Genomic DNA, 105,585 nt, shown 5'->3' with positions numbered 1-105,585 from the left:
TGTGGTAGATCATTGAAACAGATTAAGAATTTGGAAAGAAAGAAAGAAAGTGAAGAAAAAATGCCCGCCAGGTGGGATCCGAACCCACGACCTCCAGAATACCGGTCTGGTGCGATATATATATATATATATGAGGGGCTCATTGAGGAAAAAGGCAAAAAAGGCCGGCGGTCTACAACGCCAAAGGATGCATGAGAGGCATAGGCGAATGGTTAGGCTTTTTTGTTTACTATGGTTTGTGAAGGAAACATTTTTATAATTTACCTAAGAAAGAAAGAAATGAAGAAAAACAAGCGTCCAGAGTGGGGACCGAACCCACGGCTTTCGATTTGATCTCGACTGCCTCACCAATTCGGCTATCTGGGTGACTGTGTTTTCCCTCACTTTCTGGAGTATGTATATTTGCTACAACTGCATCTGATGCAAGATGGTGGTAACCAGCGCCACTCTCACAACACGGGGAGAAGGGCACCTTCTTTCCAACTCGAACGCCTGTCATGAGCGGTTAACTGGCGGGAAATCCTCTTATGTCAGAGTGGCGCTGGTCACCACCCAAAAGCGTCAAATGCAGTTGTAGTTAATATAAATGCCCTAGAAAGTGAGGGAAAACACAGTCGCCCAGATAGCCGCATTGGTAAGGCATTGGAGATAAAATTGAAAGGCGTGGGTTCAGTCCTCAAAATGGACGCTTGTTTTTCTTCATTTCTGTCTTTCTCAGGGATATTTAAAAATTATTACCTTCACAAACCACAGTAAACAAAAAAGCCTACCCAACCATTCCCCTATGCCTCCTTTGCCTTTGGCGACGTAGACTTGCGGACTTTCTTTGTATTTATATATATATATATATATATATATATATATATATATATATATATATATATATATATATATATATATATATATATATCAGTGTGTCGAACCGAAAAAAATACCGGTTCGGTTACGGTTCGGGTTCAGGTGAAATCATTTCGTTCCGGTTCAGTTCCGGTTCGACAAAATCACGTACCGAACCGGTTCGTGAACCGGTTCAGGAGCTTGAACCGGTTCGCGAACCGGTTCGATTAGTTGAATTATGACTGAAATTAAAAAAAATCATTTATAAGTTTAAAACGACAGTCAAATAAAAAAACAAACAAAAATTCAAAATGCGGTTGTTCCCCAAGGTCAGTGGCGCAATTGCAAAGCAAAGTTTAAACAATTACGAGATATTAGAAAAACAGATGAAGTGACGGCGATTTACCACCTACTTTCCCGCCCAGAGTTTATGTTGTCCTAGCGACTATTCATAAAGCCACCACGAAGAGGTATGACGGTGGGATATATTTTCTGCCCTTTCCTTTTTTGTTGAAATCGCAATCGTCGCTATGGAATCGCCCATCACGATAACCTTGAAGCCTTAAATTTAGGCCTGCATAAACCATTGGCGTACATTTTTAATATTTGTAACAAAACTATAAAATCATACCACAGGCACATAAATACTACCAATGAATTAGATTATTTGATCACCCTGAATAATTTGTTAGCTGTCACCGTATCGAATGTGTTAGCCACACTTTTGCTAAAAGTAAGCTTCAGTTAACGCTCTGTCACTGCATTATTGCTCTGACCACTGCAATTCCTTTGGCGGTAGCTATACCGGATGAGTGCATTACAATCAGTATGTCATCGTACCGCCTGACCCCCTGCCGTCGTTCCGTGTGCTACATCGCGGAATATTATAAGAGATTATGCTGTTACAAAATGAAAGGGAAATTTGACGCGTGGAGCATATGAGATGGGGCTTTTTTTGGCTAGACGCTTTTTAATTCGTCCACAGCAGTACTCCCCTCCGGAACGAGTAGCAGTAGAAGTAATGTAGCGAGTTGTGCAGTCACTACAAGTGCACCTTCGAAAAAAAAGCAGATCTTAAAGAGACAAAACTGCATCAGCAGCACGGTTTAGCCACTGAGCAGCTTCTGCGGTCACACTTGTCAAGTATTAACAATTTGCAGGTGTCGGACCTTTTAAACAAATTATGAAACGCAAAAAGTTTGCACAGATCGGGTGTGGGCTTTCGCTGTTGCACAGTGGAGCACTCCTGCAGCCTGATTGCTCCAATAAAGTCGCAGCTAAGGAAGGGCAAAGTCGTTTTTTATCCCCTGCAAGCTGCCGAGAATGACATTTCATTTGGTCAGCTTGCACTACGCTCGCGCTTCCAGCAGCAACAGACCGTTGCTGCATTGTTGGTCGTTCATTTCCCCTGTTGTTACATAGAGCGTGATAGTGTTGAATTGTCTGGAGGGGAAAGTGCGCGAGCGGGTACGAAGTTGATGGTACGTGAAAGAAAAAAAAAGGCCTGAATTGCATTGACTGTGCAATATCAACCGCGGAGGGTCGAACCGTTTCGGCATAAACCGGTAACCGTTATTTCTTTTTTCGGTTTAGTTCCGGTTCGGGTTCAGCCTGCTCAAAAAATAACGGTTTGGGTTCGGGTTCAGTTCCGCCAAAAATACTGGTTCAGTTCCGGTTTTCGGTTCGGTTCGGTTCCGGTTCGACACCCTGATATATATATATATATATATGTGTGTGTGTGTGTGTGTGTGTGTGTGTGTGTGTGTGTATATAGCAAATCAGAATGGGAAATGAGGGGCTCGTTGAAAATAAGACAGAAATAAGAGAAGGGGCGGATCTGGTAGGTAATCGCAACTGATAAAGAATTTGGAAAGAAAGAAAGAAAGTGGAGAAAAAATGCCCGCCACATGGGATCCGAACTCACGACCTCCAGAGATCGTGGGTTCCGGAGGTCGTGGGTTCGGATCCCACCTGGAGGGCATTTTTTCTCCACTTTCTTTCTTTCCAAATTCTTTATCTGTTTCAATGACCTACCACATCCGCCCCTTTGCTTACTGAGGTTTTCTTCACTGCCAAATGTTACTTCTGTATTATATATATATATATATATATATATATATATATATATATATATATATATATGACAGAATTAAGAATTGGCAGTAAAGAAGACCTCGGAAAGCAAAGGGGAGGATGTAATAGCTTAAGATAAAGAATTTGGAAAAAAAAGGGGAGAAAAAATGCTCGCCAGGTGGGATCCGAACCCACGACCTCCAGAATACCGGTCTGGTGCGATAACCACTACATTACCGGCGGGCCTACTTTAGCCTCCACTTTCTGGGGTATTTATATTTAGGTGTTTTTGTTTCCTGCGGTTGGGGGTGGTAGCCAGCGCCACTAGGACCACTCGGGTTGAAGGGGACCTTCTTTTTAACCCCCGGGCCGCGACTCGAGCGTCTACGACATGTCGAGAGTGGTCGACCAGCGTTGAACCCCCTTAAGTCCCTATGGCACCAAGACTGCCAGAACAGAGGCCCTCGCTATGCATGTAACAAATCAGAATGGGAAATGAGGGGCTCGTTGAAAATAAGACAGAAATAAGAATTGGCAGTGAAGAAGACCTCGGAAAGCAAAGGGGAGAATGTAGTAGCTCAAGATAAAGAATTTGGAAAATAAGAAAGTGGAGAAAAAAGCGAGGGCGAGAGCGAGAACCCCTCATTTCTAAACCATCTTATGGTGCGAAAGCTTAGCGAGGGCCTCGGTTCTGGCAGCCTTGATGCCAAGGTAGCATAAGAGGGTTTCTCGCCAGTTACCCGCTTATGACAGGCTGTAGACGTTGGAGTCACGCCACGGGGAATGAAAAGGAGGTCCCCTTCTCCCCGTGTAGTCTGAGCGGTGCTGGCTACCACCCTCAAGCGTCGGATACAGCTGTAGTAAACATAAATACCGCAGAAAGTGAATGAGAACACAGTCGCCCAGATAGCCGAATTGGTAAGGCATTCCAGATCTAATCGAAAGGCGTGGGTTCGGTCCCCACTCTGGGTGCCTGTTTTAAGTGCGAAGCACTTCTTAGTCGGGCCTACTCCTGCTTCCACCGCCGTCCTCCGTCCGCAGCCTAGCAACGGAGCTAGCTACCGTGCCTAGCAACGGCGCCGGATTTCCGACCCGTGAGGGCGCTCGCATAGTGCCTCCTCTCCCCCCTCGCCTACTCTCCTAAAGCCCCTTTACAACTCTCCAGCTCGCAACCCCCTCTCTCGGCGCGCCAGCCAGGCCACTCCACTATATAAAAAAGAAAAACAGCTTCCGACGCCAGGTTTCGATCCGAGGACTTTGCGACCGCAGCGCGACGGTCTACCGACTAAACCACGGACGCGACGCTGATGTGAGTGTTAGTAACGCGCCTTATATCTTTAACGCATTCAAACTACGTCGTCAGCGGCGTGCGTTGGCGACTCAACGGCGTTATAGCGGCTTGATAACTGCGTGGTGTACAAGTGATACTACAAACCCGCTAGTTCTGCATTCTCTCACGTGACTGCGCCTCCTCTCCCTTCACTCCGGTCGGCGCTTCGCAGCTGCGGTGCGCTGCGGTGCGGTGCGCTCCTCCTCTCGAACATACACGTTAATTCACCGAGATTTCCGCAGAGGGACGAACGAGGCGTGTTAAGCCGAACGTGATCACGAGGGGGTGTTAATGTAACTAACGGGCAAAATGCCACCAAACTTCAACAAACTCCCCCTCATAGCATCACCACGTGCTTCGCACTTCCTCATACTCCCCTTCGGGGAAATGCGGGGGAATTTTTTTCTTTCTTTCTCACGTAATTAATAAAAAAATATTATTCTAACGTCACTAACGGTAACAAATAGTCTAAACATTCCCCTATGCCTTCTTTGGCGTTGTAGACTGCCGGCATTTCTTTCTGTATTTCCAAACGAGCCCCTCATTTCCAAACCATATTATCGTGCGAAAGCTTAGCGAGGGCCTCGGTTCTGGCAGCCTTGATGCCAAGGTAGCATAAGAGGGTTTCTCACCAGTTACCCGCTTATGTTAGGCTGTAGACGTTGGAGTCACGCCCCGGGGGTTGAAAAGGAGGTCCCCTTCTCCCCGTGTAGTCTGAGCGGTGCTGGCTACCACACTCAAGCGTCGGTTACAGTTGTAGTAAACATAAATACCCCAGAAAGTGAAGGAGAACACAGTCGCCCAGATAGCCGAATTGGTAAGGCATTCGAGATCTAATCGAAAGGTGTGGGTTCGGTCCCCACTCAGGGCGCGTGTTTTTCTTTCGTTCTTTCTCACGTAATTAATGCAAAAAAAATAATAATGTAACGTCACTAACGGTAAAAAATAGTCTAAACATTCCCTCATGCCTTCTTTGTCGTTGTAGACTGCCGGCATTTCTTTCTTATATATATATATATATATATATATATATATATATATATATATATATATATATATATATATATATATATATATATATATATATATATATATATATAAGGTAAAGTAGAGAGAGAGACAAACAAGAAAGACGTAGAAAATAAAAATAAGTTTACTGACGTTTCAGGGAGAGGACTCCCTTTCTTGAGAGTGAGTCCTCGCCCTGAAACGTCAGTAAACTTATTTTTATTTTTTACGTCTTTCTCGTTTGTCTCTGTCCCTACTAACCTTATTTGTTTCGCGCTCTGTGTGAGTTTTTATCTTTTCAGGCTATATATATATATATATATATATATATATATATATATATATATATATATATATATATATATATACATATATATATATATATATATATATATATATATACATATATATATATATATATATATATATTTATATAATAAGGGTTGGTAGTCAAAAAAACCTCTGAAAGCAAAGAGGAGGTTGTGGTGGGTCATAGAAAGAGATGAAGAATTTTTTGAGTCGAAAAGAAATATATATTTATATATATATATATATATATATATATATATATATATATATATATATATATATATATATATATATATATATATATATATATATATAGGGGAAGGGGTGGGGAAAGTAGTAGGGAAACAGCCCCACTGGTAGCGTAGTGGTTATCGCACCAGCCCGGTATTCTGGAGGTCGTGGGTTCGCATCCCACCCGGCGGGATTTTTCACCACTTTCTTTCTGACTCAAAAAATTCTTCACCTCTTTCTATGCCCTAACGCATTCCCCCCTTTGCTTTCCGAGGTTTTCTTGACTGCAAACCCTTATATTCTGTCTTAATTCACTGAGCCCCTCATCTCCCATTTCTGATTCGCTATATATATATATATATATATTGCCGCGAACCATACATTGGGTTTGTTTATTTGTGTTTTGCTTTTACCGCCCGGCTGCGCCGGTCTGCGTTATCTCTGCGCCAAGGGAAGCGCGTGTTACATTCTTTCTTTTTGTGCCGCATGTGTTATCTGTTGTGATAGGGAGAGCATTCCGATCTAACGTGAACAGCCCAGAATAATCTTCTTGGATCTACTATGTTCTCGATGCGAATCGACGTTTCGAGAACCACGCGCGCCGAAAGATAAAAAGCCTGCAGTGCGGACGCCGGGGCATTCGATTCGACGACACTCGCCTGTGCAAGTCACTTTGTTGACCGCTGCTTCGCCGCCTCTGTATTCTTTTGAGTTGTTAGGGGAGCACAAGTTCGCTCCAATAAACGTGTTTCTCATTCAACACAACTGCATCGTCCTTGTCTTCGTGACAATATATATATATATATATATATATATATATAATGGGAGAATAATGGGAGAGGCCTTTGCCCTGCAGTGGGCGTAGATAGGCTGGTGATGATGATGATGATATATATATATATATATATATATATACATGGGCATATCTTATATACATATATACATGGGCATATCTTGTTTTGACCCCTCTTTCACCCCCGTTGCCACAAGGGAGAGGAAAATTACCTGGTTATGTTTTATTTATTTATTTTTTTCGCTCTTTGTATACCAATGTACACTCTTTCCTGTCGAAACTGCCTGTCCTACTGCTTTTGGGCGCGACCCCCACCAACAGAAGCCACGTGTCTCTTGTTTCAATGACCTTACTTGGATTCCTAAAACGGGTGTGAATGGGCAGATGTTCGCCCTTTGTGTGCATATCTTCTTTGGAACGTCTTCGTTCCGCGTGACTAATCTTTTTGCCCATGTCAAACACGGGCATGGGCCTATCTTGTTTTGACCCCTCTTTCACCCCCGTTGCCACGGGGAAGGAAAATTACCTTGTTATTTATTATTATTTTTTTATTTTTTAATTATGTATTATTTTTTTCTCTGTGTTTGGTTCTTCTCTCTCTCTTTTTTTCCAAGTTCGTACCGCGTGACTGTGTGTTCTTATTATCCTTGTTGTAATTAATTTTCCCGCTCTCTCTTCATTCTTTTGCTACCCACCAACCATGAATCCATTTGTACAAACTCTCCCTCCTCTTACCTTGCCCTCGCGCTTGCAACATTTTCTGTATATATAGCTCTGAAACGAACTTATTTTGTACTCTGAAGAAAGGGAGTCCTCTCCCTGAAACGTCAGTAAACTTATTTTTATTTTCTAAGTCTTTCTCGTTTGTCTCTGTCTCTACTAACCTTATTTTTTTCGCGCTCTGTGTGAGTTTTTATCTTTTCAGTCTATCTTTAACCATGAGCGCTGCCAGGACAACGAAGAAATACGTCATCCGGAAGTTCCCGCAGACTGCCCCGTCTAGTGTTGTGATAGGCGACTCTCAGACTAAGTATCTTTTTGAACATTTTGACCCGCTCTGTGTTGGAACCCCTGCTTTTGTTCGCAACCCGGCGCATGCATTTCTGACGCACGCTTACTCATTGACTCTATACCTGCTTGCTCTAACACAGTTTTTCTGCATGTCGGTACGAATGACCTGACCTCTTCTTCTGCTGAACGCGCTTTTTGTGACTATCGCTCGCTGACTGACCTGATCCTTCAATCTCGGCCTAACGTCTCCACCATCTATGCCAGCTTGATTCTTCCGCGCTCTGCTAACCGCCGCCGTGACTACCGCATCTCCCGCTTTGCCATTGGCTGCAATGAAAAAGCACGACGCTTTAACTCTCTCCTGCGTGAATTCTGCCGCCACTCTCGCTGCGTGCGCTTCATTGACCACGGCTTCCAGCACCTTCCCGCCCGCCGAGTCCTTGCTGCGGATGGCCTGCACCCCAGCTTCTAGGGTGTGGCTGTGCTTGCTAGCCACATCCGCGAGCTTTGCTTCACGCAAAAGCGCTGCAACCCTCCCGGGTGGCGCGAGGTCGCATGCACCGCCACCCAAGCTCGCGCAGGGGCCTCATACGACCATGACTTCCCACCGCTGCCTCTGCTCCCCTCCAGCCAAACCTCCTCCACGATGTCCCCGGACACACGGTCTAACCGGCCAGCCCCGTGTGCCGCCGTGACCACCGTGGCCACGGACCTTCAGCTGAGCGCCAGGGACCCACACCCAGAGTCCCCGGACGTCCGCCGCAGCCTGCAACCCGTACGTGCTCCTGCGACCACGGCCTCGGAGCACCGACGCATCGCCTGCAGCCCAACTCCGAGAGTGCGCCGCGCCAAGAGCCTGCCGCGCCCGCCCTCGGGAACTACAACGCCCACCGGAGCCTCAACAACCACCGAGCCACTGCGAAACGCCAGCAGCGGATCCGCACTGCTATCGGACGCCCCAAAGCCAGCCTACAACCTCCGCAAGAAAGTGTCTTCTGCGCCGACAAAGTGACTAAGCTCCAAAAAACCCGGTAATGCAGCTTCCTACCCAGTATCAAAACAATTCTTAAAATTAAGAAAGATTACTGAAAAACGCATACGTTCCCAAATGCACGTTTCCGCACTTTCACAGTATTTGTCTGCAGAGGTAGCTCCCATGGGTTTGAGGGTTAGACTGAGACCTGCAACTGCCGAACTGTCCCCTTCCAACAAAAAAAAGTGGCAACAAGTACTAGACAACGCATCCTTGCAATTAACGCAGATAATTCTAGATCACTACGAGACTATGTCCCATTCCCTCCGCCAGGAAAAGGAAATTCTTAGTAAGGATCTAAGCGAAAGAGAATCAGGCCTTATACGCAGCTACGAATCCAAAAAGGCATCCGCTATATCCGAAACAAAAGTCCGTAAATTTTCCCGAGATAATATCCCTAGCAATGACAACATCCGCAAGAATAAAGTTAGCCCCATTACTAATGGCTGTCCATTATCTGGGAATGCACATGAAAATCGCCCCTTAAACGCGCCAAATACTAACCATTCACAAGCTCTCATTAGTGCCAGTACTAGCGAGTCTGCCAACGCAAACCCAAATTTTTATTCCCCTTCTGTAACCTCTCCCCAGGCTACTGAAACTAACAAAAATCTCACCGGAAATGTGATGAACCTCTCTAGTATTACCCTGTCACCAGATCAGATGAGCGCCTTGTCAAAAGGTCTGAATTTTTGCCCGGCAACTGGCGGTTTCAACGAATTTCAACTTTTTAAGGGCTTAGACAACTTCGCCAGAAATATGAGACTGAGAGAGTACTTCCATGACCGTCCTCCAACCGACGAAGCCCGAACCGCATTACCTAGCCATAAGCACTGGACCCCTCCCACGCAGCGTGATACATGCCTTGACATGTATATTAAAGCCGTTCATCGCGATGTACGAGCAGCATACCAAAAGCAAATTCCTTTCCGCTGTAACATCACCAACAAGGAAAAGAAAGCCCTGGAGGAACTCGCAGGTTGCCCCGAAATAGTAATCAAACCGGCCGATAAAGGAGGCGCCATCGTGATCATTGACAAAGCTGACTATGTCAACGAGGCTCATAGACAACTATCAGAATCTGCGTTCTACAAAGTACTCCCTAGCGATCCCACTAATGATTATAAGCTAATTGTAAAAGAAAAACTCACTGAACTTGTTCAAAATCAGGAAATAACTGAAACAACTGCTCGTTCTCTTATCCCCTTAAGCCCAGTAGCCGGTAAATTCTACCTTCTTCCTAAGATTCATAAAAAAACAACCCAGGTCGCCCCATTGTCTCTGGCATTGGTACTGTCACCGAGAACCTCTCGCGGTATGTCGACTCTCTCATTCGCGACATTCCCCCCAGCTTTCCATCCTTCATTAAGGATACAAATGATTTTCTCTCAGATATCATGAAGATGGAAATTCCCAACAACTGTTTACTTGTTACCCTAGATGTCGTGTCGCTGTACACTAACATTCCGCATGCCGATGGGATCACCGCTGTATCATGTGCGTATGAGGGGTCGGCGGGTGACAAACCCATCGATTCTCTCACCCTTGAAACTTTCCTTCACCTTATCCTTGAACTTAACAATTTTGAGTTTGATGGTGTCAATTACGTGCAAGTCAGCGGAACATCAATGGGAACCAAAATCGGGCCCAACTATGCGAACATCTTTATGGGATGTCTAGAGACAAACTTCCTCGCAACCCAAAGTTTGAAGCCATTGTACTACAAAAGGTATATAGATGATATATTCATGATTTGGCAGCACGGTGAAATGGAACTTCTTGCGTTTATTGAGGCTTTTAACCTTCGCATCCTACCATCTCCCTCTCTCATTCCTACTCCACGCACAGCATAAATTTCCTGGATGTTACTGTCACAGTTTCTCAGGGCAGACTTCAGACTAATCTCTACAGGAAACCTACGGACACGCGCCAGTATTTGCACTTCCACAGCAGCCATGTCAGGCACTGCAAGACTGCAATACCTTACAGCCAATCTCACCGTTTTAGGCGAATCTGCACAAGCCAGGCGGATTTCGATTCTAACTGCAGAGAACTTAAAACCGCACTCTTAAATCAAAAATACCCAGAGCAGGTGATCGATGACGCGATTACACGAGCTAACCAGTTGAACCGCACCGAAATTATCCGAAAAAAAGCTCCAAAACCCAATCAACAAACCAACCTCGTTTTGACCCATTCGGCCTCTTCTCCGAAAGTTGCTTCCATACTAAGGAAACATCACAATATCCTCGCTGAAAGTGAACGCCTAAAGAGAATATTCCCCGAGCCACCACGTGTTGTTTATAGACGCAGCAAAAATTTGGGTGATGTTCTCACTAAATCCAGCATCAGCCGACCACAGACTACTGGTTGCATGCCCTGTAACAAACCACGGTGTAAGGTATGCCCACAAATGACCACCACACAGCGCGCCGCCAGCACAGCTTCAAACTATTATGTTAATGTAAAAGGGAACTTTAACTGTGATTCCGCCAACGTCGTATACCTGCTGGAATGCACCCTCTGCGGCAAACAATACATTGGCCAGACTGAAACACCCTTTCGTTTGAGGTTTAACAATCACCGCTCCCATGCAAAAACCTGCCCTTCTTTGCCTCTATCAAAGCATGTTAACACTCCTGGTCATTCTTTTGAACAACTGAAGGCCACAATTCTTGAATCTAGTTTTAAAACGCATCACGATCGCGAGGTTCGTGAGTCTTACCTTATCTATAAGTTCAAATCAGCGTCGTTTGGCATAAATGAAAGTTATGGGAAATTAACCTGTCTTTCCTCCAATTAAAATTTCGGCTGCATTTCTCAGGCTAGTGTTATGCCTGTTCATTTCGTTCCCTCAATACTATTCTCCCAATAGTTGGCGAGCTCTCGTAGTTGGGTATAGTTTCGTGCTAGCACGACGTTTTTTAGCACAATGGCTTCACTGAAGCAAATTTGATGAACAAGTCTGGACATTGTGTTCTGGGTAGAAGGCTGCAGTACCATTTTTAGCTTTGATATTCTCACCTTGCAATTAATTTGTGAACGCGAGCGTGTGTGATTGTTTTCGTGTCCTCTTTCTTTTTTGTATTGTTGTTTTCTAATATTCGTTGCTGACCGCCTCGGCATTCCCTGAACTGGCACCATGCGCCGGGAGGATGACTACCACTTGCTGCCGCGTCATGCGCGTGCACCTGCCTGTTTTTTTTTGTTTTTTTTTTTTCATGACTTGTTTGACCTGGTCTGTTTTCCCCTATCAATGTACACTCATTTCGAGTCGAAATTACCTATCCTACTGCTTTTGGGCGCGACCCCCGCCTCCCACCAACAGAAGCCACGTGTCTCACGTTTCAATTACCTTACCAGGATTCTTAGAACGGGTGTGTATGGGCAGATGTTCATCCTTTGTGTGCATTTGCATATCTTCGTTTTCTTGTTCCGCGTGACTAATCTTTTTGCCCATGTCAAACACCTGCATGGGCATATCTTGTTTTGACCCCTCTTTCACCCCCGTTGCCACAAGGGAGAGGAAAATTACCTGGTTATGTTTTATTTATTTTTTTTTTCGCTCTTTGTATACCAATGTACACTCTTTCCTGTCGAAACTGCCTGTCCTACTGCTTTTGGGCGCGACCCCCACCAACAGAAGCCACGTGTCTCTTGTTTCAATGACCTTACTTGGATTCCTAAAACGGGTGTGAATGGGCAGATGTTCGCCCTTTGTGTGCATATCTTCTTTGGAACGTCTTCGTTCCGCTTGACTAATCTTTTTGCCCATGTCAAACACGGGCATGGGCCTATCTTGTTTTGACCCCTCTTTCACCCCCGTTGCCACGGGGGAGGAAAATTACCTTGTTATTTATTATTATTTTTTTATTTTTTAATTATGTATTATTTTTTCTCTGTGTTTGGTTCTTCTCTCTCTCTTTTTTTCCAAGTTCGTACCGCGTGACTGTGTGTTCTTATTATCCTTGTTGTAATTAATTTTCCCGCTCTCTCTTCATTCTTTTGCTACCCACCAACCATGAATCCATTTGTACAAACTCTCCCTCCTCTTACCTTGCCCTCGCGCTTGCAACATTTTCTGTATATATAGCTCTGAAACGAACTTATTTTGTACTCTGAAGAAAGGGAGTCCTCTCCCTGAAACGTCAGTAAACTTATTTTTATTTTCTAAGTCTTTCTCGTTTGTCTCTGTCTCTACTAACCTTATATATATATATATATATATATATATATATATATATATATATATATATATATATATATATATATATATATATATCTATATATATATATATATATATATATCTATATATATATATATATATATATATATATATATATATATATACACCTTCAAAAAGGAGTGCCCGACTGACTGACTGAGTCAAAACTGCTAGATTTGGAGACTTGAAATTTCGCGAGTTTATTTGCGTCATTGAGTAGTTGCTCACTAATGCGGGTTTTTTAGAAATTGCATTCCTAACCGCGGAAAACGGCGGGACTGTGGTTTCGCGATTTCGTGATTTTCTCGTTCACGCATTCACATATCTAAGCGCTTTTTGCTGATATTTGTAGCCATTAAAAATATCTAAGAAGTAGTTTTTGGATTTCGCCCTAACCTACACTAGCCAGGTGATTTCCCATTCCAGAAATAAAATTGTGTTCCTAAACATTCTCAAATAAATCTTTCACCGATTCAGTTATCCAACTGGTTTTTTTTGCTAGCATATGTTAGTCATAGAAATGCACCGAACCATTTTTAGCGATTTTGCCCTCCGACGCGACTACAACGGCCAAATTGTTTTTTTACAAATGACACTGCTGACGATCCAAAAAGACCTAACGGGTTATGTACACGTTTAGCCAAACTGCTCTTTCAAACAGTTACAGATTTCAAGGGCACATTCTCATTACGGCCTTGGAGGTCAATATTTCTGAAAATTTTAAAAATTCCACCGTGGGGAGAGTGAAAAGCACTAAAATAGTTTTTCAGATATTAATTTTTGTACTGCCAGCCATTTGAGATATCTAACTGGCTTTTGTTCAGATATGCAACTTACTCAGGCATCTAAACGCTGTTCAACAGCAATTTTCGATGACACCTTTCAAATAAAGGCAAGCGGAATTTCGGGAAAACACTATGTTCTACGCATTCTTAAATAACCACACCACCAGTTGACATCTCCCATTACTTTTTTCTTGAAAATGCTGCCCATTTAATTGCCCAAAAACCAATTTCAGGATTTTGTCCTCACGTGCGGATAAGAAGCCCAGCGAGATTTTTTAATTTGCATCCCTTTGGAGGTAAAATTCAGTTGAGTTTTCCCGCGTTCGCTTAGCGGTCGCCATCTGTTGACACCTTCGGCAACTACGCGTATCCTGTAGTAGCCGGTGTCATATATCATAAATGTAAAAGAAAGATGTAAAAGTAAAAAGCGCAAAGGTTAGCCCTCGGCATCGTTTGGGACTTCCTGCAACCCCGCGCCTCCCGTAGGGAGCCCATCCTAGTTATGATAAAACTGTACCGATGAGCATCCTTCATATTTAATGAGATAGCACTTCTTACGAGGTTGAATACCCCTCACCCAGCCGGCCTCAATCGTGTGTCGCCTACGCAATCTCCTGCCGAATTCAAGTTATGTTTACAACTGGGCACTCTTTCTCATATCATATTAAGAGTCAGGCAAACCAAGCTCCTCCTTCTTCCATCCACTTTTCCCACCCTTGAGCTTTGGGAGAACCTGGTGACTAACAGCGATCTGGACGTCCAGACAATACTTCCTCCAGAGTGTTGGCTGTCCGCTCATCCCATGGCCTTCTGAAATTGGGAGCCACTCCCACTTCGCCGGCTCAATAAAACTTTTTTTCACTCACGGACTCACTCGCTCGAGCTCACCATCTTGGTGCAATTTGTTTAGCGAGAGTTGGAGAAAAACACGAGTGCCAGTCGTTTCACATTACCACGACGCGCCGGCAGTTGGAGCCCATGTACTGACTGCAGGCAGGCGCTCCCGAGTGTGTACCACTTGCCAATGAATTAGCCTAATATGACAACTAACAAATAAACGAACAAAAAAAGCCCATCGCTGTTCTTAAAATAAGGCCCACCCGGGCCCCGCCGGGTACTACATATATATATATATAAGGTTAGTAGAGGCAGAGATACACGAGAAGGACATTAAAAATAAAAATAAAAGTTTACTGACGTGTCAGGGAGAGGACTCCCTTTCTTCAGAGTACCAAAGGGAGTCCTCTCCCTTAAACGTCAGTAAACTTTTATTTTTAGTTTTAATGTCCTCCTCGTGTGTCTCTGTCTATACTAACCTTATGTTTTCGCGCTCTGTGTGAGTTTTTGATTCCAGACTATATATATATATATATATATATATATATATATATATATATATATCCCTATGCCTCCTTTGGCATTGTAGACTGCCGACCTATCTTTCTGTATTTCGTCAACGAGCCCCTCATTTCCTTACTATATATATATATATATATATATATATATATATATATATATATATATATATATATATATATGATTTGGAAATGAGGGGCTCGTTAAGAAATACCGAAAGAAATGCCGGCAGTCTACAACGCCAAAGGAGGCGTAGGGGAATGGTTAGACTATTTTTTGACCGTTAGTTAAGATATATTTTTTTTATTATTATTTACGTAGAAAGAAAGAAAGAAAGCCACGCACCCAGACTGGGGACTGAACCCACGCTTTTCGATTAGATCTCGAATGCCTTACCAATTCGGCTATCTGGGCGACTGTGTTCTCCTTCACTTTCTGGGTATTTATATTTACTACAACTGTATCTGACGCTTGAGGGTGGTAGCCAGCGCCACTACGACTATACGGGAAGAAGGGGACCTTCTTTTCGAACCCCGGGGCGGGACTCGAACATCTACAGCCTGTCATGAGCGGGTAACTGGCGGGAAACCCTCTTATGCTACCTTGACATCAAGGCTGCCAGAACCGACGCCCTCGCTAAGCTTTCGCAGGATAATATGATGTGGAAATGAGGGGCTCGTTAGGAAATGCAGAAAGAAATTCCTGCAGTCTACAACGCCAAAGAAGGCATAGGGGAATGGTTAAACTATTTCGTTGACCGTTAGTGAAGATATATATTTTTTTATTATTATTTACGTAGAAAGAAAGAAAAACACGCGCCCAGAGTGGGGACCGAACCCACGCCTTTCGATCATATCTCGAATGCCTTACCAATTCGGCTATCTGGGCGACTGTGTTCTCCTTCACTTTCTGGGGTATTTATATTTACTACAACTGTATCTGACGCTTGAGGGTGGTAGCCAGTGCCACTTTCTTTCTTTCTACGTAAATAATAATAAAAAAATATATCTTCACTAATGGTCAAAAAATAATCTAACCATTCCCCTATGCCTCCTTTGGCGTTTTAGACTGCCGGCATTTCTTTCTGTATATATATATTTATTTATAGAAATAATACTTCGGAGAAGGTAGCGGGCTCAGACCTCTGCCAACGTTTCGACAAGGAGACTTGTCTTTTTCTATATATATATATATATATATATACAAAAGTGTGATATACAGCAAGAACAAATAATGTGTACTTACGTAGCGGCAACGGGACTTGCCTTCAGAATACAGTTACATGATATATATATATATATATATATATATATATATATATATATATATATATATATATATTTTTTTTTTTTTACGGTGACGCTCAGGCGTTGAGGGGTGACCTGAGGGTTTATTTAAAAAAAACCTGGGTGAGAACCGTCGCTGATCGTCGTGTCCGAGCTCTGGATACGCGAAAAGCACCTCGTTCTTCTCTTTGTTGCCCCGGCGTTTTCGCCGGCGGGATTGGCCTGTGACATAGTCAATGCCATCTTCTGTGCACAACACTCAACAAGTTATGTAGCGTTACATTTCCCCCCTCCGCAGACGAAACCCGCCGGGTGAGTCACGCAGCACCACGAGGGTGATAAGTCTTTAGCCGGGCGACGTGCACAAGTTGGGTCTTGATGGACCGGTGACCATGTGTTGTGAGGCGCGAAATGACGTAGGTCACGTCGCTTACACGGTCGAGAATAACGAATGGGACAGTGTAACGCGACAAAAACTTGCTACACAGTCCGCGTTTCCTAAAGGGAGTCCATAACCACACCAAATCACCTTTACAGAATGATACACTGCGGTGGCGAACGTCGTATCTCTGTTTAGACCGGGACTGTGATGCAAGGGTGCGCAGGCGAGCTAATTGGCGGGACTCTTCGGCCAGGCACAGAGTCTTGGCAACTGACTCCTCGTCGTGCAACGAGAATGGCAGGATAGTGTCCAGAGGAGTGCGAGGATTGCGTGCGTAGACGAGGTAGAAGGGACTTCTAGCCGGTTGTTTCGTGCTTGGCCGTGTTGTACGCGTAAGTTATGAAAGGCAATACTTCATCCCAGTTTTTGTGGTCTGATGCCACGTACATTGAAATCATGTTGAGAAGTGTTCGATTTGTGCGTTCAACAAGTCCGTTTGTCTGCGGATGATATGGTGTAGCATGGCGAAACTGTGAGGTGCAAAGGCGAAGTAGCTCCTCTACAACATCCGCAATAAATTGGCTGCCACGATCACTAATAGGCACGCGCGGAGCGCCATGCCCCAGAATCATAAAATTTAGCAGGAACATAGAAACCGAGGCTGCTGAAGCTGTTGGTACAGCCGCAGTTTCTGCGTAACGCGTCAGGTGGTCAACGCAGACGATAACCCAGCGGTTTCCAGCTGGCGTCCGTGGTAGTGGGCCAACGAAATCAATCCCGACTTTCTCAAATGGAGCTGTGGGTGGATTCACTGGATGGAGGAGGCCGGGCGGTGTTGTTGCAGGACACTTGTAGCGCTGACACTCCACACAACTGGCGACGTATTTTTCAGTCGTCCGCCGCATGTTGGGCCAGTAAAAGCGTTCTTGTACGCGGTGTAATGTGCGAGCGGAGCCAAGGTGCCCAGACGTCATGTCATCATGCATAGCACGAAGCACGCAAGGGCGCAGCCGCTCGGGTACAACGAGAAGGAACCGCGCTCCAGTCGCATTGTAGTTTGCTTTGTAGAGAAGACCATCCCGAAGAGAAACGCGGTTGGTAGGGGTGCAGTCACGAGCAGTGGCGAAGAAGGACGCTAGCTTGGGGTCACCTTCCTGTTATCGCCGGAAGGTTTCTATGTCAGGAAATGTCTCAACGACTGCTGCAAGATAGTCGTCGAAATTGTCAGCGTCGCAGGCAGTAGATGAAACTGGGAGCCGGGAAAAACAGTCAGCGTCGGTGTGTCGGCGGCCGCTTTTGTAAGAAACAACAAAATCATATTCTTGGAGTCTGAGGGCCAAGCGGGCGAGCCGTCCAGATGGATCACGTAGTCCAACGAGCCAACATAAGGAGTGGTGGTCCGTAACAATTGTAAAAGGTCGTTCATGAATGTAAGGGCGAAACTTATGCACAGCAAAGATGACAGCCAAACATTCTTGTTCAGCCACTGTATAATTTTGCTCAGGTTTGCTGAGCGTACGGCTGACGTAGGCAATCACGTGCTCAGTGCCGTGAAGTCTCTGCACAAGGACTGCTCCGATTCCGATGCCGCTGGCGTCCGTATGCACTTCTGTAGGAGCAGCCGGATCTAAATGGCGTAGTATTTGCCCCGACGTGAGAAGAAATTTCAGTTGAGAAAAAGAGGCTTCGCACTCAGATGTCCAGTAGAAAGGAGCATTTTTGCGTAACAGAGAAGACAGAGGAGAAGCGAGCTCTGCAAAGTTTGGTACAAACCGACGAAAGTAGGAGCATAGCCCCAGGAAACTTCGTAGGTCGCGCACAGACTTTGGCTGCCTAAACTGACTCACGGCTTCAATCTTTTGTGCATCAGGTCTAACGCCATCTTTGTCGACTAGATGCCCCAACACTAAGTTCTGGCGCTCGCCGAAGCGGCATTTTTTTTTAATTTAGCACAAGGCCGGCTTTTTCCAAGCAGTTCAGGACCATGTCAAGGCTGGTGTTGTGCTCTTCAAAAGTGCGTCCAAAAATTACTACGTCGTCGAGGTAGCACAGACAAATCTCCCACTTTAAACCGCGCACAATTGTGTCCATGAACCTTTCAAATGTAGCTGGGGCGTTACAAAGGCCAAACGGCATGACGTTAAACTCAAATAGCCCGTCAGGAGTCACAGAAGCCGTCTTCTCTTTGTGGGCCGGATCCATCGGAATTTGCCAGTAACCAGATCTTAAGTCAACTGACGAAAATTAGGAGGCGGAGTGCAGACAGTCAATGACATAATCTATGCGAGGAAGAGGGTACACGTGCTTTCTTTGTAATTGCGTTCAGGCGTCTGTAGTCAACACAGAATCGCCAGGAACCATCCTTCTTCTTCACCAGGATTACCGGCGCTGCCAAAGGGCTAGCTGATTCCTGTACCACTCCCTTCTGTAGCATCTCGTTGACCTGGTCTGCGATGACCTTCCTCTCGCCAGGAGAAACCCGACACGGTTTTAAATGCAGAGCATTTCAGTAACTCACGATGCCACCCGCGTTGACGTCCGTAGTCCGCATCGCTCCCCCTACACTATATAAAAAAATAACACTTACCGGCGCCAGGTTTCGATCCCACGACTCTGCGGGCGGAACGCAAGGTACACGGCGCTGTACCCACTGCGCCACAAAGCCGACACAGAGTGGAAGTTTACGAACGCGCCTTATATCCTTGACTCATTCAACCGTCGGCCACAGGTGCGCCCTCTCCCCCGCGTCCTTCTCCCCTTCTCTCCGCTCGCAACACCCTCTCTCGCCGCGGTTCGGGCGCACAACAGGTGGGGACGTGCGCAACACCCTCTCTCGCCGCGTTGGGTTCGCGCTAAGCAACAGTCGGTTCGCGCGCAAGAACAGGTGGGGGGGCTCGCATCGCGCTCTCTCGCCGCGGTAGGTTCGCGCTTAAAGCGCTGGACACATGTACGACTGGTACACGCGATTCGCATGCGACTGATCGTTGCGATTGATCGTTAGGACCTGTTTTGGCGTCGATCGCTGGTCGGAGGAGGCTCACGACGTGCGTCTGGAAAGCCAGATGCAGTCGTGCCATCGTTGCAATCGTCGTGAGGCCACAGCCAATGAGAGCCCGCTGAGCCCCAACCTCCCGCAACCGGCGTGCGTTGCTCTGGTCGGCTCGGTGTTGGGAACTTTAGGCTTAGCATCCTGGCGGATATTTGATCGCCGCTATCTGTGTAACTGCGAATGACAATCCGTAACACAACTTTTCACCACACTATCATCCCTTTTCTCGCATAAGCTACTTCTTTTTAGCGATCAGATTGATTCAGAAGAGCAGCGACAAGCGCGGTTGCTACCGTGGTCTGCGCCGGTTCGAGCCGCTGAGTGTGCCGAGCTGGCAGGCGCGACCGGCGTGTGCGCGGACTGTTTCCGAAGGCAGAAAACACTTCGCGATTGCCTGCTTTATCCATTTCTTGCGAACAAACGCGCGGAATCTACAAATTCAGCTCAGCGATCGTCGTAGTTGAACATCTGCGTAGCCTGTTTCGATGCTTCCGCGCAGGTATTGCCATCTCTCGACCGGTCGGCGCACCGCCCGCCGCGCGTCGCGACGGCCGGTCAGCGTAGGCTTGCATCGCGGCAGTTATCTGATCGCCGCTTTTAAAAGAAGCCATGATAACAATCCCTAGCACAATTTTTCACCACACTAGCACCTACTTTCTCGCATGTGGAACTTCATTTTAACGATCAGATTGATTCAGAAGAGCAGCGACAAGCGGTTGCTACAACGTTGGTTGCTACCGTGGTCTGCGCCGGTTCGAGCCGCTGAGTGTCCGAGCTGGCAGGCGCGGCTGGCGTGTGCGCGAACTGTTTCCGAAGGCAGGAAACGCTTCACGATTGCCTGCTTTATCCATTTTTTGCGATTAAACGCGCGGAATCTACAAATTCAGCTCAGCGATAGTCGTAGTTGACCATGGAGCAAAAACGGTGGGCGGAGCGACGCCGACGACGCATCGCATGCGCGCATCGGGTCATGTGTCTCAAATTCACGCGTACGACTAGTTGTGGTGACAGTCGTAACTATCAGTCGCATGCGAATCGCGTGTACAAATCGTACATGTGTCCAGCGCTTAAACCACATATGTCGTTCGCGCGCGCGCTCTGGTCGCTAACATCTGTGGCGTGATCGTGACGTCAACATCACGCGTTCGTGTGTTGGGGCGATTTCGGCGCTATAACACTCTCTCGCGAGGGGCATTTAATTGGATTCGATTAGATTGGCTTGGATTGGCTTGGCTTGGATTGGATTGGATTGGTTTGAATTTGGATTGGATTGGATTAAATCGGATTGTGTTGGATTGTGTTGCGTCATAGCCGCGGCACGTTGCGTCATAGCCGCTCCACGTTGCGTCATAGCCGCGGCAGGGTGTTCACGGCACGTTTCACCATCGACTTCATCGACAATGTCTACGCTGGAAGACAACAATTACAACAACAACAACCAATACGTAATCCATACGACTTGCAGGCGCGCCCCCCGCGGAAATGATCTGCATTTGATCGTGCCCCTCGCGAGGGGGATGTTTGTTGTAACCTTTTTGCCGGAGCGGGCGGGCGGTTCCGGTGCCTATGCTGTGGCGAGTGCGAGAAGGCGGGATTTCGGTCTTGCTGCCGGGGCTGGTGGAAAAGTCAAACACTGTCGCATGCCTTGAAAGGACATGGGCTAACGCCTCCCTCTCGGCAGAAGAAAGACCTTTGTTTATCATCTTTATCGTTAGACGGAGGTGTGTGTGATTTTTCAAGCGTAGGTGGCAGCTTGTAAACCGACCGCAGCATTCAGTTGTGAAGCTGAGTACAGGTTTCGGGCACCCTCCTGTCTTGCGTCCTTCAGCCACGCAGGAATTGGTTTTTCAAAAACCATTTACCAACTAGCCAGCAACCATTGCAATTCTTGTAAAGCAATGCTTCTCCACGACAAGCAATAACATTCTACTATCATGCGGTATTTATTCTATCAACGATTCCCGATTACTGTAGTAAGAGCATTTCTGTGAAATTAAACACGTTTGAGCCGTAGGTAATGAAGATACGGGAGCGTCGTCCGTCACAATTTCTGTTTTGAGGTAAATCTTCGAAGACACCCTCCAACTTTGTATTTCGCTTGTGCACGACGTCGGTGCCGTTTCGTCATCAACTGCCAAAGGCCAGCGCCGCAGCATTCCTAGACCGGTTGCACACACCGGCTTTGTGGGAGCATTTAGCGGCAATATACTCCTGGATTCGCGAAACTGCATGCAGGCATGAAAAAATTGCATGAAGCAACGAACTTTCACTTCCAGCTTGACTTCCAGCTTGGCGCATTTAGCGTCGTCTGCTATTTGTAAATACTGAGCATGGGCGTAAATAACACACATGGCATGCCTCGTAAACGTCACATCCACACTCAAGATTTACCGATCTGAAAAATGCACGTGGGGTTACGTTCGCTTTGCCAGCCGCACCACAGAAAAACGACAGAAAGCCATGCACAACAACGCTGCGCTGACCGCCACCGGCTTCCACTGACGAGCGGTTCGCCACGGGCGGCGCTGTTCGCTGAAACGACGGTGGTGCCATACAACGGCCGCCCGGTCCCTATATGTGTGCTCGTTTGGCAGTAAGCAATGACATAGTTACCTCTGCTTGCGCATTTCCTCTAGAAACGCAATAATCAGCGGCCGTTGCGGGTTAATGCGCTGGTTTAATTCCACGAAACATCTTCGCCCTGGTCACCGCTTGAGTGTTTGCTTCCACACATTGCACTTTTCTCATTGTTGAGTGCAGTCGTCTGCCGTTTCGGGAACGCCGAAGGGTGCTTTTTGAAGGTGGCGTGGTGATTATTTAAAGGATGAAAGTTTATTACGCGAAACGGGTAAGAAACGACAAGATTTGTGCATATGCGTGCTTATAGAAAGAAGAAACAAACAAAAACATTTACACTGCACACGACCCGTGCGCTATCGCCCATACATTACCGGACACGTATTTTACACCCGCAAGCGCCTGTGTGATCGTGTCCTTCCCGTACCTTTTCTAAAATAAATACCATTTTTGGACAGTCGTTGTTTAAACTAAGGAGGAGGAATAAACATTTATTCAACTGTATCGAGTTGCTAATCTTACGTGTTATTTAAAATACGTTTCTATGGATGCGGAAGAGTATTTAGGGGGGATTTTTCGGTAAAATTAAGCAGTTGTGAGTTTGCGTCTGTCATGTGGCCTTTCGTGTGTCATTTTCATATATATCATTTTCAAATCCGACATGAATCACCTTGTCCAGAAACGTGTCTCACTCAGCATAACCAAATGCCTAATTTGGTCACGTCTTAACCTCTTAAGGTGGACCTAAGTTTAAAGGAAGAGGAGAAAACGCGTAATATAATGCACATTGTTGCCAACATGTGTGAGGGGTGTGTGCCATGACTCGCTGTTTTTTTTTTTTCTCACAATGCTTGCTTTCAATACAATTTTGAAAAAGGCGAGCCACAATTCCTGGACAATGCCGGACCAAATGGGGGTTAATCAGTTTTGAAAATACGTACTGCTTTTTCACCGCTACAGAACACGGCGCCTAGTGTAGTTTCGATTGTATGTAATACTTATAACCATACTTTGGCTTTTCGCGTTACATGCGTTCACTTCTCGCTGCTCTTGCAACGTCCGCAGGACCCCCCCCCCCCCCTTCCCGAAAAAAAAAAACTAAATGCACAGAATTTCATTTTTTAACCAATCCTCAAGAATTAAATGCCAAGACAAAGGCGATATTCAGTTTACAAAACAAAGTAGTTACCGGGAACCCGTTGCGCTGATTCGCAACGAGAAATAAAAAGGAAATGTTTTACTACATCTGCAACAGCGCAACTTCATTTATTGCCATCTTTAGGGTTCGTAAGCGACCTTATACACAAGAATGCAAACACATCTCGCTGTTGCAGGCACCTGTTAGATATTAAAAGGAACGCAAATGGTCAACAGAGCAGCCGTAACAGAAAATTTGTGCTCACTGTGAGGTCCCAGAAGCTTGGTCTGCACACTGTAAGCAGCTGCTTGTCACTTTGCGAAAACCTAGCTAAACATGAGATGTTGATTGTACTGCGTGCGCTGACAATTCAACTCGCAAGTTCACTTGCGACAAAAGCCGTAAATAATTGATCCGACACCGTTATTCATCAAACCTTCCTTCAGAGTCATTAAAATTTCATTTAAAAGGCCCGTTAGAGCGGGTATATTTATATCTCTGCACTGATCAAAATTCAGTTATTTTGTGTTGCCTTTTGAACACACAAAAAATTTCGTAAGCTCTTCGAAAGAATTTCGGGGCAGTTAAGTAGTGTTATTATTTTAGGGCATCCCACAAATGCAAGAATGCGTCATGCTACCCGTGAAAGCGGTTGAGATTGCCGTTGTAAACTGAGTTTCAGAGATCGAGGCTTCCTCATTTGTTTCTATTTATGCTCTTATTGAAGGCTCAAAGCCATAGTCTGGAAAGATCGAGCTTGCTACGAGCCACAGCGTACAAGTTCATTGTCACAATTACGGCCATTCTGAGATTCCCGATAAGTAATTGCTTTTTTGGCGTAGTAATGAAAACTGACTGCCGCTTCCATGCTATACATTGAACGTTGAGGAACCGAACTACAGCATACCACTCTTGTTTGCACCTTTCGTGCGCACATACGGCGGGAAAAAGGCACGAAGCTCGCCCACAGTGTGCATTCTTACGGGCCGCTCAGCGGAGCATCCACACTAGCAGCGCGACGCTGTCGCCACCTACATGTCGAGCTCGCGGCGAATAGTGGAGATCAGCTCGCTACGTGCCTGGCCAGGTAGCGGAGCGGCACAACTTCGGGAAGTCTTGCGGCCACTCACCCAGCCGCCCGCGAGTCACGGAAGTATCGTATACCTTCCTCAAACTGCGGGTGCTCACCACCGTGAAACTCTCAGGGGGAATTTCGTTCGGTGGGATAACTTCAGCGAGAGACATTGAGCGTGTAGCAGATACGAATCCGAGAGATAAAAAAACGCGCCTGCAGCAGTACCAGCTGCAAAGCGCTCGAGGCCGACCACAATACAAGCGGTTAGCAGCCTCCGGCGACCGCGTCACCCGCTCACACAGAGCACGACTCACACAGAGCCAGTTAAAATCATATTTACATATTAACAACACGGATCGTCCTGATCACCGGTCACATGCTCGTCTCTGCTGGATGCATTACCGGCCGATAATGGGTCTGCTCGGTATGCGATATCGCCCGGGAATTGCAACGTTTGCACGCTTAATGAATTCCCTTCGGGGCTCGCACGAACTGGCCGACGTTCAGCCCGTGGCTACGGGGCCAGTCGGGTGCACGGCGCGTTAGGAGCATTCAAGCGGCCACGGGGGCTCGCGACAGGCGTCCGCCACCACGTGGTGCTACCGCTCCCGTTGCGCACGGCGACGTTTTCACGGGCGCAGCTTATATGGCCAGCACGCGTGGTTCGCGTATCCGCTTAAGCCAGCTGAATGCCACGTGGTCCGTCTCCACTACGAACGAACTTTGGTTGACGGAACGGTCGAACTCGTTCAGAACGTGTGGCCCGATCTCTAAGTAGTCCGTAGTATTACGCGGCGAGGGGGCCGCCGTGCTTTGGAAACACGAGATCGTAAGGCAAGCCACGCCTGGGAAACGAGGAGTGCTCCCCAGTGGACCTAGCTGCGGGCTTAGCGTACTAAATCACACGCGCGCCGGGCAAGATCGACAACAAAGGGTCGTACAATGCCCGCGGGGGGATGTGCTACGCTGTCCCGGCCGTGTCGTGGGAGCGAAAGGTGCTCCCACGACACGCCTTGGCGTCCACGCGTGCTATGCGCGATAGGCGCTCGCACGTGGTAGGACGAATGCGCGTTATCATCATCAGAGCGGGAGGCTCCTTCTCGACGAGGCGCAGGGGGCTCCTTAGCGAGAGGCAAACTTGGCCACAAGGGCCGTTTGGCGTCTGCACGTGGAGATACTTTGGCCGCAGGCTAACGCCGTCCGAGCAAAAGATGTTCTCGTTTCCGACGTAGCGAGCGTATGGCTCTGCTCCAGGTTCAAATCGTACGTCAAGTTCGCAGGCTCGGGAGCGCCGCTACGTTGCGTACAGAACACCAGAGATGCTGCGCGGGTCGGGCGATAAGTGCCTCGGTTCGCGGGCAGCGGTGAGCGGCGTGAGCACGTTACGACGAAGCGTCGTGCTCCCAAAAGCCAATTGCTGGCGCGGGTTGGGCGATAAGTGCCGCGGTTCGCGGGCAGCGGCGGATGGCCCGAGCACGTTGCTAAAAACAGCGTGGTGCTCAAAAGCCTAACCGCTCACCTTACAGTAAATCGCACAGGGACTAAGGCCAGGGGCCTGTTCCGTCGCGCAGTGTCGATACCGTGTTGGGCGCCAATGTGGGCATAATGGGCCTAGCTACGGGATAACAAACGACCCCGGCTAGCTTCGTTAGAGACGTCGAGCGCCAAAGTGGGCTCGTTGGTCCCCTGCGGGCTAAGTGGGGTTCAGGGTGTTCCCCCTTCGCCCGGAAATGACCCATCCAAAATGCCCCAGAGAGGTTCGCGGCGTCCACAAGGGAGACGCCGCGACGGGTTCGACTCACCGACACAGGCGACGACAGGCTCCAAAGGGCCAGGACGAACCATGGGGTTTATTGGCCGAGTCGTACAGTGCATAATAACGCCAAGACCGGGTTAAGAACTACACTGTACCGACACGCGTCCTACGGCGTCGCCCAAACAGGCGACCATGGCTGAGGTTGCACGCGGGCCGCTCTCAAGGTGACCAGAGGCCTACCCTACGCGTCCGATCAGGGCCTAAACAGCGCCCGACCGGCCGGCGCGGCGGGGGACGCTCTCTCCGGCCATCAACAGATCGAGGTCGTGACGTCACAGCCAAAAGTCATGTGATAAAGACATTTTCGTCACTTCCTGAGCCGTGGGCTTTTTTGTTGTTTTTACTTTTATCGCGTAGCACCAAAAAGCTATGCACTGCGGTAAGGTGTTTTTTATCACACACAATGCCAAAGGCATTGTGTGTGCTCTACGGTCGCTTCGCCGTTTGTTTGTTTTTTTATTATTGTTATTGCGTCGTTTTGCCCCTGGGAATTTGTTCTGTGCCCGAGTTGGTTTCTTTCAACGTAGATGATACCCGCGTGATATGTTGGAAGTGTATCGTCGAAGTCTCCCTCGGGGTCGTGTTCTGCTTCTTTGAGCCAGCTCACGAATGAAGCCGTCACCTTGAGCCCTCGCAGGTGAAACGGCGACAACACGACGACACCGATCTTTTCCCTGAAGAATCTAGGACGAAGTGTGACACCACTAGTTGTGCGCGCCCATATCCTACAAGTATACAAGTCACGTTGCCGTCAGCAACAACATGCAGCAAAAGAGTTCACCAAGCGAGGATATGCCGTGCTGTGATGCAGCGAATTCAGTGATGTGGAAATGATTGTGTGCATTGGGGTGCCAAGCTGGACGTACCACATTCGGCTTGTTATTTCGGCGACAGGTAAATGCGCAAATGAGACGTGGTCGAGTTCACTGTGTTCTGGTATATCTACGAATTCCACGGTGACAGAGAGAGAGAAAACCTTTAATGAAAGCTGAAGCTGAAGAGGTCAGTCCCACTAACGGACAATTTGTTTTATGGTAAAGGCGATATTAGCCAAGCCAATTGCACTTAGCTTGCTATCGCCCTTGATGTCTGCGCTCTTGGTGGCTGAGTGCGATGCTTGCACGGGCAGCAATTTTTGCAGGCAGCTGTATGATGCGGGCTTCCAAATACAAGTGCCTCACATACTATTTTACATTGCCTAACTGGTGAAAAGAGCAAACTTTAAATCGTAAATCAGTGGGAAGCTGAAGGCATGTAAAGTTTGATAACTGCACCTCGCAGGCAGCCAGACTTTCTTATATGCACCTCCTGCAGCTGTAACTGCCCTACCTGGCCTAATTGCACCTAATGACGGTACAGGACGAGAATATTAACAGATAAGCCATTTGCAGTGTCGTGGTATTTTTCTTTTTTCAACGTTTATTGAAATGTAGAAAAAACACCCAGGGGTCTCTTGCTAGTGCATCAGACCCCCTTAGGGGTAGCGATAAGTTAAGGTTCACGGCGGGTACGGGTGGGAAATAGCAAGGGAAAAATAGTGGGTCGGGATATGAAATGCGGGAGAGTGTCCCACACTGCCTTCGCTAAATTACGTAGGTAGGATGGACGCAGGGGATCATTTAACGAATTCGGTCATAAGTTAGCGGGAAGGGTGTCTAGGAGAACCTGTCTTTCAGTTTGAAATAGAGGGCATGTCCGAATAATGTGTTCAGTGGTGTCCGAAATTTCACACGGGATACACATGCCTTGATTAGGTGACGAATGAAAAAACTGTTGTCATTTTGCAGGGGAAAGGTTGGTAACTGTCATTAGCTGTCTGAGGCGGACTTGTTGAGAGTGAGAATACGACTTCGGAATGAGAGTGTGGTTGACCAGGGAGGTGAGAAAGTCTCCGTTGTTGTTTGGTGGCGGTCCGATGCTCGTCAGGGTCATAATCGCAGTCCGAAGGCGTCCAGCTGGCTTGGGGCACGGTTCATTTCCGGGGATTCCGGCATGGCCAGGCACCCACGTGATGGTGACGTCGATGTTCTGTTGATGAAGGATGCTCTTGAGTTCTTGGATCTTCTTAACTCGTAGGCTGTATGATAGTTGATGGCGACATTCCAGGAAAGCTTCCCGACTATCTATGTGAATGTGTATGAGTTTGTACATGGAAAAAGATGATATGTAATGAACAATGTGACGAAGTGAGAGGATGATACTTTCTAGTTCTGCCCCTTTAATGGTGGTATCTGGTGGCAAGGAATGAATGCTATTGAAGTTAAATGCCGGTATATGCCACGCCGAAGTTGTGCTGGATTCTGTTTTAGATGCGTCAGTGTAGATGCTGAGTGTATTAGGGTGGCAAGACCGTTTCTGGTGTTGTTTTGCAGATTTCCGCCTGTTTTGTGGTTGGGGATCACGTTTAGGATCCGTAATGATAGGGTGGTCCATGGTTCTGATGTGTTGGCTACGTCTGGCAGCTGCGAGGTATTGTGGCCAGTGGCTTCAAGTCCTCCAGGACTGCCGTGATCGTATAGCGGTCAGTACCTTGCGTTGTGTCATGGTATTTTATTGTCTCTCTGTTTCTTTAGTGCAGGAACACACCCAGCTCAGCATCGTCACAAACTTTATAAATGAGAGCAAAGCGAAGTTCATCCAGCTGTGAGTGGTCATAGCGCTGTACTCTTATTTTTATGGCAAGCCTTCCCTGACCAAAACACCTTTTCCCATGGCGTTGTACACCCATGAATACTATTTCTGAGACCCACTTTGGGTTGCCCATAGAAGCAGCCATTCCACTGAGAGAAGGACGAGTCATTTATGCGAGCCTTCCCCATCGAGGTGTCAACAGTCACCTGCACTCATGCTATTGTCACTCCAATTGCCTTTGAACTCTCAACTGTGCATTGTGCTGTCAAAACTGCAAATGCTCAACGCAGGAACACACGTGTACACTAGCTCAATCAGCGCAGTAAAGCACTAGACAGGACGATGCTTCGAGTCTTCCAGCATATTCATGGTCACTATTCAATATTTCCATCCGGTGATTGCAAAGACACAGCCTGAATGTTTCTAACCACTTTGCCTACCACATTTTCCCCTCGCCATACCAGACTCTTTGCCAAATTACTGCCTTCAGGTCCTTCTGCTTTCTTAAGACTCAAAAATCTCTGCCCCCAAAGTTGCCGATGCATCTGCTCCTTTCTTTGCACTGTTTCCGAGAGGAAGTTTCTCTCCAAAGGCATCTAGTTGGAGTGGCCCTCACACTTTTTCGACCTGGACACATGTAATACTCTGTCCACTGAAATCCACATACATGAGTCACTAAGTCATAAATTTTCATTATGTCTTTGCACATTGATAGCAGGTATAGGTTCTAAAGAGTGGACTCTGGTGGTATGTTTTGGGGCAACACGTTACGTAAAATGGACTCGGCAAGCCTAAAAAGGCATTTTTAGGGCAACAAAAAGCCAATATAGGCACGAATCTAAAAATAAGCCCTTATAGGCACAATCAACAATTGATTAAATTTCAATTCCTGTAGTTTGTGCTTATTTGTTGAATAAACTTTACAGGGACTCCAGGAAAATTTTGTATATCAGGGCATGAGCTGTGTCACAAATGTTATGTGCCTGTGCATGACTGTTTTGTGTGCTGGAATTTGCTTTTTTTACTGATGTGCACATGGTTTTTCTATGTACAGGATTGTACTTTAGCAGTAATACTTTGTTGCACTTGTTCCTGTCATCCTCCTCTGCCTCGTGCCAAAATTTTGCCTGTATATTAGAGCACTGCACGGGCCTGATTTTAAGGCCCGACCCGAGCCCGCTTTGTGAATCCCGGGCCCGTCTTCTCAATCCCAGGCCTGGCCCCGTCATCGCAAGCCCTTGCCCAGCCCGGGCACGGTCCTTTTTGTGTGTGTGTGTGTGTGTGTGTGTGTGTGTGTGTGTGTGTGTGTGTGTGTGTGTGTGTGTGTGTGTGTGTGTGTGTGTGTGTGTGTGTGTGTGTGTGTGTGTGTGTGTGTGTGTGTGTGTGTGTGTGTGTGTGTGTGTGTGCCTAGGGAGGGCCCGCGTGTGTGTGACCAGGCCAGGTCTTAGACGTTGAAGAATATTTGTTTATTATATTTGGTAGAGTGTCTGCGTAGCGGAAAATCAGACAGAGCATCTAGTCTGTACAAGCACGCCCTGAATTGTAACGCAAAAAATAAGATTTTAAAAGTACACGTAGTTTAGCTCACACCGTCTGCAGTTCACGCCACATGGGCGTAATAATAGCTCGTATTCTTACACGAGAGACACCATCACCTTTGATGACCAGACTCTTGGCAACTTCATGTGGTTGTTTCGGTCACAAGTTGGTATTAATGAAATTTCTTGCTCTCCATTTGAATCCACGAGTATGTGCGTGCGTTGAAATATTTTCCCTGGAGTGGTTGTTAAGCGGTGGCGCTTCTCTAGCACGCGAGTTTGATTTCCAGCCACGGCAGCCGCATTTAGATTGTTCGACATCTAAAACACGTATAGACATAGGTGCACAGCTACAGGGTGGCTTAATTCCTTCCCCGCTAGGGCATTCCTTGTAACCGTATCTTTGATATGCTATACACCAAAATATAAAATCTTGATGCAGTACATGAAATGTCATTAAAGCTAGAGTATAGTGACTATCAGCCCTAGCAAAACACGTTTTTAAAACAATGTGTACAACTAACATCAAGAAGCGCGTAAAAGTATATTAAGAATATTCAATTTTATGCTCTTTTCTACACTTCATGTCGGAACTATTAACGACCGGGCCTATGAATTCAAGCCCGAGCCTGGCCTGTGGCGTCGAGCCTGAGCCCGGCCCGTGCAGTGCTCTACTGTATATATGCGAATGTATCTTACCAATAAATCCTAGTTGGAAATAGCACTTGTTCATGTCATCCTTCTTTGACTCTCATCCAAATTTTGCACTTTACACGTGTGAGTTCGCCCAAAAGTTTACATCGGTCAGTTACATGAGAGATCCAGAACACCACGCACTAAAAGTCTGCATGGCTTCACCTAATAATTAGGCTGTAAGCTTCAAGTGATACCAATTAGCCATCCAGAGTTAACATCTATGGAGAAAAAGTGAGTAGTATAATGCACAAAAGAAATTGGAAAAGATACGAGGCTGTTTGGGCACAACTTTTTATTGCAATCGAATATTCTGAAAAAAAAAAAAGACTCAGTGTTGGGTGCAACAGGGCCTCGGAACACATTGGCTTTAATGTTTGTTTCAGTGAAGTTTTTTCTGAGCCGACATCACAAGCACAGAGTTAGGTAACAGCACTGTATCTATATCAAAACTATCATGCATAGAGGTGTGGCTTCTATACTCAATAAAGTGCAAAGGCTTTATTAGAAGAGAAACAAAAACTGCATGCAGTGCCCTTAAAGCAAGTAAATATTTTCATTCAGTGACTTGCTTCACCTAATGGGAATGCACTGTCCCCTTATAACTGGTGAAGGTGGTTCAAAAACAATTCAACACACCCACTGAAAGGAAAGTGCTGGTGATCCCTTTTACATTCCTGTGTTTGAGGTGTTTGCAGCATATTGTGGCAAATTTTAATTTTTGTTCCCAGTGCAAATTACAAAAGGCACAAATTGCGGCTCGTTGAATGTTATGTGGTGCTTTTGAATGGACTGCGTATTAAGGGTGGGCGATTGATCGACCAAACTTTCCGATATATGCTTTAGTTGCGATTAATTTTTTAATCGGTTGAAGTCATGTGAGCAAACCGAAACAGGAGTGCCGCATTGAAATTGTGTGCATGTTGAGAACCATATTTGTGTTCAAATAACCCACCTGACGTTGCAACAGAAAACAATGCAAGTATGCTCAGAGATGACAGCGATTAAAACTGATAGGGCGGAGAAGCATTTTATTATTATTATTGTATGGATATCATTAAAATATTATTTTTGGTCATTTTTCTTTTAAAACCAATGCTACCAATTAATTGATTAAGATTAAAGCTAGCCAGTTAATCGGATTAAAACTTTTAACCAAAGCCCAGCCCTACTACGTATGCAACCTACACCTTTGCTTTATTCAAAAGGTCAGACAGTGCACATCATTACTACAATATTGTTGTGTGAGGAACAACACTACCACCACACAGGAATTAGAATACGCATAGATAAATTCCACAAACAGGCAGCCAGAATGCAAAGGAAGCCAAGTAAACCAGGGGAGGGCATCCACTTATTAAACAGCCATCGGTTCAGTTCTTGTGCAAGATGGATGAAGCCTGCCACTTGTCCGAGTTGCTGCTGCTGCTTCCTTTTTTTTCTGCCATGCTATAGGCACTCGGCATGAAATGAAATCATATTTGCTACCACTGAACAAATGCGGTCTTAAGTAGGAACAAAATGCCTGAACTAAAAGCCTGCAACCCTCCTAGTTTTATTTCTTATAGGATTTTTTGTAGAGACCAGCAACACCAGCGGTGCGAGAATATGAAATTCTGCTTTTGAATCTGTTTTATTGGAATAGCTTTTAATAGAAACAAATATTTTCAAGTTAAAGTGCCCTCCTAAAGCACCATTTTCTTCAAAACGCGTTTTTGGTTGAGTTGGTCTACGATATTGACAAAATAAATAAAAAATATGAGCGCTACACGAACAGCGCACGAAAAGAACGGACGACAAATACACCAGCTGCTTGCCTTTCTCGTCGGTTGTTCTTGTAGAGCTCATATTTTTACAGCTCCTTCTTCCTGTTTGTTCAAACCTCCTCTTAAGAGGTTTGAACATTCGTAAAGCAATTTCAATCTTTGCGAAAGGCGAGAACGGCCAAAGGCATAAGCTTCGTCCAATGCCACACCATGCTCAAGAAAAGTGCAAGTTCTGGTGTAATTCGCAGCTACATCCTCTTTTGAAAGAACTTGATGGCTATGATATAATTCCCCCTTTTCAGGAATGAGTATACGCACAAGTGGCGTAGATGAAATTTGCACCCGCCGCGGTGGCTCAGTGGCTAAGGAGTTTCGCTGCTCAGTACGAGGTCGCGGGTTCGATTCCCGACCGCGGCGGCCGCTTTTCTGATGGAGGCGAAAAGCAAAAACGTCCGTGGGTTCGAGATTTTGGCCCACGTTACAGATCCCCAGGTGGTCAAAATAATCCGGAGCCCTCCACTACAGCGCGCCTCATCGCCTGCGTTGCGTCGGCGCGTTAAACCCTACAATCGATCAATCAGATGAAATTCGCAAGGCACCAGGCGAACTTTCTAACAGTTTGCTCTGCTTTTGGGCAGCTCCGCCACCGTAGAGTGTGCATTTAACGGAATAATTTTATGGCATACGATGCATGAATGGAGGAATGTTTTGTAGGATGCAGACGCCAAACACAATCCATGTACTGGCTATTTGGGTGCATTGGTTGGACACAACAGAAAAAAACTACATAGCTGCAATGACAGATATGCAAGACGTGACCCACTCAGCACTCGCGTGTGTGGTAAATTGCTTGCTCATGCCCTTTCCTTATCGCCAATGCAGACATTCAGTTCAAGTGCTAGGCATGAATGCTAGTACAGCAATCTTCACGGAAGAGAGTGATTTAAAATGAAGCCCTCATAATCCCCAACCAAGTACTGAAAAGCATGAAGTCAACATTAAAACATTTTTCGTTCGTCCGCAGTGTCCACAATGTCTTTGGCACCTCAGTGCACCTAGCCTAGCTAGGACTTCGTGCTGTGGAAAGCAAAGATTGGCTCACTTCCGCACGTGCCTGTTCGTTTAGACCAACAAAAATTAAAGCACGCAGTTGCAAGCAAGCATCAGCAAAGACCACGGCCGTAGCCATAATTTTTTTTCAGAAGGGGTTATGGGCTATCGGAAGGCAGGAGTTTTGCCCAAGGGAACACGAATTTTCGCTTAAGCGCTGCCCGGAAAACTTTCGGAGGAGGAGGTTCGAACCCACAACCCCCCCCCTCTCGCAACGTTACTGGCAAAGACTGTACCACGGAGCAAGATATCTTGCTCCGTGGACTGTACCCAAGGTCTGATGAATCTATCACACACGAATGCTCGAGTTCACCGCCCTGCCGCGACACTTTTTTTTTGTTTTGTTTTGGTGCAGTACGATATCGGTCATCCAAACTTTTTATGGGCCTGGGCCTGGTACTGGTACTACAACGGAGTTATGGTGGAGTCAGTGACTGCCGAACAGGCAACCAACCAACAGCTCGACGCAACACTTGACAATCGTGTAAGCACTGTCCACAGCGGCTACGTTGACAGGAACTCGGGCATCAAACAAAACGCCAAAGCGAACAATAGTGATAAAAAAACACCTCACCGCAGTGCATAGCTTCTCGGTGCTGTGCGCAGTAACGTTGATGCGCAGTGCCTTCCTGATAAAAGTAAAAACAACAAAAAAAAGGTCCACGGCCCAGGAAGTGACGAAAATGTCTTTATCACTGACTTTTGGCTGTGTCGTCACGACCTCGATCTGTTGATGGCCGGAGAGAGCGTCCCGCGCGGCGGGGAGGAGACGAGCCAGCCGGGGACAAGGAGCGCCCCGGTATCCGACTCCCATCTCCTCCATTCCCCCATCTCCCCTATCCATGGGGCCAGAGCCGGAGCAAGAGCCAAGAGCGAGAGAGCCAAGAGGGAGCGCGAAGCGCACGCGCCGCGCTTATACCATAGAGTTTCATACTAATATATACTAGAGGGAAATCTGGCGCTGCATTCGCGTGCCGCCGTAAGCGGCGCCATTGCAGCTAGCGACGTTCCTCGCCTCCTTGGCTTGGTTAGCCACACGGCTTCTTTTTCGTCTTGAAGCCAAAAGGGGTAACATTCTTTTTTTGTTCATCTTGCATGAAGCTTCTAAATAATCCCTGACAAATAAATCTCTCTGGAGCTTTAATTTTACAATAAAAAAACAAATTCGGTTAATCTTCTGCAGTAATATTGTTGCATTTTTGCAGCCAAAGCCAACTTTTCAGCCTGTTCGTGAGCCATGCCAAGGACAAGTGGAACGTGCCTGCCCGGTACATGACGGCACGCTCGCTGAAGTGCGCCTCCCCTAGACAGTGGCGCCAGATTTCCCTCTAGTGTATATTAGTATGAAACTCTATGGCTTATACGTCTCGAGCTTTGCGATCGCTGCGCCGCCTGCCGCCGCTTCGCCGCGGAGTTGACGGGATTAGCGCTGCGCGGCCCATAGGGGCTCGTGCAGTGTTTTGGTTCTCTTTCGCTTCTTTCTGCCCTTCCAAGCGCTAAAAAATTTGTTATGGTTACGTCTGTAAGTAAACAGTACGTTTAGGTCACTTCAAAAGCCGCTGCGTCGTGGTAGGGTGCTCAAACACCAACAATAGCTATCCGGGAACGCGGCCTGCGTCCTTCTCGGCCGCTGATACGGGCGTCGGCGATGGCAGCAGCATACCACCGCTGCATACCACCGCGGCGACGGCAGCAGCATACCTCCGAATACGTCCGGCACAAGTGAATTTTATTGTCGCCTCGTTTAAACCCGATACTGGCATAGTGAGAGGTGTACGTGTTTTGTTTTGTAGCGCGGACAACGAATGCGGCCTCATTCCGAATATATGCGTCGTAGAAAAATATATTTCGGGGATGCGATTACCCAATACCTGATAATAACGTGTGCCCTTTATAAGAATATAAGCCACGCGAAAATGTTAAGTATATTCCAAGGCTCTGCGTCGTGAAAGGTGTGCACTCATGCCTTATAGCAAGGACCAAGAAAAGTGAATTAAACCCCTGAAAAATTAATGTTCTGCAAGTCCGGAAGAAACAAGATAGCTCGCACAGAAATGAAAAAAAAAAACTCAGTGCAGCTTCTGAAATGCTGTAGAGACGTTCGTATAAACTTAAGCCGGGTAGGACTTACGAGACCAACTAGTGTGCAAAATGCACTGCTATTTCGCGAGACATGGGGAGGGGGAGGGGGACGCTTACGTCACTTACGTATTGTTGTTACGATTGCGGAGCGAAATCAAGGAAAGAACGTTTTAGTAATCACACACACAAGCTACTCGTTCATGTCACTCTAGTTTTTAGACTTCAACTAACAGCGGATCCCTCGGAGAACGCATTTTTTGAGGTATACAAGTTCAAAACTGATAAAAGGTGTCGTTAGAAAAGTGGGATATCTGATAAGGCCTTCTGATTTCCGTTTGTGCTAGATTCTGCAGGCTCCCTGCGTCATATGACTATGCTTCGAAAAAACGTTTAGTCGCGAATGGGCATTACTGTAGAAGCCCTTCTCCGGCCTGCTCGCGGAGGATATATGTAACATATATGAATGTTTGCGGGCGCTCAGCTCACGACAAGACGCCCCACCATTATTTTTTTTGTCGTGTGCTAATCCCGGGTATAATTTTGGATTATCCATCGTACTTAATTCGTAGAAAATTTCATAAAATTTATGTCCAGGGTAGTGATAAATATCTTAGGTATGATATTGGCAAGCATAACTGGCGTGCTGTCAGGTATGAGCGCTCCACTAGGTTATATAAGCGTACAAAACTGATTTACATCGTAATGTATAGCCATGGCATGACCATCTGGGGAAATTATGCTCACGGAGACACTGTTAGTAAATTTCAGGGCAGTGGAATCACAATCATCTCCATATGCATATCCCTGTTTCGCGACGCCGACCTGTGACGCACACCTGGTGCTTGTACAGGCCGAATGTACCAGACTAAGATCGCGTCACACACACACTCTCGTAAACACACCACATTTGCGAACAGAGTGACTGCTCCACATAAATTTGTATTTCCAACGCCTACAAACGGTAAATCCCCGTCGTGAACGGGCCCAGAAAGCAACGGTGACAGTGGGGAGCGGGCCGGCGACTCCCGCGGCTGCTTTCGAAACGGGCCGCTAGGGGGATTTCAGTGGCGCCCCTACTAAGGTCCCTGCCCCTACAGGCCGCGCTCGAGGCGTATAAGGAGCGGGGGAGAGGAGGCCGGAGGCCGGGCAAGGAGGAGCGGCAACGGCCAACACCACCTAGACTGACACGTGAAAGTCTAGGTGGTGTTGCAACGGCGCGGTAGGCGCCCGTCGGCGCGTCGGCCCGCGGGGTGACGTCACGAGCGCGGGGAAGCGCGCTCGTTCAAAGGCCCCCACACGCGGGCCACGGAACAGGGGATCTAGCGGACCCCCACAAAGAAGAGCCAGGGCACAAACCCTTGAAAGGCTGTACTGTCACTCAAAAACAACAGTATTCACAGACGCAGCGGACTACGCACGCGCAAATACCACCCCCACTGATCGTATTACTAGTGTCACCCTTCGCCAGGCTACCATCCTCGAAGCGGAAGAAGCGGCGCTCGCATTAGCAATAACCCAGACCAAACACTCGCAAGCGGCGTGTCGGAAGTACATAGCCGGAAGGATTTCCACAAAAGCCCTACGCATCCTAGTCCAAAACCCTCCTGAAAGAACAGTCAAAATCATTTGGACGCCTGCCCACTCATCCCTTCGCGGCAATGCAGCGGCTCACGCCCACGCCCGAGATCTTGCTCGCCGGGCACCGCAAGAGAACGATGAGAAAACCAGACACTCACTTATTACATACAACGACATCACCCAACACTACATGCTCACACGACGCACCTTCCCGCCACGGGCAGAAAAATCAACAAAAGAGCAACAAGTCACCCTCCGTATACTTCAAACAAACACATTTCCACATCCAACACGGCTACACGCCATTCACCCCACAATATATTACCCCCTGTGGCCGCCCAGCACTGCGGCAGCCCAGCAACGCTCTTCCTATATGGTTTGGACATGCCCTTCAAACACAGACCTTGCACCAATTCCCAGTCCTACATACGAGCAGTGGGAGAGTGAACTTGCCAGCTCGGACCCAAATAAGCAGCCTTGGCTCACTGAAAGGGCGAAGACGGCAGGCCGCATCAACGGAGTCCTGGACTGAGGACCCCGCCCATTTACAAGCTCGATCTACCTGTTCAATAAAGTTTTATCCTCCTTCGCCTCCGCCGCTCCCTTGGTTCTTTTGGCTGCGCAGGTGTTTTTGCCGTCGAGGCTTTCGCGCTGATTGCCTCTGAGTAGTTCTTGCCCGGCGGCGACCCCTTCCCTTGTTTCACGACAGCGTTAGGCCCCTCTCCATGACCAGCGCTGTCATGTCGGCCCTCTGCCTGGTGCTCGGCGGCCCTGGCCTCCCCTTGTCTTCCCGCCTCGGCGCCAGGCACACTCGGTGCGCTTGCCGCGCCATTGCTTTCCGGAATGGCATCCCTCGGCACACACACGCTTTCTACCTGGGCTAGCTTCCCTTCCAGCACCTTCCGCTGTTGCCTTTCGTCTTTCAGCTCCTCCACTAACCCGTCAACCTGTACCTTCAGTTGCTCCTTCTCCTGCTCTAGCCGGTTGAGGCGCGACTTCATTACACACATTAAGTCCTGCCCTTCCGCATCCTCAGCTGTCTCGCACCTTGTATCCTCGAGTGGATACTCCCGCTTGCACCTCATGCACGCAACGCCCGGCTTCTTCCTCGCCGGCATGTTTCGGAGCTAACTGACTGCCGTCCACAAAGTTAGTACTGCCGCTTTCTCCCGCACGTGATACGCTAGAAAAAAAGGACAAACACGGTGCGATGCTTGCCTACAGCATCTTCCTTTGTTGGTGCACTGTCAAAAAGGTGCTTAAACTCACTACTAACTAAACATTGCTTCTATTTGCTCTACAGCATTACTTTTCTAGGAGAAAAACAAAACAAAGACTTATCGCATTCGCTGTCTGGGCCGTCGTCGCTGCGCTGGGAACACACGTCCGTCGTCCGCCGCGTCCGTTTCTTGCGTCCGTTTCTAGCCGTCACCGATATGTGGCGCCCTCGCCGAACGTAGCGGCGGCAACTGACAACTCCGCTGTCACGCAACTGCCCATTGGCGGCCCGTGAATGGGCAGGCCGGACCTAGTTTCCATCGAGCGGCCGTGGTTGAACCATGTTGAGCTACCGATAGCACTGTTATGACGGGGCTGCGGACCCGGCGCACCCAAGCACGGACCTTGGCGCTAATTATCGCGTTCGTCGGTATCGGCTCGCGCCACGTTTCACTCCGCATTGAATACAGGGGATCATCAACCCTGCGTCAACCGTGCCCCTTCAACTCTGAGTGACTTCAGCGGAAACGAGCAGACGTGTCCGGGCACGCGACTTCCTGAGTCATCCCCGCCCGGGCGACTCTGATGAAACATCAGAGCCATCTTCCGGAGAGCGGATCATGAAATCTATATTAGGCGAGCATCGTGAGTCAAGCCCCCCAGGTGCGCCTCGTACTGAGAAAAAGGGTCTTCTCGCGACGGCGCGCCATCGCCTCCTCTCCCTCGTGGTCACGTGGACAAGAAACAAGAACGGCTTCGCGTGACGTTGGTGCTGCTGTGCGTGAGGTTGTCGGCCTGTGATTGGACCAGGCATTTAGGAGTTGAATTCCCTAGGAAGACTCTAGGCACTTTTTCTTGAACAAAAAGGCGGTGTTGCGACTCTAGCCGCAGAGTGTTGCTGTTAGGGTTGCTTCTGTTGCTGTTGATGGTACAGCATCCATACTAATAGTGATCATGTAAATGCGTGTATAAATTTTTTCTCCTTCGTCAGAAAACATCGGTCTCTTGATCAACGTCTCCGGTCACCAGTCAGGCTACCAAGATGGATTGCCGAACCCCTAATGTCACAACAACTGGTGGAAGCACTGGGATTAGGCTACCCAAACCACAACAGCACCAAGACTGCCGCAACAGAGGCACTCGCTATACATGTAGGGAATCAATATGCGGAAAGAGGGGTCCGTCGAATTAAGACTGCAGAAATAAAGGTTCGCGGGGAAGAATGCCTCGGAAAGCAAAGGAGAGAATGCGGTAGGCCATTGAAATTGATGAAGAGTTTTCAAAGACAGAAAGAAAGGGGAGAAAAAATACCCGCAGGGTTGGATCCGAACCCACGTCCACCAGAATACGCGTCTGGTGCGATGGCCACTACGCTAGCGGCAGGGCTGTTTCCCCTCGACTTCCTCGGTTATTTATGTCAAGTTTTTGGTGTCCTGCGCTTGGGGGTGGTAGCCAGCGCCACTCGGACTATTCGAGGTGAAGGTGACCTTCTTTTGAACCCTCGGGCCGTGGCTCGAGCGTCTACGACATGCCGAGTGCGGTCGACCAGCGTTGAACCCTCACAAGCTAGCTATGGCACCAATATTGCCAGAACAGAGGCCCTCGCTATGCATGTAGGGAATCAGAATGGGAAATTAGGGGTCGTTGCTTTACGACAGAGATAAGGGTTGGCTAAAGAATACCTCGGAAAGCAACGGGGAGAAATCGGTGGGTCATTGAAATAGATGAAAAGTTTGGAAAGACAGGAAGAAAGTGGATTCAGATTCCACACGCGGGTATTTTTTCTCCACTTTATTTCTAATTCTGTAATGGTTTTGTTGGCGAAAGTGCATTTCTTTGTGTTTATCTGCAGTCCCGCATTTGGAAGACAACTGAGTACTTCATACCGACTGCGTAGTGTTCGTGAAATGTAGTTGAGAAAACAACAACTGATTTTTTTGGTAATGTCCTCGCTTCGTGTTTTCCGTTAATAGCTATCTCTGAAACTTGTTTGTGCCCTGATATGCTGTCCAGTGAATATTTTCTTCAAAATTACTATGTATATCATAAGGATCGTGCCTTAAAGAAGCCATGAAGAGAAAACACAAGTTTGGTTCATTCCAAAGATTGCCTCGTTAGAACCATACTGACACCACTTTTAACGTAAACTTCGCTCAAATAAGCTACATAGTTAGGAAAAAAGGGAATGGCCATGCGACCCGCCACTAGCTCATTTCCCGCAACAGAACCTATGATGTCATACATGACAGGTCTGCGATTGGCGGAGGCCGGCAAAAGCAAACGCAAATTAGGCAGAGCTTATAAGCTTCCCGAACGAGCTATTTGAGCTTAAATTTAGGACACTTCTTTTGAAAGCCCTAAGAATGGTGGGACAAACAGTGGAAGTTACGAAAGCACGCGGTAGCATAGTACTACCGATGCGTATGCTGCTGTTGGTACTGCGCGCACTATGCTTGGTTTAGCTGCACAGGACTGCGGGGCTTTGGGGTTGTTTCAGACCACACCTGCCGATTGACGCATGCGACGATGTCTTACGTGACCGTATTTGTCGAGCGAGCATTATGTTTCACAAAACGATTGTCTCCATGAACAAAACAAGCCAGGTACAAATACGTTCACAAACAAACCAAAGGCAGAAAACGGCTTGCCGCGGTGTGGTAGCGCCATCTTTGTTCTCTAACATTAAACAAAGCCCTGTGATGTCATTACAAACAACAAAAACGCACGGTTTAGAGGAAAAATCAAAATTTTAACTTAAATTAATTAATTTCTCAGTGAATAAAGCATCGTTTGCATTCGGACAAGAGCTGGGGGCACTATAAAAAACGAAATCATTGGAATAACACAAACTTGTGTTTTGTCTTCATGGCTCCTTTAACGGGATTCAAACAAAAAACATCCCCCTCGCGAGGGGCACGGTCAAATGCAGAGCATTTTCGGGGGGCGCACATACCTGATTTTATATGGTTCGCAATAAATTGACAGCGAGAGCGAACGCCGAGAACCGCCCCATCACGGCACGACCGCGCCACGACCACGTCACGACTACGTCACGATCACGCCACAACTGTTGTTGCTCCCGCGCCAAACTACGACGCATGCGCGCCCCACCTGTTGCTGAACGCGATCCGAGCCCGCAGAGAACACGCGAGGAGCAGCGGAGAGCAGGCGAGGAGGAGTGGGGGAGAGGGCGCACCTGGAACGGCTGTTGCGGACGCCGAGGCACGCCAACGCCGGGTGACATCGTAAGTTAAAGAAATGCTCTGCATTTAAAAGGGGGCGGAGCTGTCAGGGCGCAGTTTCCACTTCTCGGTGGATTCCCGACGACACGTCGGCCGACCGGTCGAGCGACGGGTTTCGCCTGCGTCTTCGGTCGGCACGAAAGTCACACTACACGGACTTTTTATCGGCTGACGTGTTTGTGCCGCCGTCGGCGTAGTGTGACAACGCGGTCTGCCAACTCAGCAGCCGGCCGATGAGTCGGCGACCCGTCGTCGTTGCCGTCGTGTCGTCGTCAGTGTTGTGTCGGCCTGGTGTGACCGCGCCTTTACAGCCGCGTTTTTTGCGCTGCAATCTTCCAGCTCCCGCGTTTTCGCTCACCGGTCTTTTTAGTATCGTCCCAGCGTTCAGATGACATGAACCTGATCTGGGAGTGAGTCCTCAGTGGAATGCGCGTGTGGTATACCATAACGAAGGACAGTTATTTCATGTCATTTATTACGTCCTTCAATCCGGAGGGAATGACATAAATAGGGGGGCAACAAATACTCCGTGAGAGTGTGCAGTTTGATGCAAATTTCATGTACAGTAATATCATCGCATTTTCAGCTCAAATTATCTAGAGAGAACCGGCGCAAATAACAGAGTTAAGATATTTTGGGGGGCGGGGGGGGTGGAGGGGGGAGAGGTGGTCACGTATAATTTTAAATACAGAAATTACAAAACTTTTATTACTTTAATTATTGTGTGCGATCGTGTGCTTAGAAAACCTTGTGTGCTTTGCAATATATATCTCCCTGTGAGTGTGCGTGTGCCTGAACGAGGCTTCGGGGCCATTAGCACCACCCATGTTGTTCTGTCACATCCAGACGAAAATTTAAATGTGTCCTGGCATTTCTGGTCACAGTTCTGTCCGCCTGTTGAGGTTCAATTCTGCCGGTTGTGCGACTACAATTCAAATTCCTTTCCATGTCCCCCTCCCAAAAACTTAATAAGAAAAAAATTGGCGCAGCTTGCACTAGTGCAAGACTGGGGAACCACAGAGCTGGCGATCCCTCTCCCTTCGTCGAAGACACGGCTGTTGCATTTCACATGGATTTCCGAACTTGCCGCTGAAAGTTCTCCATGGCTGGCAGGCCCAAATAATTTTGTCCGCACGCTCTCAGTTCATTCTCAGTTCACTAGAACCGGCGGCAACCGGCTTCGCGAGCTCGGCGTCTGTAGCGCGAGCTTTTCTGTGTTTCCCACTTGAGGTGCGAACGACGTGAACTGGCGATAAGAAGAGCACACGAGAGATCACGCCACGAACGCTGGGCAGGGTATTTCTAAGGTCAAGCTGGGCGACACCGGGTGCTTCTCACGAGGCGCACGCTTGTGTGCGCTCGGTCATTTCTCTTGAGATTTTTTTTGCTAACGGCACCGAACCAAGCTCAAGCTTATACAGCCCTCCTGTTAAAATGTAAATAACAGCGCCCGCGCCAGCAAAACTATGGCATGTTTTCAACCAATTAGATATAATGAACCGGGGCAAGTGCCCAAAATTTAAATTTAAGACAAAAGCCAGTTAGTAGAATAGTAAATAAAACCACCAAAAATAAATGGTTATCTCAACACCAGAAGCACTCATGAGCACAACACTGTAGTATAAAAGACGTCGTCAACTCAAACACCCACATCTTCTAGTGGCAGTATCCGTAATTAAGAATTCACGCACAGTCTGTCTCCACTGCACAGTCCTCCTCCACAGAAGAACACCACAAAAAACAATGTCACCGCACAGGTCTAAGGATGAGAAATGGAGGCCGGCGTCGTCACATGGGAACTACCGCGCGCACAGCACCCGAGATTACACTAGAAGAGGCCGCAAATTAGCACCTATGATCACAGGGACAGGCATTACACCTCCAACGAAACTCATCTCTTCGGAAATGTGTTGTTTGGGGGTGGGAGGGGTTGGGGGGGGGGGGGGGGGTGACATGGCAGTTCTTGTCCAAGTTCTCTGACCCGTTGCGGTTCAATTCTTCCGGTTGCCTGGCTCCACCTAGCAGCATTTCGGGGGGACTCACTGTGCCCTCTGGAGGCGGGTCGGTCCGAGATCGATGCTGAGCCGCAGTCGGGGCCGGCCGCCGCAGCTGGGAAGAGCTGTTGGCGGTGCCGGTTGCCGCCGAATCCCAGCCCTGTTGCACTGATGCCTGCCAGCGCCACGTGCTGGGAGGAGACTTCGCAGTGGGCCATGGAGGCACGCTCCAAGGTCACGCTGCCGCCGGCTGGACCGAAGCGGAAGAGTTCGCTGGCCAGCGTGCTACGCGACGCGGAGCTCCAACTCCAGCACAGGTGATAATCGTCCTCCTCGGACTGCTGAAACTTGGAATACACGCTACGTGACATGCATTCCAGTGCGAACGATTCTACTGTGCGAGATATCATTCGGTAAAACAGAAAGCGCCACCTTCATTGCATAGCCTTAGATCCCTCAGGTTCCACTGTCGGCAGTGGTGACTTCTTTGTGGGTGGGTGCAAAAGCGAAAAGGCTCAGGTGGGCGAAAGATAAAAAAGATAAAGATCCCTGGATAATTTAGTCACACCATCGCCAGCGCCGCGCATCTATGCCCAAGCGGTTGGGATTGCCGAGCTTGCACTTTTTCCTCATTATTCGCCCAAACAGGCTACAAACTACCCAAGAAGTACAGCAGCCTTATCAAAGGTCTATGCGTTTACGAGATGGGTTTTACGCTTACAAGCCCAGGTGTTGTCCGGTTTAGCCCAGTAAGCACTGCTTTTTTCTTCTTTCCCACTTTTTGTCGATTGGATCACAGTAAATGATTCCAAGCAAACGCTAGTTTCGTTACGGCTCGTTATATCCTCATTTCACAAATTAGCCGCATTTTGGTTAGAGGAGTTTGTGCTCCGAACGTATTTGGGCTCCTCGCTAAGCGAGGAGAGGGGCCTAAACGTCTAAAAAACAGTCAACAAAGTGACGTGTATAGGCAAGTGTCAAAACATCGAATCCTGTGGTGTCTTGGGGATTCCAGTCTTTTCCAAAGACATCCAATCTGGTCAAAAATATTGTGGATCGAACAGGAATGGTCTAGGCGAGTGAGGGATAGTCTGCACTCTTTACTATCAAACGAGACAGCTAGGCGTGGCGTAAAGCCAAAATAACGAAAGGATGTCCTGCTTTCAGCGTAGGATAAAATAAGCCTAATTAGGCACTGGCGGAGAAATATAAGCAACCATAAACTTGGTTGTCCTTAGGATATATATACGCGCATCGCATTAACATTCTTTCTGCAATTGCACAAGCTCCTTTTTACCTTAATCCCTCTCGTACTAACGACTCTGGATAGATTATTCATCTCCTCCATCAGCCAAGCCCAAACCATAAATATGACGATGGCGGTGTTATTTTATAGTAATGGTGGTTCATGAATATGATGATTACGATATTAGGACATGAGGTACGCACATTTGTTGCGCTAAATAACCACATACACATACCATTTTACGATAACAAATGTTAGCTTTCATTAAACAGGCAATAATTGCTAATGCCACAAAATTATAGTAGCATTTGGCAAGTCACCTGAATGTGTGTACGCTATGTATGGCAGGGCAAAAGACGTGGATTACGTGCTGGTGTACGAGTGCGACGACGCGAGCCGCCTGTACGAGGACGCCGAGTGGGAGCTGCAGCGGCACCACCGCGAGTTATACGAGAACGCCATGCGCTCGGAAGGGCTGCAGATGGACCAGGAGCACATCGGCGAGTACGTCTTCCTCAAGGTGCACTGTCCCGTGCAGAGGCTGTGTCAGGAAGCAGAGAACGTGCGCCTGGACCTACCGCTGGACGGCGTGAGTCTCCCCGCCCCCACAATGGGATCGCTGTGTTCTGTAAAAGTAGTTTACCGGTTTCCCACTTCATAGATGGCATCTACACAAGTGCTCGCAAATTTTCTACCTAAAAATTGAAAGAAACTTCGTTGGTGCATAATGTTTTTACAATACGAAATCCACTGAAATGACTCAGTATTGTCCCGATGTTGTCTTTTGGTGCTTTTGTCGGGTGGTTTACGAAAGAAAAACAGTTGTAGCTATCACCGACTAGGCTGCGGAATTTTTTGTTGTTTGCAGTTCGGATTTCTTTATTTTGTAGCTCCAAATCTCACATTTATACACACCTGACAGGGGATCATTTTTTTTATTTACAAAATTCCACAAACACGCATAGTAAATGTGGGGTCGGCACAGACATCACCAGCATAAAAGGAGTCCAGTGAAGGTTACTAATCGTACCACGTGCTAATGTTACAACTTGTTGCCTTCGTAGAGATTCAATCACTTTTTAATGGCTTGATCTGTTTTTAGCTTCACTTTCTTTTGCATCTTAACACCACAATGCGACAACGATTGTTTTGCATGTAGGTGGATTCCTATTGCGTAGTTTCTAATAGCACCAGAAAAAAAATTCAGAGGGACACAATTAATACACCTAAGACTTCTTCCGTTCGGAATGCGGAAGAAATATATTTAGGTCTGTCATGATTATCTTATCTACTGCTAAGGCAATTTCTCTGTCATGACCCGTATATATTAAAGCGAAGCTTCAGTGTCCTCACTGATGCAGTTGTACGCCAATACGCGCTGCAGGAAAGTCAACTTTATCTGACAATGACGATGAGTGATCGGGAGTGAAAGTGAGAGAGCAAAAATTAAAGCCGTTCCACTCAATGTCGGAAGTGCAGAGCAGTGATTCGCCATAATGAGCTGTGGCGTCGTTATCCACTCACTCGTACTACCTATCACACTCTTCGTCGCCGTGTCTCATTCCTTTCCTAATGAATTCAACGGATGTTTGTCCAACGCATTTCACATTTCCCGCCTTCGCAGTGCTCGCTCTCCCTGCCTGAAAACAGCGCCATCGGGAGTTTCAGGCTCCCGATGGTGGGTCTTCCCATCGTTCAAGCGAACCATGGGAATACCCACCAAGCGAACGATGGAACAACGGGATGGAACGATGGGAAGGGAACGACGGGAAGAAAGCGGACGATGGAAAAACCCACTAGTGAAAGAAAGCGAAGGAGGAGAGTGTCGCAAGATTGAGAGGGAGGGCGGTTCGCCGTGGCGACGTGAGCCAGCGCTCTCCGAAAGTGTGCGGTGGGGGAGGGGAACGAGCAGTATGCTCTGCCCGCACGAGGCGCTCGACGGCGCGACGCTTGGCGAAAACGTCAGAGGTGCGTGCGCGTGACTATTGTTGAATTCCAATGGCAGATCCGGAGCACTTTCGGGGCAACTTTTCTGCTCTGTCTGGAGCAGACGCGTTCCAATGGCAGATCGGGGGCAACCAAATCCTGTTCCAATGGCAGATCGGGAGCGCCGTCGCAGCTGAGATCGCTCAGTGGAGCAAGAAAAGTTGCTCCCCCGCAATCTGCGGAGTCGGCCGGAACTCCCTTGGGCGCTTACGTTGGCCGCGTGACGTCGCCAACGTCGCCGCCGTCTGCGCTTCCGGCCAGTGCTCGCCTTCTCCGCCTCCTCCAGCCGCGCAGCGCGAGATGAACGCGCCCGCGGGAACCAGACGATTTCGGGGAAGGTGCGACGCAAAGTATGCTGGGGATTTCCTGTTCCCGTCACGGCTCGGCACTTTGAGTGCTGCCTCACTCGGAACGAGTGAGTGCTGCCTCACCGCACTGCTGCTGCGCCCAAATATCGCATAGGGAGTATCGTAATCGCCAGCCAGTTTTTTTGCGCTTGCTGTTGCTCCCGCGCGTGCCGGCGTTGCACCGCCACTTTTATAATGCAGAGCACTTTAGGGGCTCGCCTTCTCGACGTAGCTCGCTCGTTGGACCCAAATAGAGCCACACGGCGTTCCGTCGTAGCGGCGGTCGTCGTGGCGTAACCCAGAGGCTTCGAAAGCCAAGCCGTTTATATTATCATAAGCGTTCGAAACTCGTGAACCGCTGGCGCTTTTCATACATTTCCCCGTTGTTTAGCGCAAAGAAAAGTGCAGGTACATTTGAAGTAAAATATACCTAATCAATCGGCAGTGCCCGCGTTTATATAGTTAGGAACGCTCATTGAGTTGGTTTTTACGATAGTTAGCGAAAAAAAGTGGCAGTGCAACGCCGCCACGTGCGGGAGGAAGAGCAAGCACAAAAAGAACAGAACTCCCGCTGGCGCTGTTTCAGGCAGGGGGCTCGCGAGAACTGCGGAGGCGCGAAATTTGATTTGCATTGGGTGGTAGCAGTGAGCCGATAACGGCTGCACAGACCATTATGGCGAATCACTGCTCTGCACTTCCGGTAGCTTTCACGTTGAGCGGAACAGATTTAATTTGTTTGCTTACAAAACCAACCCATCGAGCGTTCCTAACTAAATACACGCGGATGCTGCCGCCTAATTACGTATATTTTGCCTCAAATGTACCTACAACTTTCTTTGCGCTAAACAGCGGGGGTATGACAATCGCAAGTGGTTAACGAGTTTCGAACTTTTATGACCATATAAACCGCTCGTCTTCCGAAGCCTTTGTGGGACGCCGCGACGACAGCCGCTGCGACGAAACGCCGTGTGGCTCTACTTGGGTCCAGCGAGCGAGCTACGCCGACAAGGCAAGCCCCGGAAGTGCTCTGCACTTAAAACGCTTCCCGTTGCCGTAATCTAACCTGGGTACCGCGCGCTATGAAGCCGGCGTCTATCCGGCTCCATTTCGACGTGGTCGAAGCGGCTATGTCGAAGCGAACGCCAAGTAGCAGGTACCGATTTGCGCCGTACACCGCTAACCCTAACGAGAGGCCTACGGAGTGCACACCCGAGAGCTGCTGTAGGTATTCTATAAAAGTGATGCGTACCTCCAGAATAGCACATACTCGAAGTGTGGGATTGGCGAACCAAAGAATCCGTCACGAGAAAGCTTCCCATTCAACCGTCGTCCTCGTTAGACAGAGAGGTGCATGATTTTGTCTGGCGTGTAATCTCTGCGTCGACGGTTGCGGTAGCGACTGATGGTAGTAATATTATCTGCAGCGAGCCCCCTGCCCTTTTGCTCTACGTGCGGCGATTTTCTGATTCCTTGTATCTTCTTTTGAGGCATGCTTGCGAGGGTGACTGCGTTTCACAGCTACCGCTGAGATATTCGCTTCGATGTTAATCGCCATCGAGGAAGCTCCTCAGCTGAAATGTTCCCAGTGATGCGATTGTGTCTTCTAATTGCCATTATCATGGACCTTCTTTGAATGTGTCCCTCTAACAGCGGAGCTGTTCTAAGGCTGGCCGTGACGATAGTTTCTGCTGGTATCATGTCGCGCTCTCTCTGGGACAGATTCCCCCCCCCCCCCCCCCCCCCGCGAAAAACCGGTTTCGTTTCCGGTGGATAAAAAAAATTTAAAAAAAATGTCCTAGGGCTTCCATATTTTGATATGATGGCTTATATTGCCCCTGAAAATGTCTTCTCAGGAATGCAATTGGGTTGACAGGTGTGGCCGACTTCAAGAGGATCGGTGTAAGCTTGGTGTTTCTAAGCTGGCTTTTCCCACATTGCCCATTGCGCAGTGAAGCATGGCCGCCCAAGGAAGGAGTATGATTACAGAAAACTCCTCTAACTGTTGTTTTGTCGAACGTACTCCGAAACATTATATGAAGATTAGCCGTTAAGAGGACCCTACCATTACGCCGAGTTTCATTTACTTATCATAGTACAGAGTAAAGTTGTAGACGTGACGGGATTACTGTCTGCTGTCAATACAGGCCATCAACGGTGGAGTGTGGTTATGTTAGGTTAGGTATAACGTTATTGATACCTGCAAATCGGCGGTATTTACCCGCCGCGATGTGGGCCTGGCGTCGACCTAGGGTTTGCTGCTACTCTGCAAAGCGCCAACGGATCCCGTTGCCAGGTCGCCAGGTCTGTGTTTTTCGAGCGCACCCCGGGCTGGCTGGACGGCCCAAAGTTGAACGTCCTTGTCGCTACTGCGCACTGATTCTTGGAGTTTTGGCCAATAAGTCCTTGACTTAGGTTCGTCTGGAAACCGGACACACCCCAGAAGATGTGCCACTGGTCTTCCAGACCCACTTTACATACTTCGATAACACCACTCAAATTAAGTCCTCGATGTAACATGTGCAGCGTTGCCGGTGCGAGAATGAATCCGCTTGGGAGCTGCCGTAGTAACACTGCCTCCTCCCGGCTGAGACCCTGGTGTGGGGGGAGGGGGGGTGGCATTACCTGTAGAGCCAAGCGGTAGGCCCTGGTAATCTGGCTGTAGCTTGCTAGGCGGTCTTTGCTCTCGGACCACCATGCACGGACGGTCGGCCTCGGGGGAGCGGAAGGTAAGTGCACGCGCCTCCAAGCGAGCTGTCTCGTTGTCGTTGGACGTAGTTGGACACTCGCCCATGTGCGCCGGGAACCACATGATGCGGACTTCTCTACCTTGCAGCTTGGTCTTGCCGATTATGGCGGCCGCTGGGTGTACACTCGACCCTTGGCGAAGTGGCGCACGGCGGTTCTTGAGTCGCTGAGCACGGAGCGACACTCGGGCTCGGAGATCACCAGAGCGATGGCGATCTCCTCTGCGTCCGTGGCGCCCGTGCACCGCACGCTCGCTGCCGCTATCATGACACCCGTGGTAGCCTTAAAGGGACACTGGAGTGATTTGTAAACATTGCGGGATTAGGAGCGCAAATTGTAGTGCGGAGTCCCTAGGCCCTGTTTCGACCACTCTGAGCGCGTTTACGCGAATTTATTTAGTAGAAAAATCAATTCAAAATGCTGTCCTCCTCTCTGCACCCTCGCCCATTTTCTGTGTCGTTTTCCTGTGACGTTAGGAGGGGAGGAGCTGGCAATTGGCTGCGCTACTGCACGTCTCGCCGACCTTCCACCAGAGTCAGTCAGCCCAGCGTTTCGTCCGCCGGCCACCGACGGGTCGGCGCAATTCATTCGCACAGTTGAAACCAAGCCAGGACACGTTTGTGAATGAAATAATGTGCCTTTCTTTACTTTGTTAGTTTGTACACTGTATCAAGCTCCAAGTCAAGGTCGCATCACACAAGCGCTGCACAAGCGCACATGCGACGCTTCGCTGACTGGTACGCCAATAGGAAAAATTAAGGCCACTTTAAGGCGGGAGAAGAGTCAGCGAAGTCAATATAGGTACTAAGGAAATAAAATCAACTGATACTTTTACGTACAGCGTAAAACTAGGGTGCAAGAAGCACTTTTTTGCGCTGGGCGAACAAGCACAGCGGTCAGCAGCACGACTACGCATCTGCGAACGCTTTTCCGTCTAAGAAATGCAATTGCTAGACGTGAGATATTGTGGAAACTTGGCTGACGCTTACTGCGCGAGCGCAGTACAACAAATAGACGCCTAAGCTGCTTGAAATGCTAAAACTAAAGTGTAAACTGGTTATACATTTTATACCTTATATTTGCACGGTCAGCGGAGCTCGCTCCGTGGCCGAGTGGTCTGGAGCGGTAGGGATGTTCAAGAAAACGTCTGTCAGAAAATCTTAAAGATGTTCTTTTTCCAGTACCGCTGTACAGAACTATGTACCGCATTGGGCTAGGGCAAGATGTACTGTGTCGCGTCAAAAAGATGGCAGTCCCAGCATGTACGAAAACATTCTTTTTTAAGCTTCATTCGGGAACTCTTCTAGTCAAAACATGGATGGCTGAAAAAGTGTTGTTTGTGCCATGGACAACAGTTTGTCTTTTTTGTAAAAAGCCCGAAACAATAGACCACGTTTTCCTAGACTGCTGGGATGCCGTCTTTTCTTGGGATGTCCTTCAGCGTACCCTGAAAAAAGACTTGCCTGTGACACCGCATGGAATCCGTTTCATTCCAGTAGACAAACATGACAGTGTGCCGTACGATCTGATAATGCTTTTGGGCCTACACGCCATCTGGCTGAGTCGTATGGCGGTGCGGCACTCTGATGCTGACGCGAAGACTGTCAGCAAGTACTTTGACAGAATGTCAGTATGCTGAAGGAAGTAATTAATATGCAGTGCCCGGAGCTTACGTGGTTACCCATTTTGTAGAAATTGTCTTCTTTCGATATTAATGATAGTTTTCGCCCACCAAAGTTCGGTGAGCGGGTTTTAAACCGACACTGATGTGTTTTAAACCAGCATCGTAGACATTGACGTCACTGTTTGTTCAATAGGCAATAAAGAAAAAAAATGTTTGCTGCAAGTGTTTTGCAAGTCATGAGTTCGAATCCCTGAGGGTACATTATTTTTTTTTATAAGTTGACTTTTTCGTTTTCAGCCGATGTTTTTATTTCTGAGTTCACCTTTTTTTTGGCTGTACCGTTCACTGCTCCACGAACTAGTTCACAGAACGCGCGCAGGCTGACACTGACGCGCTAGCGAGTTCTCGTTGGCGTGCTGTTGCCATAAGCACCGACGGTTTGCGGGCAGTGGGCACAGGCCAGAATCAACAGACCCTTGGCCTGGTGCGAACACGCTTTTTACGATACGGACATGAGTGAGGCAAGCTCCAAATATGGGGGAAAAGCGCATGGCATTCGAGCGTCTGCGGGGACGCGGAGGGCGTTCATCCACTGCTTAGGCCTCGGTTAGTGATTGCTACGATTCGAAGCCGTCCTGGGAGGCTTATATAATGCATTATATAATGACGATTACTGAGATATCGAAAATGCCTATCCAACGATGCTGTCAGATGTCAAGCATGTTGTTTTACAGAACCGAAACCAAAACTTGTTTGAATGCTAACCTTGGACATCGTCCGATCGCGGTGCCACCTCCTCCCGACGTCACAGCCTTTAGTTGTTGCGGCCGCCGCAAACCGCGCATGGTAGTTTTTCTTCTTTCGCGCTTTGTAAAATAATTACCCACTTGTCAACAGGATAAACGAAGAAAAGTGTGCTAATTTGCGCCAGTCCACGCAGTGCAATCAAAAACGGGAGCTTGACAAATTCACTTCAGTGTCCCTTTAACGGCCACCGCGACGAAACCTTTTCGCTGGTACTCCGCCACGTCGACGTAGCGCGCGTGCTCGTCCTTGGCGTGCTGCTCGACGAGGGTCTTGGCCCGCGCCGCTCGCCGGTCTTTGTTGTATTCCGGGTGGACGTTTTTGGTAATCGGGTCCACTCGTATGCGAGCGCGTGCATCCTCGCCGATGTCGCTCGACTGCCGGTCCGCTGCTCGGGGCTTGTAACCCAGGGTCTTGAGTGTCTGGCGTCCCGTCTTGGTTGCTGAGAGGCGTTCTAGCTGTGCAGTCAGCTGCGCCTCCTCAATCTCTTCGAGGGTGTTGTGCACGCTGAGTTGAAGTAAGCGTGTCGTACTCGTGATCTCCATGAGGCCTAGAGCCGTCTTGCAGGACTTGCGTATTAGCGCGTTGATCTTGCTGCGTTCCGTGACCCGCCAGTTGTGGTAGGCAGCCACGTACCTGATGTGACTTATAACAAAGGACTGGACGAGGCGCATGAGGCTGTCCTCTTCCATGCCTGCTCTACGCGTAGAGACTCGGTGTATGAGGCGGGTTGCTTCCGCTGCCTTGCCTCTGACCTTGGCCCGGGTTTCGCCGTTGCAGCTGTTCCTGCTGATGAGCATACCCAGGACCCGGATTATTGCCACCTCGGGAATTTGCTGCCCCGACGCAGTGACGATCTTGATGCGGTCGCAGTTTCTTTAGGGGATCTTGCCCTTGCGTCTTGGTGATATCACCAGCAGCTCGGACTTACTTGGCGAGCAGACCAAGCCCGTGCCCGTGACGGTGACCGCCGCCCGCAGCTGGTTCTCGATGTAGGCGTCGCTACCGCCGGCAACCCACAGGGTGATGTTGTCGGCGTATATTGTGTGACGGACGTTCGTCTTTGCCAGCGCCTCCGCTACCCCGATCATGACGAGGTTGAAGAGCAGGGGTGAGATGATCGGCCCTTGCGGTGTCCCCGTGCTACCGAGCTTCTCCTTGAGTTGGAGGTCCCCCGCGTGAAGTTCCACCGTTTGATCCATGAGGAAGTCCCTGATGTAATTGTAGCTGGCTTCGCCCATATTTGGTTTGGAGACTTGCGCTAGTATAGCCGAGTGTTTCACTTTATCGAAGGCACTTTGGAGGTCCAGGCCGAGGATTACTCTGTTGTCTTGCGTATTTCCGTTGTCGATAATTTCTTCCTTGAGCTGTAACATGACGTCCTGCATGCTCAGCTTGTGCCGCAAACCGACCATTGAGTCCGAATAAAGGCCTTCTTTCTCGAGGTAGTCCTGCCATCGAGTCGCGATCACGTGCTTCAGCACCTTGCCCACGCATGACGTGAGCGAGATGGGGCGGAGGTTGTTCGTGTCCGGTGGCTTGCCCGGTTTCGGGATCAGGATGGTCTTTGCGCACTTCCACTGGTGGGGTAGCGTTCCCGACCGCCAGCACTCGTTATATTATTGGGTGAAGGCCTCGATCGACGCGTCGTCGATGTTACGTAACATTTTGTTTGTAACGAGGTCTGGCCCCGCTGCTGAGCGAGTGTTGAGCTCGTGCAGTGTGGTCCGAACCTCGGCCACCGTGATGTCCCGGCCGAGCCACGCGTTGCGTGACCCTCTGTAGGGCGGGTGTCTCTCCATGGGGGTAGCGGGTAGATACTTGACCTCTAATATCTTTAGTACTGCGTCCTTGCATTGCTGCTGTACTGACGTGTGCATGAGCTTGGTGATGCGGTCGTGCTGATGGGTCTTGGTTTCATCGAGCAAGTGGCGTATAAGGTTCCATGTGCAGCCGTGGTCTAACTGCCCGTCCGCCTTGTTGTATATCTCGTTTCATTGTTGCCGACACAGGACCTTACAGTGTATTTCAATGGCCCAATTTAGTTCTGCCCATTTCTTGTGTAACTTCCGATTCAGACGTTGCATATTCCAGCGCGCCTGAATGGAACGCTTGGCCTCGATCAGGTGGGCCAGGAGGCTGTCCACGGCTACGACCTCCTCGTCTGTTTCTATCGTCCTGGTTGCCGACTGCACAGATCTGCGGAGCTCGGCGGTCCACTCGCCTATGTCTTTAATAGGTGGGCGTTCCTTGGGCTGGTGCTGACGGAAACCGTCCCAGTCCGTCCACTTGTGTTTCTTGGTGGTACCCCGGAGCTGGCCGGGTATCGTGATTTCCACGATGTAATGGTCGCTTTTCAGATCGACTCCCGTGTTCTTCCACGTGATCTTTCCCAGGGGATCGTTCTTGACAAAAGCAAAGTCTGGTGTCGTATCCCGGGCTGCGGAGTTGCCGATCCTGGCGGGGTTGGCTGGGTCCGTAATGAGAGCGCACTTATTGTCCAGGGCGCTTAGCATCAAGTCTCTTCCCTTGATCAAGTCGCGGCCGTATCCCCACGCCGTGTGCGGCGCGTTGAAGTCCCCGCCGATCACAAGCACACTGCCTTTGGCACGCGTGCTTGCTTTGTGAAACAGCAATCGAAACATCTGTAGTGGGTGCTTGGGGTTACTGTGTATGTTGAGCAGGTATATACTGCCCTTGCGTTGCTTGCTCGGGATAACTTCTGTGAAGGTGTATTGTGCCTTGATTCTTCCTTGCTTGACGTATGTTCCACGAAGGTGAGCCCTTCGCGGATGAGGGTGCACACACCCCGTCCCTCTGCGGGACTGATGTGTGCGTTGTACCCGGAAAGGGAAGGGGTCGTCGTGACCGTTTCTTGAAGAATAATTACGTCCGGTTTCTTGTTGACCACTGCTACGTGCTGTTGCAACACCGCCCTCTTGTTGTCGTAGCTGCGGCAATTCCAGTGCCAGACCGCAAGGTTCGATCATGGCTTTACTGTTGTTGCTGTGTGGTTGACGGCCATGACTGAGCTTCTTTCCCATCGTTAGGCGTTTGGAGATTGGTCGGATTCGTATTTCTCGTGTATAGCCTTTCGCGAATTGGGCCGCCTCTGCGGGCGGTCACCGCTTTAACCTTTAGCCTCAGTTCTTTGACACTGTTGTCTATCTTATTTGCGATTGTTCCTACCTTGGTGGACAGTTGCTCGCCCTGTCTCTCGATGGTGTTGATCTGGTTGGTCAGTTTTTCAATCATTGCTTTGAGGTATTGGAATGGTTTTTCCCAGTCCGGTTCGTTTGCTTGTTTCGGTTGTTCGGTGGTTGGAGCCTCTGTTTCCATTTCAACTGTTCCGGGTGGGTCCGGTTGGATCTCCTTCCTGGCCACCTTGCGATAAGTGCAATGGTTAGATGTTTTTTGAGTGCTTCTATTCTAGTTAGGAGTTCGCTAATCTGTCGATTTTGCTTGGCTATTAATGCCTTGAGCTGTGCGCATTCGTCGCAATCTTTCTCCCCTGTTTTCTTTGCGGGAGGGGGTGGAGGTGATATTGGGAGGAGTGGGAAGTCCCTGCTGCTGCCGAGAGCGATTGGAGACTCCTCTTCCCAGCCTACCTGTTTGGTGGCAGTGGTCTTCGGTGGCTCCCTGGTTGCGGACCTCGGTCTTCTCGACCTAGACCTCGAGCGTCTGCGTGCTCCGGCCTTTCCTTCCGGTGTCGGTGCTCTCGAGCTCGGGCGTCGCAATGAGCAGCTGCGCTGCCTCCTACCCTCTCGAGAATGGGAGCGGCGTCGCGCGTCCGTCGCCCTCTCGCGGCTTGGCGGTCTTCCAGAACTTTCCGTCTGGTCGTCGTCAGTTCATTGGCGCTGCCACTACCGTTTGCGCACAACGTACGGCGTTTTGAAGCGAGCGCGGCACTTCTTGTCACCAGTTGGATGTTCACCTCCGCACACTTTGCATTTGGGCTTACACTCGTTCTCATGTCCTTCGGGTGGGTTGGGTGTTCCGCACCCTTTGCAGATACGGTCCGCTGGATTTGGGCACATGTCCCTTCGGTGTCCCAGCCTTCCGCACTCATAGCACACGACGACTTGCTTTCTGTAGAGCGAGCACTTGGTTAAAAGTGCGCCGTATCTCACGAAGTTGGGGACTTTGTTACTGGCAAACGCGATCACCACAGTCTTCATGTTGCTTATGCGGTTTGTGTGCACTGCCGTGGGGTTGATTTCGTTGACCACATTTGCGTTTATGTCGCTGATGGTGTCTTCGAGAGGTATGCCACGTATTACCCTTTTCACCATTCCGTGTGGGGCCGACTCGTACGCACTGATCTCGTAAGCCTTTCTCGGATGGCGACCTTCTTGATGTTCACATACTTATCGGCATTGCCTCTGTTCGGCGTGCTGACGACGACGATATTTTGTTGATAGTTCGGGCAGATGGCATCGCGTGCTCCTTCGTCTCTCGTGATATCCGCCGCTTTATATACGGCGCGGCCGACTTCGATATGTCCAGTCTTGGAGATATCGAGGCCCCCGCGGGGTCTCAGCACGATCTTGGTGGGTTCGCGTGGTAGCGCTGGCATGCGGGGGTTTATAATTACCTTTTCTGTAGCTCACCCTTGTCGGGTGACTCCGTTGGACTTCGGTTGTTAGGCGGTGACGCTAGGGCCTTGCTTCCGTGGCTGTGCCTTGTGCTCACCGGCGATGCGTCATCCGAGCGACTTGGTGACCTGGTCGGGGTCGATATCTGCCCCCTCCACTTTTACTTGCATCTTGGCTGACGGGGCGCTGTCCCGGCTCGACTAGGCCACCGTTTTTAGGTCCCGGTGTTGTCGCTGGGCCGGCGGCTTCGGCTTGTCAAGCCTAATTGCCGGCGGAGCTGTAAGGCTTAGCTACCGCTTGGGCCGGGGTAGTAGAAAAACTTGTCTAGAGTCCCGAAAAATGTTTCCTACCTCGGAAGTAGGTATCCAAGTTGTCCTGGGCCTTCCACGAAGCACTTGAGGAAATAATTTCCGGGGCAGAAGGTAAATTTCCGTCGCGATCACCGAAAATCTGCGGAGCCGATGTGGAACACATTCTCCCCGCTCTGCAGCTCGCAACGCCCCCCTTGAGTGTGGTTACAGAAAACGGCTGTAAGAGTTGGCTTGCCGGAACTATCCGGAAACAAATTATATGACAATTAGCCGCTAAGACGACTTTACCATTACGCACCACAGCTTCGCTGGTCATTCTTATTCACAGAGTGGAACGGCACTGAAGTTTTAAGTACGGAGCACTTTAAGGGCCAGAGATATCGCCTGTCCAATGTCGTTGAGAGTCACTGAAGTCAAGTGACGCATACCCACTTAGACGGAATGACCAAGAAGGGTTTCTTTTAGTCATTAAATCTTATTAAGTAAGACCAAATAATGAAGCAGAAGAAATTGTTTTGTCAGTAAGTTGAAGATAGAGAAGAAAAGAAACAGGAGTGGGAACAAAATAAGAGTCAACATGATCCCTATAGTTATAGCACGACAGACGAGCCGTCTCTACAACGAATGAGTTGACGACGTGTCATACATACCTATTATGGCGGCCAGCTTCTTTTTGCCCCTGAAAAACAAAAGCACTGGAAGAGACAATGGCAGTCCTAGGCATCGCCTTCTCCGATGGTTGCTGTTGTTCCTCAATTGGAGGCGCATACCCACGTGGGAGACTGGCCAGAAATCGGGCAATTTGAGAGGTTATTGCGCCCGAATCGATTGAAACAGATAAACATAACCAATACAGAGGAAAAGGAAACATAAACAGAGAAAAAGAAAAGCAACACACACAAAGATAAGCAGGACACAGAAAAAGGGATGAGAACCACCTAAAAACAAATGCAAAACACACAAAAAAACAGATTATTAACACGAGGTACTCCCAATAATAACGCAAGGGAAGCACTGGTCAATCCCTGCTCCGCACTTCCGAGATCTTTCACGTTGAGTGGAAGTGCATCAATTTTTTTCTTCCGTATGTAACTATTACTGAAGGCTTGCAAAACCGTCGTTGTAAGCCCTAGTGTGCGCTATTAGCGTAAACATGCTTTGCAACTTTTTTCCAAATAGCATCCTCAAGGGGTCTGAAAGTCTCTAGCACGGGGATTACAGGCGTCCTATACCGTCGCCGTGATCCTCTTCCTTTTGCGTCACTTTCTTTTCTTGCCGTTTTCTTCTTCAGCCTTAGCCCTTTATACACGATATTTGCGTTAAAATGCTTTGCTACTCCTGTAATTATCCCATAAAATTACTCCTGTAAGCCTCAGGACATAGCATCTCTAACTCACGTTCCTAAGTCGAGGACTGCAACGCATTCACAAGGTCCACCTTTAAGTAGCTAGAGCCAAGGATCGGTTGTGGTGTAGATATGCGTGCTAGACTCGCAAACCCAACTTCACCCACTTTCTTTCGCTTTCCTTTTATTAGTGCGCAAACATTTACTAGTGCGAAAGCATTGTATTTTATTAGTGAAATAAAATAAATTATGCATTTCATTGCATAATGAAAATGCAAGTAACAGCTATAGCTTACGGACGTGTTCTTAGACTGGCGTGTCAGCGATAACCACACCAATTACAGAAGGACCAGTCACCAATGAAGTCAAGAGAAAGCTAAAACCCATACTGGTAGGGATGGTAATACTTGTACGGACAGGGCATCACCGCTTCACATGCGACGATGACTGCTCAGGCCCGCGAGCAGGCCCTAACGCAGCCTAACTGCGGGTCATTATATCGGGACCGGCCGATCAGAATCCGCACGAGCGAGTATACGCAAACTACGCTTAATGTTCCAAAATTATGGTAGAGAGAGAGAAGGAGAGAGACCTTTTTAATAGGCATGCGAGGTCACCCAGGCTATAGCCGCCTGACTTGCTACGCCAGAAGGGGGTGAAGGTGATATGAAAACATGAAAACATCGCTCACGTGCACAGAACTGCTCAAACACCCAGACACACACGAAAAGCACATACACACACACACACACACACACACACACACACACACACACACACACACACACACACACATCACTCACGTACACATAACTACTCAAACACAGAGACACACACGAAAAGTACACACACACACATTCAGTGAAACAGTAGAGTTTACAGCTCACTGTGAAGTCCAGTGTGCCGGAGGAACGTTAAGAGTGCCGTTGTTGCGTGACATGCCACTGCTGCTGTGAGCCACGGCCCCAGAAGATCCCGCGAAGAGATCTCGGTGGACACTGGCAGGCCCAGAGGAAGGTTAGCGTTGATACGTTCAAGTTCTTATCAAGGTCATGCGTAGAGAATGTGCAGACGCAGACGAAGACTTAGATGGGCCATGAAAACAAAATATGCAAATTTAGATTTAAATTTAGATACCAATTTTAACGCAGACCTCAAGCAATTAATCTGCATAATAAGAAAAACAAATGAAGCACTGACCACCCACCAGCCAGCCCTCATCATGTCACAGGGATTTCTTGGTACCATCGGCGGCCGCCGACCAAAGCCACCAACAATAAACACAACTGTGCGATTGTGGTGGTGCCTCTAGTTTTGTTTGATCGTACCACTTAACACTAATTTAGAGCTAATAAACGAGCTGATGGTTGTGTTTTTAATATGTCCCCTTTTACGTCCCTACTGTACGGTCGCGCGAGAAATTTGAAATACTTTGTTGCTTATATTCTTTTTTTTTACTTTAGTGAGAAAAACATCCTTTGGCGCCGGAATAGCGTTGAGCGTTTTACCAAAGGCCAGTTCCTTCAAGTAAGTCAAGGTGGTACTTTCTCGTCACGACCCCCTTGAAGGGGCCATGACGAACAAATACAACTTAGTTTAATTTGGAAGAACTAGTCTTTGTTAACTCACTTGGAATCGCTCCAGGCACAAGAGAAGTTTTCTTGTTACCCTAAAAGACACAAGAAATACTCAAAAAACTTTCAAATTTTATCCATCAGTGACACAATATGGGCACGGGTGAAAAAATATGGGCTAGCCCTAAAAACATAGTTATCAGTGTGTTAACTGCACATTAGCATTCAGGGGATACGATCAAACAGAACTAGACGCCCCAGCACAATTGTCCAGTCGTGTTTCTTGGTGGTGGCTTCGGTCGGCGGTCGCCTATAGCACAAACAAAATTCTATGACGTCATAGCGAAAACGCCGGAAAGTGGCTAGGGTGTCACCACTGCATAATAAATTTGGTTTGAAGTTTTTTTTATATAATTTCTATTATCGTTATTACGCAAGGAGCCTTTTTAATGAACCAAACTTATATGTTGTCTTCATAGCTCCTTTAAAGCCACGACGCCGAACCACGCGCTACAAACCGAAGTCAAACACCTCCGGAGGTGGTTTTTATACAAAGTTTAGAGCAGGTGCAGCACACCCCACACACGTTAGCCGAATGGCTAACGGTAATGCCCACAATGCAAGCACAGATACGATGTACACACCGTCAACTGCCACCATAAATCATAAATAAGAATTTTTTTGCCTCGTGAATAAAATACAGGTACAAAAAATTGATGAAAACTCATCTGGGTCCTTTGCCGACATGGCTAGTAATAGATCCATAACATATTATTCACAAAAACAATCCAAATAAAATTATTACAGCAATTAAATACAACGCGACCGTAAATAATACATTGTGTTGACATGGTGAAGTATGCTGCAACCCGTTGTTCCAACTGCTTTACCCCTTGGCATCGGCAACGACCCTCCGATTTGGTCCTGTATCAACCCATAGCTCAAGCAGAATACAAACCTGGGCTAGTGGGTACATTAGGAAAACGAAAACATCGCATAAGATTTATTTTATTTATTTATTTATTTTCTATACTGCCAGTCTCATAGGAGACCAAAGCAGGAGGGCATCAGTTCTTCGATAAAGAATACACCGTTTACAGTTTCACATTTTTACAGCGGCATTGTTGTCAGACAGCGTCTAAGAGGATACAGAGGCTGGAGGCAGAAATGCCTTAATGAGCCTCGAGGCCTGTACAAAATTCAATGGGTACATTTTGAAAAATGGCGTTAATTACATACAACCACTGAACAGTGGATACATACTTACAGACGGCATATAAGACAGTAGACAGTACAACACCAGTTGCACGCAAACACAAGAGCACCGGAAATAATGCACCACAAAAATCATAGACTTTGGTAACGTAGAACCAGTTGTTGCAACCGGAAAAATAAATTCGTTTACACACACGTGCACGGGAACATTTATACACCAAAAATAACCGCCTGGAAAACGGTAATACGGCTCATCAAAAGAGAAAAAGATAAGAAACTGGAAAGTTATTTACAGAACATGTCTTCAATTTTTGAGGTGAACTCTGACAATGATTGCATGCTGGTAATCGAGTAATCTAAACTATTCCATTTTCTTATTGACAGGGGAAAAATGAATGCTTGAAGCAATCGTTGTTAAAAGTGTATTCGGTAATGGTGTACGCATGTTTGTGTCTTAGTTATCTGGATTCTGCTAGGGAGATGTATTTTGATGCGTCGATGCGAATGCGGTTATGAGGGCTTGCCTAAATCTGGAATACGGCGCAGGAGCAACTGAAGTGTGGAAAGGAGAACAATGATACTACACTGGTGAGGAAAGAAAGTTCACTCAATATTCAGCAGGTGCCACGCCTGCACAGTGAGTTCGTTGAATGCCTATTAGGTGGTAGCATACTAGACAGACACGGTCGCCAGCCGTGCCCGCAACTGACGCCATGACACCAAAGCGCTTTCCACCGGAAGATAAAAATCTATACATTTCCGGTAATTCACGTTCCCAAGCAACACTTCGGCGACGAGGCGCACCGGAGTGGAAGGCTCCGAAATTTTTTCGATCACCTGGAGATGCTTAACGTCCGCCTAAATCCCGACACGGGCGTTTCAGTTTTCTTCTGCCATCAAGAAAATGGCTGGCGCAGCCGGGAATACAACCTGCGTCCTTGGGCTGAGTAGCGTAATACCTTACCCACTGTGTCACCCCGGCATGTTTTCACACCGAAACTGTTGCCGGCACCAATTTTGGGGTCACCTAACTAAAGCAAGGGAAAAGGATTAACGCCAGTTTCTCAGAAATCAAGGAAGGCGTTGCTTTGTATGATGTTCTTAACACACTACATGTTACGTTCCCTGACTCGCATACCATTCTTTCAGGTGAGTTTAATTTCCCTGACATCGATTCAAACTTGCCTTCTGCGTTCCCGGGCTCCAGTAATTCTGAAACCACCTCTTTTTTAACGCTTGCTTAGAGTTTAACCTCAGCCAGATGGTAAATAGCCCAACCCTTATCACGGCTACTAATTACACCATATTAGACTTAGTGCTTACAACTCACCTGATCTCATACAATCCGTGTCAGTTGTGCCAGGTGTCAGCGATCACTCTGCCGTTCACTCTGTGGTATCGAACATAGCCTCCAAAAACAATTACTACAAAACTAATGAGGGACTACGGAAGAGGTGACTACAAGTAAATTAATACCGAAATTGAGTTTTTCTTACAGGACACTCTTTCTACCTTTCATTAACGCTCAGTAAACAAAAATTGGCTACGTTTCAAAGTTAAAATTGCAGAAGTCACTGACCGCTCCATACCGTTCCGTAAAATAAACGACAATACTCAGTCTGCCTCGTTCACACCTCATTTAAGACGACTGCGCAACAAGAAAAAGCGTATCTTTCGGGAGGCCAAGCAGTCAACTAACACCGAAAGATGGGAAGCATATCGCCCAGCTGCAGATGGGTACGCACGCGCAGTCTCACTTGTCAAGCAGTCATACTTTTAGCAGACGTTGCCTTCTCTTTTATTAAGCAATCCTCGTAGATTTTGGCCAGTAATCAGTAGAGATAACAACAAACATATTGATCTAATTTCTCAGTGATTCCCTTATTCCACGCGAAAACTGTTGTTTGGCTCTTTGCCTGTTCACAACTACGATACAATGAAACCGGTGAGCATTGATTGGGTGGGAATAAGGAAATTAATTTGAAACATTAAATATTCCTTTTCTCCCGTTGATGATGGAATTAACCCCAGGTTTTTAAAACACCCTGAAATTCTCGCGTTAATTATATTGACTAGAATATTCTTCCAGTCTTTAGAAGCCTGTGTTCAACCCATCGACTGGAAACTGGGGAAGGTAGTTCCGCTTCACAAGTCTGGGAGCACCAGCGACCCGCACAATTACAGGCCCATTTCGCTAACCAGTGTACCATGCAAACTTTTGTAACACGTCATTCACGGCAGCATAGTCACTTTTCTTGGAAACAATTCTTTTTTTACCAACCTCAAACATGGCTTTAAAAAGGTTATCTTTGTGAAGCTCAACTGTTATGTTTTACTGAAAATTTGTTCTTTGCTGTTGATCGTGGTTCGTGTATTTATTGTGTATTTATTGATTTCTCTAAAGCGTTTGATACCATATGTCATACATTGCTGCTGCTAAAGTTGAGTAAACTAAACATTGACCCTGACGTTTTTTTTATATAACCGTAAACAATATGTAACTGTCAATGAATTCGACTCCCCTACCACTCCTGTTACTTCTGGTGTTTCGCAGGGATCCGTTTTTGGCCCCTTGCTTTTCTTAATATGTATTAATAGCGTTCCTGATAACATAACCCCTTTCATTAGGCTATTCGCCGATTACAGTGCAATTTACCGTGACATTTTTTTGCCCTGATGACCCTGATTTCCTGCAAACTGACCTCGATAACATGTCTTCGTGGTGCAATACTTGGTTAATAAAACTTAACGTATCTAAATGAACCTCCATAAGGATCACTATTAATCCATGTAAAGCTACAACCCCCTCGGTAACAACTTAACTTCCCACTAAACAACCTTTCTTCTTACAAACACCTCGGCGTTGTAATCTCTAATAACCTTTAGTGGCAGGCTCACGTTGATTATCACGTTGACTCTTGGCTATCAGCGTCAAAAATTTTCCTTTGCTACGGTAAACCTAAAACTTCTTCCTTACAGAACATTAGTGCGGCGAAAAGTTAATATGCGTCACCTATTTGAGATCCTCACAATAACACGTTCATAAATAGCATTGAATCCATTGCAGAATCACTCTGCACTTTTTATTATGTCTAAGTATTTTCGGACTACAAGTGTCACTTCAATAAAAGCAAATCTCAGCCGGCCTCACCTTTCACTACGACGCAAAAATCCTCGTCTATGTATCTTTCATAGGATTTATCACACTAATAGAGCCCTCTCCGACTCATTGCTTTTGCTCCCAACCTACATATATATCCTCATGTAGAGATCGCCAATACAAAGTTGGCCTTTCTTTTAGGTACATGAACCAATATTTCAACTTTTTGTCCCAAAACCTTTCGGTGACTGTAACCACCTTCCCGCATTCATCGCTTCGATCACAGACACCAACGCCTTCAAAACGGCCATTTTAAACACTGAATTGTAATTTATTGTAACAATGCCTTTTTTCTGTACGTTTTTATTTGTTAGCTTACTCCTCTCTGTAATGTCCAGTGCCTTGAGAGTAAATAAATAAAACGTAATGAAATGCAGAGAAAACGAACTAAAATAAAACCCAGTGTGTAGGGTCTAATTGCATTATTTTTCAAATTCATTTTCAGTATATTGCCATGGTTCTGTATCCGCTGCAAGCTCCGCATGGCAAACGACGAAGAGCGCCACGCCGCTAAGTTGTAAATCACCCTAAAATAAGTACCAATGTCCTCCCAGACAACCGTCACGCAAATATACTCGATGTGGCTCTAGACTCAAGCGGCAGAGTCGAACTCACAATCGCCAAAACAGAGACAATCAGTAACCACTTACCCAAATTATAACACGCGCAACCAAGAGGAGAGCAGGAAAGTAAGAAGGAACGGTAAGACTCATTCAACCACTGATCATAAGACGGATATTGCAGAGCCTATTGTACCACAAATTTGCACGAACTGAAGAAAATAATGGAAGCACCGTCATCCCGACCGCATGTAAGGCAGTTCTTAGCCTCGCAGTTTTGACCGTAATATGAAATGACAACCGGTGGACTACCAGGGTAACAGAACGGACAGTCAGAGCCGGGTCTAGAATAATGCGAAGGACCTTAACTCGGTAGAGGGATGGAATAAAAATATTCGTAGGCAAAGAATTTGCTAGGGCACCGCAGGACAAGAGCGGTGAAGGTCAGGGGAAGAGGCCTTCGTCCTGCAGTCGAACAAATAGGGTCTTGATGATGATGACGATGAATGGGACTCAAATTGTTTCTTCATAAGGCTGTTGAAATCGGAGAATCCACTCTCCTAACACCAAAAGAACGACTGGGAAAACAAAATCCCGACGAGCTATCGTATGGAAGACAGGCGCCCCCTCTGAAAAGAAACGGCTGCACGCCATGATAGGCATGCTACCAATTCAGCGACTCCACATTAAAATTCTCCCTACGCAAGGACAGGCAGAATCAAGTTCATTTGAGGAAAGTTCCAAAATCATGAGACCACAGTATACACCAATTCCGGCATGTACGAAAGTGCAAGGCAGCCATTATCGTAGTTGACTACGCACGCAATCTTTGTGACTCCATGACCATTTTACGTACAGTTACAAAGAAACTGAAGTTGGAGACATCCTCTTGGCAATCAGACCAGCAAAAGTATTGAACAGAGTCTCAAAGGGTATGAGACTGTTTTCTGCAGGCAGCACACCTAAATACTTCTGTAAGGCACTGCCTTCTACAACTCATAAAGTCCTATAGACACCCGGGAAAAAGGGTCTGGAAGAGGCACGTGCACTCACATATCGTGCTCCTTGAGGCCATGACTACCGGACTACCCTCCAAGAAAAAACGGCTATGAACGTATTGTAATCCTAGGCCTAGAACCACTATTTTTCAGAGGGTATCAATGCCCACGAATCGCAAATTCTGTCGTGGATAAACCAACACAAGTATCATAAAATCTATGTGAGCGGAGCTATTCGGTGGGAACATAACACATTAGCCTAAAATCTGCCAAAACCTAGGAAACGTCCACCCTCTTCTACGCAACCTAGCCATGCCGAAGGTATTATCAGGGGAGAACGACTGAGATATTGTATATTCCACTTCTATCGAGACAAAGGAGGCAGCTTTGACCAGGTCGTTACCACAAAATCAGCGCGAACTGTTGCCAGGGCAAGGGAAGGAGCTGCTGCATCCGGCACCCTGGACTTCAGTTTCCACACTTGGGCTTCCTATCATCTGTTTACCCCATTTTTCTAAACCGCAGCTACATCTTCCATGACAACTATCTTCTCTCTCTCTCTCTCTCTCTCTCTCTCTCTCTCTCTCTCTCTCTCTCTCTCTCTCTCTCTCTCTCTCTCTCTCTCTCTCTCTCTCTCTCTCTCTCTCTCTCTCGCTCTCTCTCTCTCTCTCTCGCTCTCTCGCTCTCTCTCTCTCTCTCTCTCTCGCGCGCGCGCTCTCGCTCTCATCGCAAAAACCAAAAATGTTCAGTCTGGCTTAGGCATCAGGGAATAAACACTTTGAAACACTGACACCTCGCTCAAACTGACCAGTACCTCGCATCCGCAACCTTTCACGCTCACATCTTTAAGCCACAAAAGCGCAGAGAGTATTTGTCTCTCCTGGGCCATGGCGAATAAAAACCCTCGCTGCTAGTCTTTCTCTGTCCCCAGAATTTTCAGTTCTCGTGGGGCGTATATCGTAGATATAGCTGATGATGATGATTAGTGGCTTTCCCTTTGAATCGGGCGTCGGTTGTCAGCAACCGACTTGCCTGTTTTATTACGTTTACTTGTCCTACTCCCAGCTTACCTATAGATTAGCTTCCACCCTATCATCTGCCCCTGTTTTCTGTTTTAAACTCACCGCCCCCACCTCCCTTTTTTCTCCCCTCGCTGTTCTAAATTCTCATCCGTATGATTACTCCGCCTGCGAACCCATCCCTTCCCTACTTTTCCTCCACCACTACTCCAGTCGCCTCTTCGTCACCTCTATGGCCTTAAAGTTGAGGTTCGCCCTCGTCCCAATTCCTAAAGCCTCCGCCAGCGTCTTTTCCCCCTCACTCCGCGGTGGCCGTATCTCTGTGCAGCGCCAGACAATATGGTCTATAGTTTCCCGATCACTGCCGCAGCATGCACACGTTTCATCCTGCTGCCTACCATGTGTATGCCCGGGTTCTAAGGCACCCCGCCCGTGCCTCGAAGAGCAACGCACTGCCTCTCGTATTGCCATAGAATCCCTCCTTCTTAATTTCCCCTTTCTCTGCCCTATAAGTCTCCAGGGTTTTTTTCGCTTTCGTTCTCTGTGCCCACTTCGTCGTCTCTGCTGTCTTTACTTGCTTTTTAACTGTTGTGTAAACCCCGCTTTCCCCTACCGACTTTCCGTACCGCTTGGTGAGCTGTCTGGTCCTCCGTCTCTACCGCGTGTCCACGCTCCTCATATACAGGTACTTAAACACCCTCGCGGCCCATTTTTCGTCCTCCATGTCACGAAGTCGCTCCTCAAGCTTTATCTTGCTCTGCGCCTCCCTCGCCTCGAAACACGACCAGCCCATATCCCCTTGTACAGCTTCATTTGTAGTTTTACTTTGGGCCCCTAGGGCCAATCTGCCTACCGCCCTCTGATTTACTTCCAGGCCCGCCTGGGTCTCTGGCTTCATGCACAGAACCGAATTAGCGAAAGTTAATCCTGCTACCATGACCCCTTTCCAGACTCCCTTACCACCTCTTATTTGCTTTATCCCCAGAGGGCTCTATGCTTCATTATAGCCGCGTTCCGTCTTCCTTTCGTCTTAAGGTGAGCCTCATGCACCTGCGTGTAATCTTCGCTGTTGTTCAGCCATACTCCTAAATATTTATACTCTTTCACCAATGGTATTTCTACTTGCTGCACTGATACTGTTTTGTGCTCCTCGCCGTCATTAAAGACCATGATCCCCAATTTTTCTCGGCTAAAGGATAGCCCTAGGTGCGTCGCTTCTTCACCGCATATATCCATCAAGCCCTGCATACTTATCCGGTTGTCCGCCATCGACAATATGTCGTCTGCATACATTAGTCCTGGAACCCGTTGTTCCACCACCTGCCCGTTTTTTTATGTAGGATAAGTCGAACCCCAGCGTGCTGAGTTCTAGATTCCTTTCTAACCCCGCCATGTAGATCATGAACAGCAGTGGAGAGAGAGGACATCCTTGTTTCAAACCCTTGTAGGTGTATACAGGCCTACTGTATGCTACCCCCTCCCACACTATTTGCACTTGGTTCTCTCGGTATAGCTCCCTGAGTAAGCTAATGAATTCTTCCCCAACTCCCTCGTCCTCCAGGATACTCCAAAGCCGCTCCCTGTCTACATTATCATACGCCGCTTTAATGTCCAGAAAGGCTAACCACAAGGGTCGGTTTTGCATCTTCGCCACCTCTATGCATTGGCTTACCACGAATAAGTTGTCGTCTAGTCTTCTGTCCTTTCGAAACCCATTTTGAACTCCCCTAATATCTTATTTTCTTCCACCCACTGCTCTAGTTCGAACTTGACTGCCTGCATTGCTAACCTGCACAGCACTGATGTGACGGTTACCGGCCTATACGAGCTCGGGGTTGTCCTGACTTCTTTGCCCTAGTACACTAAGTTCATCCTGCTCATTTGCCACGCGGCCGGTATTGCCTTTTCTTCTATCTTTGTTCTGATGGCTTGCAGTAGCTTTCCCTTGCTCTTTGGTCCTAACTGGTTAATCAACTCCATCGGTATCCCATCCGTGCCTGCCGCGGTATTTTTGGGAACCTTTTCCTCTGCTATTTTCCATTTCAGCTTGTCCCCATCTATCTTCAGACATTCCGGCCTACCCGCCGCGACATCTCTGTGTCGCTGCGGGGCCTCTTCATCCACCTTACCGAACTTCTCCGTGATGATTTTGTGTAGGTATGCCAATGCTTCCTCTCCCTTGAGCATCTGCCCCTCCTCGTTTTCTATAGCACCGCCTTCTGTGGGACTCGCACGTTTCCCTAATGCCTGCACATGGTTCCAAAACCTTTTCGGCGCGTCTCTACCCCTTCCTCGTATTTGCGCTACCCATCCCCCTCGCTGTCCCCCTTTATTTTCTCCTGCACTAATTGCTGCACTTCCTGTTTCATTTGCTTATACTGCTCCCATTTTAGGTCCACCTCCTCCTGATGTCTCCCCATCCTCTTGGCCTGCCTGTGCTGTCTAGACGCCTGTTTACGCCTCTCAATCGCCAACTTGATTTCTTTGTTCCACCAGCTTTTGGGTGTTTTTTTTTCCTCTCCATCGATTGGACTCCTCTGCCTTGACTATTCTTTCCTGCGTAGTCTTGATGAGCCTGTCATATTCCCACTCTTCTCCAGAATTTCTTTCTATGTCAGCCTCTATGCTTTTGGCTATAACCGCAATTTGTTTGCTGTTTAACTTTGTGCGCTGCCCCGGTCCACCCGTTTTTAGAGGCGAAGCTCCTTAAGGCGTGGGTCTGTCCATCCTCGACGTATGTATGTAGCAACCTCTAGTTTAGTTCTTGGATTGTTTACTAGATGGCGGTACTTGTATATGATGAAAAGATGCGCTTGGATTGTTTACTAGATGGCGTGGCTACCTCTAGTTTAGTTCTTGGATTGTTTACTAGATGGCGGGGAGCGTTGTAATAAAATCCGTTCGCTGTTGGCGCGCGCTCGGAGTCGCCCGATGGATAAGGCTGCAGATGTGCGAGGCCGCGAGGCAGAAGCGGTCCGTGAAGCTGCGCGACGCCGCCGCCAAGATTCTGCCGTACGAGAGCGGGAGGCCGAAGCGTGTCGTCTGGCTGCGCGACGACGCCGCCAAGATCCCAGCGTTCGAGAACGAGAGGCCCAAGCGTCACGGCAACGGCGCGAGGACCCTGCCGTACGCGAAGCGGCACGGCTGCGGCGCGAAGAGTATCTCCAAAACGTCAGAGAACGGGAAGCGGCGAGAAAGCGCGCGTATCGGCAGGCATACCCCGATGCAGTGAGAGCTCGTGAGGCGTCTGCAAAACGCATCAGGCGAGCTCAGCCCCAAGGTGCCGACGCGCGGTTTAAGCGAGACTTTCTAGACGTTACGTTCGGACACAGATGTAGTGGGCGAACTTTTACTGAAGAGTCACGGTTTTACCGGTGATTTCCCCTCAGGAGTTTCGCCCACTCATCATCATTCACCCCGTGGATATGCTGTGAATTTTTTCACCCGCCAGTTTCCCAAAACTCAGGTTTATGCGCTTGTGGTCACTGGCCAGACTGTGGCCCCCTTCCTCATCTATGGTCATTCCATCCAACCATTCATAAAGTCCATCTGAAATAAGGCAGTAGTCAATACTCTACTGTCTCCTACCACACTCCCACGTTATTTGACCCTCGCATTCTTGTTCCCTATTTACTATGATCAGCTTCTGGTACTCACACATATCTAGCATTACATTTCCTTTGAAGTCTGTGTACCCGTCTAGATCTTCAATATGGGCGTTCATGTTCCCTACCAATAGTACCTCCCCGGAACGTTTCAAATCTTCGATGTCCTTTTTTAGACACGCCACTAGTGTTTCGTTTTGTTCTTTGCTATCCTTACCCGTCCACAGGTAAGACACCCCTAAGGCCATCTCCCTACCCTCCACTATCCCTTTCATCCACACATGTTCTTTACAGTCTTCTTTCACTCTCTTCCAATTAGACCCCTGCCGTACAAGCATACCTACTCCTCCGCCTTTCCTCAATCCAGCCGTCCTGTTACAACCTTCCCATGCATACTCTCCGATTACTGGAGGTTCCTTTAAGTCCCGTAGGTGCGTCTCGGTCACAGCGTATACCTGGATATCTTCCTCTTCTAGCTGCTTACTAATCTCCACCCACTTCTCTCTTTTTCTGTCACCCTGCATGTTTATGTACGCGATCTTCAGTTTCCCCCTCTCTTCTTTACACGCCGTCGTCGTCCCTTTCGTTTGCCTGCACCGATCTGCACCGACCCCGCTATCTCCCTTTGCTCCTTGCATTTGTCTACGCCATCTTCGCAAAGGCCTGTGGGCCCCCTAAAAAAGCCACAGTTCGCGCCGCGTGTCGTCTTCCGATGGCTGCTCCCACCTGCCCGTTGAAATGCACTCCGTCACGCTGGAACGCCCTTTTCCGGCCCACCCATCGTACATCCCTGTTGATGCCTACGACAGCGAAACTCAGCTCCTTGCCTAGCTCCCGTATGTCTCGGTTTACCGCCACAACTTCCCTTTCCACATGTACCCCTCTCCCAATTATCTCTGGTACTGTGCTCACGACGACCTGCACATGTGGGCACAGCGCCCGTATTTCCTTCACCCCATTTTCTAGCTGCTTGCGTACTCCCGCGCCCCTTCCCCCTGCAGAACGTCATTGGTTCCTCCTGCGATAATCACTAGGTTCTGCCCCTGCATATTTTCCCACATTTTATCCTTTGCCTTTTCTAACACTACCCTGACCGTCTGCCCCGGGAACACGCCAACCTGCACTCTCTCATCCTCTCTCACCCGGCCTATAATCTCCATTTCTAAGTACCGCATGTTGGAGTCCCCCGCCACGATCACCATGCGTCTTTCTTCCTTTTCCTGGCTGCCCCCCGGCGCGGCCACCTGCTCCTGCACCGGGTGAGTCAGCGCCAGTCCGGGATCGTCTTCCGGCGTGGCGTCTTTGTCCCCCTCCTTTTCCTTCTCGGGGTCAAGCACTGCCGACACATCTACCTCGTGACCTGCTTCATTGTTTGTCGGGATGTCACCCTTCGTTGCCAGTTTGACCTCCATTTGCGCCAACCTCGCTTCGAGTGCCTTCCTCTGGTCTTGTTCATCCTTCAACTCCTCCTGTAGCTCACCTACCTGAACTCTGAGCTGCTCCTTTTCTTCCTCGAGCCGGTCGAGGCGCGGCGCTAGCACACACACTCCCCCTGAATTCCTGCCCTTCCGCGTCCTCGACCGACTCGAATCTCGTCTCCTCAAGCGGGTATTCGTGCTCGCACCCCGTGCACAGCACACCCGGCTTCTTCTGCCCGTCCAAGGCGTGCCCAACTCTCGCTTACTTCACCGCCGCGTTCTCGCGCGCTCCCCTCCAATCTAAAAGTAAGCCGCAACGTGCGATTCTTTCCTACAGCATCAATTCTTCTTTCACGAATTACCAACTATCACGCTTTCAAATCATGTGCAACAACCACGCGACACATCTGATTCGGTAACTTCCCTACGCTAACAACTACCGCCCCTTTCACCTAACCTACATCTCTCTCTAAAACATGGTCGCTCTAAAAAAGGAATAATAAATTTCAAACACTTATCCGTTTTCGTCGTCGATGCCTCCGCCGCGCTCTGTACGTCCGCACACCTCCACACCTCGACACAACTGCGTTTGAAAACGCCCCCTAGCAGTCGAAATAATGCTATCGCATTTTATATCTTAAGCCGCAAACATTGATGTCATCTGCAATTAGTTTTTGTGTTCCCGAAGGCGTGAATTGGGGCATTGGCCAGCCTAATCCACGTACATAGATCCAGATGGTAAAGGTATGCAATAAACAATCCTTGTCCTGAACTGAATAAATGAAACCGCAGTAACGCTAGAAAAAAAAAAGAATATCTTGTTCATTCAGTGCAAACTGGGAGCTGTCTATTATGACAGCCATCACTAGCGAGGGCTTTCCTTACGCCAGGAAAAGCGATCGCAATGGCATGGTCGTGAAGCAGACCAGTCTTCTAGTTCTTCCTGCGAAAAAGTCCTTCAGTGCACCATTGTGCCTACAATCGTGTTGTTCTTCTTGTGGTTGTGCGTTAGAAAAAAATGGCCGCCGGAAAGAGTAAACAAAATAACACCTTTAAGTTCGCATGGGATCAGAACCCGGGTCACCACGCCAGAAGCCCAGTGCGCTACGACAGCGCTGTCTATGCTCGCTGCCAGCAGTGAAAGAAACACTAAACCAGTGTGGGTCTACGTGACAAGTGTACGTGACAGCAGGTGAGTAGAACAAGTGAACCCAAACTACGCCGAACTGTGATTCTGCAGAAGGTGTGGCATATGTCACCAGTATGCCTGTTGAAGTATTTCGTGCCCCGAAAAATGAAGAAACGAAAGAGAAGAAAGAAGAAACTCAAACCTGATGTAGCAGTAAATAAGTTGTAAATAAGTATCGCGGAGCATTTGCCGACAAAGCACATAGGCAGACGTCGGTGCCTCGAGAAATCGTTACATACACCTACCACGTAGACCTGTGTACGTTAACGAGACTGGTCGATGCCTTAGTACACGCCTTGGGGAACAAAAGAACAACTTAAGAAGGACACACAGGCGCATCTATCTGCGCTCTGTGGTAAATGCAGATGCGTCCCGTGCTTTAGCCACACGAAGATGGCTTTTAAACACATATATCAACTCACCCGCGAGATACCCTTAATGCTTATCCTAAACAAGAGCAACTTTTCTTTAACAGGGAGCTTTTTGATAAAGCGTTATAGCCTTCCTTTCTATCCGTAAGGCTTCACTTGGTGCAGCGTTGTACATATGAAAACTTTTTCTTGTGCCGTAGTCCAATCTCTAAAAAAATGGATGTCAGCTTTCCCCTTCGCCCAAAATTACTATATTTGGAGGTTTCTCCTAAATTGGTCAATTAACGGCTACTGAGCCAAAATTCTCTTAACCGAATTCTCTTGACTCATAAAACGAACCAAGCTTTCTTAAAACGACGCTTGTACAAATAAACTCTATTGGTTAGTATCTGTAATTTATAAGTGCGGTGCGTTAAAAGGGACACTGAAGTGATTTTAGTCCTTCTTTCTTTACTGTGGGTGCGTTTACGTGGATTTATTTTGTAGAAAAATTAACTCGGATGGACGCTTGGCCTTTCTGCATCCTCCTTGCTGATTTCCTTTTGGCGTTTTTTCTGACGCACACATTTTCGCATTGGCCTAATTTCGCGCGTCGACCACGCGGCTCTCAAACCACATCGCCGACAAAACCAGTCGGCCGCCCGCAGCCAGATCATCACAATTTCATCACGTAGTAAAAACTGAGCCCCGACAAGATTTTGGGCCCGGAAAGGCGTGTCTTTATTTTATTAGTTTGTAGATTGTATCAGGATTTGTAAAGTCAATGAACTGAAAATAACTTCGCACTACCCTATATGCCAGACGTATATTTGCACACTGCGCTTCGCTGACTTGCCTTCAGTGGAGTTGTAAACTGCATATGCCAGTGCGACTGGTACGCTTGTAGAAAATGTAGAGCCAATTATTGTCAGGAGGCGATTTAGCGAACCTAATATAGGCAATAAGAAACTAAAATAAACCGAAGTTTTTCTCGTAAACCATAAAGTTTAAGAAGGACTTTTTCACAGGAAGAACTAGAAGACTGGCCTGCCTTACGACCATGCAATTGCGATCGCTTTTCCTGGCGTAAGGAAAGCCCTCGCTAGTGATCATTCATTCGTAGGAGCTAGGGAGAAGCTTGTTAAACAAGCGGTACAGTGACACCCGGTTATAGCGAACTGTAATATGCGCAACAATTACTTCGATATATCGAATAGTTCGATATAGCGGAACTCGCCGATAAAGAGTTTTTGTTACGAGATTGCAACACCCGGAACACCCACCCATCCCCGCATGCAGAAACCAACACAATATGAAGTATGTCGTTACAATACACAAAACAATCAATTTATTGCAAGTAATAAGGATACTTTCCACCTCAACTGCCTGCTTCACAAATAAGAAATGAGGAGTAGCAGGAGGAGAAAACTTTATTGAACAGGTAGATCGAGCTTGTAAGTGGGCGGGGTCCTCAGTCCAGGACTCCGTTGGTGCAACCTGCCGTCTTCGTCCTTTCAGCGAGCCAAAGCTGCTTACTTAGGTCAGTGCTGGCAAGTTCCCTCTCCCACTGCTCGTATGTAGGACTGGCAATTGGTGCAAGGTCTGGGTTTGAATGGCATGCCCAAACCATATGGAAGAGCGTTGCTGGGCTGCCGCAGTGCCTGCACAGGGGGTAATATATTGTGGGGTGAATGGCGTGTAGCCGTGTTTGATGTGGAAATGTGTTTGTTTGAAGTTTTCGGAGGGTGACTTGATGTTCTTTTGTTAATTTTTCTGCCGGTGGCGGGAAGGTGCGTCGTGTGAGCATGTAATTTTGGGTGATGTCGTTGTATGTAATAAGTGAGTGTCTGGTCCTCTCATCGTCCTCTTGCGGTGCCCGGCGAGCAAGATATCGGGCGTGAGCGTGAGCCGCTGCATTGCCGCGAAGGGATGAGTGAAAACTAGAAAAAATGATTCTAGTTCTCACTTTTATTTTGGCGGCGTCAACTAGCACAGCATTCGAGTCCGTGTCCTTCAACATCGAAGCAATAATTGCTGAGCATATCAACTGCCGAAAGCGCTTCATTAAGCATCGGACAGCTTTCACTGGCGACATCCTCTGCCTCTTTGGAACTTTCGATAGAACCAGCTGCCATGACATCGACTACGGTGTTTGCATCAGAGGGGCTCAGTGTGACGGCAACCTCTTCGTCAACGACACTCAGAAATTTCTCGAAGGAATTTTATGGTCCCGTTTTGTCGTGCGCAGTTGCAGTCATGAACCATTTTCTACTAGCCCGGCTTTCCACTCTCCTTCAGTTACGAAAAGTATCGAGCGTCACGTCGCTCCATACGAGGCTCAACGTCTCAACCGCGGCCAATCAACCTCTCAATTACCGCTGTGAGACCATGTATTTCGGCGGCAATTCTAGGTTCACCGAGTTCGATATATCCGATTGAACTTCGTTATAAGGAATATGTTTCGTGAAATCGAGGGTTGGACTTAAACCCGTCTGGTCAGGAAAACACATGACAATAAACACTGGCACTGACCAAGAATGCTTAAAATCCAAAAAAGACGTTTCGGCTCCCGTACGGGTGTCTTGTTCACAATGGGTGCCTTGTGAACAAGGCACCCATACGGGAGCCGAAACGTCTTTTTTGAATTTTAAACATTCTTGGTCAGTGCCAGTTTTTATTGTCAAGGAATATGTTTCGCGTGTATTTTTGTAACTGATCTTCTTTTTGTTCGATATATAGCATAATTCGCTCTATCCGGGTTCGTTACAATCGGGTTTGACTGTATTTAGGGTATGCTCAGCTTAGCAGCTCGGAGTGCTTCAATTCGACAAGTAAACAGCAATGTTCGACATGACCTGGTAGGCCTCCGGGAAGTGCCCTTATATACTCCGGAACGCTCACAAACAACAGTTAGCGTTTCCGCGTGTTCCAGTAGCTCAGTCGCATGGACCACTACGCGAATGGCAGCTTACTGTGCTGATTCGAATTGCGGGCAGGGTTCGTTTTTTAATCCGAAATGGCCGATTGTCACCTTGTATGAACGCTTCTTTTTTTACCCGGTGCGTACTACAGAGAGGAGACAGGCGAACTCCGAAGTTTCGGAAGAAACAAAACGCCCCCCAGTTGAACATCTCCGATTACGGGGGATAGGGGGGGGGGAAGGGGGGGGGGGGCGTTCAGCCACTGCGTATGCCTAGGCGCTGAATGGTACTACACTTGGTCACCCTGAGTGGAGCTGTGAGGCTTATTCCGGCCCATTCTGCAGCCGGCGACTTGGCAGAAGCACGGCATGCCGATTATTGAGGTGTCCATAATACACGATCAAGGATTAAGGCTGGTCGCAGTTTTTTTTCTCTTCATAATAAACTCTGCACGCATAACTTCCCAGCACTTGCCCAAATCGTGTGATCATGTGTGAATACCTTTTAACAGCTGATTTGTGTTATATTAGAGATGGAGACGGTATGCATCTGACCCTTATTATCTATCGTGGTTAGGATACCCCACTTTCACAGATCGTAATCGAGCAGCTTATTGTTTATTTCAGTTCGGTACAAGTGACCTGATTATTTTTTCGATGCAGTTGCTGATCGAAGACAACGACGACGATGACGAGGAGCAACAATGGATACACGAGAAAGTAGCAGCCATGTTCGATATGGGTGTAAATTGTAAGTTTGTCGTAATATCTTCAGCGGTATACAGAAAGATTAACAACCATAGCAGCTAAGGTACATGCTGTCCCAGCTCACGCATTCTTTCGCATGAACGCGCATTTGTATTCTCAGCAAGTATGTATCCGATCTATGATTCGGTATATAAATAAAAATAACTGTTTTGCAAACGGTACGTTTGCTTCGAGCATGGTCTGACCTTTGTATCAAAACATTCTGTCACCCTCAGCAAGGATACGAGTAAGGTTCTCATGTCAATCTTGCGAAATTGCGTTCTTTTTTAAGGAATAACCATCTTCGCAATTCTCATGGTAATTATCATCCGCAATGTGACTATGCAAACAAGAAAGCTTTTTAGCCGGAGAAACGGCATAATGGCACCAACGTTTCGTCGAGGTGATTGTCTCCGTCGGAGGAACAAGATACATTCTTGGTGACAGCTCGGGTTATACGGTGGTAGCTAGCATGGCAGTAAAGGTGTAGTTCAAAGAGATGAGAGACACTTAAAGGGACAGACAACCGATTTTTGTAGAGTGTATGCTCTCTATACCAAATGAATGGACATCACTGGCCACACCTTGAACCGAAACAATAATCCTGTTAGAGTCCAACAACATTTGAAAGCGGAATGTCTAGATCCACCAGCCTTACGTATGTTTCCAACACGAATTCTGGTAATCATGACACTAAACCGTGCAGAAACATACTTTTAACTGAGCGTGAGATAAAAAGAGGTACTTAAAATCTTGTCCCCAGCTAAAACCATAATTGAATGTAGTGTTTCCTATTCTTTTATGATGTTTGTGAATCACGCATTGAAGTCGACGGAGCTGCTTGGTATGCATAGGGTAGTGTTACGTTTAGACACTAAATGGCACTCCTTTTCAGTTTTAAACCCAAGTAAAATTATTTTCCTTAATTAATTTCAAAATTCCTTGGGTTTACCTTATCATATAAAGCTAGAGAACAGCACTACACAAAAATCGATCGGCTGTCGGTCCCTTTAAGGTTTTCTTCGCACAAAGATTATTTTTCTAAAAGGTGATAATACGTCATATTGGAAAGAATCAGGAGTCATATAAACGCCATATGATGCCTACAATCGCGGCAGAAATACAGGACATAATCGTTTACCTACCCGAAGTTATGGGGTAAATAAAAATCGGACGTTCTAAAAACGAGTTTAACATAGGTCGCATTCAAAACATAAGAAAAACTAGAGTAGTTTGGTAAAACGGGTAGCATATATTTTACCTACTTTTGTTTTCGTTTTTCTTTATTCGTGTCAGCACAATAGAGGCTAAGCCGTGTGATCAAGGGAAAGAAAAATCAGCACTTAATTTCGTAAACCTACAAAACCAAGAATGCAACTCAGTCATACTTGACATCAAGCATGCACGCCCAGCAGGGAGGCAACAAGAGGTCAGGATGACATCTTAGCACTGTTACGGTTCTGACATTGCTCTCATTGACACCATTCTTGTACGAACCACGTGTTTCCACGTACAGCCAGATCTAAAAACAGTGAATAAATATTCTATTGTTGACGTATTTTTAGAAAATGTTGTTCGCCCACCGGATTAAAAATTTATTTTAAGAAGATGTAACGTAAGTTGCTGTGAAGTGTTACAGATATGGTCCAAATGTCCTGAAAGTGCTCATGAGTATTAAACGTATATAGAGGCAGATGCTCAGAAGTTGACCAGCTTTTTATGCATACGGTCATGCCCAAAGCAACATCCTGGTATAGGAAATGCCCTGGTAAACTAAAATTGGTCTTCACAATGCAGCTGCTTTTTGTTCTCTAGGAATATCAACTGTTTTACAAACACTCCGTCTAGTTGAATACAGAGTGAGATGATACGCTAGCAAGGAATTTTCCATTTACTACTTTTTTTAAACTCCAGTCCTCTTAAATGAGTCATTGTTCCTTAAGGACAAGTTGTTTCATGAGTCAATTACATTTGATAATATGCGAGAATATTTTCACGATATCCGTTTTTGTGGAAGGTTTCGTTACAATTTGTAATGGAAACCAATTTTCTTTTCTTTATTACCACATTGTGCAACCGTTAATGGCAGGAACTCTATCGAATTCTTCTAGCGTAACTGGGGGCCTTTTCGCAAACTGTTCTATATGAAAAGTGATTCACAACACGTATAGAGCAACTTCAGAGGTTTAGTGTCTAAGGGGCTGTGTTATCAAACGTAAAGTTGGTGTGTTCAATTCCTGGCCACAACTTATAACGTAATAAATAACGTAACTTACAACTCATAACGTAATAAAATCCGAGCTCCCCTGTATACATGCCTAAAGTTCTCTCCATCCTAAACGAATTCAGAGTCGTCAAGCATGCTCTTACCCCGCACTCAAGGCCAAAGACTCGTGACAGAAAAAAAATATAAATTTTAAGGCGGCGCTCTTTTTTAACTGTGCAGTGTAGCAAAACTTACAAACTCTTCACATGTGGAAAACACAAATGTGGCGGCACTTGCATGACCTAGACAAAATGATCCTAACGTAGTTACCGCTGGTAATAGAGCACGGACGAATCCGAACAAAACCATCCGCCCTTTTTTATGACACTTCTTTTTACGACCGTTGAATCCTGTATAAGCTAAACAGTGCACACCTAAATGTTATTGGGCTGAAACTTCCTTTCTTGCCAACACAAAGCCTGTGAGAGCATATGTCAAACACAACATAACATGGCCCTTTAAAATATATTACTGATGCTTAAAGTTTGCAAACAACTTTCTGCTCGTTCGTCGTTTGTGTATTTCACAGCTTGATAGAGGGTACGCAAACTCCACTCACCGGAATTGTTTAAATACACTTAATTTTTTTGTTCATTGAAACTCGTTTATTAGTACCATAACAATCCAAAGTATTTTGTTTTATTGTGAAGAATTGCGTGACGCCTCTGTAATGTTTGTAAATTCAATGTGCACATTGAAATTTTCAGCTCGTACAATCAGCGCACCATTTCAGTGCAAATGCAAGGAATGGTTTTTTGGCAGCAAAGACCAGACTGCCTACTTCAGGTCAGCCCTGCGGTGCCTACTGGTAAGCTTGTTTTCGACACAATGAAGTAGACGGCTGGACTACTAATACTAAATAAATGCCTCCCATTCACGTTCTATCCGAACCCTATCCGCATAAGCAGACGGAAGCCTCCTAGGTGGCGGGGTTTCAATGATCAACTCTTTTTTTTTCATTGCCCGGCGGCCAAGAATTTGCTTGCTATATGACCTTGCCATTTTTAAGTGAAGCTCACAGTTGCCGCGAAAACTCTTCGTAGAGTTTTTTTTTCTGAATGCACATAATTCCCTAGAGTTAATACAGAAAATAAACCTACTAAGACACTGTTAACGTTCTCGCAGCCTTTTTAGACTGGTATGAGCCCAATCAGCCATTTCATGACACATAAAGCAGTTTTAATCTAATACTGTACAGTAGACAATGCAAACATATCAGTGAGTAATTACTTTCTTGCTTGAAAAACCATCTTAGGGGCACGGTGGTCCTTCTTTAAAAATGGCAAGTAGCTCGCGTCAATTGAGTCCCTTCAATTTGTGCCTCCTTGCACCCCTGTCACTCGGCAGACCTAATGATATTCGAGGCGAATGGCATTTAGCAGCTAAATGAGGTTGGGAAGCTCATTCACCGGCCAAATGAGTAGCCTCCACAGCAGTGAAGGCTACTCATGGAGGCTACTCAAACACAAACAAGTAACTACAGAAAAGAAATCTCGTCCCAAATGCGCGCTACTGTAATACGGATTTCTTGCGAACTTGTCTGGGCTTGTGATATCTACTCATGTCATCTAAAACGGTGATTTTCTTCTTTCAAATTAAAAAAAGAATTGTTTGTTTTGTTCTAAAAACTGTTATCTATGAAAACACCCTATACCCACTTGAACTATAATTTTGTAATTTTGCGAGCTCACTAGTCGTCCCCGCTATCACTATCAAATGACATTTGTTTCGCCGCGTAGACCCACACGGCCAAACCGAATGTCATTAACTCGCTGATGTTGACGTCATTTTACAAGCACACAAACACATTTTTCTCGTAGCCGGTCACCCCAACAAGCCTTGTTCAGTGACTATAGGCCCGTATTTTTAAATGTTCTCGTGTTATCGGTTGAAAAACGGGTAATCGTTTTCAAGCCCTTATGTAGCCTGTGTTTACTGTGTTTAAGACGACACAAGCTTTTTACAGCGGAAACGGTTTTGGTTTACTTGTAGCGAATATAAGACAAAAAGAAGGTGTACATCCATGAACGAATTAAATGCGAACATGAAAATATAAGAGCGAGGTATAATGCGTGTTAAAACATGTAATCTCCTATTTAGTTTCTCGTATGAATCCAATTGAGGCATTCAGCTACAAAACAGGTGAATGTTCATTCGTCACGTGGTTACTAGTATGAGCCAACATGTAAAAAAAGCACCACGACAAGCCAATCTGTCCTTTGAAACTTCCTGACATAACTTGCTGTGTTATATGACGTTATAAAGTGGTGAAAAAAAATCACCCGAGTTTGTTTGTTTTTTGCCCATACACTATCGAGACGCACCCATGTTTACCTTGCGTTAAAAAATTGTTAGTAAATACCGCCCCTAGTTACTCCCCCCTAAGAGTAACCGAACTAGTTACCTGGTTCTTTTTCAAGAAATTAACTGAGTAGCATTATATATGTACCATTGCACTGGTACCTCATCAGGTATTGGTCCGCTATGGAGTAAAACCATTATGTACAACCAGTTCCGAACCGATCTATTCCTCCCTCCCCGTCACGCTCCTTAACGTGTGCAACTGCTGACAGGAAATTTTGCATTATTAGCCAGTGCTACGTCTGGTTGCAAACAATCAGAGCATTTTTATTGGGCACCACTAAGAGTGTTATGCTAATCGGCCCTTTTACTGTAAATTCCCAAGGTAGAGTAAGTCTGTCAGGGAATATTTGCCATCCACCTGAAATGCAACCGTGCGGCTATAACCCTCGCAGAATTATGATAAAATGTCGAAAAAGAGTTTTTTGAGGGGGGATAGAATTTTAAAAGGCATTTTCGCTTTATTTTTGTATGCGCGTGCATGAAAAACTCAGTGCGTGCGTGCGTGCGTGTGTGCGTGCGTGCGTGCGTGCGTGCGTGCGTGCGTGCGTGCGTGCGTGCGTGCGTGCGTGCGTGAACACGGTCTTCAGGGTTTTAGAAGTTCAGCAGTCATGGCTGACAAGGTGCACACCTGCAGATGACTTCCGTATTGACGAAGCCACAGACATCACAGCACGCATAATTTAGGTCACGAAATTGTTCATGCTTCAGATCGCTGGTATAACAACAAATAGACCACGTCATATTGGATAATTAAAGGCCACCACATACGCAAAGGGCAAAATAGAGCATGGGGTGCTCCTAGAAGGAACGCAATGATTCGGGGGCTTTTTCGCTTTCAAACCGGCAGTACTAAAGTAAGCGACTAAAACGCGCAGCTAAAAAGAAACCGTTGGGTGCCCAGATGGTTTGGTAAAGAAAAAGGGCATTACATTATCTGAATGTAGGCACCCCTCATTCGTTACCACAAATGGTGACACGCTTGAAGATCAGGTAAACGCGCGTGGCCAGCATTTTGGATACTCCTCCAGTTTCGGTAACTACAATACGCAAATAATAGAACAAAAGCCTTCACAGGCCGTTCGCCTCTGCGGACAAAACAACCGACAACTATTTCTACAACTGCCTGGTCAATGAGCAGTTGCTCGCTCTTGCGCTTTCCCCGTAAGGGAAAACAGCTTCTATACAACAGCATAATAAATAATATACAGTGGTACAGAAGCTTGAAACGTTCCTTAATTTATTTACCACGATATGCGATCATCTCGTTTCTTTGAGTTGTGGAAACACGTCATTGATATACGCATTCTAAAGACAGAAAAATATTTTTTGCAGACAGATATTGGTTGCTTTTATGGCTGGATTTGCGAGCTCTACGAGAAGAGGGGGATGGGTGCTTTTTTCACCTCTTTAAGAGTTTAATTGTGTATTCGACACGTGACAAACCGGTTTCTGCGTCCGTTTGTCCGCGTACGATGACGTTGTCTCCTTTGGGTCCTATAAAAAAGCGTTTGTGAACTCCTAATATACTTGAACTTAGAAAAACCATGTCATAAAACATCGAATCATAAAAGTTTAATTGTTATTGGTTCTTTTAAAATATATAAGAAGTGTATCAAATACTATACGACAGTATTGCATCCGTCGGAGCTTGATTTATAGCAAAGGGACGCACTTAGTGCATAAAGATTTGGGGCTACTTTATGGTCACCAGCCGACACTTGCCCTTGCAAGTAAGTTTTGTATCATTCCCTATTCCGAAAGATTACCCGTATGTCAAGAGAGTCAAACCAGAGCAGCTCGTTGCACCAAACGGTGCATATACCAGTTTATGACGTAAAGCGATGGTCACTATGATGCGCTGTAATCACCGCAGAGATACCATCTGACATTTTGCGTGCTCCTTTTTCGTCCTCCTTGTTCCCCTTTCGAACACGCAGATGGCGAAAGTTCCTTGTCCCATTTCATGCACTCGGTGATTCTCTCACGGAAAGCTCGGGGAAAGGTTTTACACACTGGAAAGTGATAGAAGTAGAAACGTTATGTGTCGCTTTATTTTCCCTGAGTACAGCAACACTCGGTGGTAATACATTGCTCGCGGGCACAATTTGTTGCCCCATCGCAGAATATTCGCTCTGCGGGCCCAGCCGTTACATGAGCGAAAAGCTCTTGAACTACTGGTGCCGCATCAAATAAGAACACAAAAAATCCTTATGAAGTGCTTTCGGTACTGCTTTCGGTCCCGTGCCCAGAATCGACCGGTGTTTTTATGTCGCTTAGAAACGAGGCCCGTCGCAGGCTCATTGCGAAGTCACGCGTTTTTAGTGACAATGCCGATGGCACGGGGGGAACGATTTCATGACGTATAGACAACAATTTCTATGTAGGGAACACCGTATATACTACAAATAGCCATCGTTTACACAGAAAGTAGCCTGTGTGATTCCGGAAATAGCACACGCTGCGTCACACTGAGCACGCATGGTTTCTTGGTATCTGCTGTCATTTAAATGCGTCTGCTTTCTGATTGGAGTTATAAAAATAGCCGCTCTATAGACGACGAAGCATTATGTGTCCCTCGTAAATTCTACTGGACAGAATTTTTGCCATAATCCTAATACAACACAATGCTGGATTAACTTAAATGGAAGTGTCGTTCACGTCGGTTACAGGGAACTATTGAGAGTTTGGAACTTTGCGTAACGCAGCAGGTACTGATGGGGAACTTAAGCTCAAAACCGTTGTTGTCTGCTTGTGTGTCTCAACAAGGAACTAAACTGCCATAAATATGAAATAAACCACAAAGTGTGGGAAAATGAAAGCGGTGTTGTACGTGCGAACAATTGCGTTACAGGGGGGGGGGAAGGGGGGGAGGTCTCACAAACTGGGTCGCCGAAGATGCTTCGGAAGAATTCTAAAGCAAATCGGATAACTTAATCCAGAAATTCATATCTCTCCCAAAATCACGACACCTCTCCGAAAGTTGGTCAAAAAATGTGACTCATATATGAGGGCTCAAGCGCGTAATAGCAAGCCTGCTTTTTTCACAAGACCATAAGTGAGTCCAGATAATGTGGACTGAACTTGTAATAGTATAACTTGCCTTGAACAATTTTAGCGCACAGCACTAAATACTGCCTAAACTAGAAATTTTACAGCTGCAGCGCCAATACAATTACGCGAAGTGCTGACAACTTAAAGTTTCGATGCAAAAAGTTTGCTGCACTCCCAAACTTTTGGCGCCTTACAAAACTGTGGGATGAGCACTAGTTTTCCACGCACCAGCATAGTCCTAATTGTCCACCAACCATTCACTTTTTTCCAGACTCACCACGTCCTCACAAATATTGACATTGCCAAAGACGAAACGTCGAACCCAGCCGAGTTCCACAAAAAGAAGGGTAATTGTTTTCTTTCCTCCGAGAGCCGGATGTTGCAAATAGACGCCTCAAGCGTACCCACATTGGCATGTGCAGCAGACCCTTAAACCAGGCAACTTCTTTCAAGAGCTAAGTAAACAGCTCTTCAATGGTTCGATGAAGTAACCCACTGCGGTGGCTTAGTGGCTAAGGCGTTGCGCTGCTGAGCACGAAGCCGCGGGTTCGATTCCCGGCCGCGATGGCCGCTTTTCTGATGGAGGAAAAAAGCAAAAACGCCCGTGTGTACGAGATTTCGGCGCACGTTAAAGATCCCTCGGTGGTCAAAATTAATCCAGAACATTTTGTTTTTCTCCTGCTAGATGTGCGTTATTGCAAAATTGGCATGTTTTTATTTTGCTAGGTTGAAGGTGCCCGGTGGTTATGACTTAGCCGTAGTGAATGGCTGCGACTCAAATCGCAACCCCTAGAATTTGTTAAGCACGCACAAACATTTCGTATACCGACGCCGATACTCGCTTTTCGTTTATAAAGTAGTTGCTCCATCCAGAAATAAATCCCGGAGCCTTAGGTATGCCTTTTACGTTATCTTGAGTAAATTCAAACTACGATGTTTCATGGCAGCTCAATAAGTTTTTTTAGACTGCTAGAGCAACTGGCAAGCCAAACTTCGACTCACGGGAAACTCGTCCTATTTTTGTGCGTTGAAGATTCAGTCAACTGTAAATGTGCAACTGCAACAACAAAATACTGTGCTCACTGGTGTTGTACTCTATTTGGCAGGCCTCTCATACCTGCTCATGAAGAACGTCTACCTAGACGCGTTCGTGGTGCATGAGCGCTCGGCACACGAGCCCGTGTACGTGCCAGGGGAGGTTCCGCTTCCCAGGCCACAGCCTCTGTCGGCGCTGAAGGTAACGGACTCCGTACAAATCCTCGAGGACGACCGCCAGCCACAATTCACTCCCGGTGGTGGCACGGCGCCGCCAGAGGGGGACACGCGTGCATCCCTGGACCACCAGTGGCGGAAGTTGATGAGCGGACAACCGCTGGACGGAATCCGCGACTACTTCGGAGAGAAGATCTCGTTCTACTTCGCCTGGGTCGGCACCTTCATCGCTTCCCTGGTCGTGCCGGCGGTCATTGGCTTGGGAGTCTTCTTCTTCGGCGTCATCGAAAAGTGAGTCTGCGGCCAGTGGCTTTCCGGTTTGTTTCAGATCGAAGTTTTGATGAATCTTACTACCTTTGGCCCTTTGGTGCCATTGCTGCCATCTTCGGTTAAACCCTTCCAGCCTGTTTACTTCTTTCTACATAGTTCATGTTCTCACACGAGTCTTTGATATAGTACTTTTTAAAAAATTATTATGCCCTTGATTGCCCATTTGTCCGAACCACGGTTTAAGAATATTGTCCCAACTATGAATGATGTTACATCTTAGGAGCTTTACATACGCAATAGGTACTTCATGGAAAAGTGATACCTTATATCTCCTGCACCAGCCCAGCCGCCCAGCATAAACACCCGTATCGTGAAAAGTTTTACCTCTTTCACCACTACAGAATATAACTTCGTTTAATTTGAAAGAACTAGCCTTTGATATCTCACTAAACTACACTCCAGCTCGCCCCAAACAATTTTTAACAGTAAAATTAACATAAATATTAAAACATTCAACTTTCATGCTACACGAAGTCGCCAGTGACGTAATAGTGGAAATGTTAAAAACAGTGTTATCAGTTTAACTCATCATTTGCTTTCAAGGGGTGCGATCAAACGAGACTATTGGCACCAGCGCATTCACAGTCAATTTTTTATGGTGGTGGCTTTGTTCCACGGCCTCCAGATAAGTCCCTCCATAAGGAACCAGCTATAAAGCGGCTCGTGAGTCAACACTGCTTCTCTCTTTTTCTTAACATAAAAGTAGATATTGTATGTTTGCTTTAAAACCGTGATCATTGTTGGGTGCAAACACTCTTTTGAATTAACCAAATGAAGCGTGTTCTAGCCCGGTGCACAGCATATAAACAGCTGGAAGCAACTGCTGAGGCGACCACAGTAGGAATAAAGATGTATCGCTGCATAACCCCGTTGCGTTTTTGTTTTTTGTTTTCATTTTTGTATTTCGACATCCTACGACTTCAGCAAGAGGGCAAGGTAAGACGCAGCAAAGCGAAGGTTAAACGTTTGCAATTTGACGAAATGCAAACTTCGCCATGAAATGTGAATATCTCAGGTCGACCCACAAAAAAACTATCGCTTTCGTTTTGTGATGTAGTTTAATGCTTTACATCTTATTCAAGCCAAAGCCGCGCACGCAAAGACCCACAGTAGGAACAAGTCCATCAGCCCAGACATCTAAATATGGATACACTATTTAGACATCAATGACATGAACGTGGCACTCTGATGAAATCACAAAAAAAATGGACCTCTTTCTTTGCCCCCATGCACGGTATCATTGCCATGACGTAGCTTAGCCTACAAACGCAGAATGCGTGTCGCATTTACTGGGATTTTTGTGGGTACTTCTTGCTATTTTAACAGAAGAGCTGCTTTAGTTCCGCCGTTAGCGTTAACAGAAAAATACCAAGAAAAAAGACCGAGCGCACGTGAGCGTGCTCCTCGTGAAGAGCGCCCGGTGTCGGCCAGGCTTGCACGTCGGATTGCGCCACGTGAGGAGCTCGCAAAAATATCAAGGGAAATACCGAACACACGTGAGCGTGCGCCTCGTGAAGAGCGCCAGGCGTCGGCCAGCTCGACATTTGAGAACACCATGCCACCGTTCATGGCTTGATCTCTCGCGTGCTCTTGCTTGCCAGTCCACGTGCGTCCGCGCCTGCAGTGGGGAGCACAGACGCGGAGTTAGCGCTACAGACGCCGAGCTCGCGAAGCTGGCTGCCACGGGTTCCAGTGCATGCTAACGCTGTCCCCTTTGGGAAAGATGTAGAAGCGTGCGAACGAAACGATCCGGGCCTGCCGGTCATGGAGAACTTTCAGCGGCAAGTTCGTAAATCCATGAGGTGCGAAAGAGGGTCTCTGATAAAGGGAGAGGGACCGCCAGCTCTAGGTTCTCCAGCGTTGCACCACCAGTGCAAGCTGCGCTAATTTTTTTGCAAGCATGGGGTAATGACATGGTAATTAATGAACTACATGTCACCATTATGTCGTTTATTCATGCAATGGGCTCCATTTTTACAGGCGAACTGCAAGTAAACGTTCGACCCCGCATAAAACAGCCAAAGCTGACTATAGGCGTTTCGGATACCAAAGCTGCCCTATTAATACGGCGGCCATTGACATGGTCCGCTCTCCGTAATGCGAGCGCGGGTAGTCCTTTTACTAAGATCCCATTTCGGGGCCTGCACGCGTTTCCTCTGCTTTAAGTAATGTAGATATTAGCAAACTAAAATGCTAAAAAATCATAATTCGTACCACTTAATGAAGATAAATGACCAGCGAAGTTTTTTTAGCACATGACACATAAGTGACACAATTTAGGTGAAAAATATGAGCAAATTTAATTTTTTCTAGGGAGCTGATAGTGGTCATCCCTTAGAAACACATATACATACATACACGCACACACTTTTGCTTTGACTCTACTGATCCTGAAAATGGGGCCTATTTTGATATTGTCACGAAGCCAAGGACGACGCAGTTGTCTTGCAGGAGAAACCAGTTTATTGGAGCGAACTTGTGCTCCCCTAACAACTCAAAAGAATACAGAGGCGGCGAAGCAGTGGTCAACAAAGTGACGTACGTGCGTCGGCGAGCGTCGCAGAATCGAATGCCCCGGCGTCTGCTCTGCAGGCTTTTTATCTTTCGGCGCGCGTGGTTATGGAACCGTCGATTCGCATCGAGAACATTGTAGATGCAAGAAGATTATTCCGGGCTGTTCACGTAAATCGGAATGCTCTCACTATCACAACAGATAACACATGCGGCACAGAAAGAAGGAATGGAACACGTGCTTCCCTTGGCAGGGAGATAACACAGACCGGCGCAGCCGGGCGGTAAAAGCAAAACACAAATAAACAAACCCAATGTATGGTTCGCGGCATTACCCCCCCTCTAAGAGTGCATCGACCCGATGCTAACATAAGCGACAGTCCGAAAATAAAAATAAAAGTTCGTCATCGTCCGTAGAAAGGTTTTAAGCGAACCACGTGGACGACTTCGGGCCGCGTACGTCGTCGTGATGTGCCGGAGTCACCATCGGGGATCACTTCGTAGGTAAGTTGGCCAACACATCGTAGAATCTGGTAGGGTCCGAAATACCGTCGCAGGAGCTTCTCACTGAGTCCGCGTCGTCGGATGGGAGTCCAAACCCACACACGATCCCCTGGTTGGTACTCGGCGTCTCGGCGTCGGAGGTTGTAGCGGCCCGCATCCACCAGCTGCTGGTCCGTTATACGAACTCGAGCGAGCTGGCGGGCCTCCTCCGCACGTTGAAGATATCCGTGGACGTCGGCGTTGAGGTCGTCGTCTTCTACGTGCGGAAGCATGGCGTCGAGCATCGTAGTCGGCCTTCTACCGTAGACAAGCTCGAACGGCGTCAGCTGCGTCGTCTCCTGGATAGCCGTGTTGTACGCAAACGTGACATACGGGAGCACTTCGTCCCAAGTCTTATGTTCAACGTCAACGTACATTGACAGCATATCTGCGATTGTCTTGTTCAGACGTTCTGTTAGTCCGTTCGTTTGGGGGTGGTACGCCGTCGTTCTTCGGTGATCCGTGTTGCTGTAGCGTAATACTCCTTGCATCAGCTCCGCAGTAAATGCCGTTCCACGGTCTGTGATTAGGACTTCCGGGGCTCCATGTCGCAGCACAACTTGGCTTACAAAGAACTTCGCCACTTCTTGTGCAGTCCCCCTCGGAAGAGCGGCGGTCTCTGCGTAGCGCGTCATGTAGTCTGTCGCTACGACAATCCACTTGTTCTGTGATCGTGAGGTAGGGAACGGGCCTAAAAGGTCCATTCCAATCTGTTGAAATGGTCTCGATGGGACGGCGATCGGTTGCAGAAGTCCGGCGGGTCTTGTCGGCGGCGTTTTTCGTCGCTGGCAGTCACGGCAGCTCCGGACGTAGTGGGTGACGTCAGAGGTAAGGCCGGGCCAGTAGTACCTCGCCTTGATTTTTCCAATAGTGCGGGCTGTGCCCAGATGTCCGGAAGACGGGTCGTCGTGGCACGCTTCCAAAATTTCGTCACGAAGGTCCGCGGGGATGACGAGAAGGTAATTCGCTCTTGTTCCGGGGCTGAAATTCTTCTTCACAAGGACGGAGTTTCTCAGGCTGAATGCTGGTAAGCTGCGTTTGAAGGTCCTAGGAACGGCAACGTTGCATCCCTCGAGGTACTCGATTATGACGCGTAAGTCGGGGTCAGCACGCTGCTGGGCGGCTAGGTCGCTCTCCGTCACGATCCCGAAGAACGCGCTGTCTTCATCAGAGTCTTGTGGTGGTGGGTCGACGGGGGCGCGGGACAGGCAGTCGGCGTCGGAGTGTTTCCTGCCGGATTTATAAACGACTGTAACGTCGAACTCCTGCAGGCGCAAGCCCCACCGCCCAAGACGGCCAGAGGGGTCCTTCAAATTGGCGAGCCAACACAGCGCATGGTGGTCTGTTACAACCTTGAATTGCCTTCCATACACGTATGGGCGAAATTTTGAAATCGCCCATATAATAGCCGGGCACTCTTTCTCAGAGGCAGAATAGTTTTTCTCCTCCTTCGACAGACCACGGCTGGCATAGGCGATTACCCTTTCGCAGCCGCTTTGCTTTTGGACAAGGACGGCACCCAAGCCTATATCACTGGCGTCCGTGTGCATTTCCGTTTCGGCATTTTCGTCGAAATGAGCGAGCACGGGCGGGCTTTGCAGGCGTTTTTGCAGCTCGCCGAATGCTTTTTCTTGGTCGTTTTCCCAGCTGAAAGGGGTGCTATCTTTCGTCAAGCGCGTGAGTGGCTCTGCAATTCGTGCGAAGTTTGCGACGAAGCGCCGGTAGTATGCGCACAGCCCGAGAAATCTTCGCACGCCCTTCTTGTCTTTCGGCCTTGGGAAGTTCGCAATGGCTGATGTTTTTGCCGGGTCAGGTAGGACTCCCGCGGCGTTGACGACGTGGCCCAAGAACTTGAGTTCCCCGTATGCGAAACGGCACTTTTCAGGCTTCAGCGTCAACCCCGAAGTACGAATGGCCTCGAGTACAGACTCCAACCTTGCAAGGTGTTCGTCGAAAGTGCGGGCGAATACCACTACGTCGTCGAGGTATACGAGGCAGGTGTGCCATTTAAGGCCAGCTAGCACATTGTCCATGACTCTTTGAAACGTCGCTGGTGCTGTGCACAGCCCAAACGGCATCACCTTGAACTCGTATAGGCGGTCTGGGGTTATAAATGCAGTCTTCTCTCGGTCTCTCTCGTCCACTTCAATTTGCCAGTAGCCGGTCTTCAGGTCCATCGATGAGAAGTACTTCGCGTGGCAGAGGTGGTCGAGGGCGTCGTCGATTCGGGGGAGGGGGTACACGTCCTTTTTCGTGATTTTGTTCAGTCGCCGGTAGTCAACGCAAAACCTTAATGTGCCGTCTTTTTTCTTTACGAGTACGACGGGCGCAGCCCAGGGGCTTTTCGATGGCTGTATAATGTCGTCGCTGAGCATGTCGTCGACTTGAGTCCGGATGGCTTCCCGTTCGTGTGAAGAGACGCGGTACGGTGACTGTCGGGTGGGTCGGGCTCCATCTTCGGTTATTATTCGGTGCTTCGCTAGAGGGGTCTGACGTAGTTTTGCGCTCGACGAAAAACATTCGCTATAGCGACGCAGCAAAGCCAATAACTTGTTCCGTTGTTCTTGCGGTAGCGCCGGATTCACGTCGAAAGGCTGCGGGAGCTTGAAGGTTTCTACGGGTGTGCGTTCAAAGTCGGCGACCGCGATCACGTCACTTGCTTCTTGCGCTTCTTCGAGGAATGCAATTGCCGCGCCCTTGTTTAAATGCTGGTACTCCTCGGTGAAATTCGTAACCAAAATGTGGGATTGGTGTTCCTTGAAGCGCGCAATGCCTCTTGCGACCGACACACCACGGTTGAGAAGCACCCTTTGATCGGTGTCTACGATAGCGTCGACGTCAGGAGCAGCATCTTCACAGTAGACTGCGACCATCAAGCTTGCGCGGGGTGGCAGGGTGACATGATCATCGGCAATCCTTACAGCAGCACGTCGTTCGGGGTTCGGTTCCGGCGTCATGGAGTGATTGGGAGAAAAAGTTATTGACTTGGTCTGCAGGTCGATTATTGCACCGTTGTCCATCAAAAAGTCCATTCCAAGAATTACGTCGCGGGAGCAGTTAGGCAGAATGACGAACGCCGCAGGGTACGTTGTGCCGTCTATGGTGACGCGCGATGTGCACGTTCCACTTGGCGTCACGAGGTGGCCTCCTGCTGTGCGTATGTGCGGACCGTCCCATCTGGTCATAACTTTCTTCAGTTTAGACGCAAATGGTCCGCTCATTACCGAATAGTCAGCTCCCGTGTCTACGAGGGCGACTACGTCAAAGCCGTCGATGGACACCTTGACGTCAGATGCAGTCTTCCTCGAGTTCCGGGTTCGTCGGGGCGTCGTATCTCTGCTTGTACGTGTTGACGGTCGGGCACTGTGCGTCGTCGTTGTCATCGTCTTCTCAGCGGACGTGTCGGTCCGGTCGGGTGCGCGTCGCGGCGTATAGCTGTCGTCGTGTACGGGAGTCTCGTCAGGTCTGGGTCGGATCGTCGGGATGAGGGCACGTTGTGAGTCACTGTCTTCCGCGAGTCGTTGCGTCGTTGGAGGGTTTTCATTTTTCCGCGATCGTGCAACTTTACCTCCAGAAGTTGCTGCTTTTAGTTTCCCCCGCGTGGGCTGGGGGACCTTCCACGTGAGAACTCAGCATTGCTACGGCGGTTCGGCGACTGGTATGGGTAGGGTGACGGTGAACGGTTGAAGCGGGCTGGTCCTCGGTTGGTGTTGGAGAGGTATTCTTCGATCTCCGATGGGCGCTGGCCAGTTCGGGGGCGGGGTGCGTCGACGGAGAACCCTCGCAAACCGAGCCTCCTGTAGGGGCAGCGACGGTAGACGTGGTCGGCCTCTCCGCAGTGGTAGCACAGCGGACGATTGTCGGACGTTCGCCACACGTCGGTCTTCCTTGGGGCAGGGGGTTGCGCCGCAGGTGGTCGGGCCGGCGAGAGGGGACGACGGTACGGAGCCTCGTGACGATAGGGTGCAGGTGGGCGAGGGCGATGTACAGCAGCCGCGTAGGTCATGGCTTGCGGCTAGCGAGGTGCTACTGGCGTCGTTGAAGTTCCCAGCGCTTGTTGCACTTCTTCTCTAATGACGTCGGTAAGAGAAGCGACTTGTGGTTGCAGCGGCGTCGGGAGCAGTTTCCGCAGCTCCTCCCTCACTATTTCGCGGATAGTGTCGCGTAGTGAGTCGGAGTTGATAGCGCTGGCACCAAGCGTCTCCGAAACCAGCGCATTGATTGGGCGGTCGTACTGCCTCGTTCGGATTTCGAGCGTCTTCTCCATCGCGGCGGCCTCAGACGCGAATTCGGACACGGTCTTGGGGGGGTTGCGAACAAGGCACGCGAAGAGCTCTTGCTTCACACCTCGCATCAGAAACCGTAGTTTCTTTTCTTCCGTCATTCCTGGGTCCGCACGGCGGAAAAGTCGCTTCATTTCCTCGACGAAGATTACGACTCCTTCGTTCGGGTGTTGCGTTCGAGTTTCCAGTAAAATCGCAGCTCGTTCTTTTCTCACCACGGTCGTGAAGGTCTTAAGGAACTCGCTTTTGAATTGCGTCCAGTCGGTCAAGGCGCTCTCGTGGTTTTCAAACCAAGTTCGGGCTGCATCCTCCAAGTAAAAGAAAACATGCCGGAAGGTTTCTTCATCGTCCCACCTGTTGAAGATCCGCACGCGCTCCAGCTTCTCCAACCATTCCTCTGGATCTTCAGCGGGGGCTCCCCGGAACGATGGCGGTTCCCGGGGCTGCTGCAGCATGATTGGCGACGTTGTTTCTTGTACCATGGTGTTGGTTGCAGCGTTCCTTTTCTTGGGCCCTTCTGGCATCAAACCGAACTCGGGCGGTAAATCTTGCAGGCAGGGGCTGGCTCTTGTTGGACTGGCTTGGCGGCTTTTCGAGGTTGTAGTGGGCATGAAGGGTGCGTACCCAGCACCTCCACCAGATGTCACGAAGCCAAGGACGACGCAGTTGTCTTGCAGGAGAAACCAGTTTATTGGAGCGAACTTGTGCTCCCCTAACAACTCAAAAGAATACAGAGGCGGCGAAGCAGTGGTCAACAAAGTGACGTACGTGCGTCGGCGAGCGTCGCAGAATCGAATGCCCCGGCGTCTGCTCTGCAGGCTTTTTATCTTTCGGCGCGCGTGGTTCTGGAACCGTCGATTCGCATCGAGAACATTGTAGATGCAAGAAGATTATTCCGGGCTGTTCACGTAAATCGGAATGCTCTCACTATCACAACAGATAACACATGCGGCACAGAAAGAAGGAATGGAACACGCGCTTCCCTTGGCACGGAGATAACACAGACCGGCGCAGCCGGGCGGTAAAAGCAAAACACAAATAAACAAACCCAATGTATGGTTCGCGGCAATATTTAATCTACTCAAAAGATGAGGAATTTAAGCTTGAGGCCGAAGTCATTTTGATTTTTCAAACAGTGCCTATAAATAGCTACTCTACTCAAAAAGAATATCCAACGACGGAGACTTACAAGCTTTATGTTCAAATCATGTTTTGAACGGCGTGCGTGGCCGCGTGCCAATCTCCCCCACAATGGGACATTCGTTTACCAACGGCTCGCGATATAGAACGTCTCACGCTTAAAAAGCACGTGGAACCTCGGGTTTGGGTGTCTCAGGTTTAGCTGGTTCAGGTTCTTACGAAATTGATTTCAAAATGAATAATTCCCTGGAATTAGCGTTTATTTGACAGATATGTTTGATTTCATCATGGGCGACACAAATCACACAAGGTCGGAAAGGAGTTCCCGTGTAAAAATAGGCCCTATGATTTTAGACCAGTCTTAATCCGCCCTTCCGGTCCTTCCTTCACTTAGCTTCAAACTTATCAGCAGTTGCAGTTCATATCTTCGACTTCATTGACTCTGCAGGCCACATCGTATGTCCTTAGCTAGATCCTGCCTCGTAACGTAAAGCTTATGTTCATTTGGAATAGATGTCAAATGTCGTAAGCTTTCCCGCTTCTGTTCGTAGCCTATAATATTTCCGTAGTAAGAAAACATGAGCGCTTTTGGACGGCGCCAAGAAACGACCTCAGGTGTTCACATTGAGTGAGTCACAAATCACATAGCTTGCCGGCACAAAAACTCATTGTTGCAGGTTATCAAACACAGCCAAAAGATCCTTCGCGATAATACAATATGCTCTCGGCCTACGTCATATCGCACTACAAAATTCAAATTGAGGAATATCCACTCCGCCCAAAGCTAAAGGCCACTGAAGCTGTAACTGCAATTGAAAATAACATTGATTAAAAACCAGAACAATTGGCTTGGAGCGTTTCAGCTCCTGTTCGATCGTACAATAGCGATCCTCAAGCACTGCTACTTCAATGTATTTCAGTGCACTTACGTCATGGTAATGACGCCTCCCGTAAAAGACCTGCTGCAGACTAGTCGACGCTCACGGGCAAATATTTAGAAATGTGACTTAGCAGTGTCCTAGCTGCGGCCTTGGGTTAACATCTTTATCTACACTTGTTCACGAGGTACCTGAAAGACAGGGCCACATCGGTTACGAAAGCACCTATAAGGACATGTTCGTTGCGCTGTCCCTCACGCCAATGTACATTGTTCCCGCTGAATTCACCGTTTCATGCCAGCTATTATGAGCTCTCGATAGACCCACCGTACGCAATCTGTGCGAAGGCAACAGAAAATCGCACCGAAATCTTAATAATTGCCTACTAATGCATAAACATTTAAAAATCCCCTATACTATACGCCAAGCCCATAATGAGGTCGGCTTTACTACTTCGCAAAAAAGCATTGTTGGGGAAAGATATACCGGGTAAAATACTTAGTCATGTCGAAGTATGAAGGCATCAATCATATACCCTTATAAAGTAGCATACTCCGGGCACCTATAAGGTCGGCTTCACTACCCTTCGTAGATGCTTGCTAGCGCATTTGTTCAAGCATTTCTGTTCTTGTTTGTTTTTCGATTCTCTCTTGTCAATTTTTAAGGTACCAACCATATAAATATCATCATCATCATCATCACCAGCCTATCTACGCCCACTGCAGGGCAAAGGCATCTCCCAATAATCTCCAATTATCCCGGTCCTGTGCTACCTGCGACCAATATATTCTTGCAAACTTCTTTATTTCATCTGCCCATCTAACTTTCTGCCGCCCCCGGCCACGCTTGCCTTCTCTAGGGATCCACTCTGTTACCCTTAATGACCAACGGTTATCTTGCCTTCCCATTACATGCCCTGCTCACGTCCATTTCTTCTTATTATTTTCTTGTTATTGCTCGCTGAGTCGTCCTCAATTTAAGTTGAACCCTCTTAGTGAGCCTCCAAGTTTCTGTCCAGTAGGTGAGTGCCGGTAGGATGCAGCTGTCATACACTTTCCTTTTCAGGGACAATGGTAGGCTGCCATTCATTATCTGAGAATGCCTGCCGAATGCCTTCCACCCCCCCCCCCCCCCATTCTTATCCTTCTAATTATCTCTGCCTCATAGTTGGGATGCGGGGTCACAACTTGGCCTAAGTGGATATATTCGCTTACCACTTCCACTGCCTCGCCACCTATCTCAAACCGCTTTACTGTCCCGAGGTTATTGGTCATTACTTTAGTTTTCTGCATATTAATTTTAAGGCACACGGTTCTACTCTGTTTGTCCAGTGCGGAAAGCATGCTTTGCCATTTGTCCCCCGAGTTACTTAGGTAAGGCAACGTCATCAGCAAATCTGGGGTTACTGAGGTATTCTCCATTAACCCTCACTCCCACCTGTTCCCAATCTAATGTTCTCAATACTTCTTGTAAACATGCTGTGAATAACATTGCAGAGATTGTGTCTCCTTGTCTGACGCCCATTCTTATAGGTATTTTACTGCTCTTCTAATGGAGGATGGTGATAGCTGTGGACCCATTGTAGATATCCTCTAGTATTCTTACACAATGCTCATCTACACCCTGGTTCTGTAATGCCTGGTCCCGTTAGCCATATAAATATACAGCATTACAAATACCGTCGAACATCGTTATAGCAAGGCAGTATAAGGACAGCAAATTAGTTCGTTATCTCCGATATCCGTTGTAACAATAGAGGTGAAAATCGTCTCTAGAAAATCGAAAATCTGGCTGGCACGTAATACTTGATACAAAAATGCATTTTTTTAGGCTTCGAATCCACTATGAACATGTTAACCCTTACCTTTCTCCTAATCTCATTTAAACCTTAATGAACCGAAACCTGAGTAGGTGAAATTACAATAGAACAAAAGTCGCTTGACAAAACACAAGTGCGTCCTTATGTGATGTTCGTCTGGTGGGTACTCACAGCACTGAGCAGGATAAGTTTTCCACAGTGTCCACGAAGAAAAGGGTCTTTATAATTCAGCAGTTTCAGACGACGGGAGAGAGAGAGAGAAATAACTTTATTGGGAGAGGTTGGTGATCCTAGTTGTCGGCCAAGAGCCCTTGGGCTCTAGCAGCGCCCTCGGCCAGCTGCGCGGCCCAGACTTGATCAGCTGGGTCTGGAATGAGCAACACGGTCTCCCATTGCTCCGCCTGGGTGATTCTGCGCGCGGGTATAGCCGCCTGCGGGCGGGCCCATAGCATATATGCTAGATCTGCCCTTTCTTCACATTTGTGGCATTTTTCGGTATGTTGCCCTGGATAACAGTAGCTATACATAACCGTGTTAGGTTACGAATTCGTCTGAATTAGTCGCCATACGACGAATTGCCCTTTATGGAGAGATTGATGAGTGGGGGGAAGGGGGGGGGGGTGACGGCCCCGTTCTAAACGGTAGTGATTTGTTACGTCCCTGTAGGACACGAGCCGATGCCTACCCGACTATCGGAGCGAATCGGTGAATGTGGTGTAAGGGTCGATGTCAGCTCGGTCGGTGAACCCTCGAGCAGCATCTTGCGCGCACTCGTTTCCGGCCAGGCCGGAGTGGGCAGGTGCTCATATCAGGCAGATTTTGCCGGTTCGCGCATCGCGACAGAAGCTAGATTTAAGGATTGCGCCGCTTCTGGGGAGATTCGCCCTCTCGAAAAATTTATAATGGCAGACTTGGAATAACTGATTACATATTTTATGTTTGCGGAGGCCGTCACTGCCAGTGATATGGCCGCTTTTTCTCCCGCTTCCGGTTCGTCCGTGCGAATTGAGCCGGAAGTTATTGAATTTCCCTGCCGATCGACTACCACGAATTCCATGGCGTCGCGGCCTTCGTAATGGGCTTCATCCACGTATGCCACGTTCTCTGATCTTTCCTACTGTTTGTGGAGGTCTTTGGCCCGCGTGTGTCTTCGCTATAGATTGTGTATGGGATGCATGTTTTTTTTTTTTTTTTTTTTTTTGAATAGGTGGAATGTGTATGCCTGTAGGGGCGGTGGTTGGGGCAGTACTCGGATAGGTGATGCCAAGAGAGTAAAGGATGTGTCTTCCAGTCGCGCTGTAGGTTAGTCGTTCTCGTTGCGTTGAGCTTCGATGAGTTCGCTTAACGTATTGCGGACGACGTTTTTTTTTTTTAATTCAAGTACATTTCTAGACTCGTGGTCAAATATTTCTTCGTTATATCTGATCTCGCGCGCGGCTCTCGCGGTTTCAGTTTTATTATAAAAGAATGAGTGTCATTAAAATAAAGCGTGACCAACCAAAGTTTGTACTTAGCTCGCTATATCAGGGTTTGTTATAATTAAGTTCAACAGAAATAAATGTCTTAACAATGCTAATTGAGAATTTTGGTGCAGGTACAAGGCACTGCACATTTACAATTACATCACACCCGGTGCGATACATTACACCTCCTAAGTTACGGGGAGTCTGGGCACTCGTCAAAAAATGCTTACTCATTAAAACCAAGAGAAGCAAGTGTCAGTTGTTGGATATGCGCTAATTTCATTGCAGTTCACAGCGGACAACTCGCACCGCCCGATGGATAGTTTTGGAAACATCTGAGCTTTCCAGAATGCCGAGTGCGACGAAAGGTCTTCGCTTGTTAATGTCGCTTTAAGATAACACTTGCTAATAAATCAATGCCCTTCTTCGCTCAAGAAAATTGGCTTGCGCAGTTCAAATGTTGCATATTGCCTGTCGCGTCACGGCCGGAGACTGCACCGCAGTTTTGCGAAACCAATTTTATGACTTCTGGCGATATTTTTTTTTTTTTTTTTGCATTTCAATTACCGCTTACCCGCGTTCGAAAACATGATCACGCTTATCAAATCACGTGATTTCCGAGCAGTGATCTTTCCCGTGACGTGATTTTTCACGTTTCACGGTAAGATGGCCATGGATGGGCTTTTTTAACACAAAAATTGTTGACAACAAGATTTTATTTCAAATTTCTTGTTTGTCTTCCCGAACTCGGTGCTTTACGGGAAAATAATTGTGTGTAAATATATCGCCGCCTAAGACTAGTTACATTTAAGTTAATAGCGCGTGGCAACACACGCTTTTATTGCGTTACATGTGCGTTCTTTGTAGGAAAAAGTTGCTGTATGAGCTTTGTCCATTGAATTCCCGTAATTAGCTTGCAGCGTGCTTGAAACAAAAGTTTCCGGGGCAAGTACTCATGTTGACTGTTGTCTACAAGGTCAAAAATGACGCATGTCTCGAACTGGGAACAAACACTGATTTAAAGAGGCCATGAATATAAATTACAAGTTTGGTTTAACAAAAGGACCGTTTTGTCTGGATAACAACGATATCATTTTTTTCGCTAACTCCCAAACATTATTCGAAATATTAACAAAACATACAAAGCAGTGGCGACTGTCCATCCACTTTCCGTCGATTTTACTATGACGTCACAGAATCTTGCCGCCAAACCTAAGGCACCACCAAGAAACAAGAATGTTAACGTACAGTTAACACATTGATGACCCTGTTTTTAGTGCTGGCACATATTACGTCACTCGTGCGAATAATACGTCTCTGTAGTAGGAAGACTGAACTTTTTTTAATAATTACTGCGTTTTTTTTTTTTCGTTAAACCCGTCTTTCACGGCTAGAATAGAGCAAGATTAATTACCAAATGCTACCTCTTTCAAATTGAACAAAGCTCTATTTTGTTTCCATGTCCTCTTTTACGCTGGACTGTCCGGGGCTCGATAGCATTTTTTATCGTCGTGGTCACGCCATGGGACCCTTCACGCTTAGATCCATGTCGGGCTCGGCTCTTGAGGAACACGCGAAGACCTTTCGTCGCACTCGGCATTCTGGAAAGCTGAGATGTTTCCAAAGCTATCTGTCGGGTGGTGCGAGTTGCCCGCGGTGAACTGCAATGAAATTAGCGCATATGCAACAACTGACACTTGCTTCTCTTGGTTTTATTGCGTAAGCATACGTTGGCGAGTGCCCAGACTCTCCATAACTTAGGAGGTGTAATGTATCGCACCGGGTGTGACGTAATTGTAAAAGTGCAGTGCCTTGTACCTGCACCAAAATTATCAATTAGCATTGTCAAGATATTTCTTTCTGTTGAACTTCATTATAACAAACCCTGTTATAGCGAGCTAAATACAAATTTCGGTTGGTCACGCTTTATTTTAATGACACTCATTCTTTTATAATAAAACTGAAGCCGCGAGAGCCGCGCGCGAGATCAGATATAATTGCTTGGCCGGAACGGTGCAGGTGGGTCGATGAGCAATATCTTAATATCCTAAATTTGCCACTTTTCTTTGCGTTTTCTTTAAGTACATTACAAGGTTCGCTTCTCTCCTCACTTTGATCCTCAAGGCGGATCCCATTTCTCAAACACACCCTACGGTACTGTACTTTGTGAGATGTTACCTTTAACTTAGTGATCTCTCGTGCGGAAGTGTGACCGTGCCCTTTCCCGCTTACACTCTGATGCTTGTTTTGAATTAAAGAGAATAGCTTATCTGTTCCGCCTTTCTCTATTCTGCCCGCGTTTCTCCCCACCCCGGCAACTACCCAAATCATATTTTTTTCCTTCATTTTCAAGTGCCACGCATACAAGTAGAAACATCCTGCATGTCCTAAGCACGCCTGGCAAGGGCGCCATCGAAGACTTTTCAAGTTCACCGTAGGTAACTTGACTGATAAAGTAATGCAACACTGCCAGAAAAACTGAAGTGAAAGTAAAAGCTAACGAAAGCAGTGCCCCATGTTGTTGAGTGTTGCTAGGTGCCAATCATTATTTATTTGCAGGCCTTGCCTTCTTTACTTCCCCTCTTCTTTAGAGTGACCAGTGACAAGGATCTTTTGCTCAGGAACGAAACCGGCGCAGCCAACTACTCGTAAGTGGTCACGACGACAACTTTTAGTTTCGCGCAGATTTTCTGTGCAACCAATTTTCCGTATGTTTTTCTGTACCTCACGCGGTTCAACAAAGCATGGGGGTCTAGGGCTTTCGCCTTAAAAAAGCGACCATTTTTCTGCTAAAATCTGAGTGCACAAATTTGAACCCGCTCCAGCAAGCTTAATCAATGTACTCTGTCCCCCCTAGCCCAAGTAAGTTTCTGCTTCCGCATTTAAACAGTGTTTTCACTGGCAAGAACATCTCTCTCACGTGTCTGGATGACTGAATTGAACATTCGGGGGGAAAACGTCTTAAAGAACACATTAATATGAATGCGAATACATTATACGAACCAAATGTGGTCAAGGGCATCGTGGTCAGACAATGTGTTTTCTACTCGATAGAAGTGCGCCCTGTACTGCGAAATATGCACTCGGCTATTTAGGGCTTATGCCAAGGTGGCGAGCGATCGTTCATGTGGAAGTGTCACGTAGCCGGACGGAGTGTGCGCTCTGCCAGCATTAGGAGGTGCCTGCGATCGATGCGTTGCCGCGCGCGTGCTTTCCGTTCCAGAGACGTGAATGCCCTCATCTACACGGTGGATGTCATTAAAGCTGCAGGCGACACCTTCCTCACCCCATTCTTCGCCTTTACAGTCTGCCTCTGGGGTGAGCGGACACTTTACTTTTGTATTCCTTTGTTTTCTGGTCCGCTTAGTCTTGCGTTCTCATGCCATTAGAACTACGGGTCCGTGCATCGACCGGCTAATCCCAGTATGAGAGCACCGGCTGCATTTTGAATGACGCTGCTCACAAGCGTCGCGAGTATAAATCTCGGAAGAGGGATACCTTCCGAAATAGCGCCGTGAGCATAGCCATTCGTGAGATAAAATGAAACAAAAAGTTGCAAGAAGCCAGGCTAACGTACCAGACGCGGTTGTGTGTATACCACGATCTTTTTGTTTTGCATTGCCTTCTAAGTAAGGAGAGCTGCCTACAGTCGACATCTGTCTTTGCACTGGCAAGAATATTTTTTCTCACGCGGCTGAACCACCGAATTGAACACGCAGGATGGAAACGTCTTGAAGAACACATTCATCAATCGGTCGGTGCAAAACATTCACCGAACCAAGAGTGGTCAAGGGAAAAATAGTGTTAATTTACGTTGGTTTATTTGAGCTTGCTGTGCTGTATACCTGCACTAGCCTGTAAACAAATGTTGTAGACCACAATAACTGGTACCAGACAATCAATAGCTGGCTTTGTTGTGCGAAACACAAATGACGACTGCGAAACATTGCCATTGGGTACACGCAACCACACACATGACCTATCCATTCAAATGCCGAATTGTAAGAGCATCTTTATTCTTCAATTTTGGAGTCCACTTGCCCTATTTTGCTACCGCTTGCATATAATTGGATATATACAGTGCATCTTGTTCAGGTAAGGCGGAAACCCGGCTGGGCAAGACGAAATTTCTGCAACGCCGCGCTGATCCGCCGGCCCCTCTAAACGTCGTTAGCAGTGAAGCAAAGACGCGACAATTGTTAGCCATTCGCTACGCAGCACTCGAAAAATTGTTACGCCATCTTACGCCACCAGCTATAAACCGTTGTTCATCTATAGCCTTGGTCAACTGTGCACTAACACTTCACGTAAAAGGCGTACACGTGTAAAGGCACATGATTCTTTCTGGGAAAGAACCCGACATGCTTAAGCAACGTTTCATCGAGGTTGATGTTAGCTAATGGCCATTTCTAATGGACAATACTAGCACCCCTTACGCTAGCTGTTGTGTTCGAGATCGACTTCAAGCTTCGCCTAATGACGAAGTCAACCACAGCTTTATGATAACGCGGCCAGCTTCCGTTAGCACGCACTCTATTCGCTTGCACATTTCGCTGTCGGAAAACGTAACTGCGTTGTTCTGGTAGCACTTCGCTGGCTAAACGACCTGCTGTGATGGCCCATTGTAAAATACCTTCAACTTTCCGGGCAATGGTGCGTTTCCTGCAAACTTCTGTTGCCACTAACTGGAGAAACAACATATAAGCTTTAATACACAAAACGGTAATGCATATTTACTGGAACAGCACACAGCGTATTGCTTGCTCCAACTTAATGAAGAAACAGGTATGTGAATGAAGGTTAGCCTACTATCGTGAAATTATATGAAACAGCTCCGTAAGGGCGATGCCATGGATTATGAGGACTCACACTCACATATGAGAAGAAGCATATCAAATGTTTTAGAAATATGTACGCGAGGGAAAGTTTGACATCCACCTCAATGCAGCCGTACGGCTGCATTGAGATGACTGTACTGTTGCATCGCGGTGTAGCCCCAATGCATCTTCTGCAGCCGCAGGGCTGCATTGGGGTGGATGTCAAACTTTCCTTCGCAAAAACTTACTCCACTTTAGGGATCTATCCTAAATATGGTTGTTTAACACCTGTCCTTCACTTTGAGTTGTTGATCAATTCGCTCTCGTGCCACAAACGGCGACCATTCTGATTAGTTCAGCTGGTAGAGCGACTGCTCCGGTTAAGCGGTGGTCCCGGGTTCGAATCATGGACCAGGACAAATTTTTCTTCAACTGCGAAGTTTGTGAGAAAGCTGTATAGCTTTCCTTTGTAGCCGTACGGCTGCATTGATGTGGATGTCAAACTTTCCTTCACGGAAACTTACTCCACCTTGGGGATTTCCCTTATATCTGGTCGATAAATATGTATGTTGAACGCCACTTGGTTTGTGCACATTCCATTAACCGTATTAGTGAGTGCCAAAGAAAGCAACGACTCATTTGATACGAACTAACCTAGCAAAATTTACGCCGTAGTGTCTCGAAGCTCTCACCAGCCTTTAAAAATCGTGATATTGCTCGGCGCCATCTTGCCGAAAGCCGGTCAAGGATGGCACCGAGGATGTTTTGCTAACAATTAAGGCCCCCATCCACCATACAGCTTAAACAGAAAACAATGAAACCAAGGAGATTGTTTTTAACACTGGTGGGAAACAGGAATAAGTTGTCAGGCGTGCTGCCGACTTCTCTTCTTTAGTTTTTTTTTTCTTTTTTGCCGTGTTATTTACCTCCGCATACAAATTCCCTAGCGCTCTGGCCCAGCAATCTTGACGCAGTTCGGGGAA

At 47.6% G+C, this 105,585-nt stretch overlaps 1 protein-coding gene and 1 non-coding gene across 2 annotated transcripts; one reads left to right on the top strand and one right to left on the bottom strand.

Moving 5' to 3' along the window:
- Window positions 1-15,808: 15,808 nt before the first annotated feature.
- On the bottom strand, window positions 15,809-15,880 carry Trnai-uau (transfer RNA isoleucine (anticodon UAU)). The gene has a single exon. It is a non-coding gene; the product is annotated as a tRNA-Ile (tRNA).
- A 28,458-nt stretch (window positions 15,881-44,338) lies between these two features.
- LOC144165974 (anoctamin-6-like) lies at window positions 44,339-103,103 on the top strand (the record flags this gene model as incomplete). The annotated part of the gene is made up of 8 exons (XM_077695648.1): window positions 44,339-44,484; window positions 45,762-46,002; window positions 77,842-77,929; window positions 80,899-80,999; window positions 85,878-85,953; window positions 86,713-87,109; window positions 102,377-102,433; window positions 103,009-103,103. Coding segments are annotated over exons 1-8 (1,201 nt in total), but the record flags the coding sequence as incomplete, so codon positions are not given.
- Between the last annotated feature and the right edge of the window lie 2,482 nt (window positions 103,104-105,585).

The sequence above is a fragment of the Haemaphysalis longicornis genome, unplaced genomic scaffold (genome assembly GCF_048455015.1).
Source record: "Haemaphysalis longicornis isolate Haplotype H1 unplaced genomic scaffold, Haemaphysalis longicornis Haplotype H1 scaffold_152, whole genome shotgun sequence".
NCBI classification, from domain to species: domain Eukaryota; kingdom Metazoa; phylum Arthropoda; class Arachnida; order Ixodida; family Ixodidae; genus Haemaphysalis; species Haemaphysalis longicornis.
This window is presented reverse-complemented; position numbering and strand designations above follow the sequence as displayed.